Genomic DNA, 121,896 nt, shown 5'->3' with positions numbered 1-121,896 from the left:
TTCCTCAAGGTTTGGGCTTGTTCACAGGGTTGATTGTCATACAACATGGCAACTGACTTTCCCTAGAACAAGAGATCCACAGTAGAAGCTACAATGCTCTTTATAAGCTAGACTTGGAAGTCAATGGCTGTTCCTTCTAGACCATTCTGTTGTTTACACAGTTAAGCCCTGATCCAGTGTGGGAAGAAAGTACACATGGGTGTGAATACTAGAAGGTGATGATCATTGGGGGCCATCTTGGAGGCTGGCTACCACAATGTGTAATGTCTAGGAAAATATGTAATGTCTACTTTATGTCCAATACTGAATCCATGATCTACCAACCTTTCTCTAAATATGCATCCCACTTGTTTTCCCCACCTCAGGCCAGTTACTCAGGCCAAACCCTTTGGTGTCATCCTTGATTCCTCTTTGTGTTTCATACCAACAATTAATCTCTCAGTAAAACTCATTGACTCTACTTTCAAAATATATCCAGAATCCAACTTCTTACCATCTCTTTCACTGCTATTCTAGTCCAAACCACCATCATCCTATGCTTGGATTATTATTTCCTAACTGGTTTCCCTACCTCCGCTTTTATCCCTTCCAGCCTGATTACCATAAGGGAGCCATTGCGATCCTGTTTTAAAAAATTAAAAACTAGATCAGATAATTTTATTCATCTGCTTAAAACCTTCAGTGTATTCCAGTCTCATTCAGAGTAAAAACCTGAAGTCCTTACCATGACCAACAGAGTCCTCCATGACCTGGTCTCTAACGACTTCTGTAACCTCTTTTACCATCACTTTCCTCCTGCCTCACTCCACTCCAGCCCCATTGCTCCCCACTTTCCTCAAATGTGCCAAACTAGTTCCTGACTCAAGGTCTTTGCACATCCCTGGAAAGCTCTTCTCCCAGATATCCATGTGATTAACACCCTTACTGCTTCCTGACCACTGCTCAGAGAGTGCTTTTAAGTTCTCCATCACTTTCTATCCCCACACTTACTTTTTTTTCTTTATAGAATATATCCCACCTGACATATTATATGGCTGTTCATTTGGCATCATTCTCCTCCTCTAAAATAGATCTCCAAGAGAATACCTATTTTCTTCACTGCTATATCCCCAAGGCCTATAACGGTGCTTTGCATATTATAGGTTTTCAATAAGTATTTTTTTTTTAAGTAGGCTTCATGCCCAAAGGGGCTTGAACTCACCATCCTGAGATCAAGAGTCGCGTGGTCTACCAACTGAGCCAGCTAGGTGCCCCCAGTATTTGTTGAAAGAAAGAAAGGCTAGGGTTGCCTGGCTGGCTCAGTTGGGAAGAGCATGTAACTCTTGATCTTGGGGTTGTGAGTTTAAGCCCCATGATTGGTATAAAGATAACTAAAAAATAAGTAAATAAACTTAAAAAAAAAAAAAAAGAAAAGAAAGGCTAAATGCAAGAACTGAGGGCACCTGGATGGCTCAGTTGGTTAAGCATCCGACTCTTGATTTTGGCTCAGGTCCTGATCTCAGGGTTGTGAGACTGAGCCCCGAGTCAGGCTCTGCGTTACGCAGGGAGCCTGCTTGAGATTTTCTCTCTCCCTCTCACTCTCCCTCTGCCCTCCCCCCTTAAATAAATAAGTAAATAAATGAATAAATGCAGGAACCGAAAGAAGCTAATCCATGAGAAGTTGCTTGGCAGAGTCCCCGGCACAAGAGTATGAGGTATTATTATTTTATGTGTCCAAATCCCAAGGGGCTTATTCTATCTAAAGAAGGGAGAGCAGTTCACTTCTATTATCAGAGGAATAGCCAGAGGGAACCAAAGTCCAGTTAGTTCATTGTTGATGTTTCCTGCTTTTAAAAAAAAAAAGTCATTACGGCAGTAGAGCTTTGAACATCTCTTCTAGATATCCTTCTAATCTGCAAGGATGTTAGACCTGGGTCCTTAACACAGGTCCAGTGGGAACCCATGACACAGTCAGAGGATGGGGCAAAGACTATTTCTGGTACGTGTATACCCAGATACGCTACTTTCAACTTTTTCTCCGTATTGACACTGGTCTCAGTGTGGGAAGTAACTTTTTTTTAATCGAGATACTGGTAGAGTCATGTGTAACTGTAAGAAATAGTGCAGGGAGAACTTTTGCACACTTCTCAATTTTCCCCAGTAGTAATATTTACAAAACCATAGTATAATATCACAGTCAGAATATTGACATCAATATGAGTTTAGTTTTATACTTATTCATTATACATGTTTGCATGTGTGTGTATACATGTATAAATTAGATTCTATACCATATTATCATCTCTGTAGTTCCTGTGTCTACCCCCATGGTCAAGATACAGAACACTTCCAGGGCACCTGGGTGGCTCAGTTGGTTAAGGTCTGCCTCCAGCTCAGGTCATGATCCTAGGGTCCTGAGATGGAGCCCTGTGTCGGCTCCCTGCTCAGGGGGCAGTCTGCTTCTTCCTCTCCCTCTACCCCTCCCCACCGCTCGTGCTTGCTTACTCTCTCTCTCTCTCAAATAAATAAAATCTAAAAAAAAAAAGAACACTTCCAATACCACAGGGATCTCTCATGCTGCCATTAATAACCACACCAACTTTCCCTCCACACCCCCACTTCTGTCCTCTATTCCTAAAATTATGTCATTTTCAAAATGTTATATAAATGGAACCATACAATGTAACCTTTGAGGATTGGCTTCTTTCCTCACTCAGATTAATTCATCCAAATTTTTGCATGTATCAATAGTTCCGTCCATGGGCGCCTGGGTGGCTCAGTTGGTTAAGCGACTGCCTTCAGCTCAGGTCATGGTCCTGGAGTCCTAGGATCGAGTCCCACATCGGGCTCCCTACTCGGCAGGGAGACTGCTTCTCCCTCTGATCCTCTTCCCTCTCGTGCTCTCTGTCTCTCATTCTCTCTCTCTCAAATAAATAAATCTTTAAAAAAAAAATAGTTCCGTCCTTTCTGTTGCTGAGTAGCATTCCACCATATGATGGTATCTATGTCTCACAGTTTGTTTAACCACTCACGTGTTTAAGGTCATCTGGGCTGATTCCAGTTTGGGGCTATTTTAAACAAAGCTGCTATAAATACTTGTATGCAGGTTTTCGTCCATGAACATGTTTTCATTTCTCTGGGATAAATTCTCAGGAGTGTAATTGTTGGTTCATATGGTAGCTGCATTCGTTTTTAGAGAAATATCAAAATGCATTTCAGAGTGGCTGCCCCATTTTACCATTTATATTAGCCATTCTTATAGTTATGTAGTGTGACAGAACTTTTTAAAAAAAACCCTTATAACAGGGGCACCTGGATGGCTCAGTCGTTAAGCGTCTGCCTTAGGCTCAGGTCATGAGGGATAGAGCCCCGCATCAGGCTCCCTGCTCAGCGGGAAGCCTGCTTCTCCCCCTCCCATTCCCCCTGCTTTTGTTCCTTCTCTCACTGTCCCTCTCTCTATCAAATAAATACATAAAATCTTTTAAAAAAAAAACCCTTGTAACATAGTTCTCCTAGAAAACAAATCTACATTTCCATAATGAAGAGAGACAATTCCAATTGACTTGCTATTTGTCTGCTAACTCACCTTGCCTTTGCATAGCCAAGATTCAAGTGACTTTTATTTATTTATTATTTTTTTTAAGTAAGCTCTACGCCCAATGTGGGAATTGAACTCATGACCCCAAGATCAAGAGTCTCATGCTCCACTAACTGAGCCAGCCGGTGCCCCCAAGTGACTTTTCTCTGAGTCAGATGGGCTGCTACTGGTGACCCAGACTCAGCAGAGACTGATATTTTGATGGATGTGTGTTTAATTAAATGATCATCTATAAACGTAGAGGCATTAGAGGGTCTGTTTGTAACTATGAATCTCCTGGTTTGAAATTCTACCAAAGCTGTGTCTAACTGCATTTCAGAGAGACAAATTGTGATTGTAAATTACACAGAAATTTAAATCTGAAAAATTACTCTTAACCTCCCTTATCATACATCTGGGACAGCTCTTGGCCACAGGTTAGAGAACAGGACCAAAAAAAAAAAAAAAAATTGTGGGCAAATCCACTCTGATTATGGAAGGCCTATCCATTTCTGTCAACACCTGTGAAATTGTATAGTTAACAGTTCTTCCTGGTTGAGGCCCAGCTACCCTCAAGCCAAGAAAGGGAACGTGGTTTGAGTAGGGATGGTTTAGATGTATATTCTTCTTGTAGTCACTCTCTCTTTCCAATGCCTTATATCAATAACCTCTCTTAGATAAATCGACATCTCTTTCTCCTCTTGTGAAGATAAAACTGAGAGAAAAGCCAATCTTTGTAAAGTATCCATTTTAACATCCACCTTAACTAAGGTTAACTATTTAATGTTATTAGCCTTATTCTCTACTATCCCAAGAACAGTACCTAATAGATGGTAATGGGTAATGGGTAATAATACATATTTGTTGGATGAATTTTGAATGAACCACATGGTTAATATTTCAGTGTTTGCTAGTGAGATATTTAAGTGAAGGTTATAGTTGTGGACTTTGTGATCAAACACACACAATCAAGGCTAGACCTTTCCACTCATTAGTTTCATGATCTCTCTGGGATGCAATTTTCTCATTGTGAATATTGTTTACTATACCGGGGGACTGTGAAGAGGAGAAGCAACAATACATTGAAATATTTAGCACAGGGCCAGCACAGAGTATGTACTCAACAACTGTGGCTAGGATTATTATTTACAATGCCTGACTCTTAGGCTCCCGGAATCTGAACTCCCAAAAGCCTGGATCGATATAAATGGATATAACTTTTCAAACTTTTGTGATAAAAGCAATTCCTGTTCCATTTCTATCACACTACTATTAAGTTCCTTCCTAGCCCTAGGCCTAATCACATCACTTACATTTCTCTTTTTTTAATTTGTCATTTTTGGGTAACACCTCATCTATGTAGTAGGAAGAAGTGAACGAAACATGTGGATAAGCATAAAGAAGGGGAGGAGGAGAGAAGGAAGAGGCAACAGTTGGATATGGGAAAGCTCTGGGCTTGCTAAGATTGCAAATTGCAAATTCTGCTCCATCTGCAGATATGTGTGATTCTGGGTAAACCACTCAGTCTCTGGCCTTTTTCCCTTATTTGCAATGTTGGGGAGAAGGTGTCAGTGAAGGGAGTTCATTAGATGATTTCTAAGTGCATTTTGCTTTTATTATTCTATGTAAGGTGTCCACAAACTGCAGCTGGCAAGCCAACCCTGGTTGGCACCTGCTTTTGTTTATCTGCAAGGTTAACAATGGCTTCTGCACTTCTAAATGTTTTTTTAGAAAATCAAGAAAATATATTGTGAGATTTGAAAATTATCTAAAATTGAAAATCTTATGTAAGTTTTATGCAGACACAGTCTTAATCATTTGTTTACATATTACCTATGGCCAGTTCATGCCAAGAGGGCAGAGTTGGGTGGGTGCCAGAGACCTCCCAGCCCACAAAACCAAAGATATTTACTATTTAGCCCTTTTAAGAGAAAGTTTGCTTTTTCCTGCTCTATGCATAGATAGCATACCTGCTTATTTTAGGCTGACCCATCTCTATTATAGGAGGGGTGTGCTCATCAGGTATTTTAAAAAAATGTTATTATTGTAAAGCATAATCCCATAAACTGTTCAGCTTTCTAAGAGGAGAGACTGTTTTGCTCACCTTCGGAATCCAAGTGCTAGTGCCTTACATAGTGCTGGCATATAGCAGGTGCTCAGTGTTGAATAAGCACTGTAAGAGCAGTGCCAAGCTAGTAATTTCAAAACTTCAAAAGGAATTTCGCACACAGTACAAACTAAGTTGCTTATTTTGGTAATTTCGATTGAAAAAAAATTATTTTTAAAAACTTTTTTTGCTGACCAAAGTTCTTCCTGAAAAAAAACAAAAACAAAACCCTACTGAATTTTAGATATCTAGTGAAAAGAGAATTAAAAAAAAAATATTAGACTCGTCCTTCTTCCTAAATAAAGCATATATTAAAAATATTGCTAAAACTGGAATGGCCTCAGCCTTCTACAACTGTGCGCCACGTTTTAAAAATGACGATTATTGGAGTCCAAGGCATGGTTGTCAGAAGCATTCTACGTAACTTAAGCATAGCGGCGAGAAATACAAGCATGTGTGCTGAGCAAAATGATTGTGTAAGGAAAAAAAAAGTAAAATTTTGCATTCTGTGTAATGTGTCGAACGTGAACGTATTGCACGCTGTGTTGCAGATTTACTACAGCTGAGTCATTTCGGGACACAAATGTGTTTCCAGGAAAAAAACGAGAGGAAGGAACCAGGCTGAGGGGCTCGCCGGGTTCCCCCAGGCACTCCCAGCAGCAGACACCGTATTCCGCGGCGGGCGGCGGCGTGGTCAAAAAAGGAGCCGTGGCCCCTTTAAGAGGCACAGCACCTTCTCCAAGATACCATCTTGCACCAGGAGTTCACGTAAGCTCTCCACCTACCTTGCTATATCCCTCCTCCTTAACTGGGTACGGCCGGCCGGCGGGGCGAGCGAGCCTTTTCATTGGCTTTGCGCGCACAGCCCTCTTACTTCTATTGGTTCTTGCGCCCGCCACTCGACGCTATCTCCCGCCCGCCTGAGCCGTCGGGCTAGGTTGAGTGAGGGCTCTTGGGTTAGTTCCTGTTAGGCCCCGGCCGGGGGAGTAGGTTGAAGTCTCCTAAGATGCCCGGTGGGCTGGGGCACCGGGAGCTGTGAAGAGGTCGTGAGGAGGCGGCGAGGGGAGACCCGCGGCAGGCCTGAACAAGAGCGGCGGCCGAGCCCGCCTTCCCTGCACCATGCTCATAGAGGATGTGGATGCCCTCAAGTCCTGGCTGGCCAAGTTACTGGAGCCGATGTGAGTGAGCCAGGCTGGGCCAGGGCCGGCGAACGTGGGCGTTGGGGGCCCGCGGGGGCGTAGGGGGAGGGGAGGCGGCCTGGGGGAGGGCGGAGCGGAGGGGCCGCGGTCGGGAGGTCCCGGCGACGTCTTCTCTGTAGTACTATCACCATTGTGGGGGGGGCGGTGGCGGGGGGAGCGAGAGCCAGGGGCGTAGAGGCGGTGTGGCTGTGGGACCGGAGTGGGGGGTGGGGGGCAGCAAGGACAGCGAGGGCTTTTTAAATATAAATATTGGGGTGCTGGAAGGGGTAGTAGGAATAGTGAGGGAATTTAAAATTTTGGTATTTGAGAACTGCGAGAGATCGCAAGGCTATCGAGGGATTTTTAAATGTGAATATTGGGATCTCGAAGGGTGTAGCAGGATGTCGAGGGCTTTATTAACAAATATTAGTACGGGACTAAAAGATCCAGAAGCGGAGTATCGAGGGCCTTTTAAAAACGTGAGGGCAGAAAAGAATAGTAGGGACATTGAGGGCTTTATAGCGATTATTGATGAGCTCTAAGGGTTCAAGAATTTTGAAGGATTTGAGAAACATGGGGTGGTTGAAAGGGATATGTGGGCATTGAAGTGTTTTTGGGAATTACTGGAAAGCTGTTAAATATGATAACAAGGATATGAAGGGATTTTAAAATATTATCCAGGAGTTGTTAGTGCTAGGAGGACTAATAACTTCTAAATACCATTAAGGGTTGGAAAAAATAGGGGTTTAAAATTTTAAGGGTTGAAAGGGCTACTCTGGTATTTAGTATTATTGGAGGAGTATTTGAAAGGGTTGTATAACTGAAACATGTAAGCGTTTTTAGTTATAGCTATTGGAAGAATAAAAGGGTAGCAGAAAGAGTAAGAGTTTTGTAAATATTGTTGAAGGATTGTGAGGGCAACTGAGGATATTGAGGTGTAGGATTTTTGTTGAGGACCTAAAAAAAATGAGAAGGGCTCGTTTTTAAAAAATATTTCGGTAGTATTAGCTGTAGAAATACTGGGACGCTTCAAAGGGATAGCAGAGGTACCAGCTTTGTTTGCTTGTTTTAAAACCATTTTAAGAGGGTAGGATTGTTTTGTGTTTATTTGGGGTACTGGGGTATGTAGTTTCTGAGCTCTCCCATACAGGGAAGAGAGGGAATGGTGAAGGGAGGATTGGGAGAGAGATGATATCTAACTCTCCTGGGAAAGAAGGCATGGAAAGGGAAGGGAAGGGATCATTTCCTGCCCTCTCCTCATTTCTACTGCTTAGTTATTCTATTAGAGGTGAGGACTTACTGACTAAAGGAAACGGGGTAGAAGAGGAAGAGGTGGGCAGGCTATGCTTCATTAGATTAGATCGTTTTAGTGAAAATGAGTTTTTCAGAGGCGGAAATAAGGGATAGTTTGGAAGGGATGGAGGTATGGTAAAGTTGGGGCTCTTGGGAGACAGCTACTTCCCCGATTATCTATTTCCTGGTCCTCCTGAGAAATCTTGTTAACTCTTCTTGTTGTTGTTTTGCTACTTTGATTTCTTGGATGTTAACACCTAGGAAGAGAGTCACCTGTAGTCTGATGTGTCAGCCTTTTGAAGGTAGGCTGGTTAAAGGAGACAGCATTAGGGGAGTTTTGATGTCTGAAGTGCTATGTACATTCTGAGGATGAGGAGTATGTGAGTAGAATACAGGTATGAATGAAAGTACACTAGGACTTTTGGGTTTTATATTAGTGATGGTCTACTTGAAAGTTTTGTAGAAGAATATGGGTCTCTTGAGTGTGCATCATACTTTTTCTACAGTATAGTTTTGGAACACAGCAATGGAGATGGATTGTGACAAAGGTGGGAAACAAAGGAAATAGATGTAGTGAAAATGATCGTATATGGAACAGGCTAAAAAAAAGAAAAAGGAAAAAGGTCTGTGTTTAAAAATTCTTTACCTTCATGTTATTTAACATAAACCCTTGTGTGTGTGTGTGCAACAGTTTTGCATACAGGCTCTGAGTTTATTAGTAGAGATCCTTCTAAAAGAGTTAAATATGTGTGTCTTTGGTAGAAGGCGACAAGTTTTAACCTTACAGTTAATTGCCCTTCTTTTGTAAGCTCCCTAAAATGTTTTATTCTGGGTAGTGGTTTTTGTTTTTTTTTCCTTTTCTTTTCTTTTTACAGATTTTATTTATTTATTTGACAGAGAGAGATACAGTGAGAGAGGGAACATAAGCAGGGGGAGTGAGAGAAGGAGAAGCAGGTTTCCCACTGAGCAGAGAGCCCCATGCAGGGCTTGATCCCAGGACTCTGGGATCATGACCTGAGCCGGAGGCAGACGCCCCTTTTCTTTTTTAAGATTTTATTTATTTGAGAGAGAGCACGCACGAGTGAGGTGAGGGGCAGAGGGAGAGAGAGAAGCAGACTCCCTGCTGAGCGGGGAGCCTGATTACGGGCTCTATCCCTGGACCCTGGGATCATGACCTGAGCCGAAGGGAGCTGCTAACTGACTGAGCCACCCAGGCACCCCTGGTTTTTTTCTTAATGTGGAAATTTAGTTTGGGTAGGAACTTAATAAACCTCCCAATAGTGTTTTCTCTTGGCTTTTTTTGGCTGTTTATACTGATAAGTTTATAGATATTCTGTAATTTTCATGGGTAGAAAGTATCTTTAAAGTGATTGAATTTGGTTTCCCCATTTGTTTTGAGTTACATGTTCAACTGAAAGCACACATCATGCTTTAAAAAAAAATTCGTTACTTTTTTAGGGTTAAAAAGAGCAAAAAAATCACTTTAAACTTTAATAATATAGGTGGCTTTCCTAGAAGTACAAAATAAAAGTACTACATATAACTAATGGTTTTGGATGGAAGTGGTAATAAGAAATAACAAATGCAAAAAAAAGGAAAGAGATAGCAAATGCCGATATCATACATATTTTCATTCTTTTTTTTTAAGATTTTATTTATTTATTATTTGAGAGAGAGAGCAAGATTGAGTGAATGAGTAGAAGGAGGGGCAGAGGGAGAAGCAGACTCCCCGCTGAGCAGGGAGCCCGGTGTGGGACTCGATCCCAGGACCCTGGGATCAGGACCCGAGCTGAAGGCACACGTTTAACTGACTGAGCCACCCAGGCACCCACATATTTTCATTCTTAGTATGTTGTCATGGGAGATTATTTTTTGTTTGTTTAGATACCCTAAAATGTAATAGATGATATACTAAAATGGGTTGTATTTGTAAATTTACTTTTTGCATATTCCAAATTGAAGAAAATTTTCATGGCAGATTGGCATGTTGTTACAACATAGCATTTCAGAGCAGTTGTTAGGTTTTCAGATAATGGAGTTGCAGTGGATATGTTGGATTCATACTCTCTGCGTGTGATTTATTTAGCTTAATTTACAGTTAGTAAACACACTGTTGTGTGTTTTATTTAGCTTAATTTACAGTTAGTTAACTAAATTTATAAAAGATTTTTAAGCATGTTGCATCTTGTCACTGGTGAAACAAAGGCATGCGGGGTTATTTGTGAACCAAGCCAGTTTACATGTAATTATTCCCTATAGACAAATTAGAAATATCATATGCTGGTAGAGCTTATCTGTTACTTTCCATTCCACTCCTTTTGTAGATGTGGGACCTATCATTTTTACTAGAGGAAAGACAGAAGGAGGGTTCCTGGAAGAAATGACTCCTTTAACTGGTTGGGAAAAACCTAGTACCATTTTTGTTGGCAGTGCAGTTAAGAGAGAGAAACCATCTTACTCAAGAAGTTTATATCTCTTTTCTTACTGCTACATGAGCAGACTGAACTCACAAGTCTTGTTTGAGGTCTTTATCTTCCTTCACTTCCAAAATATCCTAGATATCTTAGTCATAGAGACTATGTAGGGATTATGCGCAATTGGGAGATGTCATGGTTTCTTTCTATCAGAAATAACTTCTCACTTTTCAGTATGTGAGCCCTTTAAGAGTAAAGTCTAAGTAAATCTAGGGGATATATTTATCACTGAAGAAATTAAAAGTTTAGAAAAAGTTCAAGCAAGCACTTTTCAATAACAAACATGCATTTCTACCCAAAAACGTTCTTTAATGGGAAATGTTTTAAGTTATTTACACTAGATATATTAAATATATATAAACACATATAATTCAAGGCTGCTCGTTTGGCTTACTATAAAAATTTGTCTTGGCATATGTTTTAAAAAGAGTGATGGGTTTGTAATACTTTTTGGACACTTGCATTTGTCTATTGTAGTAAAACATCATTATGTGAATCGGGCATTTAGTTTCTAGTTTTGTCTCTATGTCTGATTTACTCTGTGACTTTGGAGAAATTCTCTAAATTTTCTCATCATATTAGCCTTCTACCTACCTCACAGATATGATATGAATATTAATGTGCAGACTATAAAAAGGGCCTGTGTACCTTAGAATCATTAAATATAAATGAAATTTTATGGTTTTTGAAATATGAAAATATATTAAACTGTTTTTGCAAAAAATTTTACTTACTAATGTTAAGCTCTACTGTCACTTACAAAATAATAATCTAATGCATGCCAGAGCTAGAGTCTCACTGCTGGCCCTGTAGGTAGGACTGGGAATTGCTAGGGAAAGCCATGGCCATGATGTGCACTTCTATGAATTCAGTCCATATCAAAGTCTTTTTAAGTGCACTAGGAGATTGAATATGTTGTCATCTCTGAGTATGATGGATAAGGCAGCAATAAGCTTCACAGACTGAGATCATTTTATTGGCTCAGTGGTCGTGGAGGGGTTATACTTAGGTTGAACTCTAGAGTTTACATGCTACCATAGATTTGCAATCCTTATCACATTAAATTCTCATTAGTAATGTCTGGGGCTGCTCAAATGGGAGGAAAAATTGTCACCTAGCAGCTATGAGACCTGACCTCTCAGATAAATAACTACAAAGATGAAATGAGTATTTTGGAGGTATGTTCTTAAGACTGAGAAGTTCTGATAATGTGGTTAGTGACTTCAAAGAATTAGTATGCCTCTAAACTGCTGTGGGACTTGTTTAAGGAGACTGTTAACTGTTTCACAGAAAAGGACTTATTTTGACCAGAAGACTTCTTGGCAAGTTTTAGTATCCTAAGTTAAGGACATATTTGTTCTTATGTCCTTGGGTCTGCCTCCTAAATACATCTGACTTCATCCTGGCCCAACTGCTATAGGCTAGAAGCCAGAAGTTGCTTTTATAGCTCTGTGTTTCCTATCACTGCTTTGTCTCATCTTCTCACAGGGTTATTACTTACTTCGTTGTTAAATTTTTTTTAACCATTTGTTTTTTTGTACCATAATTATTTGTTTTCATTTTCATCTCTTGGCCACTAGACTGCAAGGCAAGGTCTGTCTTGCTCAGAGTAATTCCATTACCAAGCAAGATGCTTGGCATTTAGTGAACAGTCAGTAAACGTTTAAATGAATCAATGTCCTTATATGTATATGTAGGTTGGTTGACAATTTGAAACATAAGTTTTTTTTTAAAGACTTTATTTATTTGACAGAGAGAGAGAATGAGAGAGAGTGCAGGAGCAGGGGGAGCGGCAGGCAGCGGGAGAAGCAGGTTCCCGCTGAGCAGGGAGCCTGCCGCGGCTCGATCCCAGGACCCTGGGATCATGACTTGGGCTGAAGGCAGACGCTTAACCAACTGAGCCACCCAGGCGCCCCTAGATTTTTCTTTTTTACTAGTCTGATTTTTAGGTTATACTTAGGTGGTGACTATTGCTCTGTGAGCCATAGTCCAAATATCAAAATGGTGTTTGCATATGACGGATGTATGTATATATATGTTTTTACCCAAAATAAATCTAGGAGTATTTTTTTCTGTTCATGAAAGCCTCTAATTAATTAAGGGGAAGATGAAAGCTTTTATTTGAAAAGTAGAAGTGCCATTATTTCTCTCTCTTTAGTATCTGTTAGCAGGTTCTTAGAACTTAATAGTTACATTAACAATTGAAAATGTCAACTCCAATATTACTTATTTTTCTTTTCTTTCTTTCTTTTTTTTTTTTTTTTTTTAAGATTTTGTTTTTAAGTAAAGCCAACACCCAACATGGGGCTTGAACTTAAAACCCCAAGATCGAGAGTTGCTCTACCAACTGAGCCAGCTGGGCACCCCCCACCTCCCTTTACTTGTTTTTCCAATATTGTTTTATCAAAGGAATAATCTGAACACAGATCTCAGAGGCAGACTTTTTGTTTTTATATTTACTTTTTGTCTTACAAAGTAAAAATAAAAGTACTATTCCAGAAAATGCAGAAAGAAAAAATTAATAAAATTACTTGTGTTTATTTATTTCTAGTTTCTCTTGTGTATATGAACTTCCATATAGCTATAATCAGAATCAATTTAAATTTTTTATCTGTATTTCTCCATTTGACCTTACATCAGAAACATTTTTCATATTTGTGTATTGTTTTTATAACCATCACTTTGGAGGCCTAATATTTCATAAACATTTAACAATGAGAATGGTTATGTTGACTTTTTTTTTCTTTTCTTTTTCTGCTAAAAATAATGCTGTTTTCAGGGATGCCTGGGTGGCTAGTCAGTTAAGTGTCTGCCTTCTGCTCAGGTCATGATCCCCCAGGGTCCTGGGATTGAGCCCTATGGGGCTCCTTGCTCAGTGGGGAGTCTGCTTCTCCCTCTGCCCCTCCCCCCACTCATGCGCATGCTGTCTCTCTTTCTCTCAAGTAAATAAAATCTTTTTTTTTTAAAGATTTTATTTATTTATTTGACAGAGAGAGACACAGTGAGAGAGGGAACACATTACACCAAGGTAGAACTTAAAATTGAGCCCATATTCAAGAACCTGTAGATTTTTTCTGAAAGTGGAAAAGGTTTAAGTAGTGTTGGTTTTTTCCTAAAACAAGTAGACTTTGATAATTTTTAAGTAGTATTTCTTGACTTGGGGCCTAAGGTAAGGAAAGACCTTTATTTACTCTTTGGTCTCGGGATTGGGTATATGTCTGAAATCTGTAAAGCTGATATACCAGCATAGCAGATGTGTCATATACCTGCAGTGGAGATTTCATTAAGGAGGAAAAAGACAAATTTGAGGTTTTACAGATAAGACATTTTTAAGGCAATATTTCTATTAACGTCCCCTGATGAAAATTCATTCTAGTTGACTTTTATTTTTTAAATAAAATATAGATAATTGAAAGATGTTCTTAGGACATTATTATGCAAGATGTGAATTTTAAGGAGTCCTCATATTTCTAATTTCCATTAAACTTACGGAAATTTCTTTTGTTTGTTCTTTCTTTTCATTGGAAGGTAACTACTGGTTGAGCCATAGAATGCATTGTCATGTGGATTTACAGTAGGAAGGTGTATGTGGTATAAAATAGATTTTACTCTGTGGAATTGTAGCTGAGTTTTTTTTTTTTTTTTTAAGATTTTATTTATTTATTTGACAGAGACAGGCACAGTGAGAGAGGGAACACAAGCAGTGGGAGTGAGAGAGGGAGAAGCAGGCTTCCTGCGGAGCATGGAGCCCGATGTGGGGCTCGATCCCAGGACCCTGGGATCATGACCTGAGTTGAAGGCAGACGCTTAACGACTGAGCCACCCAGGCGCCCCTGTAGCTGAGTTTTAATTCCACAGGTGTGCTTTCTGCCTGATCTTGAGTGGATCGCTTCATTTGTCTTTACATATTTACAAATTTAGGTATCTATAAAATGAATAATAACTCACTGATTGTGCTGTTAAGGCCTTTTAAAGACTATATGAGAATAGTAACTTTAGACGACTATTACTATGTAATGTAATAGAAAATGGCCCCTGCCATTCTTATTTTTAAAAATCCTTTTCTTTCTCTGTTTAAAATATCTTCCTTTTCCAGGATCTGAACGTTTCTACGTAAAGGTAGAAATGTGATAGATTTTTTTTTTTTTACCCTCTCCCTTCCATTTGAATGTTAGATCCATTAGAACTATACTGATTAAATACCTTACTGTTTTCAGGAGTGAGATTAAATCTCTCTACACATTTCTGTTTTAAGGGATTTATGGATTAGCCAAGGTGGGCATGGCCTGTGTAACATTTTTGAACCTACTATGTATTCGTTTTATTATTTAGTATTAGTATTTTTTAGATTGAGTAGTTGACATACAGTGTTAGATTAGTTTCACGTATACAACAGTGATTTGATTTATACATTGTATGGTGGTCACCACAATAAGTCAACTTACAATCTGTCAGCATACAAAGTTATTAGAATATTATTGACTGTATTCCCTATGCTATTAAATACATCCCCATGTCTTGCTTATTTTATAACTGGAAGATTGTATCTCTTAATCCCCCTCACCTATTTCATCCATCCTCCCCCCAACTCCCTTTCCCTCTGGCAGCCATCAGTTTGCTTTCTGTATCTATGAGCATTTCTGTTTTGTTTTGTTTTTTAGATTCTACATGTAAGTGAAATCATACGGTGTTTATCTTTTTCTGACTTAGCACACTTAGCATATACCTTATAGGTCCATCCATGCTGTTGTAAATGGCAAGATTTCATTCTTTTTTATGGCTGAGTAATAATACATTATATATACCATGTCATCTTTATCTTCTTTATTCCTTTATCTATCAGTGGAATTTTTGGTTGCTTCCGTATCTTGGCTATTGTAAATTATGCTATGATGAACATAAGGGCGCATATGTTTTTCTGAATTAGTGTTTTCATTTTCTTCAGGTAAATACCTAGAAGTGGAATTACTGTATCATGTGATAGTTCTATTTTTAATTTTTTGAAGAACCTCTATACTGTTCTCCATAGCAGTGCATGAGGGTTCCCTTTTCCCTACATCCTCCCCAACAGTTGTTATTTCTTGTCTTTTTTTTTTTTTTTGAGATTTTATTTTTAAGTAATCTCTACACCCAACATGGGGCTTGAATTCAAAATTCCGAGATCAAGAGTCACATGCTGTAACCCCTGAGCCCGCCAGGCACTCCTCTTGTCTTTTTGAGAATAGCCATTCTGACAGGTGTGAGGTGAGATCTCATTGTGGTTTTGATTTGCATTTTCCTGGTGGCTAGTGATGTCGATCATCTTTTTAAATGCCTGTTGGCCATTTGCATGTCTTTTTTGGAAAAATACCTATTCAGGTGCTCTGCCAGTTTTTTCTTTTTTTCTTCTTTTTAAATTTTTTCTTTGTTTAATTGAAGTATAGTTGACAGGTTTTTTTTTTTTAGGCCCTCTACTCATTTTTTGGTCAGATTGTTTGTTTTTCTTATATTGATCTGTATATCCATTTTAGAATTTAGCAGTTGGGTTTACCAAGGTAATCTGTTTGAAAATGTAATTTACATTTTTTACTTAAGAAAAATCCTGGCTTTCTTTTAAATTGCATGTTTTTATTAATATGTAGCTCCTCATCTTGCACACTTACACTCTTTCCTAGTGCACTTTGACCCTTAAGTACAACTTATTTTATTAGCTCTTGAGTTGTTTTTTTTTTTTAATTTTATTTATTTATTTGACAGAGAGAGACACAGCGAGAGAGGGAACACAAGCAGGGGTAGTGGGAGAGGGAGAAGCGAGCCTGATGCGGGACTCGATCACAGGACCCTGGGATCATGACCTGAGCCGAAGGCAGACGCTTAACAACTGAGCCACCCAGGTGCCCTATTAGCTCTGAGTTTTGTAAGATTGACAGTCATTGAAATTTGCTCCCTTGGATTTGGTGCATAAATGTGCATTGATGTTCAAAGAATTAGCCTTTCCCACAGCAATATTGGCAATAAAAAAATTCTATTTTATTGAATTATAAACTTTAAAAATATAGACTAGAAGGAAGTAAAGGTGCTGATGCTTTATTTTTCTTTTTATAAAATTTGCTTTATTTACTTAAAAAATATATTTTCCCATATATATATATGCATATATATATATATATATATACATATATTTAGAGCACAAAAGCTTTCTGTTTCTTGTAGTGTAGATAAAATATTGGGTCTGAAGATTGCTACATGTCAGGAGTTGACATGTGCTGCCCTGGCATAGATGATTTTGAATGTCGAAAGATCGGTGACTGGGGCGCTTGGGTGGTCTGCCTTTGGCTCAGTCTGTGATCCTGGAGTCCTGGGATCGAGCCCCACATCGGGCTCCCTGCTCAGCGAGGAGCCTGCTTCTATCTCTCCCTCTTCTGCTCCTCCTGCGTGTGCTTCTTCACTCTCGCTCACTCTCAAATAAATAAATAAACAAACAAATAAATAAATGAAATCTTAAAAAAAACAACCACCACCACCACCAAAAGATAGGTTACTACTGACTAGGAAGAAAAGAGAAGTAGATAGAGGTTGTCCCTGCTGCCCTTCTGCCACTTGTTTTCTTTCTCTTCTAGGTGCCAGATTTTTTCTTTCCTGCCTATAGCTGCTAGAGTGTTTGTCAGTAATATTTAAGGTGTCAACCTTCTTGTGTTCTTATTTTTTAAAGAGATCCTTAAGATACTGAGAAGATTATCAGTGAACTTGATCGCTATTTTTAGATGCTGGTGCCTGGGGTTATAAGGTATGGGGGAAAGGTGTCCCACTTGCCCTGGTTCTTCATCGTTGGTCACATGGAACAACAGATAGTTCCTGAGGATATCAACAGTGCTTCTACAGCCCTGCAACTCAGGGGTCAATTGCCACCCTTTCCCTGTTACCATTGAGAGAGCAAATAAATGTACATATGGTCCAAAATCCTGGGTATAATTAGAACATTGAACATAGACAAATAATTTTATAAAAATAAGCAGAAAAGGACAGTCTTGCTTGCACTATGTATATGCTGTTATACAAGTCACCTTTGTTTGCAATCACTTTATTTTAAAGACCTTTATCTTTCTAAAATAGGGATGACTTTATTAATGACATCGCTGTTTGAAAAAAAAGTTTGAAAATTTTTGTTTTCTCTTTGTCTAACTAGATGTGATGCTGACCCTTCAGCCTTAGCCAACTATGTTGTAGCACTGGTCAAGAAGGACAAACCTGAGAAAGAATTGAAAGCCTTTTGTGCTGATCAACTTGACGTCTTTTTACAAAAAGGTAATTATTATGTGCCTTCAGCCACATATTTAAGATTTTAAATTTAAAACTTTGTATAAAATCTTGGAAATAAAAGTTTGGAAGGAAAGAAATCAGTCAGCATCCTTTAACATTTGAATATATCCATTCCTATTAATTATTTATCATGTATTTGGGAAGACTTTTCTTCCCCTTTCCTTTTCTTCTCTGCTTCTTTCCTTTGTTGAAGCATTTGTAACTCTAATGCTTTTTAGGGGAATGGGTCCTCTGTAGCTTGTGGCAAAATCTAATTGATGGTTGGGGGGTGACAACTTGTGGATAATGTAGCTGCTAATGCTTACTGCTTATTAGGACTGAAGCTACTTTCTTTTTTTTCCCTCTTGGCTGGAGCTTCTTGCTGTCCAGGAAGAGATGGGCATGATCCTCTTCTCTTTGTGCCTTTAACTTCCCATCTTCTTACCAAAGTCCTTTCCATACCTGCAGAGCTTCCTGAAGGCCTCCCCGGCTAATTCTCTGACCTCATCTCCTACCACTTCCCCTCACTTGTTCCATTCTAGCCACCTTTTCCCCCTTGCCTTTTTTTCAGCATGGCAAACATGTTCCCAACTCAGGGCTTTTGAACTCATTTTACTCTTGCTTGAAACGGTTTCTTCTCTTATGGTTTCTGGTCTCTTCTCAAATGTTACCTTCTCAGAGTAGTTTCTCCTGAGTGCCTCATGCCTCTAATCATCATCTCCACTTCCCAGTCTTGGTTCATTTTGTTTTTCATGGAACTTGTCACTTCCTGCCATGTTATATGTTTGCCTTTTTATCTTTGTGTATCGCCCCCCCCCCCCCCCCCGTTTGTCTTTCCTTTGTTGAGAGTGGTGACTTGGAACCTACGGTGCTTGGCACATAGAATGTATTCAGTAAATATTATTGAATAGATGAAAGGAATGTGGATAATGCACACTTACTGGTTGATCTAACAGTTGGTATGAGAAGGTACCCTTTAATTCAAATATCTCGTGAGAAAGGAAAGATAGTAAATATGGCTTCTCACTTGAAAAGATAGTATTACATAGTTTTTGGTGAATTATAAGGCTTTTTTTTTTTTTTTTTTACACATAAAAAATCTAATACTTTCTCCAGTATTAGATGGATATTTTCTTTCCAAACATATTAATTCCTACTATTTAGTTTACAGTAGTTTCAAAACCCAAGAATGGGATTCTTCCTCATAAGGGTTAGACTCATTTTTAGTTCTGCCACCAGTATTGAGATGTCCTGTTTTCCTCAGCTTTGCCGTAGAGTAAACATCTGTTTTTGTTTGTGCAACACTTAAATACTATTTCTTCTCCTTAGAAACTTCAGGTTTTGTGGATAAACTGTTCGAAAGTCTCTATACTAAGAACTACCTTCCACCTCTGGAACCAGTTAAGCCTGAGCCAAAACCACCAGTCCAAGAAAAAGAGGAAATTAAAGAAGAGGTAATGCAAAGTTTTCTTTTGCTTTTGGGGGCTTCTTAGATCCTATTTTTACTAGTATCATTTTCAGTTGGAAGTTGACCTCTTTAAAAGTAATTATCTGTTGATTGAAGTTTCTATGTTTGGTACATGATACAGATTCTTTATCAGGGCTTCTAATTTCTTTGGACTTGAAATGTTGGAAGAATTTCAGATAGCTTGTTTAGTGTTCCAAGAGAAATTTTAGTAATATTGAGGAATTCAGAGAAATCTTATTCAGGGACTTTAGAAAAAGAAAACTTGGTTAAATGTAGAAGTTTGACTAAAAGTAAAGTATTGATGAAACCTTAAGAGACATTATTAAGTAACACATTTCCATATAATAGACAAACCATTTTCTCTTTTTTTACCAGAGAGTATTTTTTATAGTTAATGTAGTTATAAATATCATTGTGAATGAGTGAAGAAAAAAAATGTTTTTATAATGTTGAAGTACAAAAACATGATTATTTATGGCAATCTAATTGTTTGAACCGAGGGGAAAATTTTAGAGCTCATTTGTAATCCTTTTTATGTATAGACAAAACAGTGTTGTATGATAAGAATATGGGTTCTAAAATCAGGCTGCATGAGTTAAAATTGTGCTCTAAAGTAAGTTACTTATTGCTTCATTTTCACATCAGGAAAATGATGATCATAGTAGTACTTACTTCATTGAGGTTTAAATGAGATTTTATATACATACACATCCTAATCAACTGCCTGGCACATAAAAGTTGGTTATTATACAGAAATATTACCTTTTATTTTTATTATGATTAATACGATTTTTATTTGGGAATAATTTTAAGCTTACATAAAAATGACAGGAATCCTACCTAAAACTTCCATGCACTATCTTTATTCACCTATTGAAAATTTGCCCCATTTGCTCTCTTTATATATTCACATGCAAGACTATCATCATGTTCTGGGCGCCTGGGTGGCTCAGTTGGTGAAGCGACTGCCTTCGGCTCAGGTCATGATCCTGGAGTCCCTGGATCGAGTCCCGCATCGGGCTCCCTGCTCGGCGGGGAGTCTGCTTCTCCCTCTGACCCTCCCCCCTCTCATGTGCTTGCTCTCTCTCATTCTCTCTCTCTCAAATAAATAAATAAAAAATCTTTAAAAAAAAAAAAAAAAAAAAAAGACTATCATCATGTTCTTAATCTAGGAATAAGTTAGATACATCATGATCTCATGATACTCTGCATATCATAAGAATAAGGATGTTCTATTACTTTTTTTTTTTTTTAAGTAGGCTCCACACCCAGTGTGGATTCCATTGTGGGGCTTGAACTCACTAGCGTGAGATCAGGACCTGAGCTGAGATCAAGAGTCAGATGCTTAACCGACTGAGCCACACAGGCACCCCAAGGATGTCCTCTTAGATAACTATAGTATCATTATTAGTTTCAGTAAATTTAATTTTAATAAAATAATTTAATCTATCTGTATTTCAGTTTTATCAGTTGACCTAACAATGTCCCCCCTGCCTTTTTTGTCCCCCCAAAAAAGTGTCCCCTTTTTTATAGCTTTTTTCCTCCTCCAGCACAGGATTCAATCTAAGGATCATGTATTGCATTTAGCTGTCATTTCTGCTCCATCATAAAATACTAGGCTGATTGAATTGATCCATCATTAAAAGAAAACATAATATGACTATATTTCAGATCAATCGAAACCACTGTCACAGTTCTGCTTTTGGCTCATGCCTTGTAATTGTTTCATAATATCTTATTAAAATAGGAGAGGCTCCCAGTATGTTACTTCAAGTAATGGAAATAAGAGGAAACTTTTCTGCCATACTTGATAATGTATAATTTTGGGTGTATGTGTATATGTCAAATCTTTTATAAAAAGTTAAAATTTTTGTGCCATGTGTCCTTTTTTACAGTCATTGAAGTTCAGTGGACTAGAAGTATCTGTTTGAAAGATAGCTGGTTTGGGGTGCCTGGGTGGCTCAGTCATTAAGCGTCTGCCTTCGGGTCAGGTCATGATCCCAGGGTCCTGGGATCGAGCCCTGCATCGGCCTCCCTGCTCTGCAGGAAGCCTGCTTTTCCCTCTCCCACTCCCCTGCTTGTGTTCCCTCTCTCACTGTGTCTCTGTCAAATAAATAAATAAAATCTTAAAAAAAGAAAGTATTTAAAAGAAGCCAGAATAATAAAATGAGCCTCGATATACCAATCATTCACCTTCAATAATTACAGATCAATGAGCAGTGGTCTTTTACTATACTTCAGCCAGTTTTCATCCTCTTAAATTATTTTGAAACAAATCCCAGATATATCATTTTATCTATAAATACTTAATATGCATCTCTAAAAGGTTATATTTTAAAAGTAATCTTTTAAAATATTTTATCTTATATAAAAATAGCAGTAACTCCTTAAAATATTAACAGATACCTAGTGTTTAAATTTCTAATTGTTCATAAATGTCCATTTTTCCCCATATGTTTTAATCAAGATCTAAATAACCAGGTTGGTTGAAATTTCTTTTTTTAAAGATTTTATTTATTTGAGAGAGAGAGCGAGCACGTGCGCATGCATACACACACATGCAGGAGGGGGGAGGAGCACAAAGGGAAGGAGAGGGACAAGCAGACTCTGCACTGAGTGCAGAGCCTGCGTCAGGCTCCATCCCAGGACCCTGGGTTTGTGTCCTGAGCCAAAACCAAGAGTCAGACGCTTAACTGCTTAATCAGCTGAGCCACCCAGGCACCTCTGAAAAATTTTTTTAATTTCCTTTTCCTTATTCCTTCTCATTTCACTCTTTCCAGGGTAACCACTATTCTTTCCTCTAATACCATGTACTAGTTTCTCCTGTTTTTTTTCCATTTTATGTAAAAGGAATCATATAGTTTTGCCTTTTTTAGTTCTTTTTTTTTTTTAAGATTTTATTTTTAAGTAATCTCTACACCCAACGTGGGGCTCTAACTTCCTACAACCCCGAGATCAAGAGTAGCATGCTCCACCAACTGAGCTGGTCACATACCCCATTAGCTTATTACGTGAGGTTCATCCGTATTGTGCATGCCCTCTGACTTTTTAATAGCGTTATTGAAATACTGCTCCCCTACCATACCATTCCCCTATTTACAGTGTACAAATGTGGTGGTTTTTTATTGTATTCAGAGTTGTGCAACCATCACTATGATCCATTTTAGATCATTTTCATCATCCAAAAAAGAAACAGTGTACCCATTAATCTATCACCTTCTCCTCCAGCCCCATACCCCTCTCTTAGGCAACCACTAATCTACTTTATTTCCTTATGGATTTGCCTATTCTGGATATTTCATGTAAATAGAGTGATACCATTTGTAGTCTTTTGTGACTGGCTTCTTTCTTTCACTTAGCATAATGCTTTCAAGGTTCATTTGGTTGTATCATGTATTCATTTTTTTAATGGCTGAATAATATTCCATTTTATGGATATATCACATTTTCTTTTTTAGGTCCTCAGTTGATGCATATTTGGGTTGATAGGCAAGTGGTTAATCCTTTTTTTGCTTTTAGAAATAATGCTGCTGTGAACATTTATGCCCAAGTTTTTATTTCTTTTTTTTATTATTTATTTATTTAGATTTTTATTTATTTGAGAGAGAGAGATAGCAAGAGAGAGCACATGAGTGGGGAGGAGAGGGAGAAGCAGGCTCCCCAGTGAGCAGGGAGCCCGATGTGGGGCTCAATCCCAGGACCCTGGGATCATGACCTGAGCTGAAGGCAGATGCTTAACCAGCTAAGCCACCCAGATGCCCCTATGCCCAAGTTTTTAGATGATGTTATGTTTTTATTTCTCTTTGATCCTTTAACTTTTTTTTTTTTTTTGAAGATTTTATTTATTTATTTTGGAGAGAGAGAGAGAAGGAGAGCATGAGCAGGGGGAGGAGCAGAGAGAAAGGGACAAGCAGAGTCTGTGCTGAGCACAGAGCCCGATGCAGGGCTTGATCCCATGACCCTGAGATCATGACCTGAACTGAAATCGAGAGTCGGACACTCAACCGAGTCACCCTGGCTCCCTGGATCCTTTAACTTTTTAAGAAAAGTTTTTCTCCATTAGAGGTTAATACATGTCCATCAAAAAAATCCTTGCAAAATATAGAAAAGGAAAATGATTTCCAACTTGATGTCTTTTAAGTTTCTCTTAATCTTTAAATCCCTTTATAAACCTACCTATATTTTTCTCTATGTCTTCTTTTCCTCACCCCCCTTTTTTTCCTTAAATTTTATTTTGTTGAAGGAACTCAGTCTTTTGTCCTGTAGAGTTTTTACTGGCTGTATTTGCAGATCGTATCCAAGGGGAATAATATATACTCTGTATTTCCTGTAAATAGGTAGAGAGAATGATTTTTAAATATAGTCTAAACAAATGAATCCTGTTTTAACCAGTGCCATATGGTTGCCGTATTGTGGCTACCATTTCATGTTGCCTGAGTTTTACTAAATTGTTATCATCTGTTCCATTCACTGACTTCTGTTTGTTAAGTGAGCTTCTCCATTAGGTGGGCATTTGTTTAGCTCTTGCAAATGACTTTATTTCACCTTTCTGTAGTAGAGGCTATATATTTGTTTTGAGATTAACTTTTTTTTTTTTAATTTTTTATTGTTAATCACCATACATTACATCATTAATTTTTGGTGTTGAGATTAACTTTTATAAAAAATAATAAAATCACAGATTTCTGGTCAGTCTTAACTGTTAGGCTTTAAAAGAAGATAGTATTTCCATGAATTCCAATACCATTTTCTGTAAATCTTGTAAAATGTGTAGTTTTGTGGCACTTATTAACTTCACCATTTATTCTTGAAACCTTTTCTATGAAATAAATCTACAGTTCTCAAATTATGAGTATATTTTATAATTAGGAAAACATAAACCCATTTTACTATATGATACTTAGAGATAAAGACTTGTTCTTTCTATGATTTTATTATAAGGGATGAATTGCTGTTTTGCTCCTGCACTGCTCTTCTTACCTTAAATTAACATTTGGGGCGCCTGGGTGGCGCAGTCCATTGAGAGTCTGACCCTTGGTTTTGGCTCAGTCATGATCTCAGGGTCGTGAGATGGAGCCCTGTGTCAGGCTCCATGCTCAGCTCTGGAGTCTGCTTGAGATTCTCTTCCCTCTGCACCTCCTGCTCTCGTGTGTTCTCTCTCTCTCTCTCAAATAAATAAATCTTAAAAAAAAGAGAAATTAACATTTAAAAATTAGTGTATTACTGTTAAAGTAATTTCAGCATCTTTTTTACTCCTCTCTCTTGTCTAACTTTTTTGGATATAATTTGACTTCAGTATTTCATTGTATTTGTGCCCTCTCTTATACTAGAAAGATTATCAGATAGATGTGTTCGTAATTAATAGAAGGACTGATCTTGTTCCTATTGAATGCTTTCATATAGGTATTTCAGGAGCCAGCAGAGGAAGAACGAGATGGTAGAAAAAAGAAGTATCCTAGTCCCCAGAAGACTCGCTCAGAATCTAGTGAACGAAGGTGTGTGTTTATATTTAATTAGGGAGACACTGATAACTCTCTTTTTAGTTACCATAAGGGCATTAATGGGATTTTTAACATATGTACCGACGCCTCTCTCTAAACCGATAAAGAGGTTATCTTCCTTCTCTCCGTTCTGTATTTTTTGTCTTTGTCATACTTTCTCTTCCTTTTATAAACAGTCATCATTATGTGCTTTCCCCAAGAGCACAGGGGTGGGAGTAGTCTCCTTAGAGGATATTAATGAATGAAATGTTCCATTTGGTTAGGGGTGCTCACTATTAAAATCATCCATAGTATTTTATACTATAAATAGTTAGTTTATATGTTGATTCATCAGCCTGCCATTAAAACATTAGTCTTTTGTTTAGGAAAACTGTGTTTCTGCCTTTTTTTCTTTTCTAGTTTTGAATTTCCATTTTTCCCCTGCCCCTCCCCATACTTTGGTTTCATCTCTTTTTTTCATTTCTCCCCACCCAGTGTAATTGAGGGAATGTTTTTTCTTTTTATATAATGGATCAGAGGAATTATGTTGTGGTTTTACAGCTTTCTGAAAAAGCACAGAGATTATGAATTTTGATGAATCAGGGTATTTCATACTCCTGATTTGTTTGCATACTTGGTTTCTATAGTGTACATATGGCTTTTATATCGGTGTATTATAGGACACGTGAGAAAAAAAGAGAAGATGGCAAATGGAGAGACTATGACCGGTACTATGAGCGGAATGAACTGTACCGTGAGAAATACGACTGGAGAAGAGGCAGGAGTAAGAGTCGGAGTAAGAGCCGAGGCCTGAGTCGAAGCCGAAGCCGAAGTAGAGGGCGCAGCAAAGACCGGGATCCAAATAGGAATGTTGGTGAGTAGATGAGACTTCCTCCTAAAAAGTCTGTATTGCTTATCTTCCTCTGTCATAGGGTATTAGAACTCCCCTTAAACGCACATGTACCTTTAACATGTCTGAGCAACGTAAAATCTAGAATTGTCTCAGAAACCTAATACTAATTTTGTTACAAAGACAGGGATCTCTTGTAAGGATGGAGTCAAAGGAGTTGGACTAAAAAGCTGTTTGTAAGGATATCATAGTACATGTCTGGACTTAAAGTCATTTTGTATAATTGAAAGTAATGTCTTTTTTTTTAAATTTTATTTTATTATGTTAATCACCATACATTATATTATTAGTTTTTGAGGTAGAGTTCCATGATTCATTGTTTGCGTATAACACCCAGTGCTGCATTCAATACGTGCCCTTCTTAATACCCATCACCAGGCTAACCCATCCCCCACCCCCCGTCTTTTAATCAACAAAGCTATCATTGAAGGAAGAGGACTACCTGCTCCATCCCTCAACCCGTCACTAAAAACCATTGTTTTGCTTTAAGGTTGTCTAGAGTTTATAAAATTAAAAAGAAAAAAAGATAAGTGGATAACTGGGATCCCAACCACTGATCTCTCGGGATATCAGTTTGGAAGTCAGTTCTTGGATACCTTTCTTATTAAATATCAGGCTTTCTTCATTATGTATTGATGCTGGTGTTATAAAAGATGATTTTACACAAATTACTGGTCAAGATATGTCACGTTTTTGATGTTCCTGGTTTTAGGATATGTTAATAATGAGAGCACTTTGAAATATGGACAGCTCAGTGAGTTTACTGCAATATACTCTTCTTCCCTGTTCCGTGAGAAAATAAACATCGTTAAGAACATAAATGTCTAATCTTGTTTCTTGTTTTTATTTTGTCTCTGAAGCAGAGCACAGGGAAAGATCAAAGTTTAAGAGTGAAAGGAATGACTTGGAGAGTTCCTATGTGCCTGTGTCTGCACCACCTCCGAGCTCTTCTGAGCAGTACTCCTCTGGGGCACAGTCTATTCCCAGCACTGTTACTGTGATCGCACCTGCGCACCACTCTGAAAACACAACAGAGAGTTGGTCTAATTACTATAACAATCATAGCTCTTCCAATTCTTTTGGTCGAAACCCACCACCAAAGAGGCGATGCAGAGATTATGATGGTAAAAATTCTCTTTTATATTGTACTCAAAAGTACTAGTAAAGCAGATGTTGCTAATATTGCTAGTGTATGCAGAACTTATGATGGCAAAAATTCTCTTGATTTATCTTGTACCCAAAAGTACTAGTAAAGCAAATGTTGTTAATATTGCAGATCTTTTCATTATAGTCCAGATTTTGTTAAAAGGGATGAATGAGGAGGAAAGCCTCTTTTGGCGTATGCTTATTTACTTTCTTGATTTAATAGTTTGGCTCTGGTTAAGAGAATGTTCAAATTTGACCCATTCGTTTGTTTTTTGTTGTTCTTGTTACTTCAAACACTGTAAGTATACCACAAAATTTGGTAGACATTAGGAATTGTAATTTTTTTTGTGTAGTGTTTGGTGCTGGGAATTTGTTAAGCATTATAACCTACTTAAAATTTTAATTTGCTGACTTTCCACTTGAATGAACCTGTGTGTGTGTGTGTGTATTTTAATTTTTTATTATGGAAATATTTAAATATTAATAAAAGTTGGCAAAACAATGTAATTAACCCTAGTGTATCCATGATCTCACATCAGTAGTTAGGAGGTCATGGGCAAATTTGTTTTCGTCGATACTTCTCTCCTGCTTCTCCCAGACCTGTATCATTTGAAGCAAATCACAGACATTGTAATGTTTTTTCTATAAATATAGAATATATATTTTTACATTTTATTTTTAAGTAGGAAATACAATCAGATCATAACTCAAGCATTATCTCATTCTCACCCTGGTCTCCTGGCCACAGAGTTCTCATTCCCAAGGCCAATTTAATGTCATTAATTTCTTGTCTATCTTTCTAAACATAGTCTATGTATATGTACATAAACAGATACGTATAGTCTCCCCTATTTTCTCTTCTGCATAAACGCTAGTACACTCTTCATACTCTTCTGCATGTTTTTTTCAGTTAGTGGTATTTTATGGCAGTTATCCTATATTAATACATTAGGGCTTCCTTAATACCTTTTTTAGGTTTCTAAGTATTCTATATGTAGAAAAATATGTATGTAGAAAAATATGTTTAACTTAATTCTTTATTGTGCTTTTGGGGTGTTTCTAATATTTTGTTGTTATAAACAGTGCTGCTGTGAATAACCTAGTAAATAATGCCCACTTGAATATTTTCTTTCTTTTTTTTTTTTTTTTTTGGAATTTTATTTTTAAGTAATCTCTATACCCAATTTGGGGCTTAAACTTAAAACCCCGAGAGTTGGTGGTACCCATTCCACCAACTGAGCCAGCCAGGGCCCTTTCCCACTTGAATGTTTTGTTTTATTTTATTTATTTTTTAAGGGGGGAGGGGCAGAGGGAGATTGGCATGGAGCCTGACCTGGGGCTCAATATCACAACCCTGAGATCATGACTGGAGCCGAAATCAAGAGTTGGATGCTTGGGGCGCCTGAGTAGTGCTGTCGGTTAAGTGCTCGACTCTTGGTTTTGTGGTTTCAGGGTTGTGGGATCGAGCCTTGCGTCAGGCTTCATGCTCAGTGTGGAGTCTGCTTGGGATTCTCTCTCCCTCTCCCTCTGCCCCTTGCCCCTGCTCATGCTCTCTCTCAAATAAATAAATAAATCCCCCCCCCCCAAAAAAAAGTTGGATGCTTAACCCACAGAGCCACCCAGCTGACCCCCCACTTAAGTATTTTAAACTAGTTTCAAATTGCAGATACAGCAAGAATGTAGAATTTAGAATAATACCATGAAAATAGATAATTGAAAATAGATTGTCAAGTCCTTACCCCCATACCCTGCCTTTGCTAAAATGAATCTGAATTTTTTTTTTTTATTAAAGTAATCTCTATGACCAATGTAGGGCTTGAACTCATGACCCCAAGATCAAGGGTCACATGTTCTACTGACTGAGCCAGCCAGGCACCCTGAATCTGAATTTTTATTAGGAAACTGTAATGGCAAATCGGTTAATCTAAAGTGGCTAGTAGCCTGTTTTGGACCCTGTTACTTGCTACCTCAACAAAGCATAGTCTCATAGAAAGTAGAGAGTACATCTATCAGGCCTTACCTCAGGGATATGTGATGATTAACAGAATAACACTAAGGCTTTTAAATTCCTTGGAGAAAAATTACTTTGTAAATCAGATTGGTAGGCTTTTCAGGGCCTTGTTTTATTTGTTTTCTGAACTCTAAGATCATAATAAGATTCTTCTTATATTCTTACAGAAAGAGGATTTTGTGTACTTGGTGACCTTTGTCAGTTTGATCACGGAAATGATCCCCTGGTTGTTGATGAAGTTGCTCTGCCAAGCATGATTCCTTTCCCTCCACCTCCTCCTGGGCTTCCTCCTCCACCACCTCCTGGAATGTTAATGCCTCCGATGCCAGGCCCAGGCCCAGGCCCAGGCCCTGGCCCAGGCCCAGGCCCAGGTCCAGGTCCAGGTCCTGGCCACAGTATGAGACTTCCTGTCCCCCAGGGACATGGCCAGCCTCCGCCTTCTGTTGTGCTTCCCATACCAAGTAAGTACATGTTCATTAAATATTTTGTCCTTTAGCAAAGAATTGTATTTAGAAGAACCTATCTCTTCACTAACTTGATACTAGATTTAAAGTTTTTGAAAGAGTAGAATTTAGAATATATTCCTGTAATTAAAATGTTATTCTTCATTCTATCCACTGTTGTATTAGATTATTTATAGTACCTTCAAAAAATCTTGGGTGTCAAAATCTTGCTAGTTGACAACATCTTAAGATCCAGTTGTCTTGAAGATGTCAGAAAAAAGAACATGCCAGTAGTTTAATGAAATTTCCTAGTCTTTAAAGAAAATCTCTTTCGGGGCGCCTGGATGGCTCACTCAATTAAGCCTCCGACTCTTGATTTCGGCTCAGGTCATGATCTCAGGGTCATGAAATTGAGCCCTGCAGTGGGCTCCAAACTCAGCGGGGAATCTGCTTGAAATTTTCTCTCTTTGCTCCTTCCCCCACTCATGCGCCGCTCTCCCTCTTTCTCTCTCTTTCAAATAAATAAATCTTATGACAGTACATATGGTACACATATTATTCTACTTCTGTGTGTATTTGAAAATTTCCAAAATAAAAGACTTTAAAAATTATTTTAATACTCTTGAAGAACTTATAAAAAGATTTTATTTATTTGAGAGAGAGGGAGAGCAGATGCCCCTAAACTTTTTATTTTTGAAATTATTATAGATTCATAAGAAGTTGGCAAAAATGGTTTAGCATGAACCCATGTACCTATCACCTAGCATTCCTGCATTAATATTCTTTATAGAATACATTAAAGTTGATAAAGGTTTGGAGACATTGGCTACATTAGGTTCTTTTTTTATTTTTTTTATTTATTTGAGAGAGAGAGCGAGCAAGCGCACAAGCCAGGGGACAGGCAGAGGGACAAGCAGACTCCCCTCTGGGCAGGGAGCCCGATGCAGGGCTTGATCCCAGGACCCTGAGATAATGACCTGAGCCGAAGGCAGACGCTTAACTGACTGAGCCGCTCAGGCACCTGATACATAGATTTAACATTGTCATGTAAATGATAAAATTGTGAAGCTCAACTAGAGATTTTATTCCCCAGATAAAAAAGCATCTTATTATATAGAAATTGTCACAATTAAAGATGTGATATGTGGGAATATTTCTGTTTAAAAGTGAAACCCAAGAATGTCATTTTCCCCCAACATTTTGCTATGAAAAATTTCAAGCAAACTGAAAAGTTGAAATAATTGTACACTGAACACCCATATACTCACCATCTAGGTTCTGTGATTAATATTTTACTATATTTGTATTATCACGTATCTTTCTCTCTCTCCCATTATTATTTTTGATGCATTTCCTAGTATGTTGCAGACATCAGTACATTTAAACATGTTCCTAATGTTGTAGAACTTAAGAGTTCTATAGAACTCTACCATTATCCCAGGGGCGCCTGGGTGGCTCAATCTTAAGCGTCTGACTCTTGATTTTGGGTCAGGTCATGATCTCAGGGTGCTGGGATGGAGCTCTGCATTGGGCTCCGTGCTCAGTGCGGAGTCTGCTTGATGATTCTTTTTTCCTCTCCCTCTGCCCCTCCCCCTGCTCAAGTTTTCTCTCTCTCTCAAATAAATCAATAAATCTTTTTTTTAAAAAAGGAGCTTACCATTATCCCAGAAAGATTGTTCAAGTGCTTTCTCAGCCATTTTTCACTCCCACTCCCCAGCGGTAACTGTCCTTTTTTTTCACCCTAGAATTGTTTTGTCTGTTCTAGAACTAAAATGTCATCTTAATTAATTATGCAACTTACAGTGCTGAAGCCTGCATTTATCAAATTCCTTAATTCTGTTCTATGCCAAAGTAGGTACTTTAATTATGGCTATCCAAATTAGTTTTAGTATAGTGAGTATTTTTATTAGTTAGGAAACATTAATGCTCTCCCTTTTTTCTTCTTCTTTTCTTTTTTTTTTTTTTTAAATTCTTAGGACCACCGATAACACAGTCAAGCTTGATAAACAACCGTGACCAGCCTGGGACAAGTGCAGTGCCCAATCTTGCACCAGTGGGAGCAAGACTACCTCCTCCTTTACCCCAGAACCTCCTTTATACAGTATCAGAACGTAAGTAAATATTGCTTGACTTAAAATTGCTAGGGTATAGAAAAGCTAAGTTCCAGTGTCATACTTTTAAAAAATACAATTTTTCTTCTTATGGACTGTACCATATAAAAATTATATTTGTATTCACAAGGCAATTTACTGTGTGATTATACTGTAAGGCTGTATTTTATCTTGTGTGCTAATGGAAGAACAGGGCAAGGCCTTCTGCTATAAAGGAAGTAGCAACATTTAGTATCTTCTGAAGGACATGTATTTTGAAGCTTTAGTCTCTTATTCTAAAGGAAATTTATTTTGAAGCTTCTGTTCAAAAATCGTTCCTCTGATTAAATTTCAAAAACATAAGGCTTATCTTTTAAGAGTATACAAAAGGTTGGATAAAATACGCCGAATTATTTAACTTGTATGTTGGAGTGATGATAGAGAGCATCATTTAACTGTAATATTTAGTGGCAATGCTATTTATAACATTTATGTTTAACTATAATAATTTGTTCTTAAATCTTGGTTCTCTCTGATTTCTTAGGTGTTTTTGTCGTTATTTTTAGTTTATTTAAAGCTTTTTAAAATATTCCTTTCTCCAGAAACAAAAATAAGGTAATTGGTTGTTAAAAATGTCAGATTATGGGGTACCTGGGTGGCTCAGTCGTTAAGTGTCTGCCTTCGGCTCAGGTCATGATCCCAGGGTCCTGGGATCAAGCCCTGCATTGGGCTCCCTGCTACGTGGAAAGCCTGCTTCTCCCTCTCCCACTCCCCCTGCTTGTGTTCCCTCTCTCGCTGTGTCTCTCTGTCAAATAAATAAAATCTTTAAAAAAAAAAAAGTCAGATTGTGAGATTTTTTTTTTTTAGGATTTTATTTATTTGAGAAAGTGAGAGAGAATGAGGGGAAGAAGGGTCAGAGGGAGAAGCAGACTCCCCGCTGAGCAGGGAGCCCAATGTGGGACTTGAGTCTGGGATCATGACCTGAGCTGAAAGCAGACATTTAACCCACTGAGCCACTCAGGCGCCCCGAGATTTTTTTTTATTTACAGAGCTATGTAGCTTTATGAATAAATTCATCTTTTGTGCAGTGTATTTATCATAAACATTTCTTCATCTTTATCATGTCATGGTAAGGCAATTCAGCAATATAATGAAGCCCAGGTTTAAATCCTGGTTCCATTACTTAACTGTCATTGTGATCGTAGGCAAGTTACTTCATTGAATCTCAGTTTTCTCTTCTGTAAAATGGGAATAATAATAACGTTACTCACCTCAAAAGCATATTTGAGGAATAAATGCATTAATACATCTATCTGGAATAGAACTTGGCATCTAGTAAGCTAAATATAAAGATTAGTTTTTATAATACTATGGTTACTGTTGTCTCCTTAAATTGCAACTTTGCTGAAATCAAACATAATTATCTTCTCTTGAAGTGTCTACCTCCACTATCCCTGTGTGTCTTTATAAATTGAAGTAACACCATCCAGTCACCTAGAATTGAAACCTTGACATGATTGACTCATTGCTTTGCTTTATTTATATCTAGTTAATCAAAAAATCCTTTCTCTTTTTCTTTGAAATGTCCCTTTCTATTCCTGCTGTGGCTTCTGCCCTCATCCACACTTGAATCACCTCACATTTGGGTTATTGCTATAATCTTCTTGACTCCATTATATTTCAGTCCCCCTCAGTCACACCATATAATGTTGCTAAGCTAATTTTCCTGAGAAAATGAATCAGAACAGTACCTCATGAGAACTCTGCAGTGTCCACAATTTCCCCCTAAATTACATATATATGTTTTTTTATAAGTAGTCTCCATGCCCAGCGTGGAGCCCAACACAGGGCTTGAACTCAAGACCATGAGATCCAGACCTGGGCTGAGATAAAGAGTCTGAAGCTCAGCCACAGAGCTACCCAGGTGCCCCTCCTCCCAGACTACCAATGAACCCCTCCCTATAGTTTCTCTTTCTATAATATACCCTGCCCTTCTTGGTAATCTCCTTTTTTCACTATACTCCCACATGTATCTTCTCTGGTTAGGCCAATTATACCTTGTCTGTGCCTCCGTTGTGACTCAACTTTCTTTTTTTTTTAAAGATTTTATTTATTTATTTGACAGAGAGAGAGAGACAGCGAGAGAGAGAGCACAAGCAGGGGGAGTGGGAGAGGGAGAAGCAGGCTTCCCACTGAGCAGGGAGCCCGATGCGGGGCTCGATCCCAGGACCCTGGGATCATGACCTGAGCTGAAGGCAGACGCTTAACCGACTGAGCCACCCAGGTGCCCTGTGACTCAACTTTTCTTTTCCTGTCTTCACTCCTAGTAATCTGCTCTCTCTTCTCTTCTTTCAAGGCCTAAATCTTCTAAGTACATGGGGAACATTATTGCTCTGTTGTAAACTCCTACAGGACCAAAAAGTATTTATTACATAATGACATATAATTGTACACAGGCCCACTGTTAGATTTCTTTCATGTATGTTAATTTTATGTTCAGCTGAGCCTCAGAACAGAAACCACATCTTAGTATCTCAGTCTTCTAACTACTATAGTGTCTTTTTATAGCGCATGTTTGTTTTACTGCTTCTCTCATTTTTTAGAGAAATTTTAAACGTAAACGTAAAGAAGATAGTATAATGCGTTCTCATATACTTATTACTCAGCTTCAAGATTTATCAATCCTGTATCATTTATTCTCCCCAGTTCATCTCTTAACATTATTTCTTAATGCCTTTGGACTTGTAAGTACAAAAAATGGATTATTTATCTGAGAGTTTGTTGCAGATGGCACATTTTCTTACTGTTAAATTTAGCATTGTGACTCACGATAAAAATTCTATTTTGTTTTGAATTTTTTAAAAAGTCTGGCAATTACCATTTATTTTAATATTGTTAAATTTAACATCGTGACTCACCCTGTAAAAATTCCATTTTGATTTTAATTTATAAAAATCTGGCAGTTACCATTATGACTTAGCTTCATACTCATTAATGGAGCAAGTATTTATTGAATGCCTTCTGTGTGCCAGGCATTGTGCTACATGCTTGAGAGCCAACATGAAAAAAGGCAAACTTCATGTTACTTGAACACCATTTTTCTCTTTTTAAAAGCAAAAATATTTTGTGTAAAGGCCTTTTAAAACATATAAGTTCCAAACTTCTGTTTCAGATGCTGGTAACATTTTTAAGAAAATCTGGGGGAGCAGTGCAGTTAGCAACTTTTTATTTGCCACGTTGTAGAATTGTATGTGAAAATATCTAGGGTCATTTCAATTTAAAAAATACATTTTTACATTAAAATACAGGCTAAAAGACTATCCTTTTACATTTGGTTTTCTGAAATGCTAATTACATTTTTTCCTTCTTTTTTGTGTCAGACCAGTAAAAGGTGATAACATCCTTTTGGCATTTGTGAATTACTGCTTTAGGGTATAGTCTCATATATTGCATCAGCGGTTTAAAGAGATTTAGTTGGTTGGCAACTGAATGTTTTGGAAAGTTACAGAATTATTTGTATCAGACAATTTAAAACTTTGTACTATGCAAACTACTCTCTTCCTTATTTATTTTAAAGATTTATTTATTTTAGAGCAAGAGAGCGCACCCACGTGAGTGGGAGGAGGGGCAAAGGGAGAGGGAAAGAATCTCAAGGAGACTCCCCGCTGAGCTTGAAGGCTGATATGGGGCTTGATCTCATGACACATGAAATCAGTACCTGAGCTGAAATCAAGAGTCAGACGCTTAACCGACTGAGCCACCCAGGAGCCCCTCTCTTCCTTTTTTAAAAGTTAAATTTTGATTCTAAAATTTATAGAGAAATTTGAAAACGTAGGAGATAGTTTCTGATCTCAGTGTAAACAGTACAACTTTTTTTTTTGGTGTAATGTAGTTTGTTATACATTTTTTTGTATCTTTCTATTCACCTGATTTAAAAAGGTTTTTTTTAAATTTCATTCTAGGCAGGTAAGTTAAATCTTTCAAATTGTTCAGGTATACTTTCCTCAATAGTATAATCAGTAATTTCCAAAAAAATTAGAACTTCACTTCAAATGAAGTAAAAAACTATGTTTACAATGTATTAGCTCTCAAAGTTTAATAAGTTGGGAAAGTTTAAATTACGGATATTTTATTGTCAAAATTATCTTTAAAATTCATTACATAGAAAATGTTTATAAGTGGGATAGAGTGTATCAGATGGTATTTAGTTATGAAAATTATTTCAGTAGAGACCTGGAATATACAGAGAAAAATGAAATCTGGATTTTTAGAGATAAAAATAGGAGTCTGCTCAATGCTAGGTACTGGGAATATACAGATGAATAAGAAATGATTCTTCTAAGAAGCAAAAAATTTAATAGTGGAAAATAAATGTTTTTTTAAAAAAACAAGTACAGTATATTTTGCTGTTATGACTGGATGAACAGAGTGGCTCAGAAATAGAGGTGACAAAGGAACTAATTCTGTCAAAAAAACTGTCATTTTGGCTGTGGTTATTACTTGTTTTGGAAAAGGCCAATTGAATATTAACAGAAGAAAAGAAATTATCCACATCATATAACTGGGCAGGATATCGGTGGCTCATGGTAATGGTATTTAAAAGGTGATGTCAAATGGATATAGTTTAGAAAAAACTCTGAAATTTTGTTGTTTCTTGAATTAAAAATGTCACAGATATCTGAAAAGGACTTAAATAATAGATGTAATTGAAATTTTATGGAAAGAGAGCAATATCGTAACACCTATTAAAATCAACTGTTTCCTCTGAAGTACTTAAAATATTTTACCCAAATTTGAATTAACCAACTCACTGTATACATTCTTGGTTTTCACAGTACCATTTTCAAGTATATTCTCTGTTTTCCCTTAAATTCAACCTGTTTCTTAAGTTTATTTGAAGAAGACATAGTAGGAATATTTTATGATTGCTAAGCTCACTCTAATGAGTGTGTGAAAAAGTAATAGTAGAATATAATATTCTGTATTCTACAAATTGATTTTTAGGTTGAAGGGAAGTTGTAGTCTTCAAATGAATTTATGTAAATTATCTTTATCTTTCTGAAAATATATTTCCTCTTACCAATATGTAAAGTTAGTGAAACACTATACTCCTATTAAACTTGAGATTCCTTGTTTAATTCTGTGGAACATTTCTCAGTGCAGAATCATGGATTTTGATGTCTAGAGAAGTGTATTGATATCCAGTAGAGTCACTGAATATTGTTGGGGTTTCTCTCCTCTTGTGTTTTACTTTGGTTTGTCTTATATTCAATATCTTACTGCCCATTTCAACAGAGTTGCATCCAAAATACTTGTCATTGGGATACTTTTAATAAATAAGCTTTCATCCTTTCGTTAAGTGACTATTGAGTTCCTACTACGCACGTTTAGGCCCTGGAGCTTCAGATGGTGTGCCAGGTACCTTGGATTCTAATACAGAAGATACATGATAAATATGGCCAATAATTGGAAGGTGTAGCTTTTTTGTTTCCTAATTGAGCTTTTAGTTTAAAACTTAAGATTTTTTTCCTGGGAATACTCTAAATGACAAAATCAGGAAATTACAGAGTAGCTAAAATTTCAGTTTGCATAAAGACTGTCTTCACCCGACTAGAGTTAACATTAAGAATGTGAAAATTTTGCTCTCAGGTATGTAAGATATATGAAAAACTTAAGATAGGAGCACGAACTTGGGATGTTTGTAGTTTGGAATTATCTGGTCACTCTCTATGCCCATCAGAACTAAACTGAATGAATATAAATTGTGACCAGCTCACCTTCACCATTATTGTAACCTATTTGATTTAAGAAAAACTTATTTTGGAAAATTTCAGATATACACAAAAGGAAAACAAATACTGCAGGAATCTTCAGGTACTCAGAGGCTTCAACACTCCTCAATATACATGGTTAATCTTACTTCATCTATAACTCAACACTGACTTGATTATTTTAGAACCACCCCCAAACATAACATTTCATCAGTAAGAACTTAAGTATATATCTCTGAAAGATAAGGATTAAACACACACTACCACAATACTTTATCACACTCCCAAAATATTTACTGTTGTCAAATATCCAATCAGTGTTCATATTTCCAAATTGTATCATAGGTGTCCTTTTACAGCTGGTTCTTTGAAGCTGCATCCAACCAAGGTTATATATTACATTAAGAAGAGACCTTTCTTAAGTCTTTAAATCTGTAACGATTTCCCTTACCTGTTTTTTGGTTTTTCCTTGGTTTTTGGTTTTTCCTTGACATTTATTTAAGAAACAGATCATTGTCCTGAAGAATTTTTTCACATTCTGATCTTGGCATATTGCTTCCGCTTGTGTCATTTAACACATTCTTCAGTCCTCTATATTTCCTGTAAATTGGGGGCTAAATTTGGAGACTTTAGATTCAGGTTGGTGTGGTTGTTTGTTTGTTTGTTTGGTCATGAATATTTTATTGATGTACTTTCTACTGCAATATTTCATGATGTACATAATGTTGGGTTTTTTCCTTTGTTGTAAACATTGATCAATGTGTACAGTTGTTTTCATTCTGGTTCATCCATTTTAAAAGTTGCTCATGGTTTCAGCAGCCATTTGTGATCACTGCTTAGATCTGTTGTTTCATTAGGGGTTATAAAAGTGTGATTCTAATTCTGTAATTTCTTCTACGTTTATTGACAGGCATTCTATGAAGTGAAACTCAGTAGTGTTAACCATTTGGTTAACTTGAAATGCAGTTTTTATAAAAGGATAAATACTTGTTTCCTTTCATTTGTTAGTTTTCAGAATAATGAATTACTGCTTTCCTTGTATCTTCCAAAGGGGATCATTATGAACTCATGGATTTTTAACATGTTTGATATGTTTCACCCCATTACATCCTTTTTGGTGTTCACATTGTTTCATCTTTGACCATGGGAGCCTCTTCATGTTGGCTCCTGCAGATTGTTTTGTTTTTGACACACCTAATTTTTTTTTTTTTTAAGATTTTTTATTTATTTATTTGACAGAGACACAGCGAGAGAGGGAACACAAGCAGGGGGAGTGGGAGAGGGAGAAGCAGGCTTTCCGCGGAGCAGGGAGCCCGATGCGGGGCTTGATCCCAGGACCCTGGGATCGTGACCTGAGCCAAAGGCAGACACTTAACGACTGAGCCACCCAGGCGCCCCCACACCTAATGTTTGATAGTGTCTTGCTTCTGGAAACACAAGTTGTATATATATATGACGGTATACCAGGTTTATCTTAATTTTCTGCCCAGACCTAGAATCAGCCTTTTGTCTAAGGAAGCTTTTTGTTTTTAAATAGTATTTAGAGATTGCAGTAGGTGTTGTTGAAGAACATCAGGCTTCATTTGAATAAATTAAATGCATGTTCTTTGTCACTCATGTTGAAGGGACATTGCGCAAATTAGCCTTTAACTTTTCAATTCACTTTGAGACAGTTATTAGTTAAATATACTGGGTACATTGAATGCTGTGTCAAAAACTTAAACCAGTCATATGGACTGAGAATGTACTTCCCCATTTTTCTCTTTAGTACACTCCTTCATTCTGCAGGAAATTCTGCGCAGTAGGTCATTCTTACAACTATTTTTAGATTGTTGATATGTTAGATTGTTTTTGTAACGTAATGATTGAAAGAGACTTTTTAAATGTAAATATTGAAAGAATTGGTGCTAAGCGCAGAGTTTTGTGGTCTGCTGTACAGTATGATTTGTCACTTGCCTCTTTGCTTCATATATAGGAAGAGAAGGATAGTAAAATTTAGTACATCTGTTTCCCTTCTATATTTCCTATGAAATCAGGTGGTTGCTTTATGGCTTGTTCTGTTAAAGTGTATTAAAAAGCTTTTGGAAATTTATAACTTGTTAAGGACATTCATTGGGTGTAAAAAAAATTCTAAATTCACTTTATTTTATCTTGAGCCACATGTGAATGTCTGACTTTAGATATAAAGTATTGAGTAAATATTATAATAGGTCTCATGGGGGTAGTCAGTAAAACAGATACTAGTAAGTGACCAATGAAAGAAAAAGACTCCTCCTTGATACTTCTTTTTAAATCCTGTTCTACCAAATTTGACTTCATTGTGTCAGACATTCTTCCATTAGTAAATGTGAGCACTAAATTTCCTTTCTTTCAAAAAGTGGTTCCTCATGTCTGAGGTAATTTCATATGTACAGTGTTTGGTCTGTGTATCTGAGGTTTTGTCCTTTTTTTTCTTTGTCTGTACTTGTTATCCACCTGCTAAGGGGTAGCAAGTTTTCACTATCTTGTTTAGTTTTTTTCTTTTGAACGTTTCTTATTCTCTATGAGGGTATCCTTGTGGGGGGGTGTGTGTATGTGTGTGTGTGTTTTTTAATTTCTTTATTCTTTTTTCTGCCCTCAGATATGGGAGTATGTTTTGTGTGAACCTGAAATTATGTGAGTTTTAGGAGAAGAATTGTTTTTAATGGGTATGACAGTCTTCAAAACTGCATGTTTTATTGGATACAAGTTTCTACACGAATAATAGCTTAGGGCACCTTTGTCTGATAGTGTGATATGGTTGACTGTTCAGTTTTGTGTACAGTTAGCACATAGTTACTCACTTCAGATTATGAAAGATGGAGATTATACAGTCATACTACCTAATTCTTACTCTTTCTTTATACCTCAGTGCATCCTAACCAGTTGCATGTCCGTTTCTGGAGTTAGGAAGAATCTCAGTAATACCTTTCTCGACTGCCATTCACATTGGTGTACTTTTCTCTGTTCTTGGCTGAAGTCTCAGGAAGTAAGTCATTACCTGAGAAGCTTGTGACTCTCATTCCCAGCTGCCCTCCTATTCTTTCCTCTGTAGGACAGCCCATGTACTCTCGTGAACATGGTGCTGCTGCATCTGAGCGACTTCAGTTGGGGACACCGCCTCCTCTGTTGGCAGCTCGTTTGGTGCCACCTCGAAACCTCATGGGATCCTCCATTGGGTACCATACCTCAGTCTCCAGCCCCACCCCTCTGGTCCCAGGTAAGCTTTGCTCCAAATGGCCATCCACCTCTCTGATCTTTTGTACCACAGCTTGCCAGCCTAAGTGGTGACTGGCATCCTGATCTGCTGTCACAAATTCCCATTAAACCTCTTAGGTAGTTTTCTACCCTGTTTCTCTGCTTCTTTGATTTGTCCCTACTGGTTGGTAGATGATGAGGCCTCCTGTGTGTCTGTTATCTCTGGTGTCCTCTATTTTGAGTTTTAATGCCTCAGAAACAAAAGTCATGCTAGTTCTTTGATTTCTAATCCAATAAATAGGAAGAGGATATCTACTTGAATGTTTTCTAATCAGTTACACATTTCAAGAAAAACTAGGTTAATTTTTTTAAAAACAAAACAAAACCATCTTGATTTCTTGCTGATCAAGGATGAACATGTCTTTTTTTTCCCCCCTCTGCCTTATGTGTGGACTGGCTGTGTATAATGTAGTGATTTCTTGAAAATTCTTCCCTCCTACCTACGTGTACATGTTGAAGACCTGTGTGGAGTGCTTTGTGGGTGTCTCATGAGGTTTTTAACATTTCTCACTTTGCCTTTGGATCTCAGTTCATCATAATTGACTTAAGGACTTAAGTTTCTAGGGGTTCTGTGTATTCTCAGGAATTAGAGAATAAGGTCATTTGATTATGTAACTTCTTTAAAACTTTCTACAGCTATAGGAGATTTAACTATAGGAGATCTTCTGTCAAGACTACCAAGTAGTAACTGAAAACTTTTTTTTATAATTAATTTGCTGATCTTCTACTTAGAATCATAGAACTGATTGGCCATTATTAAGGATCTGAATGTCTCTTACCTTGTAGCTGAAACTTCCTATGAACGCCATAGAGATTTTTCCACTAAGAAAATAAAAAAGAGATGCAAGGACTTCTAAAGCGCAGTGGGGAAAACCAGTGTCTTCACTTAATCTTTACTGTTCTTTGATTTTATGTAGGATGAAGAGGATATATACTATTTAGAGATGAACACTCAATTTCTTTAACATTAACAAAATAGTTATTTAGCAATAGAATTTTAAAAATTAAGTATTTTTAGAGAAAACAAAGGGAACGTGATAAAAGTGACATTGATGAGGTTGTTGGTAGTAAGATCATGATTATGTTTAGACATCCAAAATTTATCTTATTTAGCTGTTTGAAAGAAAGCATTTGAAATGTTTTATGTATGAAACCAGCTATTATATCTCCCTTTTAAAATGTAGATAACCAAATTAGTAGATTGATTTTCCCCCTAATTAAAAGAGTACCTGGAAATTGGTGAGACATGATAACTGGGGAAACTCAACCAATCCTTTATATATTGTATTCGTGTATGTACATGTTTCTCTTAAAATGTTCATTGATGTTAGGATTAGGTGATTAATATAGAGGATAAAAATGGCTAGGTACATAAATCTGGAAATACCTCTGTAATCAAGAATGGATCTATGTATCTGTGTTTTGGGACAGGAGCATTTTCATTTCTTTCACTTTCAACAGGTATGTCTATATACTGTAATTCAGATATATATGTATAGGTTGATATATTTGTTGAAGAAAAAATTCATTTTTTGCAGTTGTTTGTTAATGAGAAATTAACTTCTCTGATTTGTTACGTGTTTTGTTGTTTTGTTTTCCCCCAGATACATATGAACCAGATGGTTATAATCCAGAAGCTCCTAGTATTACCAGTTCTGGTAGATCTCAGTACAGACAGTTCTTTTCAAGAACACAGACACAGCGCCCAAACTTGATTGGCCTAACATCTGGAGATATGGATGCAAATCCAAGAGGTGAGACTGCCTCATACTTTCTTTGATGCTCTTGTTATACAGGAGTTCAGTATAGCATTTCAGACCTCACCAAAGTCCAGAATTACTTATACATTGTCTTTTTGAAGAGTGCTATGTAATCATATCAAGTAAATTTGTTTGAATAACTGTATCTCCAAATTTTATTTTAAAGCTATAATTAGAATATATTTATTTTAAAATAAAAATAATGCTTATATATATATATATATTTTAAAGATTTTATTTATTCGACAGAGAGAGACACAGTGAGAGAGGGAACACAAGCAAGGGGGAGTGGGAGAGGGAGAAGCAGACTCCCACTGAGCAGGGAGCCCGATGCGGGGCTCGATCCCAGGATCCTGGGATCATGACCTGAGCCGAAGACAGATGCTTAACGACTGAGCCACCCAGGGGCCCCAGTACTTATATTTTTTAATTGCTATTTTTGTAGACCTTTAGGCTGTTTTAGCTGTTTACTGGGCACAGTGTTAGATATTAGGTAAAGAAAGATGAAATGACATGCCTCTTGCCCTCAGAGAAATTGATCACTTAAGGGCCTACTTTGTATCATAAGAGCTGTGCTTCATACTAATAACTGAGAATCTGAAACACTGTAATAAAATCATTTGATCTTTTTTAGTATTTATGATTACAACCATATGTTAGGACCTTTGCAAAGCATAGTCACAAACCTTTAAAGACTAAATGTAAAAAAATAAAGACTAAATGCAAGCATTTACCTTTAATATGGGTTGATGTCCTTCTTTTTACTCCCCTCTGAAAGATTGGGCTAGAAAGTTTGATGACATTCCAATTCTTCTTACTTATGTAGTTTGATCTGTAATATTTAATTTGAATTTGAATGACTGGCCATGGGCCATCCTGATTTAATTATATAGTGTCCATTTTCCTGTTCTTACTTTCTTTCCTAGCTTGCTTTTATTAACTTTTCTTTACTGCCATTAATATCAGTGTTACCACCACAGACTAACAGTTTTGTGTCAAGATGAAACCAAATGCTTTTATATGTATTATTATCTCTTGTATTCCTTTCCTACAACTCCTTGAAAGTGGTACTATATTTATTCTCTTTTTACAGATAAAGACAGTGAGGGTTAGAGAGGTTAAAGATCTTGCCCAAGGTCACACAGCTATTAATAACAGAACTGGAACTTGAACCCAGGTGTATCTAATTCTGAAGAATATGCTTTTACCTTCTGTGCTATGATGCATAAATTATTACCAGATTACTTGAAATTAGTGGGAAGATCATATTCTCAGAAATTCATGTTTTCCCTTTGCCACTAGTCTGGTCTTTGTATGCATTCATGTATAGTAATTCATGGCTAATCTCACTGAGGTAGAAGTCATGTGGTTTTTGTATAGCAGGCTTGGTTTGTCATGTTGGCAAGTCATCGAAGTTCTAGCTATACTTTCCTTTTATTATAAAACACTTCAGTAAAGAAAAGCACGAGGCAATGTTAAGAGGTAATCATAACTGTTCTAGGGAAGATATAATGGCATCTCAAATTCTAGAATGCTTTATGCCATCACAATTGCTATCTCCTCCATTAGTCTTCTGAAAAGAAAGGCCATAACAGGGCAGAGATCATAGTTACTTTATTCACTAATTCACGCATAAGGTCTAATAAAATTGTTGGAGCTATAGCAGCTGCTGAAGAAATATATGTTAAATGAGTGAACTTGCCTCACAATTTCCCTGACTGTCACACAGTGAAATGGTATATACTTCCTCCACCCCTCATCCCTGCCCTAACAACTAGCCCTACATGTTATTCTTTGCTGCTAGTTTTACTTTTGGTGGAGTTACTGAAGTTAAGGAGAATATTCAGAGTATATCAGGCACAGATTTGTGTTACTTACTTTTTTATTCAACACATCTCTTCCCACCCACAGATAAGCCATTGTAAGGTTAGTTTCTTTTAAGTATTTTAGTCTTAAATGTTGTGAATGAAATATACCACTTTATAGTATTGGCTTTGGATTTTCCTCCCAACTTTTGAGTTTGAAAAATTTTAAACCTACAAAAAATTAAAAGAAGTACGATGAACATCTGAATACCTTCACTTAGGTTTACCATCTGTTACCGTTTTATCACCTTCGGGTGTGAGTACTTGCTTGTATACATGTACATTCTTCTCTTTCTTCTTTCTTCCCCTCTCCCTTCACATTTTTTTTTTCTTGAACTACTTGAAAGTGTATTGTAGAGATTGTGCACTTTAGATCCTTTATTTTACATCCAAGAGTAAGGTGTAGTCCTATATAAGCACAGTATCTTTGCTACACATAGGAAAATCATAATTTCATAATAATATCCTGTCTGGGTGAACTTTTTGTTGAATCACATCAGAATACAAATAATTTCACTATATTTATGGTGCTAAGTTTGCTTGCCTGAGATGATAATTGTTAGATCTCTCCTTTGTAGTGTAATCATTTGTGGAGTGGTACTTTGGCACCACATAAATATCTTGTTCTCAGGGCACCTGGGTGGTTCAGTCGGTTAAGCATCTGCCTTCGGCTCAGGTCATGATCCCAGAGTCCTGGGATTTAGCCCCCCATTGGGCTCCCTGCTCACCCAGGCAGCTGGGAGCCTGCTTCTCCCTCTCTTCTATCCTTCCCCCCATTCTTGTGCACCCCCCCCCCGTGCACACTCTCTTTCTCTCAAATAAATAAAATCTTAAAAAAAAAAGAAATTTCTAAAAAAAAAAATCTTGTTCTGTAACAGTCTTTCACTGATTTTTTTTTTTTCTTTTGTTGCATCCATTGAGGATCCTTGCCTGAATCAGTTATTACATTGGAGTTGCCTATGACTTTTTAAACTTGGATATTGTATTTTGGATATTGTATTTTTAACAAAGGAGAAAAAGGAGGCAGTTGATAATTTTTTCTTGCTGTTAAGCATTTCTGAAAAGGAAATGGTAGTTGGGTGCTGTTCACGGTGCTTTTTTAGCTTTTAGGCTAAATATTTTAATCATTTGAAATTCCCCAAACACCATGCATTGTTAGTAATGTTAATTTTTGTTTCCAACAGCTGCTAATATTGTCATCCAGACTGAACCACCAGTTCCTGTTTCAATTAATAGCAACATAACCAGAGTAGTTCTTGAACCAGATAGCCGAAAAAGAGCTATAAGTGGTTTGGAAGGGCCGCTCACAAAGAAACCTTGGCTGGGAAAGTAAGATAATTTGCTACTTAGTAACATCTAATTGGTGTTTTTGTTATTTTTGTGTGCATTAGTAAATTTGAAAAATTAAGAGTTGTCATTAACCAATGATTTTCAAACTATGTGTCTCAAAGTTAGGGTTCCCAGAGGCATCATTGGAACATCTTAAAAATGGAAGAGCTAACAATATTAATAATAGATATTAGTAATTTGTATTTATTATATATAGACCTAGCCCAGTATTAAGAATTATTGAGACACTGGAAATGAAGAGAAAAGAAGAAAAACTTACATACTTTTGCAGAAGTTGAAAAACACTCTGTAAAAAAAATGATGTTCTTTCCTTGCTTTAAAGTTAGACTCCTTGGTAATTGTGGTGGATCTCTTTAGGATATGATTTTTATTCTTATTTGGGCCTCTTTCATTTTGTGATCTTTTGCTATTTAATCTTTTTTCTTTCTCTCCACCTGTTCTGTTCCCATGTAAAAGGAAGATGTGAAAATTATTTAGTAATTTCTGAAGAATGTTAAATAATTTCTCAAGAATGTTAAGAATGTCTTACAGATGACACTTCAATACATAAAAGCTTAAATTATTTGTTGGCCTTTCTCGTGGCTAGGCATAAGGTGGGGGAATTAATCAAGATCTATTAATATTCTTTTCAGGCAAGGGAATAACAGTCAGAGTAAACCAGGATTCTTGAGAAAGAATCAGTATACAAACACCAAATTAGAAGTCAAGAAAATCCCTCAGGAATTGAACAACATTACCAAGCTCAACGAACACTTCAGCAAATTTGGAACTATTGTAAACATCCAGGTAAATGTGGCTAGGTTGGTGACAGAATTAATGTGGTTTTACGCATCTTTGAAATTACTCTTGTAAGTTCACTTTGCTTAAATGAGCCAGTAATTAGTCTGATTGTCTCTGCTAAGTGTTTTAAGCTCCACTATATAGCTCTATGCCCAACTTTATGATGAAATTGTTAAGTTGAATTTGTTTTTTTATGCATTTGTTTCTTATCCACAACTTCTTCCTGAAAGACACAGAGTTAGCGTATTTTTGTTCATAGTGCTATCTCAGGACAAGTGACTTTTTAATCTGCTTTAGTATTCTCACTAGGTAGGTGAGATTTTTGGTGATTTCTAAGATAGCAATTTTGTCTACTGAATGACTCATATTGTAGTGAAATAGTAATTGGTTAAGGATGGTTCTAATCTTGAGAATTTTAGTCAGTGTAACATGTTATCTAATATCTCATAAATTGTAGCTTTTGTATTCTGTCTCCAATTTATGAATTTGTGGTTAAGTGTTATGCTGTGATTGAGAGTACTTGAAGGTTTCATTAATTTGCAGTTTCAGTTAGTCACCCCTGATGGTTAGTGTTGTCATCAAACCAAAATGTGATTTATATAACTGAGTTTAAGAAAGTAGTATTAGGAAATTTGATATTTCAAAGAACTCAAATCTTTTTGAAAGATTTTTTTTGAGAGATTTTTAAGCAGGTTTTGTGTCTGAATGTAGTACATGTTTAATTTTATAGATGATTGGAAATACATTAAACAAAAGTGAAAAAACAAATCACCTAAATAGCACTACTTTGCAATAACAATTATTAATATTTTAATGAAAAGACATACTATATTTGTTTATATGGGAGAACACACATATGCACATTTACACATGTTCTCTTTTTATTTTTGTTTATTTATTTACTTATTTTTAAAGATTTTATTTATTTAACAGAGAAAGCACAAGCAAGGGGAGTGGCAGGCATAGGGAGAGGGAGAAGCAGGCTCCCCACTGAGCAGGGAGCCCGACGCGGGGCTCGTTCCCAGGACCCTGAGATCTTGACCTGAGCCGAAGGCAGACGCTTAACCAGCTGAGCCACCCAGGCACCCCACATGTTCTCTTTTTAAAAATACTTTACACACTGGGGCGCCTGGGTGGCTCAGTCGGTTAGGCGACTGCCTTCGGCTCAGGTCATGATCCCAGGGTCCTGGGATCGAGCCCCGCATCGGGCTCCCTGCTCGGTGGGAAGCCTGCTTCTCCCTCTCCCACTCCCCCTGCTTGTGTTCCTTCTCTCGCTGTCTCTGTGTCAAATAAATAAATAAAATCTTTAAAAAAAAAAAAAATACTTTACACACTTCAAGAATACAAAGTCATACCAAATGTCTCTGATTACTTTTTTTCTCTTACATGTTTCCTGGGTCATTATTATTTATGGCATTTAGAAAAATAAGATGGCTTAATGTAGTTTGGTAGATGAGTCTCGTCTGGTTTCCATAAAACATTCCATAGACTGGGTGGGTTAAACAACAAAAACTTATTTGGGGGGAAGTCCAAAGTTAAGGTACTGGCCAATTTGGTTCCTGACAAGGGTTCTCTTTCTGCTTTGCAGATGGCCACTTTCTTGCTGTGTCCTTGAATTGTGGAAGGGGAGAGAGAGCTCTTCCTCTTTCTATAAGGCTTCCAGTACCATCTGATTAGGGCCCCACTGTTATGACCTCATTTAACTTTAATTATTTCCTAAAAGCCCTGTCTCCAAATGTAATCACGTTGGAGGGTTAAGATTTCAACATAAGAATTTGGGAGGGGGGTTATAAATCAGTCCCTAGCTATAGGCCATCATTTATTTACTGTTCTTTGTTTTGGGGAATTTCTTTTGTTTCTGTTGCTTTATATAAAAACAATGCTGTGATGAGCCACCTTGTCGCTGCACCTTCATTATTTTTTTATGATGCATTGCTGAATTAAAGAGAATTTTAAGACTTTTTATTTGAGCTGCCAAATTGTTCTCCAAAAGGGTTGTGCCAATGGGTACTCCTAAATGCACTGTATGAAGCCTCATCAACACTGTAATATGGATCCATTAAAATTTTTTTAGCCCAGTTTCGTATGTGAAAAATTATACTTCTTTTAATTTGCTTTTTTAAAATAGGTTTCTAATTTATATAGATCTTTTGTAGGGTTTTTTTTTTTGGATATGCCTATTGTCTTTGCCCATTTTTTATGAAAGTATTTACAGTAGTGCTTTTCTAAGCCACTGCTTGTCATCTATATTAAAAATACTTTTTCCATTCATCATTCAGGTTAGGGCATATGTGGACTGACAGATTTTAAAATTTTATGTGGTAGAATCTACTGTTCTTTGTCTTTATGGATCCGACTTTTATATGTATGCATAAAAAGGTTTTCCAGACACTCAGATTATACAGATATCCACCCTTTTTTCCTTTGTGTTTTTATCAGGTTTTTTGTTTATTGTAAAATAGTTTCTTTTTCTGGAGTTTATTTGAATGTAAGATATCTGGGAGGGATCTAACAACTTTTCCCCAAGTGGTTAGGTAACATTACTAGGATTATTTGTTGAATAATATTATATTCTTTTATGTATAATTTTGGAAAATATGCGTATTATCTCTTAGAGGATGGAGAACTTTATTTACAAAGTATTCAGAATGGATTTCAGCAGGCTGTTCTCTGCTTTTGAATTCTTTATCAATAATTTACTTGAATTTAACTATTTGTTAATTTCTGTGGGGTTTTTTTGTTGATGCTTTTGTTTTTTCTTACAGGTTGCTTTTAAGGGAGATCCAGAAGCAGCCCTCATCCAGTATCTTACTAATGAGGAGGCCAGGAAGGCCATTTCCAGTACTGAAGCAGTTCTAAACAACCGATTCATTCGAGTTCTGTGGCATAGAGAAAACAACGAGCAGCCAGCACTACAGTCTCCAACACAGCTACTCCTGCAGCAACAGCAAACGCTTAGTCACCTGTCACAGCAGCACCATCATCTGCCACAGCACCTTCATCAGCAGCAGGTGCTGGTGGCCCAGTCTCCTCCCTCAACGGTACATGGGGGTATCCAGAAGGTAATCCACTGGTTCACAGAGAATGAGAGGTCCTCTGGTCCCACCCTCTATCTAGATCATTGTTTCTCAGTTTGGGTCCTTAGGTCTTCTACATTAAAGCCACTCAGTTTTATCTACAGAGAGCAGCATCTCATCTCCTGAGAACTTATTAGACATGCAGTTTCTTGGACCTCACCCCAACTTACTCAGTTGGAATCACTATGGTTGGGGCCTAAGCAAGCTCTCCAGATGATTCTTAGGAACTGTAAAGTTTGACAAGTGCTGTTCTTCTACTGGAATTGATTACCTGGGTACAAATTCCTGGGCCTTATCTCCCCAAACTTATAGTCAGTCTCTAGATATGAGGCGCATAAATCTACATGTTAAAGAAGTACCCTTAGTGATTCTTCTCAGCAGTAAAATATAGTAACTGTCCACTATCAAACAACTCTGAATCTAGAACTTTTGCTTTGTTTTGTGTTAGAATCAGTCATCCTTGTACCCGCTCTTCTGTCTTAATTTTTCCATGTAGAAAACTCTTTTAAAAAGCTCTTAAAGGGTGCCTGGGTGGCTCAGTTGGTTAAGCGACTGCCTTCGGCTCAGGTCATGATCCTGGAGTCCCGGGGTCGAGTCCCGCATCGGGCTCCCTGCTCGGCAGGGAGTCTGCTTCTCCCTCTGACCCTCCTCCCTCTCATGCTCTCTGTCTCTCATTCTCTCTCTCAAATAAATAAATAAAATCTTTAAAAAAAAAAAAAAAAAAAAAAAAGCTCTTAAAACTTTTAACTGAAATGTAACCTCCAAGGAAATGGGGATTCTGTCTATTCATTCTGTCTTCCGTGCCTAAAACAAGGCCTGGCTCACAATACGCTTGAATGAATAGACGAAGGAAGGAAAGAACAAACTACTATGCACTAGAGCCATTCCAATATTGATGATAATGATAACCTTTTCCTAGTGTTCTCTTGTTTCAGTTAAATGCATTCAGATTTTTAAAAAGGATTTCTTACCGTACATAGTCTTCTTTTTTTTTTAAAGATTTTATTTTTATTTATTTGACAGACAGTGTGAGAGGGAACACAAGCAGGGGGAGTAGGAGAGGGAGAAGCAGGCTTCCCGCAGAGCAGGGAGCCCGATGCGGGGCTTGATCCCAGGACCCTGGGATCATGACCTGAGCCGAAGGCAGACGCTTAATGATACAGACGAGCGCCCCCCCCCTTTTTTAAAAAGATTTTTACCATACATAGTCTTAACTCCAGTCATCGTCCTTTTTATTTGCACCTAAGCCTGGATTTCTTTTGTCTGTTCCACTTCATGTTAGAGCCCAAAGGCAAATGCTTCCCCTAGATGTTGGCCAAATGGTGTATAAAAGTGATACTGTCAGCTTTATGATCTATTATACCCTGTTCTGTTATTGTTATAAGCTACCATCAGTTAAAATCTCCAAATCCCTTAAAGGGAACATTTAAAAAATTATTAGAAATGTTTATCTGTACGAGCATATATACATATATGCATGCGTTTTTATCCAAATGAGCATATATGCATATATGCATGTACCGAACTACTGTTATTGGTATAAACTACCATCAGTTAAAACCCCCAAATTCCTTAAAGGGAACATTTAAAAAATTATTAGAAATAGGGCGCCTGGGTGGCTCAGTTGGTTAAGCAACTGCCTTCGGCTCAGGTCATGATCCTGGAGTCCTGGGATCGAGTCCCGCGTCGGGCTCCCTGCTCAGCGGGGGGTCTGCTTCTCCCTCTGACCCTCTTCCCTCTCGTGCTCTCTGTCTCTCATTCTCTTTCTCTCAAATAAATAAATAAAAAATCTTTTAAAAAAAAATTATTAGAAATGTTTATCTATATGAGCATATATACATATATGCATGCACTTTGTTATGACATTTTTCAGACATCCATAGAAGTATGGATAATAGCAATCGTTTGTATGTGTACCACTTAAAAAATAAAACCTTACAGATAATTGAAGCACCCTCCCTTCTCATTTCTTTATTTTCTTCCCCATTGTAATCACCACCCTGAATTTGTATCATTCCTGGGCATTTTAAAAACTTATACCACATATGTGTTTATTTTGTGTGTGCAGATAATGAGTAAACCACAGACATCGGGGGCCTATGTTCTTAACAAAGTTCCTGTTAAACATCGTCTTGGACATGCAAGTGGTAACCAGAGTGATGCATCACACTTATTGAATCAGTCAGGTGGTGCTGGAGAGGATTGCCAGGTATGTATTTCTGCGATCCTCAGATATATTTAAAGCTGTTCAGCGACACAGAGAAATTAAGAAATTGACTTTCATCCAGGTTTGTAGTGTCTTGTTTCTTCAATCAAGGTAAATGTGAGAGCTAACCTAAGTGTGGCAGGTATACTTCTCTAATTTCTATGATTCTGCCAAAAATTGGCTAAATTTTTTTTTCCTATTCAAAGCAAAGTAGGAATTTGAGAATTTTAGCCATTTATTAATAGATAGATGTCTTTCTTAGTCCATTTCTTTTCCTCTTTAAGTAAGAACTTAATGAAGAAGATTCTATCGTAATCAGAAGTCAAACTTTGGAATGTATTTTAAGTAGTTTCTTTGCTTTTAGGAATATATCTGTACAGTGACTTTCCACAATGGTGATTATTTCAAAGAGGGTCTGAAAAATTCTGAAAAAGAACAAGGGAGGACTAGCCCTACTAGACATTAAAAAATATTACGAAGTCTGTATAACCAAGTCAGTTGGCACAATGATAGACCAACGGAACAGAATAAAAGACGAGAAATAGACTTATTGGCAAATAGGAATTTTTAGATGTCAAAACAGTATCTTAGGTCAGTGGGGAAAATACAGAGTTTTTGATAAATGGTGTTTGGATAACTGGCTAGCCATATAGAAAAGATAAAATTAGATCCATTTTTAAAATTACATAGTAAACTAGGATAATTTCTAGAAAGATCTTGAGATTTAGATGCCGATGGAAATGCTAAGTGGTACAACCCCCATGAAAGCAAATTTGGCAGTGTCTGGCAAAATTATGTATGCATTTATTCTAAACCAGTAATCCTCCTCAAAATGTATGCCAAAAGTACATTTGTCAAACTGTGAAAAAATATATGTACAAGGCTAGTAATTGTAGACTCTTTATGATAGCAAAGGACTGCAAACAACCCAGATGCCCATCAATAGGGGACTAGTTACTTAAAATGTAGTAGTACATCCATAGAAGAGCGTATATGCAACTTTACAATGGAATGAGGAGTATCTTCATATGAACCATGAGGTGATCATCAGGCTATATTAGGTAAAAAAAAGTTAAATGGAACAAAACATATATAGTCAGCCCTGTTAGTATAAACAAGTAGGTCCCATGAACACATAAATATTTGCTTATTAACAGAAACAAAAATTCCTAAAATTAAAAAAATTTTTTTTAATTCCTAAAATTTAAATCTTGGTGGTTACAGCAAGAATAGAAGAAACTAGACAACTTTGACTATGTCTTGTTTTGGAGATTTGTCTTGGAACCATGTAAATGGTGAATGCAGTTATAAAATAAAATGAAAAAAGTCATCTCAAAATTAAAAAGAAAAATGAAACAAATTAACTAATGTTTGCATAAAAGGTACTTTAAAACACAGTTACTTGACTATAGATCGTAGTGAGATAAGCCCTGAGGACAAAAAGCAATTTTTAAAAAATATTTATTTGAGAGAGAGTGCGTGTGCATGAGTGTGAGCACGTGGGGGGCGGGGAGGGGCAGAGAAAGGGAGAGAGAAACCCAAGCAGACTGCACTGAGCTTGGAGCCTGACTTGGGGCTCAATCCCACAACCCTAAGATCTCGACCTGAGCTGAAACCAAGAGTTGGACACTTAACCAGCTCTACCACCCAGGCGCCCCACAAAAAGCAATTTTAAAAAGTATTTTTCAGCAGTCATGTTGGCAGCGTTGTTATTCTGAAACTGGTTTGTGAGCATTGCAGGATAAATCAAATGAAGAATGATATTGTTGTCACTGACAACTGAGATTTTTAGTGTGGTTGAAAAGAAGTGTACGGTAGATGGAATTAAGTAAAAACACTGTAGTCCTGCTTTGAATTGAAAGTATGGTTGATCCTTGAGCAGCATGGATTTGAATTGTGCCAGGTCCACCTGAACATGGATCTTCATTATTTATCTGTCTATTTATTTATTTATGGTTTTATTTAAATTCAAGTTAACATATGGTATATTATTAATTTTGGGGTAGAATTTAGTGATTCATCAGTTGCATATAACCCCCAGTGCTCATTACATCAAGTGCCCTCCTTAATGCCCATCACCTAGTTATCCCACCCCCAACCCACCTCCCCTCTAGCCACCCTCTGTTTGTTTTCTATAGTTAAGGGTCTCTTATGATTTATCTCCCTCTTTGTTTTTATACTATTTTATTTTTCCTTCCCTTCCCCTATGTTCATCTGTTTTGTTTCTTAAATTCCACACATGAGTAAAATCATATGGTATTTGTCTTTCTCTGACTTACTTTGCTTAGCATAATACATTCTAGTTCTATCCACATTGTTTCAAATGGCAAGATTTCATTCTTTTTTTTTTTTTAAAGAGTTCTTTTGCTGGTACACAATTACGTGTTTAAACTTATTCAGACAAGTTTTTTTTTTTTTTTAAGATTTTGTTTATTACAGAGAGATAGAGCATGAGCAGGGAGGAGAGGGAGAAGAAGGCTCCCCACTGAGTAAGGAGCCCTATGTGGGTCTCAGGATCTCAGGATCCTGAGATCATGACCTGAGCTGAAGGTAGACGCTTAACCAACTGAACCACCCAGGTGCCCATAAGATTTCATTCTTTTTGATGGCTGAGTATATATATTTATAAATACCACATCTTTATCCATTCATCCATTGATGGACATCTGGGCTCTTTTAAACATGGATTTTTAAATAATTACAGTAAAGACTGTAAATGTATTTTCTCTTATGATTTTCTAAACATTTTCTATAGCTTATTATCATAAGAATACAGTATGTAACATACAAAGTATGTATTAATTGACTGTTCATGTTATCAGTAAGGCTTCTGGTCAACAGTAGGCTATTAAGTTTTGGGGGAGTCAAAAGTTAAATAAGTGGATTTTTGGCTGTGGGATGGGGGGTCAGCACCCCTTAACTCCTGAGTTTTTCAAGGATCAACTGTACTGATACAAATTCAGATAGTTTTATCTTAAAAAACAAATAAGCAGTAAAAAACTCTAGAACATTTCTTAAATCTGCTCACTGGAAAGATCTAGAAATAATAATCATTCCAAGGGTAATTACCCCCTGCACCCTCCCAAGCACTCAGAGGAGCCAGGGGTTCTTGAAGAAATGGCTCTCCTCAGATTTAGGGCTGACAGTATTCCAGATGATCCTAGAATATTTTATCCAGCCAGAAAATGAAGTTGTCAGAGATTTCTAGAATCCTGTCAAAGAATGAGAAATTGTCATAAAGGCTCTAGATCTACTCACTAATTTAAAGGAAATTCATAGGACAGCAGAACATGTTACCAGAGTATCATATAATTCTGTGGTGAATATTGCAGGATGAGTGACGTGGTTTCTTCAGCAATTTGCAAGGAAAAGAAAGAGATGGGAAATGAAACAGTATTAAAGGAGACTTAAAAGAGATATAACCAGTTGCAGTAGATGGACCTTAATAGATCCCAATTCAAATGGGGAAAAATGTTTAGAAAATTATAATACAGTCTTAGGATGTGAATATCTAATCATATTAAGGAGTCATTATCTTTTAAGTGTAATGATGGTATTGTTATGTTTGTTTATTTATTTATTTTTAAAGATTTTATTCATTTATTTGACAGAGAGAGACAGTGAGAGAGGGAACACAAGCAGGGGGAGTGGGAGAGGGAGAAGCAGGCTTCCCACTGAGCAGGGAGCCCGATGTGGGGCTCGATCCCAGGACCGTGGGATCATGACCTGAGCCGAAGGCAGACGCTTAACGACTGAGCCACCCAGGCGCCCCTATTTATTTATTTATTTTAAAGATTTTATTTATTTGACGGAGAGAGACACAGCAAGAGAGGGAACACAAGCAGGGGGAGTGGGAGAGGGACAAGCAGGCTTCCCGTGGAGCAGGGAGTCCGATGCGGGGTTTGATCCCAGAACCCTGGGATCATGACCTGAGCTGAAAGCAGACGCTTAACAACTGAGCCACCCAGGCTCCCCATATTGTGGTTATGTTTAAAAAAGGGGTATTTATCCTTTAAAGATACAACTGAAATATTTACAGACAGAACAGCATGGTGTTTGGTATGAATGTGGAGTTGGGGACTTAAGTAAAACAAGATTATAGTGGTCTCCCCTTATCTACAGGGGATACTTTCCAAGACCCCCAGTGGATGCCTGACACCATAGATAGTACCAAACCCTATATATATAGTATTTTTTTTCCTGTATATCCTATGCATAATAAAGTTTAATATATAAATTAGGCACAATGAAATGAATAACAACAATAATAAAATGGAACAGTTATAACAATATACTTTAATAAAAGAGAGGTCACTCTCAAAATATTGTACTGTACTCATCCTTATTCATGTGATGATGTGAGATGATAAAATGCCTACATGATGAGGTAAAGTGAGGTGAATGATACAGGCATTGTGACGTAGTGTTAGGCTACTGATGACCTTCTGATGAGTTAGAGGGTCATCTGTTTCCAGACCACAGTTGACCTCACGTGTAACTGAAATTATGGAAAGCCAAACTGTGGATAAGGGGGAACTAATGTATTTTATGTCCCGATAATTGTTGGTGCTTGGTGATGGATACATCAAATTGGTAATATAACTCTTTTGTTTCAAAAATTCTATTATAAAGAGATACCGGGGCGCCTGGGTGGCTCAGTCGTTAAGCGTCTGCCTTCGGCTCAGGTCATGATCCCAGGGTCCTGGGATCGAGCCCCGCATCGGGTTCCCTGCTCAGCGGGAAGCCTGCTTCTCCCTCTCCCACTCCCCCTGCTTGTGTTCCCTCTCTCGCTGTGTCTCTCTCTGTCAAATAAATAAATGAAATCTTTAAAAAAAAAAAAGATACCAAAACAAAGACAATTTTACAGATTTGGAAGTCAGACAGCCCTGACTGACTTGACCTGCTTCTTACTGGCTGTATTAGATAACTCGGGAACATTGGTTCCCTTTTCAATAAGTTGAGTTGCTGTGGGGATTGAAAAATTTCCTGTTAGTAAAGCATGGAAGGGGAGTGTTTAATACATACTAAGTGCTCAGTAAATTGTAGGTGTTGCCATTTTTTTTTTAATAAAAACATAAATTTCAGCTACGTAGGGTTCCTACAGTACCTCAGAGACTCTTGTGTAGTTAAAGTAGCTTAATTTTGAGGACAGTTAGCTATTGTATGATTGAGAGAAGTTTTGTATTTGGTTATGAATATTTAATGATATTATTTACACAGTTGAGTTTTCTATGAACTTCTCAATATTATATTCTGTGTCCCTTATATCATACATTTAATTAAAAAATAAAAGAGGAGCATGTGTTAGGAAAGACTTGAACCAGAGAGATTGTACTGTACCATGTAGTTCTGCTATGCCTTAGGGAAGACTAACTGGAGAGTGGTCTGTTCAGAAGGGGAAAGGAATCTAAATACCAAAACCAGCACAGTAGAGATGACCACCATTTTGCTCAGATCTGTGATCTAACTACTTATGTTTGATTATTACATTTGATTAAATATAATAAGATTATGATTACAAAGTACCTTAATCCTGTGTTAGGTGATTTGAAGGAGGGTTTAAGGAAACAGGAGTAATTCTGTGATCAAATGTCTTAATTAGTCTTAACCTAGAAGGAGGGAAAACTAGAATGAGGCTAAAGCTGTAATTGGTAAAGAAGCTGCAGTCATTCCTGTTAGTCAGGTTAGAGAGATACTTCGTCGTTTTTACTGTTTAGATAGTATTCCTCTTTTTTGTGTCTGTTCAGTAATGATTGTGGAGTGATCTTGTTTTTGTCTTGACCCATCCTGGTCCCAAGAGTGGCCATGTTGGAGGTTGATATTTTGTGAAATTGTTTTTGTTTAACAGAACAGTAAGGCCTCACTCAGAGTAGTTGGTCAGCTCCTAGATATAAGGGGCTGCAGTTCTTTTTCTCTCAATTAAAAAAATATAAGGAGAAGAGGAATAATGTGATTGCATTCTGAAACACAACATTATTGCTAAAATTAATTTTGGTTTTTATATTTGAGTGACAGTTGAATTTATGTATACATAAGAAACTCGTTTTATAAATGAAGTTTTTAAATGTAAAAAAAAGTTTAACTCCTGAAAAAAACAAAATACATGCAGTCTTTCTAAAAAATTACTTGAAAGCTTTTCTAAAATTTAATTTAATTATATTTGTGTTTCATAGATATTTTCAGCTCCAGGCCATCCAAAAATGATTTACAGCTCCTCAAACTTAAAGACACCTTCAAAACTTTGTTCAGGGTCTAAATCTCATGATGTTCAAGAAGTTCTTAAAAAGAAGCAGGTAACAGCCTTGATTCTAATTTCCTTAAAGAGGAAACGACCCATTGAATTCTTAAGTGATTATGTTAACATATTTGAATAGTTCATGTTGTTATGGAACTACATTAAAATGTTTATTTAGCTGCTTCTTTATGTAGTGTACATTTGGAAAAAAGAGATGAACAGACGAAAAAGTATTTTGCAGTTGCCTTTCAGTGGCTACATCAAGCACAAGGAAAGAATTTTTTCCGTATAAAAATAAACGACACTAAGTTGTCCTCTTTTGTTTGTTTTTTCCTCCAAGGTAAAGAAGCAGACAGTTTTATTTCATTATTTCCTCTTTTAATTCATCTCTTGCTTTGTAAGTTAGACAGTGTTTCACATAAAGTAAAACATTTATGTAATTGTTATTCATATGACTCACTTCTGAGTTTCATTATCATTTTAGATTTAAACTCAAATAGAGTTTTTCAAATAAAATAGGTATTTATATGTATTGTCTCAGTATAATTAGAGATTTGATTAACAGAGAGGGGTGAGAGGCAATATTTTCCTGGCAGAAATCCATAGAATTTGCTATGACTTCTGTCCTCTAGCTTCATCTCAGATTTTTTAAACTTTAAACTTGAAAAATAAGGATTGGCTTATTACATTGGTAAATGAGAACAGCTCTTGTTTTTCTTCATAAATACATTCATGTCATGTCATTTTCTTCATAAATACATTCAAAAGTGAATGTAAATGTCATAGATACAGTGTTCGGCATTTTAAATATTTTTTAAAGTACAGTTATAAACTCTTATGCAGAAAATATACTTAAAGGTTTCATCTCTGGTTTCAGCTATGTTTTGATTAGGAGCAAAATTTTTCTTGTACAGCATAGGGAAGACCCAGAAGAAATGCGTTGGTATTTTATGAAATGTATGCAAACGTTGGCCAATTTTGTTATCCTTTACTAATTTTTTTAATGTATTCATATAGGAAGCATTGAAGCTACAACAAGACATGAGGAAAAAGAGGCAAGAAGTGCTAGAAAAACAAATAGAATGTCAGAAGGTAAGATAAGAGCTCATTATTTGCCTGCTGGAATTGATGGATACAATGGATTTTACAAAGATATCCCTCATAGTAAAGTTTATAAGGGTTATTTATATTAAAATTTACTAAGTGTAGTTTTACCTTTTTCTGTTTATTTTATAGATGCTAATATCTAAGCTAGAAAAGAACAAAAACATGAAACCGGAAGAGAGAGCAAACATAATGAAGACTTTGAAAGAGCTTGGTGAAAAGATCTCACAGTTGAAAGATGAATTAAAAACATCTTCCACAGTCTCCACACCATCTAAAGTAAAGACAAAAACAGAGGTATCTATTTGCATTTTCCATTCAGCATAGGATTGTTGAACATCTGTTATATGCTTGGCTCTTTGAAAGTACATTGAAACCCTTAGGTAGCTAATAGTCTAATGGGGAGACCATTAGAGTAATAGTTTTTAAAAAATGTCTCTATATATTCTGTGCACGCCTTTTGAAAGAGGTGGTAATATCCTCTCTGAACAAAGATGTGTTTTTGACTGGATTTTTGGTTCCCTTTCCTGAAGATGAAATTGCTAGAGTGAGTGATGGCAAAAAAAAAAAAAAAGTGTATTTTCCTGTTTCATGGATTGTTTTTCTATTATACTACAGTGGAACCATCTCTTTTAATACTCAAAAGGTATCATTGGCTTTATATGGGTAAAAATGGGGCATTCTGTTGAAAAGATTAATCAGAAGTTCTAGATCATTTATAGTCTAATTTTGTTAATTGCCATTTGTTTCCTTACCCTAGGAGAGTACTTGCTGTACACAGTGGTTCCATTATACCACAGCTCTGAGTGGAGTTTTAGATTAATTTCTGGCCCTTTGAGAACTCAGAATAATAACTTTATCAGATCTATAGAATGCAAATTTTTATGTACAATATTATAATACAGTTGAAATTGTGGTTCTCTATATTACTGGAGGGATATAAAGTATTTCATCAAGATTGCTTTGAAAAAATGTAATAAAATATTTTTATTGAAATGTCCCCCAATTAGAGAAGGAACATATACACATTTTAAAAGTTAGAAAGTAAATGGGGGGGGTTAGTTCTCTCACGGTCACGCCATCTAAAGATGGATAGTTTGTCCCTCACACCAAAAAAAGAATGGCAATAGTTGTAGTGTTCAAATCTGAAAGCAATTATGTAGCTATTATTTATGTTTGTACCATTAACGAATATTTCCTATGTAATTTATTTTGCCTGATTATTTCATTTATGACTCTTTATTATTAGAGAATTATTCTCAGCTCCCTCTTCTCAGTTGACTGTTTCCAAGGTCTGATTTTTAGGTCATCTTAAGCAGTAATACTGCTTAATACCTTTACTAATGTCAGTATACTCTCTATGTGTTTTTGCACAGTTAACCTTCCCTAAAACACTCAGGTTTATTGCATCCTCTTATTCTCATTTTGCCAAAAGAGATGTGTGTCATCTTGTTAGTATACTATTCTGAATAAGATCTTAGATGTTATCTAACAAATACATTTTTTTTTTAACAAATACATTTTTACTCTTAATTTTTCCAAAGGCTCAGAAAGAACTATTAGATACTGAACTGGACCTTCACAAGAGGCTATCCTCAGGAGAGGACACAACAGAGTTACGGAAAAAACTCAGTCAGTTACAGGTTGAGGTGAGATTTAAGAGGAGTTACCCACTACATTTAACGCCTCAAATAATACTTTTTTCTTCCTCTGTTTTCCAGGCTTCAGTCTGACAGTGTATATTATATTCTACCTTTTGTTGTTACTCAGGCTGCACGATTAGGTATTTTACCTGTGGGTCGAGGAAAGACCATGTCCTCTCAAGGTCGAGGAAGAGGCAGAGGCCGTGGAGGAAGAGGAAGGGGCTCACTGAATCACATGGTTGTGGACCACCGCCCCAAAGCACTATCAGTTGGGGGATTCATTGAGGAGGAGAAAGATGAATTACTTCAGCATTTCTCAGTAAGTTTTTAAAGTAGACAGATGCAGCTCTAAAAGCACTGTATTCAGCATTTTTTTGCTGCATTCTGTATAAATGTCAAATGTTTTATAGATTAGAAAAGTTGTAAAAAAAATGGGTATTAGCAAATTCTTATTAATACATTTGAAGGTCAAGAAGCAGCTCATGCTTTGTAATTCCATAATACTCCACCTAAATGCATTTGTAGTGACAAGTTGTTCTAAGCAAATATTTGATTTTTGTGGGGGGGGGGGGGGTTATTACATGGTTTACCAGGTGTTTATAGTCAATAAGTGAAAATAATCTGGGATGAAGGCAGAATTCAAAGGAAGAATTTATTTAGGATAAGACACATATATCATTATATTCTGTATACAGTGGCAAACACTTTTAGATAAACATGCAAATAGAGATTTGTTACAGATAACTGTCTTTAATTTGCTCCTTAAACAGAGCATATCCTCTTTCCACTCATTCATTTAATAAATACTGAGTGTTACTTGTGCTAGAGTGTTTTCATACATGATCTCATTTAATCTTAAATAACTGTATAAAGTGCATGTGAAATTCCATGTATACAGATGAGAAAATGAAAGTTTAAAACTTAAGAGTAAACCAGCCAAGATCATACAGTTAGTAAGTGGCAGAACCAAGATAAAAATACACACAGTTGACTGTTAACATCTGGGATCCCTATTCCTCAGACTTTTTTTTTTGGTTAAAGATTTTATTTATTTATTTGACAGCGAGAGAGGGAACACAAGGGGGAGTGGGAGAAACAGGCTTCCCACAGAGCAGGGAGCCTGATGGGGGGCTCGATCCCAGGACCCTGGGATCATGACCTGAGCCGAAGGCAGACGCTTAACGACTGAGCCACCCAGGCGCCCCATCAGACTTTTTTTGGAGAAAACATTTCAGCCCTATTTATTTTTATTTTTTTATTATTTTTTTAGAGAGCAAGTGAGCATGAGTTGGGGGGAGGGGCAGAGGGAGAGAGAGAGAATCTCAAGCAGACTCCGTGCCCAGTGCACCGCCCCACGCAGGGCTCGATCCCACGACCCTGAAATCATGACCTGAGCTGAAGTCAAGAGTTAGACGTTCAACCGACTGAGGGCCGCCCCCATTTTCAGCCCTATTATGTGTTAAAGATGGTGAAGGAAATCTTAAAGAGCAAGACTTCACTCTGTTTCTTATTAGTATGATGCCCCTTAATCCTTTTTCACCCTGACATTTAAAGAATGGTGGGTTGTTAAAGTGTCCAGATTTGAGAGCTCTGTTGGCTGCATTCTGTTCACTCTTGAGCCAGTTTCTTTCACCAGTCTGATCATTGTATATACATATTTTTTTGTAAACTGGGAGACTAGCTTTAAAGTGACTTCTTGAGGAGTAAAATAGGGAGAGGAGCACTACACATGTGTAGAGTATTCTTGTGGAGGCAGGGTAAATGTTGATTTTTGTCTTTTGATGTTGAAATATATAAAATTAATATCTCCTTGCCAAATAAGTTGGGCATTTAGACCCATTACAAGCTCTGGTGAAGCAATACTGAAGTAAAGTGGAATTGTAAATTTGAATTTGCAGAAAGTTCTAGTTACAAAAACAAGGTAATCTTTGTTAGGTAGGAGGCTGTGTGTTGTATCTTGAGGGTCTCTGGAGACTATATGTAGATGTTTAAGTTTTAGCCCAGAACTCATGCTCACATGCATCTCTGTCTTTCTCATAAGTGGGGTCATTCTAGAGCATCTCATAACCAATTTTCATGTACAAATATTTATAAATCTGAAATATGGCATTTGGTTTGTGGAAAGGGGCATGTCCAGGCATTTGGGGAAGGAGCAAACAAAGCCAATGCAGGTGAGGTAACTTCAAGAAGGAGACATTGCCATCAGTTTTGATGGTATTTTGTTGTTTGTTTTAATAGGGTGCTATTAGACAGTCTTGAAGTACTAGAAACACACCCTAGTAATGGATAATTGGGCAGTGTAGTATGTTTTCATTGAAAGAACTACAGAAATATATATGCCTAGACAGCATTGTAAATAGATTTAGCAAACATAAAGGGTAACTCTTCTTTGAGGTATTTCATATCCCACAAAGGCAAAGGTAACATGGATATTTTCAGTATTCTTTTATTGTCCTTAGATTGTGAAAGGATCATGGATGAACCATATATGTATGAAAAGATGGTAGATGGGTTTTAATGAAGCTCTTTTGCAGTATGAGGACCTAATTCTGGAATCCTTCAGTTTATTCTTTTATCGAGTAATCTACTTCTAAGAATTTATCATAAGGGAATTACGGTTGTCTGCAAATAAGAGCTGTAAGGATGTTAAGTATAGCACCCCTTGTAATAGTAAAAAAGCATCAATCTAAATTCTCAGTGGCATTTTGCTGCTATTGAAAACATGTTTTTAAATAATAATACGAGAAAATTCTCAGGATTGACTTTTAGGTTAAAAAAAAGTGGGATACAAGATGATTATACATAAACTTGGAATGAAAGTCCGTTAAATTTATATTTCTGGGTTGGCAGAATTCAAGTTGGTTTTTCATTTCTTTCTTTCTGAGGAGCTATTTTCTTTGCTTTCCAAATGAACATATATTACTTCTTAAGTCAGACTTTTTAACATCACATTCACGTTTAGGATGAAAATTAGCGTTGTTGTTTTTTTAAAAGATTTTATTTGAGAGAGAGAGAGAGAGCGTGCCAAGTGGGGGCAGAGGGAGAGGGAGAAGCGGACTCCCCGCTGAGCAGAGAGCTGGTCACAGGGCTTGATCCCAGGACCCTGAGATTATGACCTGAGCCAAAGGCAGATGCTTAACTGACTGAGCCACCCAGGCACCCCAATATTAGTATTTTTTTTTAAAGATTTTATTCATTTATTTGAGAGAGAGAGATAGCGAGCAAGCAAGATAGCGAGTGAGCACTAGTGGAGAGGAGTAACAGAGGGAAAGGGAGAAGCAGACTCCCCACTGAGCAGGGGGCCCGATTCAGGGCTCGATCCCAGGACCCTGGGATCATGACCTAAGCAGAAGGCAGGTGCCTAACTGACTGAGCCACCCGGCACCCCATATTAGGTTTTTTTTTTTTTTAAGATTTATTTATTTATTTATTTATTTGACACAGAGAGAGAGAGACACAGGGAGAGAGGGAACATAAGCAGGGGGAGTGGGAGAAGGAGAAGCAGGCTTCCGCGGAGCCCCGCGGAGCAGGGAACCTGATGTGGGGCTCAGTCCCAGGATCCCGGGATCACAACCCGAGCCAAAGGCAGACGCCCAACCGACTGAGCTACCCAGGTGCCCCCATATTAGTGTTTTTATACTGTATATTTTAAAACCAAATTAGAGGATATTTATTAATGTTGGGCTTTTAGATCCCAGATGCTTACATAAAAAATATGTGTAAATTAAACTATATACATATTTAAAATATATAATATATCTAATATACAGTGAGAACTATATATAACATAAAGCATATGTTATAATATATAAATGTTTTAAAGATTTTATGAGAGGGAGCGTGCATGCGCATGGAGAAGGGCAGAGAGGGAGAGAGAATCTGAAGCAGACTCCTCACCGAGTAGGGATCCCAAGTTGGGGCTCGATCCCATGACGATCCCATGACCATGAGATCGTACCTGAGCTGAAACCAAGAGTTGCATGGTTAACCAACTGAGCCACCCAGGCACCCCTATATATAAATATTTTAATAGCATATATCAGAGGTCAGCAGACTTTTTCTGTAAAGGACCAGATAGTAAATATTTTAGGTTTTTGTGGACTATATACTGTCTCTTGAGTTTTCTTCTCTTCCACCGCCTCCTTCACCTGCTCCTCCCTCTCCCTCTTCTTTTTTATGTTTTTTTTTTTAATTTTTAAAAATTTTTAAGTAGGGGTACCTGAGTGGCTCAGTCATTAAGCATCTGCCTTCAGCTCAGGTCATGATCCCAGGGTCCTGGGATCGAGCCCTGCATCGGGCTCCCTGCTCAGCGGGGTGCCTGCAGAATTCTCCCTCTCCCACCCCCCGTTTGTGTTCCCTCTCTCGCAGTGTCTCTCTCTGTCAAATAAATAAATAAAATCTTTAAAAAAATAAAAGAAAATAAAAATTTTTAAGTAATCTCTACAGCCAATATGGGGGTCTAACTCAGGACCCTGAGATCAAGAGTCACATGCTCTTCCACCTGAGCCAGCCAGGTGCTCTTCTTTTTCCCTTTTTTTTTTTTTTAAAGATTTTATTTATTTGGAGAGAGAGAGAGCACATGTGGGGGTAGGGGCAGAGGGAAAGGGAGAAGCAGACTCCCCGCTGAGCAGGGTGCCCGATGCTGGGCTCAGTCCCAGGACCCTGAGATCATGACCTGAGCCAAAAGCAGACGCTTAACTGACTGAGCCACCCAGGTGCCTCTCTTCTTTTTCACTTTTTTTTTTTTTTTTAAAGATTTTTATTTATTTATTTGACAGAGAGAGACAGAGGGAGAGAGGGAACACAAGCAGGGGGAGTGGGAGAGGGAGAAGCAGACTTCCCGCCGAGCAGGGAGCCCGATGCGGGGCTCGATCCCAGGACCCTGGGATCCTGACCTGAGCCGAAGGCAGACGCTTAACGACTGAGCCACTCAGACGCCCCAACTTCTTTTTCACTCTTAATAACCTTTTAAAAACATAAAAACCATTCTTAGCTCACAGGCTATCAAAAACAAGTTACTGGATCACATTTGGCCTGATGACTATAGTTTGCAGAGAGATGGTATATGCTTATCATATTACTTTTTATATTAAGTATTTAAGTTAAAAAATATAAAATAGTATTATGTAGCATATAAATAGAATTTTATGTTTTTAAAGGTAAAATCAGTCTGGCAAGAAGAACTTTTAAAAATTTGACAGAGATCTGAGGATAATACAGACCTTTATGAAGAATTCCCTCTAAGTATTTTAATATTAAAATTTAGGTCAGAAGATGAAAATTTTAAGTCATAGAGCCTTGCTTGAGGGCACAGACAGGACAAGAGCTAAGGTACTTTCCTTTGCCCCTGATTAAAAGAGAGGTTTGGCAAGTTGCAACAGAAGAGTTACTTAAACTAAATGTTTGGAATACTTGAAATGCACTTAGGCATTTTCAAGTAGTATTCATCAGTTACAAGATTTTTGAACTGTGGTGTAGTGTGTTTTAGCTGTTGCACTCAATGATACAGGGTGGAACTTGATTTTTTTTTTTCTTCTTGATTATGAAAGTAATACATGCATTTCAAGAAGTGTTTGGCTACAAGTAAAATATGAATAACTTGGGAAATGTGAACATTTATTTTCTTTCTTTTCAAGAAATCTAGAGGTAAGGAGGTTTTAGGTTTAATTTATTCAGAAACTCAGGCACACAACTTCTTTTCATATTTTTCCTCTAGTATCCTAGTATGTTGGCTTTTGTTCTTAGGCTTTTTTCTTCATGGTGTGACACCAGGATGTCTGCAGCAACCACAGACTTCACGGCCTCTAAAAAGAGTGTCCAAAGGCAGAAAAGAACAGTACCTTTCTTACGACATTTTTTAAAATCATGAGATAACCTTCCCAGAAAATATCCCTGCCTTAACCCTCATCCTCCATGCCCACCTGACTCCTGACATGCGCCACTCTCACTCAGGACTTGTGCCCTCATGTGTCTTAGCCAGAATTGTCACTTACCCATTTGTAAGCCAATCCCTCTTGAGGAAACCATTACCATGATTGAATTAAATCAGTCATGGTTCCATATGCCAGTTGGCCAATGATAAAAATCACGATCAATTAGAATGGAAAGAGATTAAGTAGTTGGTTTAGACAACTAACACAGTGTCTTTTTTTTTTTTTTTTAAGGTTTTATCTAAATTCCAGTTAGTTAACATACGGTATAAGATTAGTTTCCAGTATACAGTATGGTGATTTAACACTTCCATACGTCATGCAGTGCTCATCATGACAAGTGTCCTTAATCCCCATCACCTGCTTCACCCATCCCCCACCCACCTCCCATCTGGTAACCATCAGTTTGTTCTCTATAGTTATGAGTCTTTCTCTTGGTTTGCCCCTTTCTCTCTCTCTCTTTTTTTTTTTCCTTTGCTCATTTGTTTTGTTTCTTCAGTTCCACATATGAGTGAAGTCATATGGTATTTGTCTTCCTCTGACTTACTTTGCTCAGCACAATGCTCTCTATTTCTAGTTCTATCCATGTCATTGCAAATGGCAAGATTTCATTCTTATAGCTGAATAATACTCCATTGTCTGTGTCTTGTGTGTACACACAACACATCTTTATATATTCATCAGTCGGTGGACACTTGGACTGTTTCTATAATTTGGCTATTGTAAATAATACTGCTATAAATGTCGAAGTGCATGTATTCCTTTGATTTAATGTTTTTGTATTCTTTGGGTAAATATCCAGTGGTGCAATTGCTGGATTGTAGGGTAGTTTTATTTTTGGGGGGCAGAGGTGTAGTTATATTTTTAACTTTGTGAGGAACCTCCATACTCTCTTCCACAGTGACCGCCCCCAGTTTACGTTTCCACCAACAGTGCAAGAGGCTTCCTCTTTTACCACATCCTTCCAGCACCTGTTGTTTCTTGTGTTGTTGATTTAAGCCATTCTGATAGGTGTGCCTCACTGTAATTTTGATTTGTATTTCCCTGATAATAAATGATGGTGAGCATCTTTTCTTTTCTTTTTTTTTTTTTTAAGATTTTATTTATTTGACAGAGAGAGTGAGCACAAGCAGGGGGAGGGGCAGAGGGAGAGGGAGAAGCAGGCTCCCCACTGAGCAGGGAGCCTGATGTGGCGCTCGATCCCCGGACCCTGGGATCATGACCTGAGCTGAAGGCAGACGCTTAACGACTGAGCCACCCAGGCGCCCCTGAGCATCTTTTCATGTGTCTGTTGGCCATCTGGATATCTTCTTTGGAGAAATGTCTGTTGATTTCTCTTGCCCATCTTTTAATTTGATTATTTGTTTTGGGGGGGGGTGTTGAATTTTATAAGTTTTTTATGTATGTTGGATACTCTTTATCGGATATGTCATTTGCAAGTATCTTCTCCCATTCTATAGGTTGCCTTTTATATTGATTGTTTCCTTTCGTTGTGCAGAGGCTTTTTATTTTGATGTAGTTCAGAATTTTTTGTGCTGTTATTTCCCTTCCCTCAGGAGACCTATCTAGAAAAACACTGCTACAGCCAATAGCAGAGAAATTACTGCCTCAGCTCTCTTCTAGGATTTTTATGGTTTCAGGCCTCACATTTAGGTTTTTAATCCATTTTGAGTTTATTTTTGTGTTTGGTGAAAGAGAATGGTTCAGTTTCATTCTTCTGCAAGACAGTGTCTTCTATGATGTTCATTGAAGAAGACTTGGAAAGCATTTTAGTTACAGAAAGAAGCAAACAACTTTAAGTACCTTAGATTCTTTTGATAGGAATGTTTTAGTTTTCTTAAAAGTTATATGTGTACATCATTTGAAAACCCAAATGAACTTATATTTACAGAGTTGTTAAACATTCTCCTGCTCGATTTCTCATTTTCTCTTCTTTAAGGATGTCTACTTTTAAATCTTTTAGCTGAATTTTTGAGTATTTTTTCATTTTTAAATAATGTGATTTTACTGTTACTTCTTGATTTTTAAATTATAAGCATTATATATTGACATTAATCCTTTTGCTTTTCAGCTCCCCAGTTTTTTTGGCTGTGTTGTATTCTCTCCTATTTTCTCTTTTCTTACGGATTTATGCCTTTAAAAAATAAATCACTTTAGTATCATTGCATACTATGGATGCAATGCACTCTTCTATCTGTAGCCAGAGAGCATTTTGAGTCTTAAGAAAGTAAAAAGGTTTAGAAATCTGTTTCTGTACTCCCAAAAATATTTATGTAATTCATTCAAATTTTTGTGTTCTTACTGGCAAGAACTTCTAATTTGCCTGTTTCTTCATGCCTGGAACTTCATGTAAGACAATGGAATACTTCTGTTGTAATTACTAAAGACTTCTCACATATGGTTAGATTTTCCCTGTAGCCTCTCTAGATACGGTTTTTACCCTTTCCCATCTTCCAAGTGTGTGGAAATACATTTGAGAGTTTTACTGTATATGAAAGTGATACCTTATTGTTTGACAAGTAATAGCTTTTGTGTTTACCAGAACAAAAGTTACCCTTTCTCTGCATTTAACATTCAGAGAAACTTTTCTGAATAGCACTTCAGTGACTGCCCTTCCTCAGGCCTTGTTAAAAAAAAAAAAAAAAGTGGTAGATCTTTTGTGAATTACTGATACTTACTGCCATTTGATGGCTAGCATGTTTTCCCTTTTTTTCGCTGTTACGAACAATGTTAATAACATCTTACTGGATTTGGTGATTTTGAGTAGAATAATTTGTTATGCGGGACAGTCCTGCACATGTCAAGACCTTTAGCACTGCTGTTAAATGCCAGGAAGTGCTCTTCGGTCTGTGTGACACCCAAAATGCCCCCAGGGTAATGTTACTGTCTCAGTTGAGAACCTTGTTTTACTTTGGTTTGTAGGAGTGAGATGACTAGATCAAAGGCATGCATATTTAAAATTTTGGGACAGCTTGCCAAATAACCCTGCAGGAATGTTGTACTAATTCATACTTGCGGTGACATTGGATAAGAGTACCTGTTTGCTTATATCCTCAATAGCATTTGAGTTTTGTTTTTTCATATTTGCTAGTCAGGTGATTGATGAATGATAACTGACAGAACTGGCATCGGTTTGTGATCTGGGAAAATGGTTGGGCTAGATAAATCTCTCTCTGCATAACTTCTGCCTCTAAGGTTCCAAGTACCTCTGAGTTACTACATGTAACTTTTCATTGATGGCCTATAATTGATTTTCTCATATTCACCTATATATCAGTATATAATTTTTTTTGAATTATCTTATATATTTTGAGGGGCGGCACACGTGTACAAAGTGTAAAAGAAATAAAAGTGTATGCAGTGAAAGATAAGGTTTCCTTCTATACCCAGTCACTCAGTTTCACTCCCCATAGGCATGTATTGTTTTCTGTTTCTTACATATCTTCTTGAAGATATTCTTTCTGTATATATGTATTATTTTGTCTCTCTTTTAACACAAATGGTGGTATGTTAAACAGTACTCTCTTGCATGTGCATTTTTCATTTAATATGTGTTAGCTTGTTAATAGAAATGATGCTATATGAGTGCATGTGGTGTTGCTCTGTTCTTTTTAATGGCTGCGTGGTGTTTCATTGCATCGATGTACCACACTGGATTTAAACTGTCCCATAGTGATGGAGAGCTAACTTTTGCCTACTATTTCATTATTTCAAGCCAAATTATAGATATGTGTGTGAGATAATATATATGTGGGTATAGAAAAATTACGTATTTTAATAGATATGTGACATTTTAGAGGCCAGTTTTAAAGTTGTTAAAGTACTTTTTAACAAAAGAGTACATGCAAATCATTTAAAATATGGTTAATTGGAAGTAAAAATCTCCCCTTTTCTTGATCTCTGCCTACTCTTAAAAGGTAGATAGCTGTACAGAAAAAAATTATTAATATAAGAATATATACACAAAGTCTCTCACTTGAAAAAATTTACCAGAGTGGGCTTATATTATAAATACAGAACTGCATTTTAAGCCTTGCTTTTTTAACATAAATATCTTAGCTGTTTGGTGTTTTCTTAAAATTATAAGGATAATACTCAATTTAAAATACTTACTGAAACAAACTATACCAAGTAGAAATGTATATAATTCAGTGATTTAGCAGAAGGTAAATGTGTATATACCTACCCCTCAGGTCAGGAAAAAGAATATTCCCAGCCCCCTTCCAGTCACTGTTTTCTCTCCTCCTTAGAAAAGTGACCATTATCCTCACTTTATGATAATCACCTCCTTGCTTTTGTTATACAGTTGATCCTTATTATTCATGGATTTTGCATTTGCACATTAACCTACCTACTAAAATTATTTGTAAGATCAAAAATCAATATTCAAGGTGCTTTTGTGGTCATTTTCAGACTTTGACAGAGCTGTGAAAAATTTGAGATACCAGATGCACGTGTTCCCAGCTCAGTTCAAATAAAGTGATGCTCTGTCCTTCTTGTTTCAGCTCTCATACTGTAAACAGCTGTCCTTCTTGCAGTCTATTTAGTACCAAATTTTTCTCATTTTTGTGCTTTTCATTGGTGATTTTGCTATTTGAAATGCCCCCCCCCAAGTGTAGTTCTCAAGTGCACTGTTGAAAGTTCAAGAAGGCTGAAATGTGCCTTATGGTGAAGATCCGTGTGTTATGTAAGCTTTGTTCAGGAATGAGTGCTTTTAGCCGAGTTCAATGTCAGTGAATCAACAGTGTATTTTAAATAAGGTGTCTTTAAATATAAAACAAGGTTATGTATTGATCAGTTGAAGAAAATATTTTGAACAGGGGCTCATAGGAACCTAACCCTCTCTTGGCCCCAGGAGCAGTGGTTCAGTATTTGCTAATTCTGTGCTTGCAGTGAACTTCATACGACTAGTGCGAATGAGAACCAGCTGTAGTTTTATCACCTAAATGTGCGTTCTTAAAGATGATAATATTACTCTGTTTTAAAAATGTGAATGGAACCACACAGTCTGTATTCTTTTGTGTCTGCTTTTTTCCCTTAACATTATGTTTGTAAGATTCATTAATGTCATATGTAACAATAGTTTGCCATTTTTATTGCTGTATAATTTTCAGTTTTATAAATATAACATAGTTTATTCTTCAGTTCTCCTGTGGATAGGTATTTGGGTTATTTTCGCTTTATTTTTACGAACACTGTTGATAGGAGTATTCTTCTAGATCCTTCATTGTATATGTGTATAAATTTATGTTGGATGTACATGGTATTATTGAATGAATTACATCAGTTTCATTAATGTAGATCCCTGCCAGTAGTTTACATGCGAAAATTCTTGACTTGGTATTATTAAAATACATATTTTTCTAATCACTAATCTTGTTTATTGTTGTAAGTTAGATTGTGGGAGTTATATATTCTTAATTCCTGACTGCATACAAAGTAAATTTCTAATTCTTCCTCCAGTAGTTTATATGCAGTACATTTAATGCCCTAAAATTCCTTTTGGAGGATAGAACTGCTACCTTCTTTGGAAGGCAACCCAGTAAATATAGGTTAAAAAATCTTCATCACTTTCTGTGGTTATAAAAGTAATACATCTTTTTTTAAATTTTTAAATAACAAAGTCTAAGGTGACTATGATTGATCACACTGTATTGTATAATTAAAATTTGCTAAGAGAGTAGAACCTAAATATTCTCATCAGAAAAAAGGTAACTGTGAGGTAATGAATGTGTTGTTAATGAACTAGATAGAATCTTCACTCTATATGTATATCAGATAATCATGTTTTACACTTACAAATATCCTTCAGTTTTGTCAGTTTTACCTCAGTAATGCTGGAAAGAATTCAAGTAATACCGAAGTGAGCAAAATAGTGAAAAAGTCTCTCTAATTGGGCTGTGTATGTTAAACAAATAAGGGCAAAAGATGTCTACTACACACATTACCAGACTTTTTCTCCGAGTTTATTGGGATCTAATTGACATACAACATTGTATTAGTTTAAGTTATACAACATAATGATTTGATATATGTACATATAGTGAAATGATTACTAAAATAAGTGTAGTTCACATCCATCACCTCACATAGTAAGAATTCTCTTTTTCCTGGTGATGAGAGCTACTCTCTTAGCATCTATTTGATTTTTAAAAAAGATGGTAAATATATATTTGGATGGGGCCATTTTGATACATCATTTTAGTATGTCCCATTGAGTTAAAATGTTTGGTATCAGGGTATAAAAATGCAGCCCCCACAGGGATAATAGAGTTTTTCCTTAGATCACAGGCTGATTTCTGTGCAGACAGTAATTGACTGGTTACGGATCTGGCTTAACATGCACTACTCTTTTTTTTTTTTTAATTTTTAATTTTTTAAAAAGATTTTATTTATTTGACAGAATGAGCACAAGCAGGGGGAGCAGCAGAGGGAGTGGGAGAAGCAGACGCCCCGCTGAGCAGGGAGGGGGCCCCCCCCATGGGGCTCGATCCCAGGACTCCGGAATCATGACCTGACCTGAAGGCAGATGCTTAACTGACCCAGCCACCCATGCACCCCCACCTTTTTAAGATTTTATTTGACAGAGAGAACATACACTCTTAACATGGAGTGATCTGAGTGTTCTGTGGAAACATTTGGCAAAAGCTTAATGACATTTATCAGCATTTTTCCTAGAAAAACTAGACTGAACCCCCATATTTAGAAAGAACCATTTCTATTACATTTTTCAGGATTGAACCCAGAATTGGGGATGTTCTGCAATCTAGCATCATTGATAGAAAAGCTGTAGGAATGACTGAGCTTTCACTTCAGTGATACTTTGGGGCCCTGTTCTTTTGTCTCTCTTGCTTTTTCTTTGAAATTTTTACTTTCTCTTAATGAAATTTCTTGGGGGGGGGAAGAAATTGGGTGGTAGTACTAAGAAATACATTTGAAACAGAGCAATTTTACCTTGAGTTAGGAGAGTAGGTGTTTAACATTTGTTGAATATGTAGAATGGCTGGTACTTGTCTTGTATGGCATTTCAGAAGAGGAAGTGGGAATAGCTTTATCAGCTATGGGTTGGGCTCTAAGAGATGCTGTGACAGCAATAGGCATTTAAAAAAAATTACACTTTTAAGTTTTCAGTCTATGTAGATTATCAAAGCTAAAGACCAGCAATTGTATTAAGATAGTATTTGTTGAAAAAGGATCATAGGGGAAGAGGGGAAAAAATAAAACAAGATGAAATCAGAGAGGGTGACCATAGGAGACTTTTTTTTTTTTTAAGACTTTATTTATTTATTTGACAGAGAGAGACACAGCGAGAGAGGGAACACAAGCAGGGGGAGTGGCAGAGGGAGAAGCAGGCTTCCCGTGGAGCAGGGTGCCCGATGCGGGGCTCGATCCCAGGACCCTGGGATCGTGACCTGAGCCGAAGGCAGAGGCTTAACAACTGAGCCACCCAGGCGCCCCACCATAGGAGACTCTTAATCATAGGAAACAAACTGAGGGTTTCAGAGGGGAAGGGGGTGGGGGGATGGGGTGCCTGGGTGATGGGCATTAGAGAGGGCACGTGATGTAATGAGCACTGGGTGTTATATAAGACTGATGAATCACTGACCTCTGCCTCTGAAACTAGTAATACATTATATGTTAATTAATTGAATTTAAATTTTAAAAAGCTTGAGATTAAACAAGTGTGTCATTTGCATAGCTGTATACTTTGCTACACACTAATAATTTGTATGTTAGGGTGTATATTAATTTGTTTTTTGGTTTAATGCCTTTTAATATTTATAATTGTGCTAACAATGGTTTTGTGCATTTGGATAGAACACTCACATTGTTCTTATGGACTCCTTAGAGCAATCCTAAAATAGGAAAAAATAAAAGAAAACTGAGATACTTTGATATTAAGCAACTTATGGAGGCTCATTTATGTTCAGTTACGTGCCAGTTAATGGTAGAGCTGGATCAAGATTTTTAATCCTAGAATCTTGTTCAATACTCTTTTGTAAAAAAAATATTTATTTATTTTTGAGAGAGAGAGCAAGCACGAGTGGGGAAGAGGGACAGAGGGAAAAGCAGACTCCTCGCTGAGCAGGGAGCCCAGTGCGGGACTGACTCAATCCCAGAACCCTGGGAACATGATCTCAGCTGAAGGCAGACACTTAACTAAGTCACCCAGGCGCCCTTGTTCAATAAACTCCTGATGTCAATAAAATCATGAGCAGAAAAAAAAAAAAAGATAGTATTTGTTGTTTTCATCATGACTTTTTTAAGTGGAGTGACAGTATCATCTAAACCAAGAGGAAGTTTTAAAGTTAACATGACATCAATACAAGTCATAAATTATCTGGGCAAAATAGTACATGTGGTTCTTTAATTAAAAGGGACTTCAGGGTTGCTAGAGGGGAGGTCGGTGGGCGGATCGGGTAACTGGGTGATGGGCATTAAGGAGGGCACGTGATGTAATGAGCACTGGGTGCTACATGCAACAGATGAATACCTGAACTCTACATCTGAAACTAATGATAGACTATATGCTCACTAATTGAAATTAGTACATTTAAAAAGGGAGGAAGGGATTTCACTTTTTCTAGCTCTTACTGGAGATTGTATAGATCCACTTTAATATTTTCCTCCCCAAGTCATTACACTTTTTAAATAGTATACAATTTGAATACAGACTTTTGTGTTTTTCTAAAATCTATTTTAGACTGCAAACCAAGGGTCAAAATTCAAAGACCGTCGGCTGCAAATATCATGGCACAAGGCCAAGGTGCCTTCTGTATCCACGGAGACCGAGGAAGAAGAAGTCAAGGAGGAGGTAAATGTAACGATTGAAAATAAGCATTCAGATTAGATTTTTTCTCAATTAAGATTTTTCTTGACATTAAAGTAAATAAAATATTGTTCTTTTATGCATGCAGTAACTTAAGACTAGTCTACAAGTTTACTAAAGAATCAGAACAGTTGCAGACATAAAAACCTCTTTGCGGGGGGATATTTTCTGGTGTAGGAGAGACTTTTTTTTCTTTTTTCTTTGCATTTATTTGGCTTTATTTGTGCTCTAAAAATTTTTATTCTGGTAAGTGAGGACATGGATTACATGAACAGATTTAATTTTAGCTGGTTGTTTTAGCTTTTTGTTCATGTACCATAAGTAAGAGATTTGAGTTTCTTATTTTCCTTCTGTGTCCAATTGGTTAAAATGAGAGTAAGGAAGTGGGAATAATAGGGAAGAAATATGAAAACCAAGGAGTTAACATAATAGAACTGCTAAATAATGAAACTCTTAAAATACATGAAAAATAATTTTGTTTTTTTACTCCCTATTTCTAATTTCTTTATTAAAATGGACACTTAGCCAACATTGTAAATTATTCCTGATTTGTTGTAATTTTGGTTTTAAAAGATGTTAGCATTTATCATTGATCAAGAGTCCTCTGACTATGTGGGTAATTTTAAAAAGCAAAAGCAGAAACATTTCCCATGTTTAAAAACAAAAGGAAAGAAAAATCTTGGTGTTTTGGGAGTTTATAGATATTTCTACTGTAAGATTTTAGATTTTTATGTAAGGTTGAGAATGTTGGCGTCATGGGGAAATTGGTATGTTCTCCATTCACAGATAATTGGATATTAAAGGAAAGGTTTAGGAGGTTGGTCATTTATTTTCCTTCTTTTTAAGTTAATGGAATAAAATTAATTTTAAATTTATTTAATTTTATTAAATTAATAGATTCTATCAAAAACATTTCATAGATTTTTTTTATTTCTCCTACTAAACATTCATATATTATTTTCTTTATTTTCCTGATGGTATTAGAATGGAAATCTATTAAAACTAGCAAAATTAGCAAGGGGGTGGAGAATATATATATGTTAAAAAACTGTTTTGGGTGTTTTTGCCCTGAAGGATACTCTCTGAGTGCATCGCTTGTAAATCCAGCCTGCGTTTTGTATACTAGTCTATTTGTCCTTTGGCCTAATAATTTAACTTTCTTGTACCACTAAGCAGATTTTACCCTCTCTTTCTTCAGGAAACAGAGACCTCAGATTTGTTTCTGCATGATGATGATGATGAAGATGAAGATGAATATGAGTCTCGTTCATGGCGAAGATGAAATCTGATGCGAGCTGTATAATTTTTAGGAATATTGTTTAGAAGAACAACTTTTTAAAATTATTTAAAGAAGTCAATGAGCCAAAAATTTTTTTTATTTTTCTTTTCCACACAGTAGGTTTAAGGACAGCAAGTTTGCTATTTAAACACATCTCATAACTGTTCATGATATTAAAGCACCAAAGGCCTAGTGACTTTTACACAGTTGTGAAGATCCACAGGAATGATATGGATAATCTCTAGAGCCTTATTTTCCACACCACCTGTTTTGTTGCTATTGGTGTTGGATTATGATGTAAATGACAGGGTGTTCAGAAATTTTATTTTGGATTATAATCTGATAAAATTTCATTAAATGTCAAAATCGCCTGGAATCTCTTAACTCTCAGCTATTATGGATGGGTCGTCAGATAGAAGGAGATATTTGTAATTAAAATACCCTTTTGCTTTCAAGAGTTGTCTTGGAAGAAGAAAAGTAAATTTATTTTAATTTTTTTTACTGTGGAGGAGCCCAGTTTGTATTCAATCTAAATTTTCGAGGTGGGGGGGTGTTTATGTGCAGTAGAAGTACTATTTTAGTGTAAATCAGACTGTATTCTTAAATGCTGTACGGCAGTGGTAGCTAGCGCCATGGTATTTCCCTTCTGTCGTATTAACTGTCCTGGATTTATGCTACTGACCCTTAGTTTGCTTTGAAATTAGTGAGTATTGGTTCAGTTGGTCCTCTTTAAAAATATTCTCAGAATGTAAAAGGCTTTCACGTCTTGCCCCTTTCTTATCCCCATTTTCTTTCTCCTGCCTTTTTATTAACAGCCCTGACTTACCAACTATTGAGATAAGTGATTCTTTTGAGCCACCAAAAGTCAGTCCCCAATAAAAAGTTTAAACCAGCACCTTGATAAATAAGTGATGTTTTGATGAGAATAATGGAAGGTTTCCGGGGCGGGGGAAGAGAGTCACCAGCTTTTCTTTTTTCTTTTTCGAAGCTTCAGTCTAGTTAATAGTTATACAAAAGGGTTAAAAAGTGTCTGAAATTCTTTTCCTAAATTTAAACCATGATGGTGAGGTGACTGGGGATAGGGTGGGGGCGGGGTGGGGTAGGGGGATGGGGATGCTAGTAATAAATGGGAGTCATAACTTGACTTTGATCAGATGACTTTATATTTTCATAATTTTGTAGCTTGTTGCTATCCATGAACATATGCATCCTTCAGTAGACAGTTTCCTTCACTGTGTGCATTTTTACTGTACACTGTATAGAGTAGAATATCTGTTAAGTAAAATATATATGTAAATTTATGTCCTTGTGTTCTGAATGTTAGAGGGAAAAGCAGAGGAGCAACACTACACTGTATTGACCCCTGGGAAAATAAAATGATTAATGTACATAGGATGTCACTTTTTCAAGGATATACACATCTATGTTTTTATATATGTGTGGTGTGAAAATTTGAAACTTCCTGTTGGCTTCAGAAGGTTCTTGGTGATTACTATATCAAGGATTTTGTTTCCTGAGGTAAAGGCTGTTTCTCAAAATAGAAACTGTTCGCTAAGAAACCTAAAACCATCAGGACTCTAGATTTACCTAGCTGTAAGAAGTTAAATCCCACGTTCTGATTATCTTTTCTCTTCCACGTATTTTCCTGGAATGATGTCTCAAACCAGGATCATTTTTTAGTTCATGTAATTTTCCCTTCACAATAATAAGGACTTCCTTTTTCTAGGTTATTATATTTCTGATAACACTGAAGCTAAAATAAGCTCATAAAAGGAAAACCTTACAACGGGGTACCTAGAATAAGCAATCTTGCTCCTTCCTCCTCCATCATCTCTAATGAAATTTTGATGTCTGTGGCTCAGTTGGTATATATTTTGAAAGATTCATTGTGGTGAATATTTTGAGTCCTGACAGTTTAAACGTGATAGAGGGAACAAAGGATTTATATATTTTTTGTACAAAGTTTTTTCTTAAACTGTATAATTTTGTAAATAATTTGTTTGGTTTTTTTGTGTACTAAAACTACCAGCGTATAGATTTCAATAAGAATTGTTGTATTTTTGTATTTGGAAACTGAAAATTACAGTAAATTAATGGAGCTGTAAAAGAAAATTTTCAGTAGACTGACAGTTTAGCAGAATGAGATTCCTTTTCATATGATTTTTTTAACTTCAAAGTTGACATCGTTTGATAATACTCTCAGCATAGAAGATTTGTTTGACTTTTTAGTTACTGGGGGAGAGGGGATGAAAGAAAAGGGTGTTCAAGTAAAGAATAGACGGACACTGTTTTCAGGAAGATTGGAAGCTCTTTCTATAAAATAGTGTAGTTTTCAATACACCTTAAAATAGGACTAAAATAATTTAAAAATGTCCTAAGAGTCTAAGACATATTTGACTCTCCAAAATGAATTCAAAATATGGGTTAAATATAATATTAGAAAATTTAGTTAAGGTTAGCATAAAATAGTTAAATGTATATTTTTTTCCTTTAGGATTTTTTTACCCCCACCCTCAAAACCGCAAGCCCTAGAATTTCTCTTAAAAGTGAGTAACTACCACGGTTTGTTTTCCTGGCATCTTCCCTTACGGAAATAACATACTCCATCTGAGGCAAATGTTGTTCTTTTTAATGAGTATGACATCTAAGAAGCTGATGAGCAGTAACAGCCACCAGTCTAGATAGGTTAGCCTCGTTTACTAGTGGGTTGCTGCCCAAGCTTAACAAGGTAACCCTAGGGAATACAGAATTTCCCTCACTTTCTTCGTGTTGTAACATTGGGAAAACATTGTCACCAGCTAAGATGATAAATTGGGAAACAGTCTAGTTAGGTAGGTCCGTGGTGATGGATCATTATTTCAAAAAGAAGAAAAAATCATGTGAAAAGGAATAGTGGTTCCTCTTGATGTATAGTATGCCTGTATTATAGTTTTTACAAAATTGTGAACTTGTGTAATAGTATAATAGGAGATATTGTTGAATTTCTAACTGTTTATACATTTAAATTCATATATGTAATGTTTGTTTTATCGATTACAATCTGAATTTCTAAGAAGCATGTTGACTTTTGCAATAAAGATGCAATATGGAATGGTTCACAATTGGAAAAAAAGAAAAAAAAGATAAAAGTATTACAAATTTAAAATAATTTGGAAAATTTATGAACCATTCCAAAAATTCTAACAATCACCGAAAGAGCTGTAATTCTGGCTTGTTCTGGAAAGAAAGAAAATGTGTGTGTATGCTTGTTTGTATGTGAGAATGAGTGAGCAGTGGATATGCCTGTGTGTTTCATGTTGGGTTCATGTACATGAGAGAATGCACTCAATATGAATTTGGGTACCGAAGTCCCTAGCTATTAAATATTCAATGAATTCAAGAAGATGTAATGAACAGGGCGGTCTTAAAAATGAATGAGAAGGGTATTGAAGTGGTAGTTGTGAGTAACCTTGGATAACCATATTTTTTTGGTTGTGGATGGGTCCTGGTATCCCAGAAACAAAAAACACAAACAGTTTTTATGAAAAAAGTTACTTGAATGTTATCTTGAGATTTTTCAGTATGCTTACCAGTGAATTGGAAGGACATTTTCCATCAGTGGAATAGAGAGAAGGGAAAGAACACCTTGAAGAGATGACCTACAGATAGGTCATGATGAGTATTTGTAAGGAATAACAGGAGAAGGAAGTGATAATACACATCAAGGACTGGATGGTGATGAGAAGGGGAGATATCATTCGGGCTTATTTTCTCATTTTAAAAAAACTGCTTTTCTTATTATAAAATTCCCCTTCAAATGATTAGGCATTGTCTACGAAGAATTCTTTAAATGTCAACTTTACAGGAAAATACCAAGGAATGGGAACAAATTTCATTTTCATTCTTTTCAAATAAATTTTATCTGTATTTTATGAATTAAGTAAATGGCAAGGTCTGTGTGACCATTTGTTTTGAATACATGATTTAACCAGCATTATGTTTATAATTAACATTAATTGGGCATTTGGAAGGGTTCAAGCATACTTCTAAACATAGTTATATCTGTTTAATGGTAGCAAGGCAAATATTTTGCTACAGTGGAGCTCTTATCGACAGCAATTACTGGTTTTATGTGATGTTTTTACTGATTTTGATGTCAATTCTTCTAAAGCCAAGGATAAATTTTGAATCCCAAGCCCCAGTGTACTATCTAGCCTGGATCTAATTATGTTACTGTAAACACAGGGGTGAGCGTATGTCAACGTGTGGGATCATTTTAGATGAGAGAGTCAGGATAGCTTTAAACATGTGAACCAACATTGGTAGCGCACTTTTTTTCAATTTTAGTCTCAAATATCTATGTGAGGGGCTAACAATGAGTCAAAAAAAATATACTGCTATTGCTTGTGTTTTGAATCACCATTTATGCTACATTGATCTTACTGTCAAGTGATCTCCTTTCTACAGGATCATCTACCATTTGGCCTCTTAACCTGATTCTGCATTCGACCTTAGGTTAACTAAACTGTCCCAGCATTCTGATATAGGTGACTTGATACAGTTGAAATTAAGGTCAGGATAGTGTTTGATGATTATTGGCAAGGTATTTGTAGATGGAAGCTACTCTTTTCTTGGGCTTCTGCAATTTTATTTTGTTTTTGATGATGGTGGTGATTAAGCATGATAAACATTGCTGTTAACTTTTCTTTGTTATCTTTCCTTTTATGAAAGAGGAGCAAGGGAAGAAGGCTCTAATCTATACCCTATTAGCTTGTTTTCAATGAAAATCAGCCTGTGTTTTCTACACCAGTTTTCCAACCACTTCATCGAGTTCCACTACTTTGGTATAATGATCCATTAGTTCTTAAAATAATAGAGTCTATTAAGTATAGACTTGATATTTCAAAATTGTTCTTTACACAATCCTTTGTTGGGGTATGGAGGTGTGAAAACAAGATTTTCAGTGACCCTCCTCATGTTTCTGTTGGTTTTTTTAACACTGCTTTGTGAAAACTTCATAAAAGTGGATGTCTGGTTAACAGTTTTCTAAAGCCCTTGCGGTTCCTTCTCTTAGTTTGCCCTCAGCTATTACTGCGAAATACGGGTATATATTCTCCCGATTTTAAATGAAATTAGATCTAAGGGCTAATACAGAACTTGCTAAATTCATTTGGTTTCTTGAGGATGATTTGGCTTCAAGAATGAGCTTGCACACATGTTCAGTTTATGTTTTTGGACCAAACACTGCCTATTTATCTATGGAAACATCTGTTCCTCTATAAACTATTGAGTTCTAGTTTCTGAACAAAAGGGTTATTTACTGTAGGATTGAAGTTTTTAACATTGAGAGCCTGTAGGGGGCTCCAGCAGGCAAACTTTAGCTGGCCTTGGAGCAGTGACTCAATCTTTCACAGCAACTCAGTGAAAAACACATTTTGCATTGTGACCTAGTACACACAAACACACACGAGAAAAAAGTTTACCAATGTGTATCCTTATGCAGTAGGCACCTGGTAGTTTTATAGTCTATTAAAAATTCTTGTCAGGACCCAATATTTGGCTTTCAGAACTGCAGTTTGGAAAAGAGTAGACTTGAATTGCAGGGTGAATTGCACTTTTAAACCACTCTCTCCCTTGCTGTCATCACTACTATTTTGAATATAAAATGTTAAAATTTTATCTTCTGTGTTTTGCTTGGAAAAGTAGTCAGTCTGGAGTGTGCTGTTGACCACTGGCCTAAAATTAAAGGTGGAAGTAATGTATACAATGACATCTTTATTGATTAGTGGATGCTCTTGAACATGAAGGTGTTTTATAGTTTTCAGTTTTTTCAAAGGTGTTATTTTAGAGGGAGCGCATGTGCACGTGTGCATGAACAGGATGAGGAAGAGAGAATCTCAAGCAGACTCCTTGCTGAGCACAGAGCCTGACGTGGGGCTCAATCTCACTACCCTGAAATCGTGATCTAAACTGAAACTAAGAGTTGGATGCTTAACCAACTGAGCCACCCAGGCACCCAGGTGCCCCTATAGTTTTCAATTTTTTAAATAGACAACTCTCAGAGACTTTAAACCTACTTGCAGTTTTAAATTTTTGTCATTTGTCCAGGGAATGGAGTGGAATACTCTTCTATTGGTGCTACTTTTTACAAAATTCAAGTCACTTTGCAGATATTATTTATTATATATATAAAAGACCTGCCTGTGAAGTCCATACAACTGCAACTACTTAGTGGGTGTGAATCAATACAAATTATTTGGCTTTGAATTTTAGTTTGCATATGGAGTTTACCTTAGCTATCAACCATTCAAAGCAAATCAAGTATGCTATCTCTGTGAGAACACTACATATTCCAACATTGTGCCACTGAACTTTATCCTTTCAAACACATTGCCCTGTAGGTTTCTGATTGGTCTCGATAAACCCCTGTATAAAAAATACCCATTCCGTGCCACTTTTCTTAAATTTGGGCAAGTGTGTCATTTGTAGCTTTATGTACCTGAGCTTTTTCAGTTCCTAAAATGTAAAGAGAAAGTTGGGAATGTATTGATGAGAATGTTGCCATATCTTCAGAAAGCCGCAGAGAAAGCCATTAAACCTGCAAAGTAATGAAATCAGTACTAATCATGGAAGTATATGTTATATGTACATTCCAGTATTTCTATTCTCTCTGTACATTCCTTGTGGGATTCCTTAAGCAATAAAGCCTGACTTTGCTGTAATACCAATGGTACCAAGTAAATGTTTTCAATGAAACTGATTGGTATTTTTAAGCTATTCACTTTTTAAAAATAACTGGCATGTATTGAATGCAGGCTGTGTACCAGGTAATGGTTCAGAAGTTTGCCTACATTCTTGCTTGCGGCTGCCCTTTGAAGAAAGTGCTCTAACCTCCTTTTGTTCAACTTGAAAACTGAGTTTTGGAGAGGTTAAGTGGATTCCAGCCTTTAGTGGTAGGACCAGGATTTAAACACTGGTCTGACTCCAGAGCTCATACTCTTAACCTCTTTGCTCTGCTGCTTCTAATAAAGTGGAATACTGCAAGTCTATAGAATGTCACTGGCCTTTTTTATCAGTGTCTGTCAAAACACTGCCATTCTGGCTCCATCTATCTCATCTGCCTTGGATTGGAACCAAGTTCCCTTGGGGAGCAACAACTGTGTTTTTAGGTAGCATATTGGAAACCATAGACAACAGTTTATATATGCTAATTTGTGGGGAAACATTTTAAAGTAATTTTCTGTGACCTCCATAGTGTACAGCCAGCCAATTTGATACATTTCACACTAATTTGGCTATATCATAACCTATGTTTATTTTATTTTCAATTTTATCTTAAATATTTTCCCCATGGCAAACTGGATTATGATAATCTTGCCGTATTTCTACCTTGCTTCTTTGTGTTTTTCAATATTTCTGGTGCCTTCTTCCTTTTAACCTTGGCATTAAAAAAATCATGTTGTACGTAAATAAGTTTACATGCTTTAATTTAATGATGTTTTCATATAGTATACTGAATTTTCTAGGCAGAAAGTGCTGAGAATAGCAGTGTTCGTTTATAGTTATGTTTATGCCATAGATTTTTAAAAAAAATATATTCTCAGTGAATAAAACTGATGTTCATGTCATTGTTCTATTGTTTATAGAGTTATTTGATTTTTTTTTTTACAAGTTTGGATTTCTTATTTTAGTAATGTCATTCTAGATCCTTGGGGAATTTCTAATTTTAGCTATTTTGGCAACTATGAAGTGTTTATTGACTACTAATTGTATAGTGGTAATTGTCACCTGCAAAAAAAAAAAAAAAAGGCAGATGTAAGCACCCTTGGGAGAAAGGGGACTTTTTTTTTTCCTTGACAGCCCATGAGGAATCTAGGCATGTTCTACTAGATTCAACAGAAAAAAGACTTTTATTCTTGACAAACTTAGTAGCCATTGGGAGTATTTCCAGTATACCAACTGTCTCAGGGAAATGGCTGAGACAAAAGACAGTGATTATAACCTTCTGCTGGTAACAGTACATATTTTTAGATGTTTACCCCTGAAAATTGGATTCTGCCATTAACAAATATTTCATTGTCATTAAATGCTAAAAAAGCAGGTGTGCTGTTTTTAAAGCGTTATCAACATGTTTTGCTTCAATTAAAGATGGTCAAGAATTTTATACACAGAACTTAATTCCTTAGAATTACTTTTTTTTTTAAATCTACCAATGACTTTAAAGCACTTCTCTCCCTGTGATTTATTTAAATCCTAATAAATTATACATTTCTGTACTTTAGCCACTCATGTGAACATTATTTGGAGTTAGCTCAATAGAATGTTGCCGTGCGGTCTCCTGAGGCTCCAAGTATGTCAAAGAAGTTTCATTCACTCTTAGTTTTATATTTTTGGTGACTGTTCTTGATAAGTCAGATAAAGCTAAAGAGAAGACTTTAAAGACTGAAGTAAATGATTAAAATCTGCCAGAAGCGAGGACTTACTTACACAGGAACTCTTTTTATGGCAAGCTTCTGTGCTGAGGCCTTCATATTTTTGGAAATCTGTTTGTGACTTGTAGGAACCCATCAGTTTCTCAGAAATGACCATATCTAGAAAAAAAAAAAAAAACAAGACCCTACCTGGTACATTATGACATGTTCGGAAGACTTTAAACGTCTAAAACCAGCACGTAGCCTCTTTTGCACCTCGTGTCCTGCAGCCCAGGAGGACTGCGTTTTCCTACGTTTTGCTGTTTCAGTGATCATCACTGGCAGTGCTTTTATGCTTCCTAGACTGTGGGCCGCAGGACTGGTGTCAGGAGAGGGTTTCACTTGTTTTTCTCCCTTTGTGGCCTACGTGAGTTAGACTCCTGAGAATTTGCACACTTAAAATAGGAGAAAAGTACAAGTTTTGATTCTGTTCAACATTTTACTAGGGACTCCTTGCCCATGCTTGCCCAGAAACATGACCCGTTTGTGTGTGTGTGTGTGTGCGCCATAAATAAGAAATTAAGAAAACATGTTAGATCAGACAGGTGAAATATTCTGCACACACAAGCCCTGTAATAACTGCTGAGTAAATGACTGGAAGAACCAGGGCGGATAATAACTATCTCTGCTTTTTATTTGATTCATTTTCATTTCATTTCAGCACAGTCCCTTTTAATGGCACTAAGAAATTATGGTCAACTTGGAAAAAGAATTGTGGAGACTTACTACCTGATGTATTTTCTTTTTTTTTTTATTTTATTTTATTTATTTATTTGACAGAGACACAGCGAGAGAAGGAACACAAGCAGGGGGAGTGGGAGAGGGAGAAGCAGGCCTCCCACTGAGCAAGGAGCCGGATGCGGGGCTTGATCCCAGGACCCTGGGATCATGACCTGAGCTGAAGGCAGCCGCTTAGCGACTGAGCCACTCAGTCACCCCTACCTGATGTATTTTCTATGAATTATTTTTTTTTGAGTGTTGGTTTCTTTAAAGCATGGTACCCTTTTTTGTGTAGTACTTTAAAAAAAAAAAGATTTTATTTTTAAGTAATCTCTATGCCCAACATGGGGCTCAAATCAAGAGTCGCGTGCTCCCCCAACTGAGCCAGCCAAGCGCCCTGTGTGTAGTAGTGTTTCTGTTAGTATTCCCTTTGTGAAGAGAGATGGCAGGCAGAACCCTGAGGACCCAAAGGTCTGAGGCAGGCAACTCATCTCCCACAACTGGGGCGTCCCTCACCCTACAGTGGCCAAGAGAGGCCCAGCCTTAGGGTCACAGTTATCCTGGCTACCATTTCAGTGTTCCTTATGTGACTCACTGAGCTGCATGTTTTCAAACGTTCTCATTTAGTCCTTTCAACAACGCTGAGAGGTATACTCTGGTTTTTCTCTTTTTGTTCAAGGGAAAAGTGAGTCACAGACAGGCTCTGTCACCTCAAAGTCTCGAAGCGAAGTCCAGTTTGAAAGTCACGTTATATCTGACTTCACAGTAAGTCTTTTAACCGTTGCTTGATCCTGTATTCACATCCCAATTCCTGCTACCTGTGCAAGCTTGGATTAATTAGTCTTAAACGCTCAACTTAAATAAAATGGGCATTTTAATATCAGTACCCATTTAATGTTCACAGGGTTGCAATAAGCATTCAATGAGATAAAACCTCTGAAAGTACTTTGTGAAATGTAAACCACTATTAGCACATCTTCTAAGCCTCATCAAATTGTCCAAATGGAGTTATATTCAACTACCTACTTTGGCTATTAAATCTTAGGGAATTACTTAAATAACTGTGTTTAGCAATGTTGGAGACAAGGGAATACTTCATACCCGAGTTTGCACTTTTATGTTTCCATAATATGCCACATTACTCAACCAGATAAAGACAATTGGACTCTAGGTAATGACATTTTCTCACGACTTAATGGTTGTAAATGCACATTACACGTAGCCCTGAGCTGAGTCAAATACCGTGTGTTTTGACAGTCGTCCAAGTCACCTCCTGCAGAAGAATGAAAGGGCTCGCTTTCCTGGCTAGGATCCCCCTACCAGTCTCCCCTGAAGAAGATAAGTATTTTTTGTCTACTGACAGTGTATCACAGAGAAGCATAATTATCACCCCAAAGTCTCAAGCCCTGTGACTTGGGAATTTAAAAGGCATACTTCAGAATCACCCTCATGGGCTGTTGTGTTATTTGCCACACAATTTGCTCCAGGCCGAAAAATCCTTTCATGTGAATTTCTTAGTTACATAAAATGAGATTTTTCCTTGCTGTCACGTTTCTGTACAATGGGTATACCTGTGTGTAAAAAGGTGGTCAATGAATCACGCTCTACGGTGAGCCCAAAGGAAAACAATTAAGATAGAAAAGTTGATGAAACTATTTTGCATTTGGAGTCTATTTGGGGGACACAAGAATTAGCTGTTGAATAGATACGTCGTTAGTACACAGTATGTGAAATAACTGCACAAACTGTTCATGGATTTTTTGTTTCTGGGTAAAAGGCAGAAAACTATTTAAAAGCAAGCTATCATTTTCCTCACCTCTTTGTAAAATTATCATCCAGATGATAAACTCTGAAAAGTCATGTTATTAAAACTATTAAACATTTCTTTTTTTAGTGGGTTCTCTTGTAACCATTTAAGCAAATGTATTGATTTATTGAGCATTCTGGAAGATAAAAATGTTTTAAACACTCAACTTGAAAATACACAGACACATTTTGTCTGGAAAGGATGGAGTCTTCCCCTTGCTTGCTTCCCCTCCTCATGTCTAACCTACCACACCATTAACCAGGCGGAGACTTTTTCTTCTCTGAGGATGTGTTTATGTCTCTACACTTCCTCAGGACATCATCTCTCTATTCATAAAACGGCAAGACTTTTTCTTTTTTAAAACCCATTTCCTGTAGCAAAGTATCTCCCTTAAGGGAGAAAGGAGGTGGTGGATCGCCAGGGGTAGTGTGCGTAATTCACTGGGAGTCCCTCTCCTTTGTTTTCTGCCTTATTCTTTCTTATTGTTGGAATGATTAACTTAATGTGACTACCCAGAAGCCAGAGGCGAAGTTGCACTTCAAATTTAAAATCAAAACAGGAGAGCAGGTGTAAAATTTTTGATAATGGCTTTATCTGGACTAGATCTGGAATATTAGGCGAAGGGGCCTTTTCCACTGGTCATGAATATTACTTGTGGATTCCGTTCTGAAACTACGCTGTAACCCAAAAGAGTAAGCTCTTGCAGGGAAAGAAATGAGCCTGTCTTATAACCAACAAGGCGCTTTTTTTTTTTAAGGCAACAGACCTAAGGATTATGTAATCATTCAAACCTTTACAATGTTACAGTACTTTACACACTGGGATCCCAGAAGACACGAACGTTTTGAGCTTTCCTGTAGGAAAAGATCATTTGCTATTGTCACTCTTTGCACTGGTAGTAATACTGAAAAGCAACTCGGAGAATTTTTGAAGAACTTATTTATTGCATGACATCCGGAACAAGTGAGTGTCATCTGCCCATTTGTTTCAAGAGTATGTTAAATTATATGATAAACAGAGAAGAAACATCCTTGCCCTTTTCCCCCATACAACTTGATTTTTGTATGACGTTATTAGCTAAGATTTTTCTAAGGACTTTCTCCTTCTTCTGAGCATTCAGAGGCTGGCAGCACTGGGAGGTAGAGAAATTCTGGAATAACGATTTCATTTTCTTCCTTTCTCCCACTAGCTGGTTTAATTGTTATTACAGTGCACTCTGCAGATATTTTAGTAGTGGGCACTATTCTGGGTGTTGCATTTTAAAGGTAGTAGTATCTATCCTAAAGTAAAAATATCTGAGCAGAAGTTTGTGCAGGTCAGCTAAATAGAAGAGTGGTCTGGAAGTCGTACTTTTCCATACCTTCATAGGCAAATTAAAAATTTTTTGTTTCAATGCGGCACAAAACATGTAAGAATTATCAGAATTCACCTCTTCACTCCCCCCCCACCTTTTTTCATTTTATGGTTTATAAAGTGCCTGTGATCCCACTTCAGATTAATTGCATTCAGCTCTGTGAGAGTTTATGTATTTTTACAGATCACAGAGCGAGTAAGCATGTCCTTGGGGTTTAGAAATGTGTGGAGAAGGAATCAGAAACCTGACCAGTGTGGGTAGAAAGACCTAAATATACTGTCGCCATACACCTCTGAATTCAGCTGGTCTGTGTACGGGAAGCAGCGCCAGTTACCTAGCCTGACAGGCTGTGTTGTTTAATAAAACATAGAAGTGACGCAGAAAGCTTTGGCTGCACGTTGGGTTTGATTTTGTTAGAACAGCTAATGGCGTGCGCACTTGGCCCAGCCCCTGTCCGTTTCCCCCAAACTTGGACAAATGAGCTAATGTTACTTCCAGAGAGCTTGGTTTTAGGTAATAGGCTCTCCTCTCTTTGTGGTATTTCTATTTTAATTTCACAACCTAATGATGACTAGTCCAGGGATCATTGATGTTAAGGGAGTATGCACAGGGGATGGTGGAAAGCAGGGGGTGGGATGGATACTAAAGGAATCTATTGTTTTTGTCTTGTTTCATGACTCCTCTCGAGTCTCTGGTGGGTCCTTGGCTGCAGCCATCCCAGCTGACCAGGCTCAGAGCGGAAAATGTTCACAGGCATCAAAAGAGGTTGCCCGTGGAAAGAGGGTGGACCCATGCCAGGGACAGGTTCTGGTTGGAGAGGTGAGACAGGCATTCTGGCCCCGGGAGAACACGCTGTTGGTCTGGTGTAGACCTCCTCGGCGGGTAATGCACAATCCCCTGAGCAACGCACTCTCAGGAGTGTAGTGCGCTAGCTACTGAAAGTAGTCCTCCCCCCACCCTCCATTTTTTTCTGGTAAGTGAAGCATTATTTTGACCGCATGGACTAACGGCCCATCAGTGGCCCTCGCTCATGGCCGACTCCTGCAGAGATGAGACAGGATGCTGGTTCCAGCACTAGCAACATAACTCCCTCTTCCTGCCGTGCAAGAAAGTGTTAGAGCACAGGAGTGAGGGAGAGTGTCCATGCTACGGGGATAAGCTCACATCCACCCTAATTTATGACAGCGGGTCTTTTGTAAATACTGATACTCTTTAATCACAGCAAACGATGAGAAACATGCAAATGCGCTATGACACAGGATGTAGAAAATCCTCGCCTTTGAATAGTAGTTCCAAAATCTGACTGTACACTGGAAGTTTCCTAGCGAGCTTCAGAAAATGCAGGTTATTGGGCCCCAGCAAAGAGGATTCTAATTCGGTAGTCCTAGAGAGGGGCTTGAGTAGACACACGCCCACACATGTGCACACATCACACATGCACACACACAACACGCACAACACATATGCTCACTTGCACTTACACACTGCACACTCAATATAAATAAATACATATGTAAATACGCATATATGTTTTTTAAACTTCCCCGGGTGATTCTGCATGCAGCGTGAGAAATGCTTCCTAGGATCACTCCATACATTGATGACACGTGATTCAACAGGCAAGACAGAGATGACCTTCCCAAAGAGGGGTCATTCCCTGTGACCCTTTGGATACAAGGTCTGAGGGCTACAAGTGCCTTCGAAAGGAACTAATCCCCCGTCTCCAGTGTAGATGGGAAGAGGCGCACCTGGAGAAGGCACAGGGTTAGCACGCCAGTCTCCTGTGGCCGCCATTTTGGTCCCCAAGATGATACCAAGCAACCTGTACATCTTCCTTGGAACATGAAGGGAATTCTGTTCTCAAAGGATCATGAGAAATCATGACGGACAGTGTGAGTTAGAAGGCAAGGTGGAAACCGTCACTATCATCCCATCACGAAAGCTGTGGACGTACAGAATGTGAATTCTGTGCGAAATACCCACTACTGCCACACTCATAAATTGACCACAGTAAAGCTGTCCTGAATATAATAACTATAAGTAATAATAATATATAATAATAATACCTCACAAAAACTGAGCATGTATTTTGGGTTGTCCTAAGAGCACCATTTTACAACCTAGTGGTGGGACCTCTTGCTATCCCATGTTGCCAGTCAGGAAGCTGAGGTACTCAGAGGTCACTCCCCCCAGCACAAAGCTAGTGAGTGGAAGAGACAGGCTTTCAATCCGGACAGGCTAGCTCTCAGAAATGGCCCCATGTACGGGCACCTGGGTGGCTCAGATGGTTGAGCATCTGCCTTCAGCTCAGGATTCCAGGGTCCTGGGATCGAGCCCCGCTTCGGGGTCCCTGCTTAGCAGGGAATCTGCTTCTCCCACTGCCCCTCCCCCTGCTTGTGCTTGCTCTCTCTTTCTCTCTCTTTCTCAAATAAATAAATAAAATCTTAAAAAAAATGGCCCCACACAAACTGCCACTCCATACTGCAGGTCCGGACACAACTTTTGCAACTCAGGAAAGGGACAGACACATTTTATTCTGTCCAAATCAGCGTGAAAGCAAAAACACAGGTTTGAATCATCCAGATTTGTACACGATGATTTCAACATTTACAGCCTTGCCACTCATTCAGCAGCCACGGAAGAAGCTGCTTTTGGAACGGCTCCGGAAAGGGGGCAGCTTTTGAAGTTGTTTCAGAGTAGTGGTCTCGTTCTTTTTGTCCTCCCCTCCTTCCACTCAACTTCCATTCTTACTGCTTGATAGAATACTTAAACACTGGGAAATGTGAACAGAACCTGCTCTGGCGATTTTCCTATGCCTTGCAGTTTAAACAACTACTGCCTTGGGCGGGGACAGTGTTTCTACTAGTATTGCTTCCTTCCATCCCTGTACCTAGACGGATTTCTCCTATTTGCACCTCTTTATACTCACTCTATCCTTCAAGGTTGTCTTTATGAAGATACATCTGTTTAGCTTTGGTGATTAGCAGAAACATTAGCAGACCTACTGTTTCAGAGCATAAATAATTAATGGATGTTCCTCATTAATTTCTTCTGAAACTGACTCTTGTTAGACTACCGTTAGATATATTTCTTGAATTAAGAGCAGATACAAGGAGCGGAGACTCTCTGCCTATTTTGAAAATAGGCCATTTACTTTGGAGGGGAAATATGACATCTGAGTCCCTCCATGGCAATGAAAGGAAACCTCTTTTAATGAGATGCAACACATGTCTTTTGTTTGCCAAGTGCCTGCCATCACAGGGTGCCTGTTCTGTGATCTGGTCCTCTAATTTTCACACAAACCTGCCTTTTCCCCCCAATGTGGTGTGAGTAGTAATTATGGTCCTGACATATTTACAAACTATGACAGCAAACCTGCCTTTTAATCAAATAAATCTGGAACAGAAGGATCCCTTCCATCTCTGCACTCGCCTGCCTTCCTCCTTTTGCTTTGTACAAACAGCCCATTTTACTCCTTGATGGGCGTTCCTCTAAGTTCATACATGTACGATGGAACCCTTGCCCCAGGTTAGCTTCAGTCCCTTCCCTTGCTATTTATTAATACACATCCCCTTTGAATAATCTGTTTAAATTAATGGGCAGAAAATAAAAATATAGGTTCTGAGGCAAACAGCTCGGTGAAATACTTTCCTCAGAGCATTAGCCTAATTAATAGATTTCCTTCTATGAAAAAATCCAATGCACATCAGTGTTTGCCTGCTTCTGACCCCCAGAGTAGGCAAAGTTTGTCTCCCAAATATCAATAAAATACCGTCCTAGACTTCCCAAAGATCTCCAGTGATTTTTCAGCCTCACTCTAAGCTGGCTTACCTTTCACTCAACCAAAGGGAAACTGTGGTTGATTTTTAAAACAAAACAACAGAACTAGTAGAGTAAATTTGTCATATGGGGGCAAGTAATAATAATGTAGTAATAAAGTACTGGCCGTGCTAAAATTCTAAGTCATGGCAACCAGTGCAGCAAAGAGAAGCCGTATTTCTTAGATGTTTTCTTAGCCATGTGGGCTCCTGAAGGTTTATCCCAAGGTAATAATGCCAGGTATTCTTGAAATGTCAGTGTCAACCTGAAATATCAGCATTAGTCTATTGATTAAATAAATTATAGTTTGGCAATGCAGCCAATTAGACCCCACTCATTAGAAACAGTATTGGCTTAATAAAAAGAGGTAACTTTTTGAACATGTTAGTCATAGTGCTAAGCACTAAATAGTAGCTTAAAAGGATGTGTTCAAAAATGTCTCATTTACATTTACACTACTCCTTAAGGTGCATAAGATTATTCCCATTTTACAGATGAGAAAGCACAGAGAGATTAAGTAACTTGCCCAGGGTCACACAGTGAAGAAATGGCAGAACTGGGCTATGAATCCAGGTAAAATGAAATTGAAAAATTGTCCAAATGGATTATTAAAGGAAAAAATGACATTACGAACCTGATTATCCAGTGTGCTTCCATTTTAATTTTTTTTAAAAGATTTTATTTATTTATTTGACAGAGAGAGACACAGTGAGAGAGGGAACACAAGCAGGGGGAGTGGGAGAGGGAGAAGCAGGCTTCCCGCTGAGCAGGGAGCCCGACGCGGGACTCGATCCCAGGACCCCGGGATCAGGACCTGAGCCGAAGGCAGACGCTTAATGACTGACACACTCAGGTGCCCCCTGAAGACAATTTTTTCTTCTTTTATTAGTAATCATGTATTACTTTTGCATTTTTGTAATTGGAAAAAATTACTTTTATATTGGAAATAAAATGTGTTGGGTTATACTTGACGTAAAACATGGTGGTTATTTATAGACGTATGCTACAGTGTCTATTTGGTGTTTACTTAATAACCTTAAGAAGACATTCCTTTCCTTGAACTTGCTGTCTAAATTCAGAAAAAAGCAGGCAACTTGTAAAAAAAAATTCTGGAAAAAAGCATAAGACCCTAGGTTGCTATTAAACCTGTTTCCACTATAATTTAGAATTGGTGCATAAAGCAAAAACCAGGCAATGGGTCTCACACGTCTAACCAACTGCAGTGCCCCCCGCAGGCTGGGGCCGAGAGCCTACACGACGCGAGCGAAGTTAGGTACACAATGCGAAGAGCGCACACCAGTGCACCAACAACTCAATCTCAATACTGGTTTCTTTAATAAATGACGCCATAAAGTTGAATTGAAGTGAATATACATTATTAGTATCGCTTACCATGTTTATGATCCACTCCACATCAAAGTGACATAAAAAGCAGAGTTAATACCAATTCATATCCAATTGCTCATCAAACTTTAACTTGTATTTGCTTTCCCCTGATTGATACATCTTTTATAACTGAAAGTCTCCATCTCTTTATAACATGTGCTATCATTCAAGGCCACTTGTTTTAATCACTCCACAAACCAGCATGAAATTGTCTAATAATTCACCCAGGTTTTGTCACAAGTGCCTGAAGTTACGACAGCCTTTTTCCAAGGAGCAGGGGTCCTCCTCAGAACGTTTGGAATTATTAAAACAGCGGAGCAGCTTCCTGGCTAGGATACATTGAATACAATGCTGCTGATTCTTTCAGGGGCGTGAAGTTGATTTCTTTTTTTTTTTTCTTTCACGACTGCTGGTTTAGGTTTTGGTAGCATGCCACAGAAGAGAATTCCCCCTACTGTGGGGCTGTTGGAATAGATTTTGGGGGAAGGTTGCCGCTGAGAGGTGCCACCTGTCAGCTTGGTCCTGTAACACTGATCTTAAATAGTTATTCATCCACAGCCAGTGCAAATTTTGGTAAAAACAAGCAAACAAACAAATCCTGATATCTTTCAAGTTATCTTCTTCTTCTTTTTTTTTTTTTAAGATTTTATTTATTTATTTGTCAGAGAGAGAGAAAGAGAGCGCGCACAAGCAGGGGGAGCAGCAGGCAGAGGGAGAAGCAGGCTCCCCGCCGAGCAGGGAGCCCGATGTGGGGCTCATTCCCAGGACCCTGGGATCATGACCTGAGCTGAAGGCAGACGCTTAACGACTGAGCCACCCAGGCGCCCCTCAAGTTACCTTCTATTAGAGAGGATACATACCCATGCAAGAGGCTTTATTTTGTCTGGCTGTTGCAACTCAGAGAGTTCTCCAGGGTACCAGAGGGAATTCCCAGCACACTGCGGGGTGACCTACAAGATCCTGACCCTTCCCCTCCTACAGAGCCCCAGTGAGACTTCTCAGGGGTCCAGCCACTGCCATGTTTTAAAGGCTCCTCAGGCATTTAAACAAAATAAGAATTTGAAATTGGCATACTTAAAATCCTTGCATTAAAAAATGTAAACGCTGGGGCGCCTGGGTGGCTCAGTTGGTTGAGCGACTGCCTTCGGCTCAGGTCATGATCCTGGAGTCCCGGGATCGAGTCCCGCATCGGGCTCCCTGCTCAGCAGGGAGTCTGCTTCTCCCTCTGACCCTCCCCCCTCTCATGTGCTCTCTCTCTCCTCTCATCCTCTCTCAGGTAAATAAATAAAATGTTTTTAAAAAAAAATGTAAATGCTTTTCATATTTAAGGAAGAGGAAGAAGAAAGGGAAGAAAGGAGAAAAAAATAGAAAAGAAAAATGACCATGACTTTAAGTATAAACTTGTTAGGAGAAAAATCTCACAGGTCTGAAGGCCCTTCCCCAAAGTCACTTGGCCAGCCCCTGCGGTAGGTCGGAGGCTTGGTGTGGGAAGACAGCCACTGGGTAAATGCCTGTGTGCAGTGGGGTGGAAGTGGATACGGGGTAGTGTCTGGTCCTTTGAACCATCTTAGCATGCAGATCAAACCATCCTAAAGTGTATTTTCTTCACTCTTACTATAGTGAAGAAGGGGTTGGCTGGAAGTCACAATCCCAATGCTACTTTCGTCCTTCCGTCCTACCATGGGTGTCTGGGTGAGCATGTCCTGAGGAGGGGCCAGGCCAACCAACAGTGTCCAGACCAAGCCAAAGGCACCCCTCCCCCCGCAAACTATGGAAAAACATGGGGGGGTGATTCATGAGAACGTGAATCTTGCAGTCAGAGAGGCCTGCTTGCAAAGAAATGCTGGCTACACCTTCCTCGCCATCTGACGTGTCACCAAACTTCCGAGCCTCATCTCTCTCAGCTATAAATGTGGGACAATAATGACACTCCCCTCCCTGTAGTGTTGTTATGAGGACTAAGTGAGATCACCCTCTCAAAGCACTTGGCACGGTGCCTGGCACAGCATCAGTGTTCAGTAAACACAACTAGTCTTATTGCAAAACTATTAGTTGCTGAGCTCAAGCCTACAGAGCCAGGAACGTGGATGAGTGGGGAGAGGCACTCTGCAACCCACCAGGACAGCCAAGCATGGCTGCAAGGAGCACTGTATGTCCAGGAGAACCCGCAAGACAGCACTCACTTTATTCTTTAGATCATGAATTATCTCAGACTTCCGCTAAAGTTTAGAAAAGAATAGGACAAATACCAAAGGTACCCACTGCTCAGCTTAAGAAATAAAACATTATGAACAATAAAATGCTCTCCAGCTATTAAAATGAATGAGCTAGAGCGAGGTGGATAAATCTCAGGAACGTCATTCTGATCAACAAGAGCGAGGGGCAATAAGATGTATACGTATGATGCCATTTACATCAAGTTCATCAAGCTGCGCAGCGACGCTGTGTCTGAATTGTTCAGTGGTGCGGACGCAGGTCGTGAAGCGTCAAGACAGACAGACGGATGATAAGTCTTGGGAAAGCTTTGAAGGATGGGAGCTCTTTAATTCTCAGGTGTCCTGGCTTTGTTCTCAGCAGGGCCTAGGCCAGGAGCTCCCCTCCCTGCTGTTTTACACAGATGTTAGCCCCTGTGGAGACAGAACTCTAGGCAAACAGTGTTAAATACACTGAAAGCAAAATTCTTCCTTTGAATGTACTCGGCTCCCATTAATGTCCAGGGGCGCTCTCTCCACAGGCCTCCTGCGCATCATGGCATGACATATTCAACCCGAATTCTGAAGGTTGGATGTAACATAAAAGCAGCCAACCAACAGCATAAATGTATATGAAATGAAATCAATGAAAAGTGTATTTTTTCCTCTATTGAAGAGAGTCCTGGGAGGGTACATCACAGGAGTTAGGACAATGCTAGGGAGATGCTCACAGGAAGGATGAAGGGAGGAGAATGTGGGGGCAGCAGGGAGGGCGGGAGGGAGGAGGGGAGGTTATGTTAATATTCACTGTGTGAACCAGGGTTTACTGAGAAGTGCCTTTTCCCTCATCACTTAAAAAAAATTAATGATCAATGCTTATGTGATGAGATAGTGATTTGTGTTTTGTTCATCTGACTTTATCCTAAGAGGTCATCATGATAAAAAATTATTTCTGAGATCAGGTTGATATCACAAAAGGTCAATATCAGATTATAGATTTACTATGGACTAAAAACTGAAATCAGGCTTAGAGCGAGAAAGGCTTTTCTTCATCCATCCTTTCCTGCTATAACAGCAGTGGTATTTTTATATCTCATAAAAGTAAAATGCCAGGAATTGCAACGAGTTCTTCGCATCGGCTATTTCGTGTATCTTTCATAAAAAACATACGAGGTGGCTCAGAGACTATGTGTGGATGGGGAGGGACCCTGGAGAGCCAGGATCGAACCCAGAGAGTCCGATTCCAAAACCTACACTCTATGACCACGCAGTATACCTACCCCCACTGAAACAAATACTTCGAAGAAATGTTCTTTGTTTACTAACAAAGCAATCCTCACGCTGTAATGAAACTTTACCACAGTGCTTTAGTGCTGGCTGGGCTTTGGAAATTATCTAACGCAACCCTCTCTCTCAGAAAATTTGTATTCCAAGTGATGATGTGGTCTGGTAGCTGAAACGTTTGTCTGGGAACGAGGGACCTGTTTTCTAATCCCCCTTCTTGTTCTAAAATTATCCTGCTGCAGCAGACAAGCCTTTCCCAACTCTTGTCCCTGACTTTCAGAACTGTCCTCTCCACCCCCAGGGCTGGGCTTCTGCATCCTTTTTTATATGACATGACCTTGACCTTCTGTGACCTCAGGTGATTGAACCCTAGATGGACACGTGACCTGAGCAGTCATTGGGTGGGTAGAATCAGCCAACTGTCCCATGGGAATTTGGACAAAGAAAGAGAGGGTTGAGAAATAATGCTCTCTCCTTCCTAGATCTGAGTGATGTCTTGCAGAAATGCCTGGAGTCGTCAGCTTCAGAATTACATCCTAAAGACCAGCTCTTTTGATTCCCAGCCTAGAGCAGTCTATGTGTTATGTTGTCCCATCTTTGCTTCTTTTATCCTGCTCTCCCTTCTAGGAACTCTTGACCTGGGGATCACTGAAACTTTTGCAGCCACATTGTCATGACTTTGGATTATGTTTTCCAGAATTTTAGTTTATTTTGCATTAGTTATAATTCAGAATGTTTTTCTCTTCTTATAGCAGATGGTGGTGGTGGGGACTCATTTAATATCAAAAGAGTGCTATTTTCAGAGCACTTTATTACTAAATATATATATTTATATACATTAATATTATTCATTACACAATATATTTACATATCATATATATATTGTGTGTATGCACGCATGTGTGTATACACATATATATTTGTATTCATTTCATTTCCAGGGAATAATAGATATTTTGTGACCTCTTGTCACCTGATTCCAGCCATACAGGAGTAATCATCCAGTATCATCTTGTGACTTTGCAGAGATTCAGAGGCTGGTCTGTGACAAGAGGTCTCTATCTTTTTTGAATTCTTTGGTTATGAGCCACAGAAAATAAATCTAGCTAATTAAAAAAAAGGAATTTACTGAAAATATAGAGTAGCATACAGAATTGAGGAAAAGGCTGAAAATCTCAGAAAATGACAGGAGCCAGGCAGTTCTGAGGCAGCAGGAATAATGGGACCATACTTTTAGGTGTCGCAACTGTCGTGAATGAGCTCCTACAGCCCTTGTCAGTCCAGTCAGGATTCATGTTGCCTGGCCAACCCTGAGTCATATGCTAAACCATCAACCAGAAGAGGATAGGACTCATGATTGACAGTCCCACCAAGACTGTATCTGTTCAAGAAGGGCTAGTTCCCCAAAGCAAAACTGGAGTGTCTAATAGTGGAAGGGGGAAAGGATGATGGTTAGATTAACATTATATTCTCTCAACATTTCATCTGATCCCTCCCCAGGAGTGGTATGAACAAGGAATCTATAAGAGGAGCTGCCATATATAGGCTTGTTATCATAGTCATGGATGAACCCCATTTAGCTCTGTTACTTGGTACAGTATGTACTTGGGATGTGGGGACACGCATGATGTGCTGGGAGAGCCCTCCAGACGTACATGGGACTGCACGGTTCTAGGTGCTAAGTCGGTGACTGCTAGTGTAATTTGAAGAGATAATCCATTCTGTGGAAGTAAAACCTACATCGTTTGCAGAGAAGGAGAATTTGATCTGTAACAACATTTAGAAACAGAATTTTTCTGAGTGGAGATATAAAAGTCAATATTCTTTTTTTTTTTTTAAGATTTCGTTTATTTATTTGACAGAGAGAGTGAGAGAGCACAAGCAGGGGGAACAGGAGAAGGAGAGGGAGAAGCAGACTCCCCGTTGAGCAGGGAGCCAGATGTGGGGCTCGATCCCAGGACTCCATCCCGGTACCCTGAGATCATGACCTGAGCCGAAGGCAGACGCTTAACCATGTGAGCCATCCAGGTGCCCCTCAATATTATTTCTGATCAGGTCCCCAAATATGTTTACTTCAAGTCAGAAAATGCCCCCTCCCCTTGACTTCCTCACTTCTTTTCAATGAAAACAAATATTTCATATTACTCAGTTTTGGATCATGTCCATATATAGAATATGAAAGCTTCCCGGTTTATTCTCTATTTAGGTTCACAGAGATCATTGTCCTCTAAAATATTCATCAGTTACTTTAAAGTAATTTTTACTGCTCAAGTAATTTATGTTCATTGTAGAAAAACCAGAAAATAGAGATTGGCCAAAGGAAGAAAAATGAAAACCCACAGAAAACCACTTGATACTTTTCCTGTGTATACCTCTAGTGAATGTATTTACATACATTCTGTGAAGGCTGTATTTACATGTATTTATGCTCACAATTTTCAAAAAACGGAATCGTGTAGATTATATTGCTTTCATTATCTTTTTCTTCCAAAAATAAGTTGCTATCTTTCCATAATTATGAAAAAATATTTCCTCTACATTGTTTTCAGACCTCCAATGAGCTGCATATTTTAGTATCATGTTAGCCTACTGGTTCATTGTAGAGCAAAAGACAAGACAGTTTGCCACATTTCTTATTTCTCATTGGTGCCTTGATTTTGATTTGCCCTCTTTCCTTGACCATGAAATCTAGATTTTTCTGAAGTGCTACATGTCCCTCTCCCTCTGCCCCTCCCCCCGCTTGTGTGCGCGTCTGCGCGCGCGCGTTCTCTCTCTCTCTCTCTCTCTCTCTAAGTAAATAAATAAAATCTTAAAAAAAAAAACCAAACAATTAATTGCCCTGGGCAACAAAATTTCCTTTGCCGAGGCGCAGACGTGTTCAAAGTCTTTGAGCGCTTGCCTGGATTCCTTACGTGGGAGAAGCTAGCGCTGCTGTGGATTTCACCACTAGGAAAAAGGAGACAGACGGCTCTGAGGCCACGGCCCAAGTCCGCGGCAGAGCCCGAAAGAGAAGTTCTAATAACGCAGTCCTCTCCTCAGCCCGCAGAGCCGCCCTGCTTCCCCTCCCGCGGCTTCAGGGCCGCCCTGGCAGGGCTGAATGGTGACGCGCCATTCACGGACCAGTCGCGGGGTGGAGAGAGGCGCAGCCTCCCCAGCTCTCAATTGCGGGGGAAAGCTCGTTATCATGTGCAGGGCCCATTGATCTGTTTCAACAGCGACTCCTGAATTATATGGCCCCTAAATGTTTGCTGCTAGAGAGATCTATATTGTGGACGAGATGATGGTACTTACTGGAAACTATGGCCTGATATATGAGTGTTGCCGGTTTGTCTCAATGGAAGTATCCCCGCGCACTTGCAGATCTCGCTCCTCGCTTCGCCTTCCCTCTGCCCGGGTATGGTGTATGGGGCTGGAAAATAGTGAAACAAAGTAACTTACAGATGTCTTAACATTTAAAGGAAAGTGGTATTTGTGGTGTGAGTAGACAGGGGCACAAACTGTCCAGAGGATGAATTTTTTAATTCATTAAAAAAAAAAAAAAAAGCTTAACAAATGTGCGTACTCATTTACCCAGCAACTGTGCTTTGAACAATTCATCCCAAGTGAATGATGGTGGAAGAGACAAACACTAAATTACAAGGGTCTTCTCTGTAGCATCGTTTACAGTGGTGAAAAAATTGAAGCCATTTCAAAACTGAACGGTAGGAGATTGGTTAAATGAATTATGATTTGGTTATATAATGGTTCTGTGCTGTCATTAAAAATAAGTTGCATTAAGGCTTATGGTGACAAGGAAAGTTGTTTATGATATAATGTTAAGTTAAAAAAAACCAGGCTCTGAGACAATTTTAGTTTGATGCCCGTTTTGCAAATATAATCCGTGCATACACAGCCTCACCCTTAGCCAAATGCGCGCAGAGCCCTGGTCCTGCCTGCCTCTCTTACTCAGTCTCCAGCTTTCTCTCCCTTGACTCTTTCCCTGACTCCCCCTACAACACCCAGCCCCATGGCCTAAAAAGTTCACTCTTCCTGAAACATCTTCCTTCTCCCTGAAGCAACTCATCCTTCAGATCTCAACTCAAACATCGCTTCCCACAAATAGGGGTCAGATCCCTGTTATACCTTATCAGGGCCACAGAGATGAGAAAGACATTTTCTGCACAGCACTGTGGAAGTTGTCAGTGCTGTTGACCAAATAGAGAGTATTTAAAGTCTGGAAACAAGAAAATATAATTTTTTCATGAACTATAATATCAACAAACTATTTGGGGCACCTGGGTGGCTCTGTCATTAAGCGTCTGCCTTCGGCTCGGGTCATGGTGCCGGGGTCCTGGGATTGAGCCCCACATCGGGCTCCATGCTCCACGGGAAGCCTGCTTCTCCCTCTCCCACTCCCCCTGCTTGTGCTCTCTCTCTCGCTGTGTCTCTCTCTGTCAAATAAATAAATAAATAAAATCTTTAAAAAAAATATATCAACAAACTATTCAAAATGTATTCTCTTATGTTTTCAGCTTTGTGGACACCCTGTACTTCTGATTCCCCTCTGTCTAGGCACATGATTGATCATGCTTCCCTTGCCTCCGTGGAGTTAAGGGTGGCCATGAGACTAGCTTTGGTACATTAAATGGGTGCAGAAACAACATATATCAATTCCCCATAGAAGCCTGTAAGGAGCAGTCCAATTTGCTCTCATTTTTCCTCCCAGCCATGGTCTTGCAACTCTCCAGGGTAGAGATTCCGTCAGCCTTCATCACTGAGTGACGGCGCCCTGGGCAGAGACTACCTCCTGGTCCCCACACTTGATGGACAAGTGTGAAAGAGAAGCCATTCTTTGTTATTTTAGGTGACTGAGACGTAGGCATTGTTTGTTACCGCAGCATAGCCCAACTTCTACTGACCATATATTCTCTTACCAAAGTTGTGGTTTTACATTCACTAAGTCTAATTTTTAGTCTTATGTATGATCCACATCTCTAAGGTAATGGACACTGTACTAGAATGTGAGACCTCAGACCAAGGTAAACCAAGTCCTCTGCTCTCATGGAGTTTCACCTGGTCAGAAACAGATCATAAAGAGAGAAAGCTGAGACCTGCATGAAAACAAGTCATGTGCTCAGAATGGCAGCAGAGGGCTCCACTGGGGTCCTGTCGCTCCTGAGATTGGGTGCAGAAAGCAGCGAGCGGAAAGGAGAAGATCAGAGGGGCAGTGAGGGAGGGGAGTAGGTCACGTAGGACTTTGTAGGCCCTGGGACTGTCTTGGATTTCATTCTTTTTTTTTTTTTTTTTAAGATTTTATTTATTTATTTGAGACAGAGAGAATGAGAGAGAGAGAGAGAGCACATGAGAAGGGGGAGGGTCAGAGGGAGAAGCAGGCTCCCCGCCGAGCAGGGAGCCCGATGCGGGACTCGATCCAGGGACTCCAGGATCATGACCTGAGCCGAAGGCAGTCACTCAACCAACTGAGCCACCCAGGCGCCCTTGGATTTCATTCTAAGTGTGATGGGAAGCTATTGGAAGGTTCTGAGCAGGGGTATGATATGATGAAACTTTTTTAAAAAGAATCACTCTATTGTTTTGAAAATCAGCTAGAGAGACAGGGAGCTAAGAGTAGAAGTCAGGAGGTCAAAAGGCAAGAGGGGTGGTGGTCTGGACATGGTGATGGGCTTAGAAGTAGCTATATTTGGAAAGCGGGAGAGATGAGATATGTCAGTGGATTGGATGTGGGGTGAGCAAGAGAGGAATTAAATATCATTCCTAGATACTACCCTGAGCAGCTAGGCAAATGGTGGTACTATTTTGGGGACAGGCCACTCTGAGGGAGGAGAGAACTTAGGGTGAAGGTGGGAGAAATCAACAGTTGTATGAATGCATCCAAATGTCTAGGGGGAGAAAAACAGGAGGATATATAAGAAAATGTTAGAGTATTTGTGGTTGTGAATTGCTTTTATTGCCTTCTTTGTGCTTCTTTATATTTTCTAATGTTCCTGTAATAAGCAGAGAATAACAATTTTTTTTTATCCAGTCGTGTTTTTTGGTTATAACTTAGGGACTGTGAGAGCGCAGCAAAGTTTTCTGGGAGCCCTCACCCGTCCTATAACTTTTGAAAGTGCCTGCTTCCTGTTGCAGCAGCACCCACTTTCTTGGCAGTACCCCGAGGGAGTGACCACTACAGCGTAAGAAGGAAGAAAGTGTTATGTAGTTATGTAGAGAAATACTATTTTTCAGGCTAAAAGTGAATTTTTAAAAAAGATTTATTTATTTGAGAGAGAAAGAGAGAGAGAGAGCGGAGGGGCGGGCAGAAGGAGAGGGAGAGAGAGAATCCTCAAGCAGATTCCACGCTGAGTGTGGAGCCCAATGGAGCGCTCGATTTCACGCCCTGAAATCATGACCTGAGCTGAAATCAAGAGTCGGACGCTTCACCGACTGAATCACTCAGGAGCCCCAAAGTGGATTTTTTTTTAAAAGATTTTATTTATTTATTTGACAGAGAGAGACACAGGAGAGAGGGAACACAAGCAGGGGGAGTGGGAGAGGGAGAAGCAGGCCTCCTGCCGAGCAGGGAGCCCGATGCGGGGCTCGATCCCAGGACCCTGGGATCATGACCTGAGCCGAAGGCAGACGCTTAACGACTGAGCCACCCAGGCACTGCCCCCCCCCCGCCAAAGGGGATTTTTAAGTACAAATTGCTTAAGCATAGCCCATACTTGAGCCCGCCAACTATGTACCCTTTTTTTTTCTTCCTGGTTTAACAGCTTTATCCACCGCTGGAGGCAACATCCTCAGTTGGGCAGACTCTGAAGTCACTCAGACCAGGGTGCAAGTCCAGGTGGAGACTGCTTGTCTCCATTACCGTAATTACTTGACAGTCTACGAATCTGTTTACATGCTGGCACGCGGCTATACAAGTAACACCTGCTGCCTACAGTCGTGGGGTTGGCAGTGCCCGTAAACACTCAGTAGGACACCTGTCCAGAGAGGATGCCTGGCAGATACTGGCTACTGTTAGTACTGTTGCTGGTTTTACCACGAGTGATTGGGGGAGCATGGCTAGTGACAGAAGAGCTTCCCCATATAAGGACTCACTTATTTGTCTGCACCAATCATCATGAATGCCCACACCTAACCCTGGGAAGTAGGTACTAATAGCACTTTACAAATGTGGAACTGTAGCTCAGAGTGGTTAATTAATTTGCCCCAAGTCACACAGCTGGGAAGAGGCGCAGCATGGATTCCGGCTCCTGTCCCTCCAACCCTAGAGTTGGCGCTCTCCAGTTATCATCTCCCACCCTCTCCCAGGGAGCTGTACACAGTGCCTCTTTGTGCACCCACTGGGCCCCTGTTTAGGAGAGGCATGTTCCTTGTTCCCTGTCTGCCATTCTGATTGTCGCACACCCATCCCGATGTGGCATTTCACACCTGCAGGATTGTGAGCCCGCGTGGTGGAAGGCTCACAGTCTTATCTGCACCTACGGTTTCCAGCACTAGCCAGGACTGTGGGCTGAGTGGGGGTGGGACCCTGGTGGCCCAGCTCTGTAACTGCTGAGAGTGTTTCATCCAAACATTCTGTTTTCCGAGCCTGTGCATTTGACAACTTTTTGCAGGTTGTTATCATACCACAAGTTCTTTTCGGGAGCTGAATCCATTAAGTTCTTTCTCATCCCGTTCTGTTTCAAGGAACAGACTGGAGGCACTAGTTATCTTGCTAGCACTCTTAACTACTACCTCGTGACACACCCACAGGTACACAGACCCAAATCTGAATGCCACGGGCAAAATGTACAACAATTATGTTTTAATCCACAAGAGTAGAAGAGATCCCTGGGGAACAGACTGATAGGCAACATGTTGGGCACATTAATTTATTCTTTCCCCTTTAAACAACCCTATGATTAGGTACAAAATACTATCCTCTGGATGCAGATAAGTTACTCTTTGTAAATTTTCTACCTAAGGGTGGAGCTTGAGCTGAATTTGGAACTAAACAGCTGAGCTCCATCTGGCTAGACTGTCCCCCCAGATGTCCCCCCCATCCAGAAGTTCCTATAATCACTTTGTGAGCAAAATGGACACAATTGAAGATGTGAAGTTTCAACAAGATTTTTTTTTTAAAGATTTTTTATTTATTTATTTGAAAGAGAGAGAGACACAGCAAGAGAGGGAACACAAGCAGGGTGAGTGGGAGAGGGAGAGAGGCAGGCCTCCCGCGGAGCAGGGAGCCCGATGCGGGGCTCGATCCCAGGACCCTGGGATCATGACCTGAGCTGAAGGCAGACGCTTAACGACTGAGCCACCCAGGCGCCCCAAGATATTTTGAAACCAGTGACTGAGGGGGCTGTTAATTCAACAAACTTCAGCCAGTGTTCTATGGCGGGAGAGTTCCTTTTGGCGGTCTAGACGGGCCCAGGCACTTGCACTATATATAGACTTCAGCTAGTTCTTAAGAAGCATATGATGGGAACTTCTTAAAATGAAAGTTATTTACCTGCTAGGATGTAAATGCTGAAAGGATGTGGTCTACATTATGGACAAGGGCTCTGTAAAATGTGATATTACAAAATGGATATTTTACGAGTTCTGGGAACAGAAACAGGTGATGTGAGTGAAATGGGAGAAAATTCTAATTTTTGCTGCCTTGCTAGAACTTAATCCAAAGTACTTAAAAAAAAAACAACAACCCGTGAATAGTAGAACTACAATGTCCCTGGTCAATTGTGCTCCCTTTGAATCTATCAGGCTCTCTGTTCCTGAAAAATAACCCTTGTACTTGAGACAATAGTCCTTTCCACCAGTGTTCATGGGGCTCGAGTCCCAGAGCTCCAAGCTGTTGGGGCATTTGGGATTGTCAATCCAACTCCCAACCATGGGTGAATTACTCTTTGTTGTGTGGTCAAATCATCTCAGTCGGAGACTTGTGAGATGGATGGTAGTGGAGTGCAGTGGGTGAGATCTCAACAGATTTTGCTTTCATATTTATCTAGCTGTGTTCTAGGGATGAGGCAAGATTAGGGTCCCCCTACTACTCTGCCATCTTAACTTCTCCCAGATTTTGCTTTCAGGTGATCTTCACTAGCTCTGTGACCTTGGCGTTGCTTAGCCTCTTAAGACTTCAGCCAACACATCCTAAAATACGAATACCTCATGGGATGGTTGGAAGGATTAAATGAAGATATCTTAGTAAAGCCTTGGGTGAAGTGCCTGGCACAGCATCAATAACTATCTTTTTTTTTTTTTAAGATTTTATTTATTTATTTGACAGAGAGAGAGACAGAGAGAGAGGGAACACAAGCAGGGGGAGTGGCAGCCGAGGGAGAATCAGGCTTCCCGCCGAGGAGGGAGCCCGATGTGGGGCTCGATCCCAGGACGCTGGGATCATGACCTGAGCTGAAGGCAGATGCTTAACGACTGAGCCACCCAGGTGCCCCTCAATAACTATCTTTATCACCATGATTACTGTCACCGACATCACATAGAGGAGCAAGCATGACAGAGTTGTTGTGACGTTGGGGATCAGACTCCAGCTGCTGAGACAGTGATAAGGCCATACGGTGACATTGGATCATAAACCACACTCCTTATCTTGAACTGGGAACCAGTCTCCATGAGCCCCCACTATCCTGGGTTCTGGTGATAGCTCTGTTTTCCTCATTTTAAAGGAATTCTTATGATACTCTTCTCCTACCTTGAATGCTCTTTAACATCAAAAAGACCTACCTGACACAAGTGCTCTCTGTATTATGACTGCATAGGAAAACAAAATCAAATTCATAAAAAAAGGGAAACAAACTGGTTAATTCTCTTCTCCCCCTGCCCAGACTAAAGCCTAATTCTTTCAGTACAATATTAACCTACAATATAATTATATGGTGACAAATACTTTCTCATATTTTATTTCATTCAATTATTACTAGCAAACTTGGGAGGAAAATAGAGCAAAGAATACATTATCATCCTTGTTCTACAGATCAGGGAACAGAGAGAAGGTAGCTCACTTGCCTAAGCTACACAGCTATTGGTAGAAATAAAATCAGAGTCTCTCTGGATAGGCTTCTTGCCTGTTGTCTTTCCACTGCCCCAGAGAAAGCAAATATGTGCCGCCACTCCCCCATTCTTCACTTGCAACAGACATCACTAATCAACCTCAGTATTCTTTCCCGCCACCTGAACTTACCATCCCAGTTATTCTTACACAGAGTTCCAGACAGCCATCACCAGTTGACTACGAGTGACACAAGGATATAACAAACGTATTGGCCATTCCTGGACAAGACTATCTGGGCCTTCACCATTGATCCCATCATCTCATTCACTTGGCATATCACAGCTGTAGGGAGAATTTTTTCCTAAGAACTCTAGTGCCAGGTCCTATTTCCAGCGGGGTTGTGGTCAACATCGATTGTGTGCTCCTCCAGGCCCGAATCCCAGTCATTTTCATATCTCATAACCTGAAATGGAACCTGACACAGATAGACATTGAACCATGTTTTGATGGATGGATAGATGGATGGATGGATTTAGCAATTGAATGGGCCCATAGAAACATGTCTGGGATGGAAAAGAGCCTCCACTACCGACGGTTTTATAGACTTTCACTTCAGATGACGGCTTGATGCCTTTGTGTCTCCTAGAATTGGGCTGTCAATCTAGAAAGCACTGTCCACCTTCCAAACACTATTTATCTCCATTTATCAGAGGATATTATCAGATACTGTGCTGCTGAGGTAGCAAATCAGGTAGAGCTTTTAGTTCTGCGTCTGTGATAAGGATTTGGGGAAATGTGTTCTGCCAGGAGAGGGCAGGTGCACGGTCTCTCTGTTCCTCTGGCCTGGTGACAGCTGCTAGTACTCTGCTGAATGATCAATAACTGGCTGCCAGTCCAGTTACTCCTCCCTGGCTATTTTAAGAATGGCCGTAGAGACCCACCATGGGCTCGTGAAAAATATTCTCAAACAAGGAAGCCCATTCTTCCACCCTATATCAACTTTGATCTTGATTGCAGAGCCCAGAGATGCACGCAAGTCCAGGTGTCCTTTCAAAGGGGTACCGCTGAAAGCCATTTACAATGGGGCAGAAGACCAGCCATCCCCATGCACTTAGCCATCGATCACGGTGCTGTTCCCCTGGCGCCTGGACTTTGGCACTGTTGGTGAGAATGTGAGGTTCTAGCTCCTTCTGCCTTCTCTGGATTGCTTTTCATTTTGGTTACCTCCTTCCCAAATAAAGATAAACCAAATTTGCAAGAAGTCCAGCCAGTCACTAAAGAGTCCTAGTTTCCTTTACTTACTTCTTGTTTTATATACAGAATCTCTGAGAAGAAATTACAGGATTGGGGAAAGTTGTTTTTTTTTTTTAAAGATTTTATTTATTTATTTGACAGAGAGAGACACAGCGAGAGAGGGACACAAGCAGGGGGAGTGGGAGAGGGAGAAGCAGGCTCCCCGCAGAGCAGGGAGCCCGATGCAGGGCTCGATCCCAGGACCCTGGGATCATGACCTGAGCCGAAGGCAGACGCTCAACGACTGAGCCACCCAGGCGCCCCTTGGGGAAGGTTTTTGACCTAATAAAAACGTTTGTGGGCTTTGCTTATTTACTTTGCAATGTGTGATATAATTGGTACCCCATACGTACTTCCATTTCCTGTACTGTCTTAAAGCACAGGTGTTATAATCTCTCTCTTTTTTTAAGTAGGCTCCACACCCAGCATGGAGCCCATGTGGGGCTTGAAAACATAAGCCTGAGATCAAGACCTGAGCTGAGATCAAGAGTTGGACACTTGGGGCGCCTGGGTGCCTCAGTTGGTTAAGCATCTGCCTTCGGCTCAGGTCATGATCCTAGGGTCCTGGGATCGAGTCCTGCATTGGGCTCCCTGCTAATTGGGGAGTCTGCTTCTCCCTCTGTCCCTCCCCCCTGCTCGGGCTTGAGTGCTCTCTCTCTTTCTCTCTCAAATAAATGAATAAAATATTAAAAAAAAAAAGGTAGGCTTCTCCAATCCCTAACCCAGGTCAGATATCCTTGTTATGGGTTCTTGCCCCACCCTCTAATATTTGATCACAGTGCTTTTAGTAGTCTTTGTTTAATGATGGAGTGATAAAGCACTCTGTATTTATATCACGTCTGTCTTCCCTGCCAGAGGGTAAGCTCCCTGAGGTCAGGGACTGTGTATGTTTTATTCACTGCTGTACCCATTACACTTGGTTCGGTGCTGGCCACTGAGCAGGCAGATAAATGGAGTTTGCTTGACTGCCTCCAGTGTAAAACTCAGCTTCCTTAGAAGGAGATCCATCTAATGCTTTCAGTGATCTGCTTCCCACTTGAGCTTCTGGGCCGAATTCCTGCCCTCCTGTGACCGGCACCCTACCTTCAGCTCCAATAAAACATCTGCAGTCCCTGACCTCTCTTGGGCCTCTAGACTTTTGCACAGTCTAGAACATCCACCCACCTTTGTTTGCCTGTCAGACTCCTTTCCATCTCTTAAGACTCATCTGAAATGGCACCTCCTCTGGGAGGCTATCGGCAACAATTTCAGGCAGAATGCTGTGTTCCTGCACTGTGTTCCCACGGCACCATCCAATTCCTCTACTCCTTTATTCACTAATTTATTGAAAAATATTGACTGTGTTCCTACTGTAAGCCAGGACTTTCTCTGTGTTATAGAGATACAGAATGAACAAGATACCAGCTCTGTTGCTGACAAATAAGTCAACAGGATCTATGAAGGCAATGAATGGGGTGATGAGACAGTCATTGGCAATCTTCTTTAGGGAGGGCAGAGAGGAAGGTCTGTCTGAGGAGCTGATATTTGAGCTGAGACCTAAAAAGATGAAAACAAGTCAGTCCCTCAAAGGGCTGTGGCAGTATTTTCCAGGATGGAAACTGCCTATGATTTATCTGCTTCCCCAGTGCCAGCGAATGACCATTGAAGTATTTCATGAATGAATGAACGAGCCAGATTATGTTGGCTCAGAATGAACCTCAGTTATCAAACTTGCAACAGCCTCACCTCACATGAAATATTCACATCAACCCAAATCAGGCCCTTCTCAGGTGCTAATAGCTGTGGGAAGAAAGGAATTCCACTGAACTGGACCAGGTGATACCCAAGTGCAGAGAGAAGGGCAGTGTCGGTCAGTCCTGGCTTGCCCTGTTTTGGAGCTCACGCGTGTGAATCAAGTCACCCCGTGCAGACACTTACCAGCAGGGCCAGGAGCATTGCTCCATTGTCACTAACTTGTCATTAATATTTCCACAGCATTAAAGATAATTATTCCCTATGGAGTGGTTGGCATGTGCCAGGCGTGGTCTCACTTCATCCTCATTTTGCTCCTATTATTATCTCTGAGAAAATGAAGACTCATCAAGGCCTTTCAGCTAGTAAAGGTGAAATCAGGGCTCACACTGGAGTCTGTCTCACAGGGAAGCCTGTGCTCTTAACTCAGCAACCCAGGGCCAGTTTGATGAGTGTACGACCTGGGAGGTGGCACAGGGCTCTGCACTGAGAATGGCCCTGTGCTTGGTTTAACACTCTGTTGTTGCCATCTTGAAATTCTTTTTTTTTTTTAATATTTATTTATTTATTGAGAGAGGAGGGTGGGAGGGACAGAGAGAGAGGGAGAGAGACTCTCAAGCAGATTCCCCACCAAGCTTGGAGCCCGATGCAGGGCTTGATCCCACGATGCTGAGATCATGACTTCTAGAGTCGGTCACTTAACCGGCTGAGCCACCCAGGTGCCCCCGCCATCTTGAAATTCTTAATTTTTGAGAAAGGGGATCTACATTTTCATTTTGCACTGGGTCCTGAAGACTATGTAACTGGTCTTGCCTACATCACACTATGTCCCAAAACAATACACTGGAATTGGTAATGCACCCCCATTTTTGGAAAACCCTGTGTCAACTGCTATATTCCCTTGAAGCCCCAAACAGAAACTCCTTCCCTCAAGATCTGTATGTTCAAATCTGAGAATACATGGGTCTTTTTTTTTATTGTAAAAGTAATACAGACAAGTACTAGAAGTAGTAGCCAAGGGAACTACAGTTTTATCTGTAGTGGAACAAGTTTTTATAAGGAGAAAGTTAATTATGCTGGTTATATAAAGCTCTGTGTCCTCTATAGAAACTTTTGTATCTTATTTATAAATTTTCTTTTCTTATCCTTAGAATGATTTTTAGACTCACTCTCAGATGGATGCCTGAAGAAAAATTCTAAGAATTTGTAGCACCCAGGGGAATTGTTGTTACACTTGCAGTCTACTTTTGCTCAATTATATACTAGAGAGGCATCTTCGACTTTCAACTAAAATGTTGACTGATATGTGTTGTGAAATATTCTTATTGGCAAATATCCTGTTCATTTGGTAAAGGGAACTTAGCTTATATCTTGTACATTGCTCCTGCTGTCTAAATCAAGCCCACATGCCCTGAGCTCCCTTCCCTTTGCCGAAGCTGAAGCTAGCCCCACTGGGGCTTACCACTTGATCTCTGGTGCTGGTGATCCTTGGGCCCTCTTGCCATGAAAAGACTCATATTGTGGAAGTTGCAGTGTTGCGGGCTGGTCAGGTAACTTCTGTTACTTAGCAACTTTCTCCTGCTTTGTTAAGTTGGGCTGTTCAATCTCCTTAATGAATAAGAGCATCAAGCCAGGTAATTGATGCCTGGACGTTTAGCTCATGAATAATTGACTGTCTGGGTAATCCTAGATACATTTCCTCGATCAGATTGTACAATGGAACAGTCATGCCATAGCCAGTGTCAAGTTTTGTGTATGTGGTGGTTTTTTTTTTTTTTTTGTCTTAATTGGCTTTATGATGTCAGAAATCTGCTTTATTGACCCAAAGGCTCAGATGAACAATGGAAGCAATGATCCTCCCAAAGCTGGGACATGCTTTCTCTTTCCTCCACAAGAGCTCAACATTTCCCCTTCAGTTTGGGCTTAGACAAGTTTCAGCTCTTCTTGTATATCTTTTCAGCTATCTTTTCCCACATACATCGGGAAGGCAATGTCGTCTAAAGGGGAGGAAGGAACTGGGAATTGGGTTTCCTGGGCAATGCCAATCACTCACCATGCAGCTCTGGGCCAACCTTAGCTTGTCTGACTTATTTATTCATTTATGCATCCATTCAACACACGTTTGGAGCACCTCCTTGTATGCCAGGCACTGAAGAGTCCATGAAATACAAGGTTGGCCTTGTCTGCTTTCATGGAGCTTACGTTCTAGCGAAAGCACATGGATAATGAACACATAAACAAGTAAAGGGAGAAGTAATTTTCAGATCGTGCTAAGTGCTAGGTTGCAAAACAAGAATGGAGTAATGGGGTAGAAAGTGACCAGTGGGGGGATGGGGTATAGGGAGGTAATTTTGATTGAGTAGTCAGGGAAGGCCAGGGAAGTCCTCTCTGATGAGGTGGCATGTGAACTGAATGACAGACAAGGGGGAGTTGGCCAGGGGAAGGAATCGGGGGATAAGGTTCCAGGTAGAGGAACATGAAGACAAGGATTCTGAGATGGAAATGGGCTTGACATGATGAGCAGAATGACGGGGAGCGCAGTCTGAGGCGAGGTTGATGCCCACGTGGGCTACTTACTGTTCATACCTTCCAAGGTGACAAAGAACCCTATGGCCTCCCATTGGTCATGGGTGCCTGAGTGAGAGGACCCAAATATACGCCTCACCAATGGCACAGGTGGTGTCATTCTTTTACACCAGACGTTGTCAAAACTCAGCTCAGGTGAGTTCATTGATTCCATGCAAATTTCTTTTTTTTTTTTTAAAGATTTTATTTACTTATTTGAGAGAGAGAATGAGAGAGAGAGAGAGCACATAAGAGGGGGGAGGGTCAGAGGGAGAAGCAGGCTCTCTGCTGAGCAGGGAGCCCAATGCGGGACTCGATCCCGGGACTCCAGGATCATGACCTGAGCTGAAGGCAGTCGCTCAACCAACTGAGCCACCCAGGCGCCCCTCCATGCAAATTTCTTAAGCTCTAGGCAGTGTTTGTGACAGTAGGTAAATGGGAGTGACTAAAGCCAAGCCCCTGCCTTCAACAAACCTACATTCTATTAGCAAAATGAACAACAAACTAATAAGAAAATCAAATACGACTATGAAGTTTCTAAGATAATGAGTGCTATGGAGACAGCAGAGAAGGGCAGAGACAATGCAGGAAGGGTGAGGTAGCTGAAATGGTAAATAGAGGGACTGGGAAGGCTTTGCTGAGATGACATTTGAGCTGACACCTGAAGGCAGTGTGCAAGTGAGCCACGTGACTGTCTGCAGGAAGAGCATTCCAGACAGAGGGAACAGCAAGAGTACCACTTTTTTTCTGGAAGACCTCCCTGCTGTGTGCCTGCTAGGTTGTGTTCCCTTTTAGGAGACTTTTATCAAAATGCTTATCACTCTCCTGCTTAAAACTTTCCACAGCTCTTGGAACAAAACACTAGTTTCTTACTGTGGTTTATAAGGTCTTATTTATAATCCCCTCACCCCTCCAAACTCATCCCTTTCCTCTCCTTTGTGCACTGGCCCCAGCAGCGTGTCCTTCTTCCTGGTCTTTGAACACACAAACTCTTTCCCAGCCTGGGGTGCCGCACTTACCCTTCCTTGGCAAACTCTTCTCAGAGATTGTCACATGCGAGTTCCTTCTTCTCATTCAGCTCATAGCAACTCAGAGGAAGCTTCCCTGCCTCCCTAAGCCCTCTGACCATTCCCGGTCACACAGCCACTCTGCACACTGATAGCAGTTATCAAAAGCTTCCCGCTCATTCACAAAGGATGCAGTCATTTCTTACTGCACTGAAACTGGCCAGTTGTGTGCAACACGCTCTTTGGAGAAAAAGGAGGTTATAAATGTGAAGTGAAATCTAATACAGTACCACCTACTGTATTGTGATGTATACAGCTCTTTGGAATATGATGTTCACTTCCAGATCCTTCTATTTACCACTAGACCTGATTTTGTTTGAATTCAGAAAGACTCAGTTGCAAATGCATGGAAAATTCTCCCCCTGTTCAGGAAGTAGGATGCAAGAGCCGAAGAAATAGATGAACTGTCATTCTCACAGAGAGAAAAATGTCTGGGGAAATAGGAGATAAGAGCTTACAGGTTTTCTGTATTTCTGATCTACTAGAACTTGGATACTGAACCCAGGGATAGAGCTAGATCTTCATTGTCCTTTTTGTTATATTAGAAAAACATTGTTTGAGAAATATAATAAATTATGGATAAATATACATGGGAAGAAATGGAATGGGGCAGAATATATTTATAGGATTTTGTTTGTAAAGAATTTTAGTAAAGAGAAGCAACTGTCTATCACACACTTCTGGACTGATGTAGTAAAATGTGTCAATGGCAAGGTCATCCTATGTCAAAAATAATGTTTCACCCCTGTTCACGCACACAGAAGACATGGGTCTTGGAAGACCGAGTCTCCCCCACCACCTCTACCACCACCACAAACAGCACCAACACACTCCCCTCCAACTCCCATAAGTGCATGAATCCACTAGGTCAAAACATCTTGATGTGCCAGGATGGCAACTCTTTTGTAGTGTTGTTTAGAGCCACATGACTGGCAAAAAAACACAGACACACATTCATCCTCCAGCTCAAACTTAATGGTGGAATAAAGAGGTGACTGTGTGAGTTTCTTTTGAACCCACTTTTGGTGGTACTTTATCAGAGCACAGGAAATTAAAGGACTTTAAAAAGGAAGATGGATAGGGGTGCTTGGAGGCTCAGTTGGAAGAGCGTGTGACTCTTGATCTCAGGGTCGTGAGTTCGAGTCCTGCACAGGGTGGAGAGATTACTTAAATAAAAACCTTTAAGAAATAGGGTGCCTGGGTGGCTCGGTCGTTAAAGTGTCTGCCTTCAGCCCAGGGACTCGATCCCAGTTCCCGCGGTCCTGGGATCAAGTCGGCGGTCCTGGGATCGAGTCCCGCATCGGGCTCCCTGCTCCGCGGGGAGCCTGCTTCTCCCTCTGCCTCTGCCTCTCATGAATAAATAAATAAAATCTTTGAAAAAAACATTTAAAAAATAAAAATAAAATAAAAAGGGAGATGGATAGTTTCTTCTTATGGAGGAATACCTGCTCTTAGTCCCCCAGGGAAGATAAAGGAGGGTGTTTAGATGGGGAAGGTTCTTTCTGCCCTACATCCTGACAGAAAGTGGCTCAATATGGCCCAGCTGGAAGGAACCCAATGAAAGAAAAGGGCCAAGGTAGCTGCTGTTTACCCCCAGCCTATCCACCCTCAGCCCAGTACGAAGGCACAGCCTCTCCTCAACCCCGAATGAGTCATCACTGTTTCTTTCCAGTTTGGTGGATTTTTTTCTCTTTCACATTCAGAGGACCCATCAATTATGTAGGCTCAGAGACGATCTCAGGCTGTGACACTTCTGTGGGTCTGAAGGGCGTTTCTGAAGGGAAACCATCTGGCTTACCTTAACTTGTTCATCCCTGGGCTTCTCTCCCAGCTTGTAAGGTGTGGTGGCCACAGAGAGAGCCAAAACCATCAATATTTCATAGCCTTAATTAAAGTAAGCCCAGAGCTGTCAGCCTCTCACAACTGGCTTCCTTTTCCAAAACAAAACAAGCGCCTGGCATCTTGAGCAGGGGGGGCACAGAGAGAGAATGGGACTTGGGCTAAAGTTGGGGTGGGGGAGTGAGGGAGCCCAGGACTTCACTTACCAAGACCTCCCGGAGTTATAAACCCGCCAGAGCACAGCCCGCAAATTCCCTGGCGCTGGCTTGGGGGCAGGAAAGAGGGAAGGAGGGCCTCCTCTAGAGCTCTCTAGTGACAAACTCTTGAAGGGGACTAGAAGTTGGGCAGCTGAGAACTGCAGCTCAACTTCCACTTTGGAGCTGCATCCCCTCGTCCTGGGGGAATTAGCTCTGGGGTCCCAGCAAAGGCTTCCCCAAGGGCAGCCGGCCAGTGGGAGGCGGGGATGGTGCAGGTGTCTCTGCTGCTGCCACCCCCTCCCCCCTCTGTCCCCAAGTGCCAAGGCCTGCGCCGCCATCCAGCCCTGCCAGGCAGGGGAGCTCGGAGCCCTGCGATTTATACATCTATTAATTACCTCCAGCATGGAAGAACTGCCTATAAATACAGTGGCACTTTAGATAAAACTTTCATGCAGCTATTTAGATCCTTTAAAATATAAATGATTTCCTCTAAATTTTTTATCATAAATCAGGGCATGGAGCTAGGCGACAAGATGCCGATTTCCCCCCTGATGGGAGCAAAGCCTTTGCTTGTTTTCCCTTTTTCTTTTTCTTTGCTATGTTTCTTTCTCCTTCTCCTTCTCCTCCTCCTTCTCCTCCTTCTCCACTGCCTCTTCGTTCCCCCACTCCTCCTCCTCACTTTCCTCTCCTTCTTCTTGTTAATTTACAGAGACTGGTTAATGGTTCTGTTGCTCTTTGTTTCATCCAGGGGACTGCAGGGCAAGTGAACAAGTTGCAGGAAGTTTCACCCCCTTTCCTGGAGGCTTCCCGGTATGGGTGGGAAAGCCCACGGTTTAGGGCAGCAGACCTGAGTTCAAATCCTAACCCTGTGGCTTATTCCCGTGTGGCTTCGAGGAACACAACTTCTCTGAGCCCTCAGCAGTCCTCTCCGTGAAACAGAGGTAGTAACAGTACCTACATCCTAGGTACGGTGGCTGTTAGGATGAACTGACGTAATGCACACAGCCAGGAAGACAGAGTAAGAGCTCAGGAAACAATGAGCTGTGCGTTGGCAGACAAATTACTTTACCTCTCTGAGACTCAGTTGCCTCATCCATAAAGAAAAGGCAGAAGGATAATTCACTTCTGGGGAGTTATTGTGAGGAATGAATAAGACAACAGCCAGACTCTAAGCTTTTAAAGCAGGGGCCATGTAGCCCTTGTTTATCATTGTATCTCCAGACCTAGCATGTGCCCAGCACAGAGGAAGTGCTTGGCGAGCATTTGATGAATGCATGAAACAACAAAGCTTCCTGCTTGGTTTGCAGAGCAACCTGCAGAACCATTAGAACTTGGTTTCCATTTATGGTGATGGATTTGACCTGTACCATCTTTCCAAGATCCACACATAGAACTTTGACATATCCACACTGAAAGGACCCATGGGATCCTGTCTCACCAATACTCTTGCCGTCCTGAGTAACCAGGGGCCCAGAGCCCATGAGTGACTTGTCCAGAGTTGCAGAGCAGGTTAGCTACTTGTTTGAATCCAGACCTTTTCCCTTGCTGCCTCTTCACAACCAAGCTGACTGGGTAAGAGAAACGGCCTAATCCTTTGGTCAGGGAAGAGGTGACAACCAACTGGGTGACCTGGGGATTGACTTTATGACTTTGAACTCGAAAGATGCCTATGAACTGGAGAAGAGAAAGGCAAAACCAGTCTTCATGGGCCAGGAACAGGACCATGTGATTATTGAGTTCAGATTCTCGAGGACAAGCACAGAGCTGGCCATGCTGCTGAGGACAGCGATATTCTAAAGTCTAGAGCTCAAAAATGATGACACAACAGGACCTACTTGGGGGTCGGGGGGTATGAAAAAGCCAAGTGCTGACTGTGGGAAGTTTTTTGGTTTTTTTTTTTTTTACGATTTTATTTATTCACTTGACAGAGAGAGAGAGAACACAAGCAGGGGCAACAGTAGAGGGAGAGGGAGAAGCAAGATCCCTGCTGAGCAGAGTGCCCTACGTGGGGCTCCATCCCAGGACCCTGGGATCATGATCTGAGCAGAAGGCAGGCGCTTAACCCATTGAGCCACCCAGGCGCCCCATGCCTGTGGGAAGTTATAAGGAAGAGTGTCCTGGGCACTACCGTGTTAGATCCAAACCACTGCCTGGTTGTCCTTGAAATCCTCATAGACTAAACCCAGAAAACTTGGGGCCTCTCTCGTCCGTTTTGGGCCGCAGGAAAGCGTTCCTACACAGCTACTGGAAGGAGACCTCCAATCCTCTGCCGGCTCTAGAGGGGTAAGGGCTAAGTGGGAGGGAGTAGGGGGCTGTCTTGGTTGTAGCTGAATCCTATCTGCTAACATCGTGACTGCCGCACAGTAGATGCTCAGTAAATGTATTCAGTGAAAGAATGCATGATGGAGAAGGGCTCTAGGAGTTCCCTGGCTTGGTCCCCTCATTTTTCAGGTGAGGAAAGTGAGGCCATAAGGAGTCAGGGACTTGCCAGGAGCCCTCCCGCGGGAGGGCCAGAGCTCAGTGGGCGGGGACGCCGGGCAGGGGGAGGGCTGGCGCGTGCCGACCCCTCAGGAGTGCCCGGCCTCGGGCTCCCCAGTCCCTCTGGGCGTCTCGGATTGTCTGAGCCCGCGCAGACAATGCGAGGCGAGCGGCCGACAGGCGAGGCCGGCAGCAGCTGCGCAGGCGGCGGGTACATGTGAGAAGTTCGTGAAAGGAGACGAGAGAAAGAGAGAGGAAGGCGAGGCGGGCGGCTGCGAACACCTGGCCCGGCAGCCCCGCCAGCTGCCTCCCCGCGATGGCATCTTGAGTTCAGGCCGGCCGTCCTATCGGGCCATCTTCCATCCCACCCCTCTTCCTCCTCCCCATCTCCCCCGAGGTGGAGCTCGGCCAGGGACGGAGGTGGGACCGGGGAGCTCCTGCTTCTGCAGGTGGCCCCTGCCGGAAGCGTGCCTGGAGCAGGGCCAGCCTCTGTGCCTCTGGAGTAGAGGCCGCCTCCCTTCTGGGAGAGAAGTGAACCCGGCTCATCCTCCCAGGCTTAGCCTCTGGGCTTGGAGGATGGGGAAACTGGTGTCGGCCCAGGACGGTTAGTTAAAAGCATCGGCTCAGAGGTTAGAAAAACCTGGGTTCCAATGCCCACCCTACCAGGCTTACATGTCTCCAATGCCTTGGAGAACTCAGTCTCTCTATGCCTCAGTTTTCTCATCCGGAAAATGGAGAAATAATATCAATCTCGAAGTCTTGATGTGGAGATCCAGCTATAATTCTTTTCTAAAGCACATAGCCCGGAGCCTGGCAGTCCATAACTGGTTTTTCTTGCTGTCACCATCATCCTACTGCCAGAATCTTGGGGAGGATATTATTCATGCGTTCATTCATTCCATGCAAATTGTTATATTAAGCTCCTATATGGTGCCTGGCCTGTAGATGCAGGCACTGGAGACATGGGGACAGGTAAGTCTCAGGGTCCTTCAAGAAGCTGAGATGATAAAACATCATGTTCTTACCAACAGATAATAGAGGAAGACATGAAAGACTCCAAGAAGAGAAATGATCTCTTTGAGTCTTAGCAAAACTTACATAGTTAGGTCAGGGCTTAAAAAAAAAAAAAAGTAACGTCAGATAACAAGTTTCCAGAGCAAGGTTTTCAAGTTGAGGGTCCCAGGTCACCTGCACGCAAATCACGAATGTCTGTTAGGAAATACTCAGTCCTCGTGGTCAGAATCTCTGCGTGTGGTCCTCAGATGCTGTATTTTAAGGGGCTGCAGATGATTCCTGCTCATGCTAAAGTTGAAAACCACTGGCCCACAGGAAAACACCTTTGCCCATCTGCCCCAGCAACCCCCCCCAGGGCTAATCCTTCTGGGGGACATAGTGCTTTGCATTCTGATTTAGAGTTACCTGTGGCAATTTTATGTTCCCACCAGACTCTGAGCTCTTAAAGCAGTGCACTTTATACCTGCAGAACCTATGACAAGACCCAGCTGTCAGTAGGCATTCTGAAATGATCGCAGAAAAAAGAAAGTGCCCCCTTTAGTGTCACTTCCATAAATGATCCTGTGGTCCCTACTTGGACTCTCAGACAGATCTTGTTATGTGGGATTGTGTGTTTGTGTGGGGGCATGTGCGTGTGCATTTTAATTGTAATTTAATGCCACGGGGATGAGGATGGGACATTTGCTCTCCAGTTTACCTCCTTCCCCATCTTCCCCTTTATACACCCAACCAGTTTACTTTCCTGGACTTGCTTTCGGACAGAATTCAAGTTTGCAAATCCTATAAAGTATAGAGTGTTCATGGTTCTCCTTCTCATTCTTTCCTGTGTGGTGTTTACTTCATCTCCTCTCTCTCCAGGGCCTTCTCAGAAAGACTGGTCGCGAAGGATGGGTGTCACCTTACTGCTGGCTGTGTGGAGCTGTGAGTAGACCTTCTTGAGGGGGAAGGATGAGGTAAACCCAGGGAACACAGCTCACCTGATGCAAGAGTGGTTTTTGATTTGTGATCCTAATGCCCGCGGATGCTAGAACAGGGGCTGGAGAGCTGAAGTTCAGCACTGGAGGCCTAAGGGGGCCAGTTAGCCTTGCTCTGGCTCTGACCCCTGCCTGACCTCGACCGTGGCAAGTGTCTCCCAGGCCCCTGAGGGCACAAAGTGGAGAAGGATGGATGTGGATGGGCCTGTCCTTCTGTTTCTGGGGGTTCAGCTTCATAGACAACTAGGGTATGATGAAGTGAGTGTTGGTCTCAGGGCACCATGTGGTCAAGACAAGTTACACATTTTTCTCCCTGGAAGATCCACCATCCCCACGTTTCTTTCCCCCTTTTGCCTTCCTGCACTGGGCAGAGAACAAGAATGAGTGATCCTAAATTCTGGTGAAGTGATAAAATAATGCTGCATTCAGCTTCTGGGAATTTACACGTCCTTGGAAAGAAGCTCTTGACTTACTCAAAATGTGTTTCATTAAAAAAAAAAGATTTATTTATTTTAGAGAGAGACAGAACAGGAGGGGAGGGAGGGGCAGAGAGAGGGGGGAAGAGAGAGAGAGAGAATCCACAAGCAGACTTCCTGCCGAACATGGATCCCAATGCACTGGGCTGGGCTTCATCCCAGGACCCTGAGATCATGACCTGAGCCCAAACCACGAGTCGGCCCACCTAACCAACTGAGCCACCCAAGCGCCCCCAAATGTGTTTCATGTAAATTAACCAGAATGGTAGTATTTGGCTAGAGCTGCAAGTACATATCATCTAGGCCAGCCCTCTTCTTGTGGGTAAACTGAAGCCCAGCCAGGGTCACATAAAGCCCAATATTAGAATGCTGTCTAAATCCCAGCCCTCCTAAGGCCCACGGTTCTGGTGTGCATTCTGTGTTTCAAGAATCCCACCAGCCTTGCTCTGTGTCCTGAATCTACATTGTCTCCACCGCAGAGCAAGCTTGCAGCCCATTTCCTTCAGTGGATTTCAGAATGGTGACTCTGTGAGGGCAGGGATGCGGTCTGATTCACATCTGTGTCCTGGTCCTCTGCATGGAGTCTGGCACAAAGCAGGTGTTGAATAAAGGAAGGACAGCAGAGAACCAGTTTGTAACTTCAGACCAACCATTCTCCAGGGAGATTACTCAGGCCACTCTGGCTCCCAAATGCTTTATCTTTAAGGCGAGAGAGGAAGAAGAGAGGATCA

The 121,896-nt window shown here is 39.2% G+C and overlaps 1 protein-coding gene across 2 annotated transcripts; it reads left to right on the top strand.

Annotated features, from left to right (window-relative positions):
- Positions 1 to 6,589: 6,589 nt before the first annotated feature.
- Positions 6,590 to 77,614, top strand: RBM27 (RNA binding motif protein 27). 2 transcript variants are annotated; one of them, XM_032404442.1, is made up of 21 exons: positions 6,590 to 6,841; positions 17,774 to 17,892; positions 19,216 to 19,340; positions 24,758 to 24,849; positions 25,515 to 25,708; positions 26,608 to 26,868; positions 29,069 to 29,362; positions 31,321 to 31,455; positions 40,279 to 40,443; positions 42,086 to 42,235; positions 45,291 to 45,435; positions 46,089 to 46,242; positions 49,002 to 49,298; positions 51,382 to 51,522; positions 57,693 to 57,812; positions 58,772 to 58,846; positions 58,991 to 59,155; positions 60,403 to 60,507; positions 60,629 to 60,820; positions 75,136 to 75,246; positions 76,460 to 77,614. In XM_032404442.1, exons 1-21 carry the CDS (start codon positions 6,783 to 6,785, stop codon positions 76,541 to 76,543), a joined length of 3,183 nt encoding a protein of 1,060 aa, XP_032260333.1. In that variant the 5' UTR covers positions 6,590 to 6,782; the 3' UTR covers positions 76,544 to 77,614. The 2 variants fall into 2 exon arrangements, with proteins under 2 accessions (XP_032260333.1, XP_032260332.1); XM_032404441.1 differs by having other exon boundaries at positions 26,605 to 26,868.
- The last annotated feature ends 44,282 nt before the right edge of the window (positions 77,615 to 121,896 follow it).

The sequence above is a fragment of the Phoca vitulina genome, unplaced genomic scaffold (assembly GCF_004348235.1).
Source record: "Phoca vitulina isolate PV1807 unplaced genomic scaffold, GSC_HSeal_1.0 scaffold6, whole genome shotgun sequence".
In the NCBI taxonomy this organism is placed as follows: Eukaryota; Metazoa; Chordata; class Mammalia; order Carnivora; family Phocidae; genus Phoca; species Phoca vitulina.
Note: the sequence above shows the minus strand (reverse complement) of the source record. Positions and strands in the feature narration are given on the sequence as shown.

Bases quoted from the DNA above. Each gene is read 5' to 3' on its own strand.
- RBM27 (XM_032404441.1), top strand. From the start codon at position 6,783: ATGCTCATAGAGGATGTGGATGCCCTCAAGTCCTGGCTGGCCAAGTTA. The intron at 31,456-40,278 runs GTAAGTAAATAT...TTTCCTCTGTAG, and splicing joins CCTTTATACAGTATCAGAAC to GACAGCCCATGTACTCTCGT. The intron at 60,821-75,135 runs GTAAGTTTTTAA...AATCTATTTTAG, and splicing joins AATTACTTCAGCATTTCTCA to ACTGCAAACCAAGGGTCAAA.